The sequence below is a fragment of the Haliotis rubra genome, unplaced genomic scaffold (assembly GCF_003918875.1).
Source record: "Haliotis rubra isolate DU_JTF1 unplaced genomic scaffold, ASM391887v1 Scf195, whole genome shotgun sequence".
NCBI classification, from domain to species: Eukaryota; Metazoa; Mollusca; class Gastropoda; order Lepetellida; family Haliotidae; genus Haliotis; species Haliotis rubra.
The window spans coordinates 1,081-130,181 of NW_025765947.1; the positions used below are offsets into that span (position 1 = coordinate 1,081).

At 40.5% G+C, this 129,101-nt stretch overlaps 4 protein-coding genes and 2 long non-coding RNA genes across 6 annotated transcripts; 2 read left to right on the plus strand and 4 right to left on the minus strand.

The window, feature by feature from the left end:
• Window positions 1–4,783: 4,783 nt before the first annotated feature.
• On the minus strand, window positions 4,784–30,799 carry LOC124274831. Its single transcript, XM_046710197.1, has 7 exons — window positions 30,502–30,799; window positions 28,077–28,403; window positions 22,440–22,514; window positions 17,108–17,140; window positions 10,946–16,826; window positions 9,198–9,328; window positions 4,784–6,354 (listed from the first exon to the last, which is right to left on the minus strand). The coding sequence occupies exons 2-7, from the start codon at window positions 28,366–28,368 to the stop codon at window positions 4,784–4,786; spliced, it is 7,983 nt and encodes a 2,660-aa protein (XP_046566153.1). The 5' UTR covers window positions 28,369–28,403; window positions 30,502–30,799.
• Window positions 30,800–35,728: 4,929 nt separating this feature from the next.
• On the minus strand, window positions 35,729–38,686 carry LOC124274833. The gene is made up of 3 exons (XR_006898052.1): window positions 38,059–38,686; window positions 37,648–37,650; window positions 35,729–35,740 (listed from the first exon to the last, which is right to left on the minus strand). It is a non-coding gene; the product is annotated as an uncharacterized LOC124274833 (long non-coding RNA).
• Window positions 38,687–44,156: 5,470 nt separating this feature from the next.
• Window positions 44,157–77,045, minus strand: LOC124274867 (serine/threonine-protein phosphatase 6 regulatory ankyrin repeat subunit A-like). The gene is made up of 7 exons (XM_046710239.1): window positions 76,915–77,045; window positions 72,439–72,663; window positions 53,597–53,668; window positions 51,620–51,652; window positions 48,323–50,758; window positions 44,888–46,387; window positions 44,157–44,833 (listed from the first exon to the last, which is right to left on the minus strand). Exons 2-7 carry the CDS (start codon window positions 72,626–72,628, stop codon window positions 44,157–44,159), a joined length of 4,908 nt encoding a protein of 1,635 aa, XP_046566195.1. The 5' UTR covers window positions 72,629–72,663; window positions 76,915–77,045.
• LOC124274834 lies at window positions 54,530–54,851 on the plus strand. Its single transcript, XR_006898053.1, has 2 exons — window positions 54,530–54,571; window positions 54,726–54,851. It is a non-coding gene; the product is annotated as an uncharacterized LOC124274834 (long non-coding RNA).
• A 10,272-nt stretch (window positions 77,046–87,317) lies between the features above and the next one.
• LOC124274868 (coiled-coil domain-containing protein 174-like) lies at window positions 87,318–109,500 on the minus strand. The gene is given in 12 exon segments (XM_046710240.1): window positions 87,318–88,358; window positions 88,360–88,511; window positions 88,963–89,133; window positions 90,576–90,702; window positions 101,635–101,834; window positions 103,534–103,547; window positions 103,849–103,947; window positions 104,810–104,981; window positions 106,595–106,656; window positions 107,605–107,708; window positions 108,359–108,457; window positions 109,339–109,500. Coding segments are annotated over 12 exon segments (2,205 nt in total). The 5' UTR covers window positions 109,378–109,500; the 3' UTR covers window positions 87,318–87,392.
• Window positions 109,501–109,706: 206 nt separating this feature from the next.
• On the plus strand, window positions 109,707–122,608 carry LOC124274835 (transcription initiation factor TFIID subunit 12-like). The gene is made up of 7 exons (XM_046710198.1): window positions 109,707–109,757; window positions 111,360–111,551; window positions 113,631–113,723; window positions 117,063–117,302; window positions 119,163–119,277; window positions 120,621–120,709; window positions 122,174–122,608. The coding sequence occupies exons 2-7, from the start codon at window positions 111,405–111,407 to the stop codon at window positions 122,210–122,212; spliced, it is 723 nt and encodes a 240-aa protein (XP_046566154.1). The 5' UTR covers window positions 109,707–109,757; window positions 111,360–111,404; the 3' UTR covers window positions 122,213–122,608.
• Window positions 122,609–129,101: the final 6,493 nt, after the last annotated feature.

The following is a 129,101-nucleotide window of genomic DNA, read 5'->3' on the forward strand; positions in this document are numbered from 1 at the left end:
GCTCAACACATTCCATACACTGCTTCCTTGCTGCACAGTGGAGAGGTGTTTCACCTTTCTTGTTCTTGATTTTCACATCAGCCTCCTTGTCTAGCAGTGCTTGTATCACATCATGAGAGTGGGGTTCATTTGACAAGAAACTGCAATGTAAACCTGATATCACCATCACTATTCTGGGCATTTACATCTTACAATGGAAGCAATAGTTTAACACATTCCATACACTGCTTCCTTGCTGCACGGTGGAGAAGTGTTTCACCTTTCTTGTTCTTGATTTTCACATCAGCCTCCTTGTCTAGCAGTGCTTGTATCACATCATGAGAGTGGGGTTCATTTGACAAGAAACTGCAATGTAAAGCTGTATCACCATCACTATTCAGGGCATTTACATCTGACAATGGGAACAACAGTTTAACACACTCCATACACTGGTTTCATTGCTGCCGCGTGGAGAAGTGTTTGACCTTTCTTGTTCTTGATTTTCACATCAGCCTCCTTGTCTAACAGTGCTTTTATCATTTCATGAGTGGTTTTCATTTGACAAGAAACTGCAATGTAAGCTGTATCACCAGCAGCTATCCTGGGCATTTTACATCTGACAATGGGGCAAAAGCTCTACACCTCCAGACATTGGTTCAATGCTGCACAGTGGAGAGTGTTTCACCTTTCTTGTTTCTGATTCCTGCATCAGCTCCCTTCTCCAGCAGTGCTTTGTATCACTTCATGAGAGTGGGGATCATATGACAACAAAAAGCAATGTAAGCTGCATCACCATCACTATTCAAGGGCATTTACATCTGACAATGGAAGCAATAGCTCAACACACTCTATACACTGGTTCAATGCTGCACAGTGGAGAAGTGTTTCACCTTTCTTGTTCTTGATATTCACATCAGCCTCCATGTCTAGCGGTGCTTGTATCACATCATGAGAGTGGTTTCATTTGACAACAAACTGCAATGTAAGGCTGTATCACCATCACTATTCAGGGCATTTACATCTGACAATGGAAGCAATAGCTCAACACACCCTATACACTGGTTCAATGCTGCACAGTGGAGAAATGTTTCACCTTTCTTATTCTTGATTTTTCATCAGCATCCTTGTCTAGCAGTGCTTGTATCATTTCATGAGAGTGGTTTTCATTTGACAAAAACTGCAATGTAAAACATGTATCACCATAGCTATCCTGGCAATTTACATCTGACAATGGGAGCAACAGTTCAACACATTCCATACACTGCTTCCTTGCTGCACAGTGAGAGAAGTGTTTCACCTTTCTTGTTCTTGATTTTCACATCAGCCTCCTTGTTCTAGCAGTGCTTGTATCACATCATGAGAGTGGGGTTCATTTGACAAGAAACTGCAAATGTAAACCTGTATCACCATCACTATTCAGGGCATTTACATCTGACAATGGAAGCAATAGCTTAACACACTCCATACACTGGTTCCATCCTGCACGGTGGAGAAGTGTTTCATCTTTCTTGTTCTTGATTTTCACATCAGCCTCCTTGTCTAGCAGTGCTTGTATCACTTCATGAGAGTGGTTTTCATTTGACAACAAACTGCAATGTAAAGCTGTATCACCATCACTATTCAGGGCATTTACATCTGACAATGGAAGCAATAGCTCAACACACTCCACACACTGGTACGATGCTGCACAGTGGAGAAGTGTTTCACCTTTCTTATTCTTGATTTTCACATCAGCCTCCTTGTCTAGCAGTGCTTGTATCATTTCATGAGAGTGGTTTTCATTTGACAAGAAACTGCAATGTAAAGCTGTATCACCATAGCTATCCTGGGCATTTACATCTGACAATGGGAGCAACAGTTCAACACAATCCATACACTGCTTCCTTGATGCACGGTGGAGAAGTGTTTCACCTTTCTTGTTCTTGATTTTCACATCAGCATCCTTGTCTAGCAGTGCTTGTATCACATCATGAGAGTGGGGTTCATTTGACAACAAACTGCAATGTAAAGCTGTATCACCATCACTATCCTGGGCATTTACATCTGACAATGGGAGCAACAGTTTAACACACTCTATACACTGGTTCATTGCTGCACAGTGGAGAAGTGTTTGACATTTCTTGTTTTTGATTTTCACATCAGCCTCCTTGTCTAACATGGCGTTTCATTATCATTTCATGAGAGTGGTTTTCATTTGATAAAGAAACTGCAATGTAAAGCTGTATCACCATCACTATTCAGGGCATTTACATCTGACAATGGAAGCAATAGCTCAACACACTCCATACACTGGATCAATGCTGCACAGTGGAGAAGTGTTTCACCTTTCTTGTTCTTGATTTTCACATCAGCCTCCTTGTCTAGCAGTGCTTGTATCATTTCATGAGAGTGGTTTTCATTTGACAAGAAACTGCAATGTAAAGCTGTATCACCATAGCTATCCTGGGCATTTACATCTGACAATGGGAGCAACAGTTTAACACACTCTATACACTGGTTCATTGCTGCACAGTGGAGAAGTGCTTGACATTTCTTGTTTTTGATTTTCACATCAGCCTCCTTGTCTAACAGCGCTCGTATCATTTCATGAGAGTGGTTTTCATTTGACAAGAAACTGCAATGTAAAGCTGTATCACCATCACTATTCAGGGCATTTACATCTGACAATGGAAGCAATAGCTCAACACACTCCATACACTGGATCAATGCTGCACAGTGGAGAAGTGTTTCACCTTTCTTGTTCTTGATTTTCACATCAGCCTCCTTGTCTAGCAGTGCTTGTATCATTTCATGAGAGTGGTTTCATTTGACAAAAACTGCAATGTAAAGCTGTATCACCATAGCTATCGGGCATTTACATCTGACAATGGAGCAAAGCTCTACACACTCCAGACATTAAGTTGTGCTGCACAGTGGAGAAGTGTTTCACCCTTCTTGTTCTTGATATTCACATCAGCCTCCTTGTCTAGCAGTGCTTGTATCACTTCATGATAGTGGTTTTCATTTGACAACAAACTGCAATGTAAGGCTGTATCACCATCACTATTCAGGGCATTTACATCTGACAATGGAAGCAATAACTCAACACACTCTATACACTGGTTCAATGCTGCACAGTGGAGAAATGTTTCACCTTTCTTATTCTTGATTTTCACATCAGCATCCTTGTCTAGCAGTGCTTGTATCATTTCATGAGAGTGGTTTTCATTTGACAAAAAACTGCAATGTAAAGCTGTATCACCATAGCTATCCTGTCCATTTACATCTGACAATGGAAGCAATAGCTCAACACATTCCATACACTGCTTCCTTGCTGCACAGTGGAGAAGTGTTTCACCTTTCTTGTTCTTGATTTTCACATCAGCCTCCTCCTTGTCTAAGCAGTGCTTGTATCACATCATGAGAGTGGGGTTCATTTGACAAGAAACTGCAATGTAAAGCTGTATCACCATCACTATTCTGGGCATTTACATCTGACAATGGAAGCAATAGCTTAACACATTCCATACACTGCTTCCTTGCTGCACGGTGGGAGAAGTGTTTCACCTTTCTTGTTCTTGATTTTCACATCAGCCTCCTTGTCTAGCAGTGCTTGTATCACATCATGAGAGTGGGGTTCATTTGACAAGAAACTGCAATGTAAACCTGTATCACCATCACTATTCAGGGCATTTACATCTGACAATGGGAACAACAGTTTAACACACTCTATACACTGGTTCATTGCTGCACGGTGGAGAAGTGTTTGACCTTTCTTGTTCTTGATTTTCACATCAGCCTCCTTGTCTAACAGTGCTTTTATCATTTCATGAGAGTGGTTTTCATTTGACAAGAAACTGCAATGTAAAGCTGTATCACCATAGCTATCCCGGGCATTTACATCTGACAATGGGAGCAAAAGCTCTACACACTCCAGACATTGGTTCAATGCTGCACAGTGGAGAAGTGTTTCACCTTTCTTGTTTCTGATTCCTGCATCAGCTCCCTTCTCCAGCAGTGCTTGTATCACTTCATGAGAGTGGGGATCATATGACAACAAAAAGCAATGTAAAGCTGTATCACCATCACTATTCAGGGCATTTACATCTGACAATGGAAGCAATAGCTCAACACACTCTATACACTGGTTCAATGCTGCACAGTGGAGAAGTGTTTCACCTTTCTTGTTCTTGATATTCATCAGCCTCCATGTCTAGCAGTGCTTGTATCACATCATGAGAGTGGTTTTCATTTGACAACAAACTGCAATGTAAGGCTGTATCACCATCACTATTCAGGGCATTTACATCTGACAATGGAAGCAATAGCTCAACACACCCTATACACTGGTTCAATGCTGCACAGTGGAGAAATGTTTCACCTTTCTTATTCTTGATTTTCACATCAGCATCCTTGTCTAGCAGTGCTTGTATCATTTCATGAGAGTGGTTTTCATTTGACAAAAAACTGCAATGTAAAGCTGTATCACCATAGCTATCCTGGCAATTTACATCTGACAATGGGAGCAACAGTTCAACACATTCCAGACATTGGTCCAATGCTGCACAGTGGAGAAGTGTTTCACCTTTCTTGTTCTTGATATTCACATCAGCCTCCTTGTCTAGCAGTGCTTGTATCACTTCATGATAGTGGTTTTCATTTGACAACAAACTGCAATGTAAGGCTGTATCACCATCACTATTCAGGGCATTTACATCTGACAATGGAAGCAATAGCTCAACACACTCCATACACTGGATCAATGCTGCACAGTGGAGAAGTGTTTCACCTTTCTTGTTCTTGATTTTCACATCAGCCTCCTTGTCTAGCAGTGCGTATCATTTTCATGAGAGTGGTTTTCATTTGACAAAAAACTGCAATGTAAAGCTGTATCACCATAGCTATCCCGGGCATTTACATCTGACAATGGGAGCAAAAGCTCTACACACTCCAGACATTGGTCCAATGCTGCACAGTGGAGAAGTGTTTCACCTTTCTTGTTCTTGATATTCACATCAGCCTCCTTGTCTAGCAGTGCTTGTATCACTTCATGATAGTGGTTTTCATTTGACAACAAACTGCAATGTAAGGCTGTATCACCATCACTATTCAGGGCATTTACATCTGACAATGGAAGCAATAACTCAACACACTCTATACACTGGTTCAATGCTGCACAGTGGAGAAATGTTTCACCTTTCTTATTCTTGATTTTCACATCAGCATCCTTGTCTAGCAGTGCTTGTATCATTTCATGAGAGTGGTTTTCATTTGACAAAAAACTGCAATGTAAAGCTGTATCACCATAGCTATCCTGTCCATTTACATCTGACAATGGAAGCAATAGCTCAACACATTCCATACACTGCTTCCTTGCTGCACAGTGGAGAAGTGTTTCACCTTTCTTGTTCTTGATTTTCACATCAGCCTCCTTGTCTAGCAGTGCTTGTATCACATCATGAGAGTGGGGTTCATTTGACAAGAAACTGCAATGTAAAGCTGTATCACCATCACTATTCTGGGCATTTACATCTGACAATGGAAGCAATAGCTTAACACATTCCATACACTGCTTCCTTGCTGCACGGTGGAGAAGTGTTTCACCTTTCTTGTTCTTGATTTTCACATCAGCCTCCTTGTCTAGCAGTGCTTGTATCACATCATGAGAGTGGGGTTCATTTGACAAGAAACTGCAATGTAAACCTGTATCACCATCACTATTCAGGGCATTTACATCTGACAATGGGAACAACAGTTTAACACACTCTATACACTGGTTCATTGCTGCACGGTGGAGAAGTGTTTGACCTTTCTTGTTCTTGATTTTCACATCAGCCTCCTTGTCTAACAGTGCTTTTATCATTTCATGAGAGTGGTTTTCATTTGACAAGAAACTGCAATGTAAAGCTGTATCACCATAGCTATCCCGGGCATTTACATCTGACAATGGGAGCAAAAGCTCTACACACTCCAGACATTGGTTCAATGCTGCACAGTGGAGAAGTGTTTCACCTTTCTTGTTTCTGATTCCTGCATCAGCTCCCTTCTCCAGCAGTGCTTGTATCACTTCATGAGAGTGGGGATCATATGACAACAAAAAGCAATGTAAAGCTGTATCACCATCACTATTCAGGGCATTTACATCTGACAATGGAAGCAATAGCTCAACACACTCTATACACTGGTTCAATGCTGCACAGTGGAGAAGTGTTTCACCTTTCTTGTTCTTGATATTCACATCAGCCTCCATGTCTAGCAGTGCTTGTATCACATCATGAGAGTGGTTTTCATTTGACAACAAACTGCAATGTAAGGCTGTATCACCATCACTATTCAGGGCATTTACATCTGACAATGGAAGCAATAGCTCAACACACCCTATACACTGGTTCAATGCTGCACAGTGGAGAAATGTTTCACCTTTCTTATTCTTGATTTTCACATCAGCATCCTTGTCTAGCAGTGCTTGTATCATTTCATGAGAGTGGTTTTCATTTGACAAAAAACTGCAATGTAAAGCTGTATCACCATAGCTATCCTGGCAATTTACATCTGACAATGGGAGCAACAGTTCAACACATTCCATACACTGCTTCCTTGCTGCACAGTGGAGAAGTGTTTCACCTTTCTTGTTCTTGATTTTCACATCAGCCTCCTTGTCTAGCAGTGCTTGTATCACATCATGAGAGTGGGGTTCATTTGACAAGAAACTGCAATGTAAACCTGTATCACCATCACTATTCAGGGCATTTACATCTGACAATGGAAGCAATAGCTTAACACACTCCATACACTGGTTCCATCCTGCACGGTGGAGAAGTGTTTCATCTTTCTTGTTCTTGATTTTCACATCAGCCTCCTTGTCTAGCAGTGCTTGTATCACTTCATGAGAGTGGTTTTCATTTGACAACAAACTGCAATGTAAAGCTGTATCACCATCACTATTCAGGGCATTTACATCTGACAATGGAAGCAATAGCTCAACACACTCCACACACTGGTTCGATGCTGCACGGTGGAGAAGTGTTTCACCTTTCTTATTCTTGATTTTCACATCAGCCTCCTTGTCTAGCAGTGCTTGTATCATTTCATGAGAGTGGTTTCATTTGACAAGAAACTGCAATGTAAAGCTGTATCACCATAGCTATCCTGGGCATTTACATCTGACAATGGGAGCAACAGTTCAACACAATCCATACACTGCTTTCCTTGATGCACGGTGGAGAAGTGTTTCACCTTTCTTGTTCTTGATTTTCACATCAGCATCCTTGTCTAGCAGTGCTTGTATCACATCATGAGAGTGGGGTTCATTTGACAACAAACTGCAATGTAAAGCTGTATCACCATCACTATTCAGGGCATTTACATCTGACAATGGAAGCAATAGCTCAACACACTCCATACACTGGATCAATGCTGCACAGTGGAGAAGTGTTTCACCTTTCTTGTTCTTGATTTTCACATCAGCCTCCTTGTCTAGCAGTGCTTGTATCATTTCATGAGAGTGGTTTTCATTTGACAAGAAACTGCAATGTAAAGCTGTATCACCATAGCTATCCTGGGCATTTACATCTGACAATGGGAGCAACAGTTTAACACACTCTATACACTGGTTCATTTGCTGCACAGTGGAGAAGTGTTTGACATTTCTTGTTTTGATTTTCACATCAGCCTCCTTGTCTAACAGCAGTGCTCAGTATCATTTCATGAGAGTGGTTTTCATTTGACAAGAAACTGCAATGTAAAGCTGTATCACCATCACTATTCAGGGCATTTACATCTGACAATGGAAGCAATAGCTCAACACACTCCATACACTGGATCAATGCTGCACAGTGGAGAAGTGTTTCACCTTTCTTGTTCTTGATTTTCACATCAGCCTCCTTGTCTAGCAGTGCTTGTATCATTTCATGAGAGTGGTTTTCATTTGACAAAAAACTGCAATGTAAAGCTGTATCACCATAGCTATCCCGGGCATTTACATCTGACAATGGGAGCAAAAGCTCTACACACTCCAGACATTGGTTCAATGCTGCACAGTGGAGAAGTGTTTCACCTTTCTTGTTCTTGATATTCACATCAGCCTCCTTGTCTAGCAGTGCTTGTATCACTTCATGATAGTGGTTTTCATTTGACAACAAACTGCAATGTAAGGCTGTATCACCATCACTATTCAGGGCATTTACATCTGACAATGGAAGCAATAACTCAACACACTCTATACACTGGTTCAATGCTGCACAGTGGAGAAATGTTTCACCTTTCTTATTCTTGATTTTCACATCAGCATCCTTGTCTAGCAGTGCTTGTATCATTTCATGAGAGTGGTTTTCATTTGACAAAAAACTGCAATGTAAAGCTGTATCACCATAGCTATCCTGTCCATTTACATCTGACAATGGAAGCAATAGCTCAACACATTCCATACACTGCTTCCTTTGCTGCACAGTGGAGAAGTGTTTCACCTTTCTTGTTCTTGATTTTCACATCAGCCTCCTTGTCTAGCAGTGCTTGTATCACATCATGAGAGTGGGGTTCATTTGACAAGAAACTGCAATGTAAACCTGTATCACCATCACTATTCTGGGCATTTACATCTGACAATGGAAGCAATAGCTTAACACATTCCATACACTGCTTCCTTGCTGCACGGTGGAGAAGTGTTTCACCTTTCTTGTTCTTGATTTTCACATCAGCCTCCTTGTCTAGCAGTGCTTGTATCACATCATGAGAGTGGGGTTCATTTGACAAGAAACTGCAATGTAAACCTGTATCACCATCACTATTCAGGGCATTTACATCTGACAATGGGAACAACAGTTTAACACACTCTATACACTGGTTCATTGCTGCACGGTGGAGAAGTGTTTGACCTTTCTTGTTCTTGATTTTCACATCAGCCTCCTTGTCTAACAGTGCTTTTATCATTTCATGAGAGTGGTTTTCATTTGACAAGAAACTGCAATGTAAAGCTGTATCACCATAGCTATCCCGGGCATTTACATCTGACAATGGGAGCAAAAGCTCTACACACTCCAGACATTGGTTCAATGCTGCACAGTGGAGAAGTGTTTCACCTTTCTTGTTTCACTGATTCACCATCAGCTCCCTTCTCCAGCAGTGCTTGTATCACTTCATGAGAGTGGGGATCATATGACAACAAAAAGCAATGTAAAGCTGTATCACCATCACTATTCAGGGCATTTACATCTGACAATGGAAGCAATAGCTCAACACACTCTCTATACACTGGTTCAATGCTGCACAGTGGAGAAGTGTTTCACCTTTCTTGTTCTTGATATTCACATCAGCCTCCATGTCTAGCAGTGCTTGTATCACATCATGAGAGTGGTTTTCATTTGACAACAAACTGCAATGTAAGGCTGTATCACCATCACTATTCAGGGCATTTACATCTGACAATGGAAGCAATAGCTCAACACACTCTATACACTGGTTCAATGCTGCACAGTGGAGAAGTGTTTCACCTTTCTTATTCTTGATTTTCACATCAGCATCCTTGTCTAGCAGTGCTTGTATCATTTCATGAGAGTGGTTTCATTTGACAAAACTGCAATGTAAAGCTGTATCACCATAGCTATCCTGGCAATTTTACATCTGACAATGGGAGCAACAGTTCAACACATTCCATACACTGCTTCCTTGCTGCACAGTGGAGAAGTGTTTCACCTTTCTTGTTCTTGATTTTCACATCAGCCTCCTTGTCTAGCAGTGCTTGTATCACATCATGAGAGTGGGGTTCATTTGACAAGAAACTGCAATGTAAACCTGTATCACCATCACTATTCAGGGCATTTACATCTGACAATGGAAGCAATAGCTAACACACTCCATACACTGGTTCCATGCTGCACGGTGGAGAAGTGTTTCACCTTTCTTGTTCTTGATTTTCACATCAGCCTCCTTGTCTAGCAGTGCTTGTATCATTTCATGAGAGTGGTTTTCATTTGACAAGAAACTGCAATGTAAAGCTGTATCACCATAGCTATCCTGGGCATTTACATCTGACAAATGGAAGCAAACAAAGCTCCACACCTCATACACTGGTTCAATGCTGCACAGTGGAGAAGTGTTTCACCTTTCTTGTTCTTGATTTTCACATCAGCCTCCTTGTCTAGCAGTGCTTGTATCACTTCATGAGAGTGGGGATCATATGACAACAAACTGCAATGTAAAGCTGTATCACCATCACTATTCAGGGCATTTACATCTGACATTGGAAGCAATAGCTCAACACACTCCATACACTGGTTCAATGCTGCACAGTGGAGAAGTGTTTCACCTTTCTTGTTCTTGATTTTCACATCAGCCTCCTTGTCTAGCAGTGCTTGTATCATTTCATGAGAGTGGTTTTCATTTGACAACAAACTGCAATGTAAAGCTGTATCACCATCACTATCCAGGGCATTTACATCTGACAATGGAAGCAATAGCTCAACACATTCCATACACTGGTTCAATGCTGCACAGTGGAGAAGTGTTTCACCTTTCTTGTTCTTGATTTTCACATCAGTCTCCTTGTCTAGCAGTGCTTGTATCATTTCATGAGAGTGGGTTTCATTTGACAAGAAACTGCAATGTAAAGCTGTATCACCATAGCTATCCCGGGCATTTACATCTGACAATGGAAGCAATAGCTCAACACACTCCATACACTGGTACGATGCTGCACAGTGGAGAAGTGTTTCACCATTCTTGTTCTTGAGTTTCACATCAGCCGCCTTATCTACCAATGCTTGTATTACTTTATGAGAGTGGGGTTCATTTGACAAGAAACTGCAATGTAAAGCTGTATCACCATCACTATTCAGGGCATTTACATCTGATAATGGAAGTAATAGCTTAACACACTCCATACACTGGTTAAAGGCTGCAGAGTGGAGAGGTGTTTCGCCTTTCTTGTTCTTGATTTTCACATCAGCCTCCTTGTCTAGCAGTGCTTGTATCACTTCATGAGAGTGGTTTTCATTTGACAACAAACTGGAAATGTAAAGCTGTATCACCATAGCTATCCTGGCCATTTACATCTGACAATGGAAGCAATAGCTTAACACACTCCAAACACTGGTTCAATGCTGCACGGTGGAGAAGTGTTTCACCTCTCTTGTCCTTGATTTTCACATCAGCCTCCTTGTCTAGCAGTGCTTGCATCACATCATGAGAGTGGGGTTCATATGATAAGAAACTGCAATGTAAAGCTGTATCACCATCACTATTCAGGGCATTTACATCTGACAATGGAAGCAATAGCTTAACACACTTCATACACTGGTTCCTTGCTGCACAGTGGAGAGCCGTTTCACCTTTCTTGTTCTTGATTTTCACATCAGCCTCCTTGTCTAGCAGTGCTTGTATCACATGAGAGTGGGGTTCATATGACAAGAAACTGTAATGTAAAGCTGTATCACCATCACTATTCAGGGCATTTACATCTGACAATGGAAGCAATAGCTTAACACACTCCATACACTCGTTCAATGCTGCACAGTGGAGAAGTGTTTCACCTTTCTTGTTCTTGATTTTCACATCAGCCTCCTTGTCTAGCAGTGCTTGTATCACTTCATGAGAGTGGGGATCAAATGACAAAAAACTGCAATGTAAAGCTGTATCACCATCACTATTCAGGGCATTTACATCTGACAATGGAAGCAATAGCTTAACACACTCCATACACTGGTACGATGCTGCAAGGTGGAGAAGTGTTTCACCTTTCTTGTTCTTGATTTTCACATCAGCCGCCTTATCTACCAGTGCTTGTATCACTTTATGAGAGTGGGGTTCATTTGACAGGAAACTGCAATGTAAAGCTGTATCACCATCATTATTCAGGGCATTTACATCTGACAATGGAAGTAATAGCTTAACACACTTCATACACTGGTTCAATGCTGCACGGTGGAGAGGTGTTTCACCTTTCTTGTTCTTGATTTTCACATCAGCCTCCTTGTCTAGCAGTGCTTGTATCACTTTATGAAAGTGGGGTCTGCATAACCAGGAACTGCAATGTAAAGCTGTATCACCATCACTATTCAGGGCATTTACATCTGACAATGGAAGTAATAGCTTAACACACTTCATACACTGCTTCCTTGCTGCACAGTGGAGAAGTGTTTCACCTTTCTTGTTCTTGATTTTCACATCAGCCTCCTTGTCTAGCAGTGCTTGTATAACTTCATGAGAGTGTTTTTTATTTGACAACAAACTGCAATGTAAAGCTGTACCACCATCACTATTCAGGGCATTTACATCTGACAATGGAAGCAATAGCTCAACACATTCCATACACTGCTTCCTTGCTGCACAGTGGAGAAGTGTTTGACCTTTCTTGTTCTTGATTTTCACATCAGCCTCCTTGTCTAGCAGTGCTTGTATCACTTCATGAGAGTGGGGTTCATTTGACAAGAAACTGCAATGTAAAGCTGTATCACCATCACTATTCAGGGCATTTACATCTGACAATGGAAGCAATAGCTCAACACACTCTATACACTGGTTGAATGCTGCACAGTGGAGAGATGTTTCACCTTCCTTATTCTTGATTTTCACATCAGCCTCCTTGTCTAGCAGTGCTTGTATCATTTCATGAGAGTGGTTTTCATTTGACAAGAAACTGCAATGTAAAGCTGTATCACCATCACTATCCTGGGCATTTACATCTGACAATGGGAGCAATAGCTCAACACACTCCATACACTGGTTCAATGCTGCACGGTGGAGAGGTGTTTCACCTTTCTTGTTCTTGATTTTCACATCAGCCTCCTTGTCTAGCAGTGCTTGTATAATTTTATGAAAGTGGGGTGTGCATGACCAGGAACTGCAATGTAAGGCTGTATCACCATCACTATCCTGGGCATTTACATCTGACAATGGAAGCAACAGCTTAACACACTCCATACACTGCTTCCTTGCTGCACAGTGGAGAGGTGTCTCATCGTCCTTGTTCAGGATTCCTACATCAGCCCCCTTCTCCAACAGTGCTTGTATCACATCATGAGAGTGGGATACATTTGACTGGAGCCTTAAGAGTAAAGCTGTTCTACCATCACCACCCTGGGTATTTACATTTGACAATGGCAGCAACAGCTCAACACACTCCATACATTGGTTCTGTGCTGCACAGTGAAGAGGTGTTTCACCTTTCTTGTTTTTGATTCCTGCATCAGCTCCCTTCTCCAGCAGTGCTTGTATCACATCATGAGAGTGGGATACATTTGACTGGAGACTTAAGAGTAAAGCTGTTCTACCATCACCAACCTGGGTATTTACATTTGACAATGGCAGCAACAGCTCAACACACTCCATACATTGGTTCTGTGCTGCACAGTGAAGAGGTGTTTCACCTTTCTTGTTTTTGATTCCTGCATCAGCTCCCTTCTCCAGCAGTGCTTGTATCACTTCATGAGAGTGAGGTTTATAAGACAAGACACTGCAATGCAAAGCTGTAGTACCATAGCTATCCTTGGCATTTACATCTGACACTGGGAGCAACAGCTCAACACATTCCAGACACTGGTTCAATGCTGCACAGTGGAGAAGTGTTTCACCTTTCTTGTTTCTGATTCCTGCATCAGCTCCCTTCTCCAGCAGTGCTTGTATCACATCATGAGAGTGGGATACATTTGACTGGAAACTTAAGAGTAAAGCTGTTCTACCATCACCACCCTGGGTATTTACATCTGACAATGGCAGCAACAGCTCAACACACTCCATACATTGGTTCTGTGCTGCACAGTGAAGAGGTGTTTCACCTTTCTTGTTTTTGATTCCTGCATCAGCTCCCTTCTCCAGCAGTGCTTGTATCACTTCATGAGAGTGAGGTTTATAAGACAAGACACTGCAATGCAAAGCTGTAGTACCATAGCTATCCTTGGCATTTACATCTGACACTGGGAGCAACAGCTCAACACATTCCAGACACTGGTTCAATGCTGCACAGTGGAGAAGTGTTTCACCTTTCTTGTTTCTGATTCCTGCATCAGCTCCCTTCTCCAGCAGTGCTTGTATCACATCATGAGAGTGGGATACATTTGACTGGAGACTTAAGAGTAAAGCTGTTCTACCATCACCACCCTGGATATTTACATCTGACAATGGCAGCAACAGCTCAACACACTCCATACATTGGTTCTGTGCTGCACAGTGAAGAGGTGTTTCACCTTTCTTGTTTTTGATTCCTGCATCAGCTCCCTTCTCCAGCAGTGCTTGTATCACATCATGAGAGTGGGATACATTTGACTGGAGACTTAAGAGTAAAGCTGTTCTACCATCACCAACCTGGGTATTTACATTTGACAATGGCAGCAACAGCTCAACACACTCCATACATTGGTTCTGTGCTGCACAGTGAAGAGGTGTATAACCTTTCTTGTTTTTGATTCCTGCATCAGCTCCCTTCCCCAGCAGTGCTTGTATCACTCCGTGAGAGTGGGGTTCATGTGACCAGGAACTGCAATGTAAGGCTGTATCACCATAGCTATCCCTGGCATTTACATCTGACAATGGGAGCAACAGCTCAACACATTCCATACACTGGTTCAATGCTGCACAGTGGAGAGGTGTTTTTCTCTCCTGGTTCTTGATTCCTGCATCAGCTCCCTTTTCCAAAAGTGTTTGTATTACTTTGTGACAGTAGTCCTTGTCAGTCATCACACAGCGATGTGAAGCTGTATTACCATAATACATGTCTACTGGAACACATTCCTTTGAAACATAAAACAGAGGAGACTGTTTACTGACATCAAGGATATTAGTATCAGCTTGAGCCTCTACCAACATTTTCACACAATCAGAATCTAAGAGTTGTGCAGCATAATGGAGCGCTGTGCACTTCATGTAATCGGTCAAGTTGACAAAGTCTTCATCATGATCAGATGAATTCTTATTGAGCAACAGCTTCAGCTTTTCCTTCTGGTCAACACAAGATTTCAATGCATAATGAAATGGAGTCGACCCTTCTGTGTCCACTGATAACTCTGACCCATGTTTCAGCAGTAAGTCAACACCATCAGCACCACCATACATACAAGCCAAATGTAATTGTGTCCGACCAAATTCATCAGTCACATTTATATCATCACGTGATCTGAGCAACAGTTTCCTTAACACAGATGGGTCTTTGTGACTAGATGCAAGACTTATCTTTCTGGAATCCAATTTTCCACCACCTTCTTCAAGAAGTGTCATCACCTCAAGTATTTCATGTCCAGCATTTGTAGTCAATTGTGGTATGTCCTTGTGGCAATTGCCATTGATTTTAAGCAACAATTCTAAGCAATGGCTGTAAAACTGGTCATGGTTTCCACTTAGAGCAGTGAGTTTTTGAATTAAAACCCTGATCACTGTCTTATTGCAGGAAATAACTGCAATACTTAAGAGCAGTTTCAGATTGGTTTCATTGTCTTCTATCTGACTAATGATAGTTGATGAGGTATTTGTATCTAGTTGTGGCCAGTTACAAAGTGAGATAAAACACAACATGTTTGGTTTAGCTCCACTTGAAAGAAGGGCTGTTGCTAAGTCTTTTTCACAAGTAAACAAAGCACAAAGCAAGGCTTCATTTAAAACAGGATGAACGTCCTCTGAATCATATCTACAAAGTAACTGAATGATACGTGAAGCAAACTCCTTCATGTGATTCATGATAACATAGGAGAGAAACAAATTATATTCAAGAATGTTGACAGTTCGTGGCAAACCTAGTTTTCCACTAAGAGGTAAAGCAATATCTTTGACAACTTTCCCTCCATTGTGCCTGCACAGTTGGTATATGTCATCAGTTTTCCATTCATGAAAGATCACACGTAAAAACTCTGTGTCTTGTAAAGCTGGGTGAGACAGCACAACGTATCGAGTGTTCTCATGTGACAGATATTCCCTCAGTTTATCAGCCAAAATTGGATAATCTTCTTCATCTAGAAAAACAACATTACGTTGCTTGCATCTTTCCAGTTTCTGTTTATTGATTCGAATAAATTCTAGCAGCATGACTGGTGTGCTCATTTTTATTCCTAAATCAGGACTATCTTCACACACGGCTACAAACAAGACATCATATATTGACCTGTGTGAGAACAGGAAACATCTGGAAGCTTCTAAAAGATATATCCCACAGACGGATTTTGCCACATGTTTTATGCCACCCTTGGAAAGACCATCTTTCTTCAGAATACAAAAGGGCAATATGGTTTTAAACTGCCTTTCAAATTTGTCTTCATGCTCTGCTGACATGAGCTCTTTCATGGAAAGTCGTCCTTCATTCATGAAAACCAACAGCAACACAAAATACACTTCAGGTTGCGTCTTCTTAACACACTCAATCAAATCTTTTATAAATTCAAAAGGTTTCTTGAAAAATTCAACTCCTTTCAATCTTGCATCCTTATTTGCTGCAAAGAATGTACAGCATTGTGGGAATCCCAAAGTAGTGTCCATATTGGCAATTTCTTTCATGTCTTCCTTCCTTACATATTTTCCACACAACTTCTCAAGGAACTTTAATTTTTCTGACTCTTGGAGACGGTACTTTCCTTCATCAAGAATGATCTCTTTTGCCTTATTTATTATTTCATATCCAAATATTTCTGGTTCTCCTTGAGAAATGATTTCTGGACGTGAAGTCATCACTAACCAAATCTGTCCAGACTCCACAAGAGGCCACACTAGATCAAACTTTTGCCTCCACTCATCAAGGCTTGACTGGATCAAATTTGTTCGCCCAAAAATGTCATCAACCATTACAACATACTTTTGTTGCCGCACGCCTTCAGATGTCTGAATGCAGCCCATATCTGTGTATGTTGAAACATGTCTTGTGGGATGTTTTGATTTGATCTTCAGCTCAGTTTCAGCTCAAGGAACAAATTAATGTTAGTCCAGGTAATTGTCATATCAATTATAATTCTTGTAATCTTTCTAGATTGCTAGATATCAAATATATATATACTGTATATACACGGTTTTATCAACACGTTTTGAACAAGAGAAAGCAAGTTATATGACTTGTCAATATTTTTAGAGTATATACACCATGGTATTAAAATCACATCTCTTACTAAACCAGATCTCTGTTATATATTTAGGAATCAGATCCATCAACAATAATATATAATAGACAGATTAAAGCACTTACTGATTAAATGTTGAAGAAGTGAACATTCGGCTGCTGAAAAGCAAATTTTATTTATTATTTTGTTGTTTAATATTTAGTACAACCAGAAATTATTGCGAATTTATGTTTGTAATTTTTTTAAAAACATTTCATGCCTCTGAATGCTTTGAACGATGTTTTGGGTCGTTGTCCTGCTGGAAAATCCAAAACTTTCCATAGAACACATGAGCAGATGGAAGTAAATGTCCTTCGAGAATATCTGTGTACCGCTCACTGTTCATATTCCCTTCAAATACACAGAGGGGCGTTGCCCCTAACACAGATATGCCAACCCACACGTTAAATTTCGGACTGTACTTTGGGCGCTGATACAAAGGTCTATCAGTTTGTTTGGTCCAGAATTTCAGTGTATTAGGAAACAGCCACACAGAACTTTCATCTGAGAAAATCACATTGTCCCAGTTAACATTTCTATGCTGTAAGCACCAGTTCAACCTTCACTCCTTTTGTTCAGGTTTCATGATTGGTGTTTGAATTCCTCGACTTTTCTGCCAACCCATTGCATGCAGCTCAGTTCTATGGTCTCCTTACAGACAGCCACAGTTCCTCTTTCAATTATATCCAGCCTTAAATTTTCTAAACTCCTTCGTTTGTTTTTAGAAACAAGAAAACCAACCGCCTCCTGTCACCGACAGTCAATTTTCTGGGCCTACCTGCGCCTCCCTGGTGCTCAATGCCATATCCATTTGCAATATTTTTCAAAACACGATAAACAGTGGACAAAGGGATGCCTGTTCTACTTGAAATCACTTTAGCTGATCTGATGTCCTTGTTATAATACTCTAAAATCAACTTCCTCTTCTCTAAATCATCCATACTGAGGATCACTGAAAATGTCGTCTGCTAGCAAGTAAACAAAGGGGGATAACTCTTCACAAACTAATGAAAAAGGATTAACGGAGTTGTCTCCGTTGAATGAAACCAAGCAATTGATAGCTGGTCAAGGTTGTTTATACCAGAAATCCAATTAAACATATTCCTAAAATTCTCAATAATTTCTGGTCATACTATATATAGTACAAGAGTCATCAGAAGATGACATATCCCCCCGGCCCCCACATCTTTGAAAGAACAAATCATCTGACAGTTACTTAAAGTCCAGCTTGATTTTACACTAAGTGCGAATCGTTTCCATGGAAATGATGAAAAACATAAATGACAAAAATCTGCAAATAGCAAAAGGCACCACTTCAAGATCTGCCTCACATACCTGCCAAGTTTTACTGAAAGATATTAAGAAGTTTTTGAAACGAAACCCACCCCTCCCTTTTGAGACTAAGTCTAAATCGTTTCCATGGAAATCTAGAAAAATGTAAAAGACAAAAATCTGTAAATAGCAAAAGGAACCACTTTGGGATCTGCCTCAGATATCTGCCAAGTTTTGCTGAAAGATATTAAGAAGCTTTTGAGTTGTGCTCACGAAGCCCATCCCTCCCTTTTGAGACTAAGTCCAAAACGTTTCCATGGAAACCAAGAAAATAATAAATCACAAAAGTCTGTAAATAGCAAAAGGCACCACTTTGGGTACTGTTTGATATATCTACAAAGTTTTGTAGAAAAACATTGAACATTTTTTGAGTTACGCTCCAGAAACGAAACCTACCCCTCCCTTTTGAGACTAAGTCCAAATCGTTTCCATGGAAACCGGGAAAAATAAAAATGACAAAATCTGCAAATAGCAAAAGGCACCACTTAAGGTTCTGTTTGATATATCTACCAAGTTTTGTTGAATAATATTGAACGGTTCTTGAGTTATGCTCCGGAAACGAAGCCCACCCCTCCCTTTTGAGACTAAGTCCGAATCGTTTCCATGAAAACCGAGCAAATAATAATCACAAAAGTCTGCAAATACCAAAAGGCACCACTGTGGGATCTGCCTCACATATCTGCCAAGTTTTGCTGAAAGATATTAAGAAGTTTTTGAGTTGTGCTCCGGAAACGAAGCCCACCCCTCCCTTTTGGGACTTAGTTTGATTTGTTTCCATGGAAACCGGGAAAAATAAAAATGCCAAAAATCTGCAAATAGCAAAAGGCACCACTTAAGGTTCTGTTTGATATATCTACCATGCTTTGTTGAAAAATATCGAACGGTCTTTGAGTTATGCTCTGGAAACAAAATGATTACGAACGGACGGACGGACGGACGAGGCGACGACTATATCCCACCACATTACATGCCGGTGGGATAAAAAGGAACTGGATACCAGAGAAATTGTGAACTAAGCACTGTCTATGACTAGTTCTTTGATAAGCTTTTCTTTCTCAACTATGATTAGAAACAAATGGAGATACATGTACAAGCTCTTTGGCTCACCAAAATTACGGCAGCCGTGTTGAAAGTTAAACAAGAAGACACAGTCATCAATATCCCCCGCAATGCATAATACTCTTCATGATTATGTCTACGAGTTATGATTATGTCAAATATTTAGGTGTGTATATAGAAAAGTGGAAGGAGAGTATTGAAATGATTTTTAAGTTCTGCTCCAGAAAATAGCACTATCACCAATTTCAGTCTATGTCAAACTTGTTGCCATGGAAATGCCAAAAATATTTTATTCAGAATTCCAAAACAACCAAAAGGAACCAGTACACCACCAGATCTATCTATGTGCCAAGTTTGGTGAAGAAATAGTGAACGGTTTTAGAGTTCAGCTCCGGAAAAGAGCACTACCGCCAATTTCAGGCTAAGTCAAACTTGTTGCCATGGAAACGCCAAAAATATTTTATTCACAATTCCAAAACTACCAAAAGGCACCAGTACACCACCAGATCTATCTATGTGTCAAGTTTGGTGAAGAAATAGTGAACGGTTTTAGAGTTCTGCTCCGGAAAAGAGCACTATCACCAATTTCAGGCTAAGTCGAACTTGTTGCCATGAAATGCCAAAAATATTTTATTCAGAATTCCAAAACTACCAAAAGGCACCAGTACACCACCAGATCTATCTATGTGCCAAGTTTGGTGAAGAAACAGTGAACGGTTTTAGAGTTCTGCTCCGGAAAAGTGCACTACCACCAATTTCTGTTTTAGTCAAACTTGTTGCCATGGAAACGCCAAAAATATTTTATTCAGAATTCCAAAACAACCAAAAAGAACCAGTACACCACCAGACCAAACTATGTGTCAAGTTTGGTGAAGAAATAGTGAACGGTTTTAGAGTTCAGCTCCGGAAAAGTGCACTACCACCAATTTCAGGCTGAGTCAAACTTGTTGCCATCGAAACGCCAAAAATATTTTATTCAGAATTACAAAACTACCAAAAGGCACCAGTACACCACCAGACCAATCTATGTGCCAAGTTTGGTGAAGAAATAGTGAACGGTTTTAGAGTTCAGCTCTGCAAAAGAGCACTACCACCAATTTCAGGCTAAGTCAAACTTGTTGCCATGGAAACGCCAAAAATGTTTTATTCAGAATTCCAAAACTACCAAAAGGCACCAGTACACCACCAGATCTATCTATTGGTCCAAGTTTGGTGAAGAAATAGTGAACGGTTTTAGAGTTCAGCTCCAGAAAAGTGTACTACCACCAATTTCAGGCTAAGTCAAAATTTGTTGCCATGGAAACGCCAAAAATATTTTATTCACAATTCCAAAACTACCAAAAGGCACCAGTACACCACCAGATCTATCTATGTGCCAAGTTTGGTGAAGAAATAGTGAATGGTTTTAGAGTTCTGCTCCGGAAAAGAGCACTACCAACAATTTCATTCTAAGTCGAACTTGTTGCCATGGAAATGCCAAAAATGTTTTATTCACAATTCCAAAACTACCAAAAGGCACCAGTACTCCACCAGATCTATATATGTGCCAAGTTTGGTGAAGAAATAGTGAACGGTTTTAGAGTTCAGCTCCGGAAAAGACAAATGTGCACGGAAGGATGGACGGACGGACAAACAGACGGACAAAACGCGTTGCGAGGGAAAACAAGAATTCAGGGATCCAAAATTATTATTGCAGGGATCCAAGCAGTAATTGTATATGTTACTCTTCTTAAAATACCACAGCTAAAAATAGTGTATGAAATAAGCCTAAAATTCAGCCAGACATCATGGCTTGTAACTTCAAAATGTTACCAGCCCAAAATGGATTTAACCAGACCAAATAAGGTGAATTTACACAGATGTCTGGAACTTCTAAAAAATTTCACCAGACCATCGGGCTGGCTAGCTGTAAATTTCGACCGTCCCTCAGAAATCTAAACCGTCTTGGGCGGTCGGACGGGCCTTATTTCATACACTGCTAAAAATCATCAATACAAAGTTTCAGATCATAAATCAAAATATGTTTTTAAAAACCAATGCATAACATGTTATACCACATACTACACATTTCAATTTCATAATTACACATGCAAAAGTGCCTGAGTAAATGCCCCAAAAATGTGAATATGACAGCCATGTTTTAAATCAATTTCACTAGCCTCTCAGTGCCAACTCAAGTGTTGAGTAGGTCCATTATTATGGTTCACATAAAAGCAACCTTTCATCTGACCAATCAGGGCGATGCTTAACAAAGTGACATTGAGAATCTGTTCCTGCAACCTTGAACAGTTTTCTACATGGTATGCTGAATGACAGCTACAGACTGTATAACTGCTTCTGTCAGAATAGGGGCGGTGGGGTAGCCTAGTGGTTAAAGTATTCGCTCGACACGCCGGGTACAATCTGTGAAGCCCATTTCTGGTGTCCCTGCCTTTTATTGCTGGAATATTGCTAAAAGTGGCATAAAAACCCACTCACTCACTCACTCTCAGGGTAATAATCTCTTGCTTCAGTCAGAAAAATATTTGAAACTTTCAACAGTCCAAGGGAAGTACTGCCATAAAGTCTCGATAGACATTCCAGAATTTTCTTTAGTTCTGCTTTCAAAATTTTGAAACAAAATATTTCATCAAACATTTTGAAAGGTAGTCTTGAATGAAAGTTTGAAACTTGCTGTAAGGCTTGAGAAAGCTGCATTCCCAATGACTAATGTCAACTTCTTGTCAGGTATTTCACTGGTAGTTCAAAGTTCAAGAAAGGTCATTCTGACATGACCTTAAAGTTCACATCCTCAAACATACGTGTTGTAGCAGTTAAGACAAAGATTTAATTTTAATGAGCTTGGTTCAAAGTCGTATTGAAGTACAGACACCATAGCTGGTTTCATTTGTGGTTTCAGTTCCAAAGAGCTTGTAGTTTCAGAAGAGTTACCTGTTTCAAGGTACAAGACAAAATGAGCAATCATTGTACTTTAAACAATAAATCATAGTTTCATCAAATGTGACCTTCTAAAAAAAACCCATTTACCTGCATTATTCACAGTCATCACAGCTGCCACATTACTTCCGATGGCCGTTCCACCAGTCATACCAGTCTGAAAGTCTGAAACACATCAACATAATTCATTAATATTAACATAATAAACATGTTTATTTCAGTGTAAAATACTGCAACAGTGATGACATCATCATAATCAGGTTTTGATCCAAACTGGAATGAAATGCCCATGCTAAGGAAAACAAGTTATATATTATGAATATTAATTGCTAACATTATTTCAGGGTTCTAAATAATATTTTCACATATTGTGTACTTACTCGGGCTGGCTAAATGGCTACAAGGATTGACAATCAGAAAATATTCAAAGAAAAAACTCATTAACAATGATGTATCTGCATGAAAATTGTGTCATTGATAACCTTGATAATATCTTATATGCACTATTGTCATGAAATAGAGACTTAATACACACGATACACAATGGTACGTCTTTATTCGTGAGCCGCTTCTAAACTGTGTCTATACTACTGTGTCTATACTACTTTTGTTAGAAATCCATGCACAAATGTGTCACCACTTACTATTGACATGAAATATATTGATACCTTTCCATCATTTTTGCTCAAAGTTATTCTCTGGTATTATCAAAAACTAATAAATGTATAGTTTATGATTATCTACATCTTAGATCTATATTAATATCCCACCTTATTATTTGCTAACAGGTTATCAGTCTCACTGACAGTGACACTGAAGTGCAGCAAGAGGGATTATCAGCTGAGTTACAAAAACAAACATCGATCAAAGGATTAACCGATAACACACTGATTGATTAATTGCTTTTATCTTGCACAGTGGATTTGTCAAAAGGTAAATGTTTATGTATGTACTATGTAGATTTACTAATCTATACTGAATACACCCTGTCGCAAAGTGCCTGTGTAAAAACAATGTCCTCCCTTCAGAGAATTAATTGCCAATACATTGATTGATTGCTCATTTTGGCTGACTAAATTACTTTGTTAAAGAATGGCGGACATCATGCAATTAGTTGACAGATGTGCTGTCTTGGGTGACCAATCAGACTCTACACAAATGTGAAAAACCTGAAATGATATATCACTTTTTCGCATATTAGACTGTTAAAAGACACATGACATAGAGCAGGATTCTTTGTCAGCTGAAAGTGAATGGCATGTCGTTCCTTTGTGTGGATATTGATGGATACATTCCTCGAAAAAGGTAGGATAGCCTGATATTGGTGCTGTAACTTTAGTCTGTTTTAATTTTAATATTTGCAATTTTTTTTATTCATTGGTTGTAGCATTATACAGAATCATTTTTTTTGCCGTGAAGTGTAATGAGACAGACAACATAGCGTGTGTGTGAAATAATACATAATCTACGTGAGCAATCTATAAAATGTCTAGATATTACAGTCATGTTATAAATTCACAATAAGTATAAGCAGATCGTGTGCATTTTATTAGGTTTCAAAATGCATACAAATATGATGATAAACTAATGAGGATTATCAGACAAAACATAAAGACGTACATTGACTCCGTTATTTTTCAGTCCTAACAATTTGGCAGACGGTTAAACTTCAAAATGTTTTCATTTGTTATCAAATTAATGAAGATGGAAATATTATCGAGTAAAAATGATTTCCTCTTTGTTAATCAATCTATACTTATACTATCAATTGTGCATGCGGGTAGCGCAGCAGAGGTCACGAACCAGTCAAGAATTATGGGATATCATCCGGGTACTCACGGGGAAAAACAATAATAAAAACAACAACCAGTCCACGGAAATCCCTTGGGATAATAAAGAAAATATCTTAAGCAAGTCTAGGTTTCCTCATGGTCAGAATTTCCCATCTCACATGGGCTCCTTTTCAATTTAAATGAGTTTATTTGTTAATACATGTATCAAAATTATATATACTGGACAAAAATAGTTAGGGATATATGTAAATTTGGAAATTATGAATAATGATCTGTTTATTCATTGACTTACGACCGCCTCCGTGGTGTAGTGGTTAGAGCGTCCGCCCGGAGAGCGGAAGGTCGCGGGTTCGATCCCCGACCGCGTCATACCAAAATACGTTAAAATATGGTCCTTGTTGGTCCCTGCCTGGCGCTCGGCATTAATGGGTACAACAAGGACTGGTCGGCTCGGAGTCAGTATAATGTGTCTGAGTGGGGTATTCATGCTTCACTGCGGCATGGTATCTCAGTGGGCTAGCACTATAAAACCAGCTTAAGTCAGGGCTAGTACAAGCAGCCGCACATACACATACACACGCATGCACGTCGTCATATGAGCGAAATATTCTCAAGCACGACGTTAAACCTAATTTCACCTCACCTCACCTCATTGACTTACTGATAAAATATCAATCATAAAAATACCAATCTCCCTAACTTATTTTGTCCAGTATTCATTCAGAGATTAAGCATTAGGGCTTCACATATTGTACCCATGTGGGAAATTGAACCCAGGCATTTGGCAAAGTGAGTGGAGGCTTTAACCACTAGGCTACCCCACCGCCCCCAGAAAAGATTGACCTGTAGTGTAACTGTGATGAAATACTGGTTTGGAAGACTCTGGGTAGTACTGACTGAGTTTGGTTTTACGCCGCTTTTAGCAATATTCCAGCAACATCACGGCGGGGGACACCAGAAATGGGCTTCACACATTGTGCCCATGTGGGAATTCGAACCCGGGTCTTTGGCGTGACGAGCCAATGCTTTCACCATTAGGCTACCCCACCGCCCCCCTCTGGGTAGTAAGTCAGGGACACACGGTCTTGTTTTACTGTTGTATGTTCTTCAATTTTCCATGTGTACTTGTGTATGCATTAAATTCAAAGCTAACTGGGTAGTGGTAGTTTTTTGTGCCCATTTTAAACAAATATTCAGCTTAACTGTGACGTTGTTCTTCAGATGGAGTTTGTTGTAGGTGATTTTAATTAACATGTTTAAGATGTGGCTACATGATTTTCAAAGAAATGTCCCTTTAAAAACAGCTTAAATGCTGTTTTTCAGTTTCAAGATAATATAAACATATTTACTGTTTTCAAAAACATACTTAATTTTTTGTATCAAAAGAGTTTAATCATGCTGTTGGGTAAATGTCTGTGATCATTTCACTATTCTCACAGGACAATGCTCTGCAAATGTTTGTTAACTGTAAAAATTTGAAATTGCAATTAAAAATATCTGAATTCAAGTTATTACAATCATGGCAATGTGTGGATTTTTGCAGGTTGACTTGTATTTCACATGCAGTTGAATAAATAAGATTGCAAAAGACTTTGATAAAAATGAGTTATGATATTATCAAATTAGAATTGAATAACTTTCAATTCAAGAAGAAGGGGACTTTTGAAAGTTCAGAAAGTTGGGCCAAAACCATACAAATTTTACTGATTATTTTTAACAGGTACTTGGGTCATTAGAAAGCCATGGATCAACAATCTCCATGGGTAAAAATACTTGATTACTGCAACTCCCTCTATTACAACATTCCTCAACAGCTCCTTTCACAACTCCAACGGATTCAGAATTCAGCCGCCCGTGTTGTTGCCCGTGCACCACGCTACCAAACTGTGACACCTATCTGTAAACATGATTTAGTTCCGAGTAGTAAATGTTCCGGTTCGGAATAAATGCCGTGAAATTGAGAATGGATGACACGAATAAAAATTCCGCACATACGGCAAATATTCCATCGAACAGGAACAAATACCGTAGGCCTAACCTATATTCCAGTCATTATTGAATGCAAAATGGACTCATCCAACTTGTCAACATCCGGGATGTCTACTAACTTCAACTCGGTTACATGTTGACTGTAACCTGGCTACTGACTGACTGTAACTTGGTTACATGTTGACTGTAACCTGGCTACTGACTGTAACTTGGCTACATGTCGACTGTAACCTGGCTACTGACTGTAACTTGGTTACATGTCGACTGTAACCTGGCTACTGACTAACTGTAGCTTGGTTACATGTTGACTGTAACCTGGCTACTGACTAACTGTAGCTTGGTTACATGTTCACTGTAATCAGGCTACAGACTAACTGTAACTTGGTTACATGCTGACTGTAACCTGGCTACTGACTAACTGTAGCTTGGTTACATGTTCACTGTAATCTGGCTACAGACTAACTGTAACTTGGTTACATGTTCACTGTAACCTGGCTACTGACTGTAACTTGGTTACATGTCGACTGTAACCTGGCTACTAACTGTAACTTGGTAACATGTCGACTGTAACCTGGCTACTGACTGTAACTTGGTTACATGTCGACTGTAACCTGGCTACTGACTGTTACTTTGTTACATGTCGACTGTAACCTGGCTACTGACTGTAACTTGGTTACATGTCGACTGTAACCTGGCTACTGACTAACTGTAACTAGGTTACATGTTGACTGTTATCTGGCTACTGACTAACTGTAACTAGGTTACATGTTCACTAACCTGGCTACTGACTGACTGTAACTTGGTTACATAGTGACTGTAACCTGGCTACCGACTAACTGTAACTTGGTTACATGTTGACTGTAATCTGGCTACTGACTGACTGTTAATTGTTACATGTTGACTGTAATCTGGCTACTGACTGACTGTTAATTGGTTACATGTTGACTGTAATCTGGCTACTGACTGACTGTTAATTGGTTACATGTTGACTGTAACCTGGCTACTGACTAACTTGGTAACATGTTGACTGTAACCTGGCTACTGACTGACTGTAACTTGGTTACATGTTGACTGTAACCTGGCTACTGACTGTAACCTGATTAATGAAGGTAACTTGGTTACATAATAACTGAACTCTTTTTAACACAAGATTCATTTAGAATCATCAGTTCGCATTCTGGGGAATCTACAATGTATTTTCATTAAAAAAATTAAGTAACTTTCACACATGATAATTGCTTCTTGATAGCCACATGATTTGTTCCATATGGAACAAATACCGTAGGAAAATCTTTTTTTCCTTTCCGTTCCCCCCACGCCCCAATTTTTAAGACCACCCCAACAAACAAAACCCTCTTTTAGACACTTTATGATGTGTGTGGAAGTTCCTCTTTACCCGGAATAAATTCTGTGTGTGCGGAACGAAATAATTGTTCCGCATGCACTATTACAGGAACAAATGTTGGAATGAAAAGTTCCACCGGAACTTTTACTATGGGGGAACCAAATCTTTTTTACAAACTCCAAACTCTTCACTGGCTTCCCGTATCAAGCAGAATTCAATACAAACTTCTTCTTCTTACACACAGCTGCATCTATGAAAACATGTTTTCTCAATATCTTAAAAGCCTCATTCATCTCCATGTTCCAAGCCGAATGCTCCGATCGTCAAACTCCCTACTGCTTACACAGCCTCACGTCAAAACAGCCATGGGATCAAGAGCGTTCTCTGCTGCAGCCCCCTATCTCTGGAACATTCTACCACTCACCCTAAAAGAAATAGAATCTGCTGATGCTTTCAAAACTGCCCTCAAAACTCATCTGTTCAAACTCTCTTTTCCATAGACATTGTCTACAATCTTTTCTCTTCATAGCGCCATTGAGCAATATCTTTTGGAAATAGGCGCTCTATAAATCAATTATTATTATTATTAAAAATACTTACAGTTAGTGGGAGCAGATGCGTTAGACTGGCTAGATCCATGTGGTGCTGGCGCTGATGACGATACACATTCTGTGATGTTACCAAACTTTGCCCTTTTCCGTGCTGTAACCATGGTAACATCACATGGATCATCAGCCTTCTGTGTCCGATCCGTCATGTCAGTGACATCACCTGAGTCAAGGGAATCAAGAGCTGTCCTCTTGCGATCCATCATGTCTGTGACATCCCCAAGTTTGGCCTTTTTCCTTACTGTGTCATCACATGGATCATCAGCCTTGCGTTTTCGATCCATCTTGTTTCAGTTTTCAAGTCAATAAAACGTTAACCCTTAAACAAAACACAACAGATGTAGTTTTTCTTTTGCCATGCATGTAAGATTAAATATATAATAAATACTGACTGCTCACATATAATGATTTTATTCACAATTAATTAAATTCTGGTTGCAGAACCAGATATTTGGTAAATGTATTTATTCACTGATTGAAACTACTTTCGTTAAGGAAAGAACTTCAAAGTTGGTTAGTAGATGAAGGTAAGTAATACTTTGAAAATGACATAAACTTCCCTTTGATAATCAACAATACGTCTCAATAATCATTTCAGATACAAAACAATTCATTGTCATTTCAACCACTGATCTTGATATAGTCCAGCATATAACTAGACGACTTTGCACAATACCAAGGTGTGCTCGACAACTCTATGTAGGCCTTGGCTGGAATACGAGTTTATTCATATGAACTAATCTTGATAGTGTCTGTGGTTTCGACGAAGTAACAGTTAATCCATGCTATAACAAGTCAAGACCTTGCTTTGACCAGATCAACAAACTTATCTTAGAAGTAGAATATCAAATTTTCCTGAGCTAACTTGGTTTATGATATAAAGAGGTGATGGGGGCCTGTCTTCCAACGCGGTGCTATTTCACATTTTGTTTTGCAGAGTTACATCCCTTGGGCACAATAGAAACCTATGATTGTGGGTTGAAATCCTGGTTCACACAGAATATTGTCAGCACCACATTTGTGATCGTAGGGTTTCACCAAAGTGATAGATGTAGGAATCATTTCATACTTTCTTCGTACATTCAACTAAAAAACCATCAGGAACACTGTTCAAAGAGGCCTTAAACCCAACTCCCTCACTCACTCATATATCACAACAAAGGCCACCTGTGACATGTTCAAGTGTCTTAAAAAATATCAAAAGAAATTCAAATTATACGTGGAGGTTATCATTAAGGTAATTATCTACAGGATAACATGAACGTCAATGAACTTCATCTCTAACTTCAGAAAATACATATGTTTTGGTGCAAGGGGTAAGAGGACCTCGTGATATTTTGGAGCTCCATATAAGTGTGAAACTCCACCTTTTCACATCCCTACCAATAATACAATTACTATGATGCACAGTTTACTTGATAGTGCAAATGTAAGACCCCACTTTATCTGAACTGTTTTGAGTCTGAAAGTGAGTTTAGTTTTATGCTGCTTTTAGCAATATTACAGTAATATCATAGCAGGGGCCACCAGAAATGGGCCTCACACATTGTACCGATGTCGACATTCAAACTCAGGTCTTTGGCGTGCTATAACCACTAGGCTACCCCTCCACCCTTGAACTGGTTTGAAAAGTTTATAAATATTTCATTTCAGCACATTTGGAAGAAATACATTTCTAGGATATTATATAGATCTTAATTTGATCAAGCAGTTCTTTTACCTTTGAATATGACATTTGATGATATTTTGTGATTTTCAACATCACTTTTGATTCCTATCTTGGATTTGAAACCACAAGCTCAGGGTGAGACACCAAACCACCAGTGCATAACATCGGGCAATTTGGTGCCTGAAGTGGAGAGAGGATTCAGTGGGATTCAAACCCAGAATTACTAGACACTGTCAATTTATACTTTACAAAGAAAGTGCAATCCCAAACTACCCTTAACATTTGACATCTTTCTAAAAGGCATGAAGTACCGTCTTCATGGCTCTTGGCTATAGTATAAATTACCTGAAACAAGTTTATGCAGATGTATTTGAGAAAACGTCAAGTCATTAATTAAGAAACATGCAAAAGACAAATATAATAGTATATAGGTATACACTACCCCAAATGTCTTTATTGACTTTTTAAACTTCCGCGTTTAGTTATGGAGTGGGGCTTCTATTTTGTTTATCATATTGCTAACCTAAACCTTGATATATCTTCCTTTTTCTTTTGAAATCATAGGTAGCCTTCTGTTGATTTGTATCTGAGAATGTATGGATATTTTAATTAGTTAAAACCATCAGCGTTCTCGTGTATACTCTGTATGTATAGTTGATACATGAAAGCGAAACCACAATCAACATTTCATTTTCGAATGGAATTATTTGAACAATCAATAAATAAACATGTTTCTACGGCAATATACCTGATAAACGAGTTTGTCACTGACAATGAGAGGCCACTGTTTTTGACCAGGGAGTCTGTACAAGAATCTGTACAAGACTCCTGATTCTTCTTCTTCTCTGGGTGCCTGAGAAAGGGAAATCCCCTTTTCTCCGTCAATACTCGCTCTGTTACGTGAAGGGGCGATGCATTCGTGACCAACTCGTGTTATTCCGGGACAAGTCTTCTTGGGGGTTACGGAAAGAGGCGAGTTGTGACGAATGAGGGCGATGTTCTCCGAGGGCCGCATTGAAAACGTACCTACTCGACTCTTTCCGTGACCTTCAAGCCATCCGGCTTGCCGGAATGACACGAGTCGTTCCGAATGACTGAAAACGAACCCCAAGTTCCGCTGATAGGCGTTTCGGTGTTGGCTTCCATGTAGCCCGTATGGCACGCCGTTTTCACATTTATCAAGAAAATACTGGCATCGTAAATCATTGTATTGATATCTAGAATGGAAATAGATACATCTTGAACTGAACTGAGGATATTTTGAATTGAAATGAACATATCTTGAAATGTTGAGTTGAGTTATTCCAGCCATATAGTGACGAGATCAAGTGTGAATTAATAACATTGTTATAGCACCAAATTCGAACGCATGCAGTTCGTTATTCACATTACATACCTACAATTTATGATAAAGGTCAACCTCCCTCAGGTAGTTAACAATGAGATGCCCGCTCACGCGGGAAAACAGATCTTTCATATTTGCCGCATCATAGTGTGAATCCCTTGCAGTCGAAAAGGTCGGCACAGTCAAGCAGAATATGCTTGATCGTGAACACTTCACCACATGAAACACACATGGGAGGTCCATCCCCATCAGTTTTAAGCAGATAGTCAGGAGTAAAGCGATTGTGGCCAATACGACATCGACATGGTCGTAAAATTACCTCATCTCGTCTTGACTGACATCCCAAGTAGGTTGTAGAGTATCCCTGGTATAACCAATTGTTGGCTTCAATTCATGAAGTTTATTTCTTCCTACTTGGGTGTCCCAACTTCTTTGCATAAGGTCCCGAGTATAACTTTTGATAGTTGGTTTGAAATCACTGTACGGGATTAGCAGTGGAGATAGGGCTTGTCAAGAGCTGCTTTAGCTGCAGCATCTGTTTTTGTGTTACCTGCTATGCCGACGTGACCCGGCAACCAGCAGAGGACGATGTCAGTAGAGGAAACTGTAGGTTATGGTGACAACAATACAAGTTACCTCCCAATTTCAATGGAAAACGATGAAGCATGAGCGAGTGTAAAATGGAGTGAGGTACTTGAATGTGCAGTGGACCGAAGAAGACTCCCTAAAGATGTGGTAACAAAGGGTACAAAGGAAGGTATTGAATTGAGCGGAGTGAATGAGATGACACAGGTGTTCGTCGTCTGCTAGCGGTTCGCCCGTCTGCAACGGGTTGGATGTGAATAAGAAAAAGATTCGTCTGCTTTAGGACAGTCGTCTGCTGGTTTTTTGTAGAGGTAATTGTACGCAACGCTAATCAGCGGTTTACACATTGTTCTATACATGTCTGACCAATGCTACAACGTGATATACGTTGGATAATGTAGGGAAAATGTACGTCTAGCTGTATCAAATTCATCCTGTACGGTGTACAAGTTGTGCACCATGAAAGTTAGACAAGCTGTTTGGAAAGAGATAGAATAAATAGATAGGACATGTAGAGGCAAGGAACGTATTTCATGTTTAGGATCTTCATCCTTAATCTCAGAGATAACATATTTTATCATGGACATTTTAAACGCGAGGAACATGTTTCATTGGAAATATATGCTGAAGCAGGTTTATTCATAGCTAATGTGTAGCAGATAGACTAAGCCACCGGCCATAACAATGTCAACATACCGGCCTAACAATGTCAACATACCGACCTCGCCTACCGGTGAAGCTTCCCATTCATACATTGTGTGATCAGTGTACCGTATTTAGGTTAGGTTAGGGAAGATGTGTTGTACATTATTATTTTTAAAGGGAGTTATTTCAAAGAGGTCATGGGTATTCCCCTCATTAAACCTCTCTGTTGTTGTTGTTGTTGTTGTTGTGTGTGTGTGTGTGTGTGTGTGTGTGTGTGTGTGCGTGCGTGCGTGCGTGTGTGTGTGTGTGTGTGTGTGTGTGTGATTTTTAAATGTAATCGGTATATTTAATACATTTGAATGAAATTGCGGTCATGTACGAACGAATGTATGTGCGTGTAGATTTTATGCATATATCTGAACATGAATGTATGGCACCTTTCAATAGATCCATTACGGTTCTAACCACGGCATGAAACATTACTATGAGTGTGGCTAGGAGTTCGTATTTATCAACACATCGTAAGTAATAGAATTCTGATGAATGAACTCGCCCGCACACATGTCTAGGTCAACATAACTCTGGGTATTTTCAGACCATCCAACTGTAAACAGTTACACATTGATAACAGGAGGGTGTCGCGTTTGTGTGGAATGCACTCATCCTTGTAAAGGTAAATCCATGTAAAAATACGCGTTTAAACTCACAATTTAAATGATGGCATTACTTTTTAGATGTATTGGTATGGATGTGAGGTTCGTAGATCTGTGAAGTGTGTATCGATGTCTGTCTAGGGACTACACATATATTATCATCGAGGTATATAAGGATTATATTCTAAGTATGCAAAACAAAAAAAACCCGACAAAACAAGCAAATTCATTCATATCATTTATTGATTCAAGTTAATCGGTTCGATACAAAGCTGTGATATACGAATGGGCAATAGGATTCACTCTGGAACATTAAAGTCAACAGTTCAGTCACTCTAGACACAGGCTGCTGCTTCAAGGCGCGATTGTTTAAACGGCAAGTCCATGTTTTGAAACACATTTCGCACTGTTGAATATTCAGTTCACCTTTCCTATGCTGTTTTAAGGTTGAATGGTTATCTATAGTCTATGTTTTATCCACTGCCTTTAACGATGTCCGTCCAGGAGGTCCCAGTTTCACAACTCCTCTCACGTAGAGGAAAATTCGGCGTTTCTCATCGTTCAAGCGCCTCAGTGTATGAGGTGTTTTCAAAATATGAATCAAACTAGACGTGCGGCGTTGACTCATAGGGAGGGTTGAAAACACAATTGTATTCTGGATTGGACTCATTTGAACGTAATTTAGTAACATACTGCAGTGGAAGTTTAATGCGGCGTTGTTCAAGGGACGGTTCGTTTGCCTCCGCATATAGACTGTCTACCGGAGAGGTCCTAAAGGCTCACAGGTACAGCCTCGTGTCTTGGTGGTGGATAGAATCTAATTTTTATAAATTGCTTTTGCAGGCTCCACCATAAACAATGGGGCCGTAATCTAGTTTAGAGCGAACCAAAGATCTGTACAAGTGAAGGACGGTAGTCTGATCCCCTCCCCACTATGTATATGAAACGGCTTTTAATCCAGAGCCTTCAAGCACTTTGTTTTCAAATACTTTATGTGTGGTAAGAATGTCAAGTGACGGTCGAATATGAGTCCCAGGAATTTGGCCTCTTCTACTACCTTGATGGGAGTACCATCTAAAGATAGGTCTGGATCCTTGTGTGGTTTGTATTTACGACAAAAGTGAATACAATTTGTTTTAGACTTTGAAAACTTAATGTCATTTTCATTGGCCCACTTTGGATTTTGTTAAGGCAGAGATGGCTTTCTATTGCGTGCATGTTCATACCACGACATGAAACATTGAAATCATCCATGAAAAGGGACCGATCAACACAACTGTTCAAAACGTTAGTGAGGCTGTTAATTTTGATGGTAAACAGGGTGACAGCTAGAATGCTGCCTTGAGGGAAGCCCTGATCTTGGTGGAAATAATCAGACAATGTGGAATCTACCCGTACTTGAAATTGTCTGTGTCCTAAAAACTGAGATATGAACTGAGGTAATCTACCCCTCAATTCAAATTCATGTAAATATTTTAAGATACCATGTTTCCACGTTGTATCATATGCTTTTTCTAAGTCGAAAAAGATAGATACAGTATGTTGTTTGACAATGTTTGTTGACAACAGATATTTTTATAAATGATTCCAGACGTACCAAATAGTCAATGGTACTTCGGTTCTTTCAGAAACCACATTTGATCACTAAGGAGGTTATTGGTCTCCAAGTAACAGATTAATCGATTGTTGACCATGCGCTCCATGGTTTTACAAACGCAGCTAGTTAGTGATATAGGACGGTAGTTTGAGGGATCGGTATGATCCCGGCCAGGCTTTGCTACAGGGTTGATAATGGCCTTGTGTCACGAAGGAGGAAAGTTTTCGGTTGTCCAAATATCATCCAATATATTGAGTAGTGTTTCCAAACTTGAACCAGGGAGGTGTTTCAGAAGCTGATAATGAATATCATCAGCTCCTGCCACAGTGTCGTGAGCCTGCCCCGGGGCAGAACGTAATTCATGGAGGGAAAAAGTTTTATTGTAATCCTCTCTATTATTACAGTTAAAATTGACTGATTTCTTTTCTTGTTCGGTTTGGTATTTCTGGAACTGGGGGTTATAATTAGACGAGGAGGAGTGGTTTGCCAAAGTTTCACCAAGAAGTTTGTTTGCAATTGCAAATTTATTTGTTAAAAGAGAAACACCATCATGAGATGACGGACACCAGATTTTGATCCTTTGCCCTTAATCTTTTGAATCATGTTCCACACCTTGGAAATGAGTGTGCGGGAGTTGATTTTGGACACATATTTCCTCAAAGACCGGCGTTCAGTTTGTTTAAAGGTACGTCTTGCCCTGGCATTTGTCATTTTAACTGCATTCAGGTTATATGCAGTAGAATGTTGTCGGAAGTATTTTTCCGCCTTCTTCCTATTTTTTCTAGCTTGTTTACAGTTTGTATCAAACCATTGTTTGCCTATGTGCGGGTTTGCAGAGGACTTAGGAATGGATTTGTCTCCAATGACATTTAGGAAGTCTGAAAATAGTTCCATGGGATCAGGAACATTCCTGAAGTTGTGACGTCATAACTCAGTTATGACGTCATAGTGACGACGTCATAGTCCTAACTGCCAGCTCACCTGATGAAGGGACCTGGAATGGTCTCGAAACGTCGTGAGAGAAATTAAAAAGAAGTTTAATCCATAAAAATATCTTGGACTTCTAAATGCCACTGAAAGACATTCCTGAACTTGTCCGGTATAAGTTTTTTCAGAGCAGAGAGTTTGGAATAATGGCCAATTGGCCTTAGTAAAATTCCACCTTGTTGAAGGTGGTTCATCCGCGGGATTGATAGGAGTAAGAATAGTTGGGAAGTGGTCACTTCGTGGAACGACCATTCAAACTCGTTTAAGAGATTAGAATCCGTAAGTGATAGATCAAGTGCAGAGTATGTTCCAGTGGCAGGATGGAGGTAAGTGTTTGATCCATCGTTGAAGATGCACTGATAATTGTTGGAGAGAAAATCTTCAAGGACCTTTCCCTTGTTGTTTATATCGGTACTCCCCCATTGGGGGTTGTAGCCGTTCAAGTCGCCCATGATTATGCAGGGTTTCGGGAGTTGATCATACAAGTTCTGAAGATCTGAAAGGCGGATAGTTGAGGAAGATGGAAGATAGAGTAAACAGAGTGCAAATCCAATGTTCAAAGTCATGCGGACAGCAACAGATTGTAGGTTAATTGGTGTTAAGTGGAACAGGGCTATGGAGGATGCCTTGTCTCACCAGGATAGCAGTGCCTCCTGTAGCTTTAACACCGGGATGTGCAATTCTGCAATTCCATTGAATCATGTTTTGTGGATTCACGGTGCTTCCACTGGTGACATGTCACGTGAACGCGAGGAAGCATTTGAAGTACTCCTATTGGTGCCAGGTGGAGATGGAGTGACCTCCATATCCAGAGGACTAAAGGAGTTATGGACATCGACGGGGATCTCTGAACGAGAGGTGGCCTTTGGTTTTGGCAGTTTGGCAGTTGCTCAGCTGCACAAGCTGCTTTAGTCTCTGTATTTTGGAGGTTTCTTTTCGCAGTTTCCGTTTCTGGCTTTGGCATTGGTTCTGGTGTTTGTGATACAGAAGTTTTGACGTTTGGTTTGTCAGATGAAGGGATTGAGACAGGTTGAGAAGATTTGACCCATGTAAGATCGGTTTGACATGAGATAGTTGCAGTTGTGGTAGAAGGACGAGAGACGGCAGAAGAGTAAGGGATATATGTGTGTGAATAGAATGAGTGAGTTTAGTTTTACACTGCACTCAGCAATATTCCAGCTATATGGTGACGGTCTGTAAATAATCGAGTCTGGACCAGACAATCCAGTGATCAACAGCATGAACATCTATCTGCGCAACTGGGATACAATGACATATGTCAACCATGTCAGCTAGTCTGATAACCCGATCCTTTTAGTCGCCTCTTACGACAAACTTGGGGGACAAGACCAATTCTAACCGGCATCATTTCAGTATGGTTTACTACAGGAACAAATCTGATAGGTGTTGCTAATATTGATCTTATATAACAGGTCAAATAAATTGGAGAGTGTGCTTCACTCATTAGTTGAACATTATTGCTAATTAGGATTGTATCCAAGAAGCCATTTTCCTGCATATCACTAATTTTCTTGATAAACATCCGGAAAAAAATACAATTCAGATTGGTGAAATAGATACTGCATTAATTCAGTAACAATTGGAAGGCATGAATGGGGAAGACGATGCAGGTAGACTTGCAGTGTTGCATCCTTTGATCATGCCATAAACCCATGATTGTGGGTTTGAATCCCGGTTCATCCTGATCATGCTGATGGGATTATCGGGGCCATACTTGTGCATCACCTTGGGCTTTCTTCACATTTTAAGGAAACATGCTACAGTTGCATCAAACCAAACTCATTCCTTATTAATTATTTGAACAACTTCCGTTGTGCTTTCTTCACAACGCGTTTAGCTATATTCCAACAATATCATTGGTGACATCAGAAATGAGCTTCACACATTGTACCCGTGTGGGGAATCGAACCCAGGTCTACGGTGCGACCAGCAAAACACTTGCCTACCCCACCGCCTCTGACATTCTTTGAGGCAGATCCAGTCAGTTGTCACCAAAGGATCAACACCTTTCTCTGTATCACGTCAGAACATTCCGAGCAGAAATAATGTAATGGGCATTACTGACTGCTTGATACATAACAGTTTAACATCTGAGACCACCAGATGAAACTAAATTGCAAACATGTAATGTGCATTTCCTATTATCTCGTGTAACAGAAATATCCAGTGATGAGTGAATGAGTCTGGTTTTAAGCCGCAGTTGGTAAAGTTCCAGCAATATCATGGTGGGGACACCAGAAATAGGCTTCACACGTTGTGCCCATGTGGTGAATCGAACCTGGGTTTTCGGCATGTCGAGTGAACGCTTTAACCACTAGGCTAATGACAGGTAACATTTTTTAGAAATGCTAAGTTTATAGAGTACTCTAGATAGACCCTGAATGTTCACTTGCCCTTTACAATACAACATAACTTATGATGTTGAATGACGTTCTGTGGCTTCTGGTGTAATTGTTTTGTTGAATTGTTCACAGGTAGCTGCACAGTTAGGTGGGAGAACAAGATGATGTACTGCATCGTCAGCGTCTTCGGCCTGGCCATCTGAACAAACAACATCGCCGACTTGTACAGATACATGCATCTTACATCATTCATTCACAGCTTGTGATACACCTTTACTTTATTTATGTGGACTGTTTGATTGTAATTTTTGTGGAGTTACCATTGTCCCATTTTCTGACTGGAATAACTCTAGATGAGTTAGCATTTGGTGTAGATCTTAGTCCCAGAATATTGGACAATGGAACATCGCATTACTTATGTCATTAAAGACAGTGTTTTATATGTTATAGCTTACTGACTTAGCCTCTGCTTCTGTTTGTATAACTCTGTAGCTACGTGACTTCTATGCTTGGACATTAGGAGATTGGTGAATTGCGTTGCCAAATTTATGTATAAAATGTGGTTATTTGGGGTTTTAACTGTAGGATTCATAATTGTTAAGTAAGAACACTTCCTCTGTTTAGTTCTTTCACTTTTTCTGCAACTTTAATGTGATCATTGAAAAAGAAAATAAATCATCATATTCAGTTTTGGTGGTGTTTTGTCTGAGAAGGTTTGGGTGGGTCAGTGGTCAAAGTTACCACTTAAGCTCCACAGAGTTGTGTCCCTTACATGTCAACAGGGATTTAGTTTGAATCCCAAAGATATTTTCCCAAGGAGGTTAGTAAGACAGCACCATCCCTATAACCTGGGTTATGGTAAACTCCTGAGATATGTCTTAGAGGCATAAAGGGAAAGCATGTTAGTCTGAACAGCACCTTTCCAGTGAAATCCTCTGGATTAACACTCGTGTGGTTCCTTTGGTTATATAGAAGCTATGTTCCAGGTAGGTTTTCCATAAGAGATTTCTCTGGACATATGACCCAATCAATACATTTTTGACAGCTTTCAAGCCTTGAATAGGATTAAAAACATATTTTGTACTTACAGTTAAGATACAGTGTGTGACAGCTGAATATATTGCTACATACAAAAGCAAAAGTGAGTGAGTATGGTTTTACTTTACTTTTAGAAATATTACAGCAACATCACTGCCGGGGACACAACAAATGGGCTTCACACATTGTACCTATATGGGGATCGAATCCGGGTCTTTGGGATGATGAGCGAACGCATTAACCTCTAGGCTACACCGACGTCCCCATACAAAAGCACTTTCGCCTGCCAGTTTAAAGGATCAGTTCTGATCAAATCTCTGAAACTGTTCAATGTCTTTCCAAGGTTCACATTTTGGACTTTGTCATGGCCAAATACATATGGTAAGAATGTTTAACATGAGAACAAAGTGTCAAATTTTAAACTTCAGGAGAGAACATGCTTGTGTTGTTTTCATCTACATGAAAGAAAATCAGCTGGAGTCAAATATTTGCTGGTGTTTATTCATCGAAAATGACTTCCTAAGAACCTCTAAATAAACCTCTGACCGATTATATACAATGTAATTACGTAATTGCAAGGGCGGTAACTTGTATTACCTAAAAAACAAAGCTGCCAGTTATAACTGATATGAAGACATCCTTTCCATCAAATACGTTTCTGTCAGTTATTCAGCATTGAGTGAGTTTAGATTTACACCGTATTCAGCAATATTCCAGATATATGGTGGCAGTCTGTAAATAATCGAGTCTGGGACCAGACAATCCAGTGATCAACAGCATGATCATCAATCTGCGCAATTGGGAACCGATGACATGTGTCAACCAAGTCAGCAAGCCTGACCATCCGATCCCGTTAGTCACCTCTTACGACAAGCATGGATTACTGAAGACCAATTCTAACCCGGACCTTCAAGGGTGTATTCAGCACTGACTGTTTGTGCCATGTTATCATTTTGGCTGGTAAGTCGCAGCCAATCAAATGAGCAAATGGTAATCAAGGGCAGCTAATCTGAGACTACAAGAACGGGAGTAGGTTTACAGATGGGCAAGCCCTGTTCACATAGAGAATGAAATAATTTGGACGAACATTTACACCAAACATACTCATATAATGTACAGTATGATGAGAAAAAAAATTAGAAATAAAATAATGTAAGATTGAAAGCCTGAATAGAATGTTGTCAGTCTCAAAATATTGAAAAGGGACAGATTTTGTACATTACAAAACGTTTTATGGTTCATGGTACAATGACATACATGGATTTGAAGATTGGTCAAAAGTACTCCAGCTCGACTCCAAATAGCATCCCAAACATATTTGTGACTGCCTTGTGCTATGCTTAAAAAACAAACCAACTGGCAGAGAGATATTTTATTCAAATCATACACAGTTAAATGGTGACATACAACACATACAAAGTAACAAATACCATTTGTAACATTTAAAAATACTCAACAAATACAAAATAACCTCTGAGCTACTCATCTCATCTGTATCTCATAATGACATTTTGTGACTTTTTTTTTTTTAATTTCCAAACAGATCTTGGCCCTAGGTCATAGGTTTTGGTTTGTATTACAAAGGGGTATGCGCATTAAATGAAACACCGAAAACATGTAAGGTTGTTCTAAGTTAACACATCACGTACATCACATGCATTTGTTTCACTGTTCTAATAACTGAGCTTACCCCCTTGTAATATATAGAGGAAGTCCTGAGGTACATAATGAAATCCTGAGACTAGAATTACAAAGACTTAACTGGGTGAAAAAGCATGGAATTCTCTCATATTATTCAAAGATGCACACAAAAAATAAAGCCGTTTAAACTGATGCAGGGCTCACGAGAATCAAGCTGATGAAAGTTCTGTCTGGCTTTTTCCGAACTGTTTAAAAATTTGGACAAAAGATACCATAAAACCTATCTACCAACGCCCAAAACATTGCCCGAAATTTCACATGTGGGGTGGGATATCATCACGTGCAGTGATGCCGGTGTGTGTTTTCACTGGAAATTTGACAAAGGAACGATATGTTGACATCTTAAATGATCAGGCTAAAACCTAACGAGGGACACATAAAACCCTGTATACCCCGAATGATAATGCTACAATGAATTTATCTTACCTAATGTTTAAATCTCACATCATGTAAATATAACATTAAAACAAAGTAAAATTCAATCATATATTGAACTAACATGGCTCTGACTAGTCAAACCGAACCACTGGTTCACGGTTCACTGACTGTTGTGGATGCAACCTTTTTCCATGGGGTGGGGTATAAATGATTCTCCCTTGCAAAGATTCATACTCCATTTGGGCAGTGTACATTGTACAGTGGTAATTTGTTCAAGGTCACGTGAATCAATCAGAGATGGACATTCTTACACGAGGTAGGATATTTGGATATTTCAGTATAACGACCCACAGCACACTGCAGGCTACACACTACACAACACAGTGGTTGTTGGATTAAAATGTTCAGCTCTTTAACTGGCCCAGCTACAGCCCAGATCTTAACCCTACTGAGAACGAGTGGGGATTAACGAAGGAGAGAATAAACCACAAAGGACTTAGAAATATTGAGGATATGAAGAAAGAAGTGATCAAATATTGGGATACGCTGTCACACAATTTCCTACAAACTTTGATCGGTAGTTTACCTAGGCGTACTCAGTCTTGTATTGCAGGGCAAGGAGGTCTCACAAAGTACTGAAAAGACACTTAGACTGGAAGAGAATCATATCTCAACATGTTCATTTAAGTAAAACTTCTATAGTTTATATACATGTATTAGTTATTTGCCAAAACAACGTTCTCAACAGTGCCAGGCAGGGTTACCATAAAGTAAGCTTTTAATTATTGTTCACTGTGACATGTCGAACATTCCACTCGTCAGTCAGTTCATAACACCACATAGGCAGCCACACTGTCAATGGAATCATCAAAACATACTACACAAAATCAGACATGTTTAACCAGCCATCAATGTAGGTTTTGTAAAAGCATGAAATCCCTAACATCCTCATTAACAGCTTCATGTTTGTCCACACAAGGGTTATGGGTAGTATAAGGTGGGGTTATGGTGATGCAGACAGGGTATATGGGTGGTCAACGCAAGGGACACAGGTGGTTCAGACAGGCATATTTGGTTTGGACAGGGGGTATGGTGGTTCAGACAAGGATATGGCACTTAAGATAGGGGATATGGTTGTTCACATGGGGTAAACGCTTCGGACAAGGGATATGATAGTTCATGCAAGGAATATGGTGGTTCAGACAGGAGATATGGTGGGTTACATGGGATATGATGATTTGGACAAGGAATATGATGGTTTATGCAGGAATATGGTGGGTTACAGACATGGGACATGATGATTCGGACAAGGAATATGATGGTTTATGCAGCGAATATGGTGGTTCAGACTGGGTATATGGTGGGTTACATGGCATATAATGGTCAAACCAGAGAATTTGGTGGTCAAAACCGAGTATATGTTGATACAGGAATGGGAAAAATGTAGCTCATAGCAAAGGTCCTCATAGCAAAGCAGCAGCTCTACATACTTCTGGTTCTTGATTATTACACAACTCCCATCTCAAGTTTAGTTGCAACAGTTTTACTTCATGACTTGATTAGTCATCATCAGATGAGAAACTTAAGTGTCACTATCACTATCCTGGGCATTTGCACCTTTCATGTTCTTGAATCAGGTCCCTTCTCCAGCAGTGCTAGTATAACTCCATGACAGCAGCCATCACCAGACAAGGTAGTTCAGTCTAAAGCTGTATTACCATCACTTAACATCCGACACTAGAACACTGGTTCCATGCAACATGCTGGAGAGGTATTTCAGCTTTCTTATCCTTAAATCTCACATCAGCTCCCTTCTCCAGCAGTGCTAGAATAACTCCATGACAGCAGTCATCACCAGACAAGGTAGTTCAGTCAAAACAGGGATTTACCTTGAGTCCTACATTTGAGGGTCCATGGGACTCATACTCCTAATTTTCAAGGGTGCTGGACTACAAAATGGGGGTCCCAGACACTTGAATATTATTATTAATTCTATGTTGTAGTATTGTTGTAATTTAGTTACTGTATTGTATTGTGTATCATGATCATCACATTGTTACAGCAATTAAATTGCAAATGATACCCGGCTAGTAGCAGACTCAGTGATAACTTATTGTTACTTGATCGAAATGTTTACAAAAAGTATTAGGACTTTTTCTAAGTCCTTGTGGACAGGCTAATAATATTGTTGCATCCATTGTTAATTTTTATGCCAATAGGACGTAGGAATTCGGGTGCTGTAAATCCCTGGTCTAAGCTGTACCACCATCACCCTACATTCGACATGCAGCATGCTGAAGGAGTATTTGAGCTTTCTTATTCTCGAATCTCACATCAGATCAGTTCTTCAACAGTGCTTGTATTACATCCTGAGAGTGGGGTTAATCAGACGGCAAACTACGGTGTTAAGCTGTTCTACCATTACTATCCTAAGCATTTATCAGCTCCGTTATTACTCAGCGGCAGCTGATAGAAGAAGTAGATCTGACAAAAACACTGCTGTGTCAAGATTTTCTACACTGTCGTCTACATGTACATTGGAGAGGTGTTTGACCTTTTCCGTTCAAGATTGTTAAATTAACCTCCTTTACAAGCAGTGCTTGTATAACTCTGTGACAGTGGGGTCTATATAACAAGGAACTACAGTGTAAAGCTGTATCACCATCATTATCCTGGGCATTTACATCTGACACCAGGAACAAAAGTTCAACTCACTCCATACACTGGTTCCATGCTGCACAGTGGAGAGGTGTTTGGCCTTTCCTGTTCTTGATTCCTGCATCAACCGCCTTCTCCAGCAGTGCTTGTATTACATCAGGAGATTTGGGTCCATTTGAAAAGAATCTGCATCACCATCGCTATCCTTGGTATTTACACTGACAGCACCATTTTTTACACTAAGTGAAAAGCTGTATTAACATTACCATCCTGGACATTTAAGCTGCCATTGAGATTGACAATTTAACACACTCAATACACTGGTTTGTTGCTGCACACTGGAGAGCACACTTGATACATACATCGGCTCTCTTCTCCAGCAGTGCTTGTATCACTTCATGAGTGTGGGGTTTCTTTGACAAGAAACTGTAATGTAAAGCTGTATTACCAATACTATCCTGGGCATTTACATCTGACTTGGAGCAACAACTCAACACACTCAATACACTTCTTCCGTGCTGCACAGTGGAGAGGTGTTTCACCTATCTTGTTCTTGATTTTGAAATCAGCTCCATTCTCCAGCAGTGCTTGTAGCACTTTATGAGAGTGGCATTCATCAAAACAGCCAAACTCACTGCTGAATGGATCATGGAAAACACAATGTAAAGGTGTATTACCATCGCCATCCTGGACATTTACACTCAACAATGGAACCAACAGCTTAACACCCTCAATACACTTCTCCCGTGCTGCACAGTGGAGAGGTGTTTCACCTTTCTTGTTCTTGATTTTGAGCTCCCTTCTCCAGCAGTGCTTGTAGCACTTCATGACAGTTGGGTTCATTAGACAAGAAACAGTAGTGTAAAGGTGTATCACCATCACTATCTGGGCATTTACATCTGATAATGGAACCAACAGCTCAACACATTCCATATATCCGGCCCGTGCTGCATAGTGGAGAGGTGTTTCACCTTTCTTGTTTTTTATTCCTGGAGCATCTACGTTCTTCAGCAGTGCTTGTAGCACTTCATGAAAGAGGCATTCATCAAAACAGTCAAACTCACTGTTGAATGGATCATGGAAAACACAATGAAAAGGTGTATTACCATCAACATCCTGGGCATTTACATCTGACAATGGAAGCAACAGCTTAACACACTCCATACACTTCTTCCGTGCTGCACAGTGGAGAGGTGTTTGGCCTTTCCTGTTTTGCATTTGTACATCAGCTCCCTCCTTCAGCAGTGCTTGTAGCACTTCATGAAAGAGGCATTCATCAAAACAGTCAAACTCACTGCTGAATGGATCATGGAAAACACAAAGTAAAGGTGTATTACCATCGCCATCCTGGACATTTACACTCAACAATGGAACCAACAGCTTAACACCCTCAATACACTTCTCCCGTGCTGCACAGTGGAGAGGCGTTTCATCTTTCTTGTTCTTGATTCCTGCATCAGCACCATTCTCCAGCAGTGCTTGTAGCACTTTATGAGAGTGGGGTTTAGCAGACAAGAAATTGCAAAGTAAAGGTGTATCACCATCACTATCCTGGGCATTTACATCTGACAATCGAACCAACAACTCAACACACTCCATACACTTGTTCCGTGCTGCACAGTGGAGAGGTGTTTGACCTTTCTTGTTCTTGATTCTGACATCAGCTCCCTTCTCCAGCAGTGCTTGTAGCACTTTATGAGAGTGGGGTTTAGCAGACAAGAAATTGCAAAGTAAAGGTGTATCACCATCACTATCCTGGGCATTTACATCTGACAATGGAACCAACAACTCAACACACTCCATACACTTGTTCCGTGCTGCACAGTGGAGAGGTGTTTGACCTTTCTTGTTCTTGATTCTGACATCAGCTCCCTTCTCCAGCAGTGCTTGTAGCACTTTATGAGAGTGGGGTTTAGCAGACAAGAAATTGCAAAGTAAAGGTGTATCACCATCACTATCCTGGGCATTTACATCTGACAATCGAACCAACAACTCAACACACTCCATACACTTGTTCCGTGCTGCACAGTGGAGAGGTGTTTGACCTTTCTTGTTCTTGATTCTGACATCAGCTCCCTTCTCCAGCAGTGCTTGTAGCACTTTATAAGAGTGGGGTTTAGCAGACAAGAAATTGCAAAGTAAAGGTGTATCACCATCACTATCCTGGGCATTTACATCTGACAATCGAACCAACAACTCAACACACTCCATACACTTCTTCCGTGCTACACAGTGTAGAGGTGTTTCACCTTTCTTGCTCTTGATTCTGACATCAGCTCCCTTCTTCAGCAGTGCTTGTATCACTTTATGAGAGTGGCGTTTAGCAGACAAGAAATTGCAAAGTAAAGGTGTATTTCCATCAACATCCTGGGCATTTACATCTGAGTCTGGAAGCAATGACTCAACACATTCCATACACTTCTCCCGTGCTGCACAGTGGAGAGGTGTTTCACCTTTCTTGTTCTTGATTCCTGCATCAGCTCCATTCTTCAGCAGTGCTTGTAGCACTTTATGAGAGTGGGGTTTAGCAGACAAGAAATTGCAAAGTAAAGGTGTATTACCATCGCCATCCTGGGCATTTACACTTAACAATGGAAGCAACAACTCAACACACTCCATACACTTCTTCCGTGCTGCACAGTGTAGAGGTGTTTCACCTTTCTTGTTCTTGATTCTGACATCAGCTCACTTCTTCAGCAGTGCTTGTAGCACTTTATGAGAGTGGCGTTTAGCAGACAAGAAATTGCAAAGTAAAGGTGTATTACCATCAACATCCTGGGCATTTACATCTGAGTCTGGAAGCAATTACTTAACACACTTCATACACTTGTTCCGTGCTGCATAGTGGAGAGGTGTTTCACCTTTCTTGTTTTTTATTCCTGCATCAGCTCCATTCTCCAGCAGTGCTTGTAGCACTTCATGAAAGAGGTATTCATCAAAACAGTCAAACTCACTGCTGAATGGATCATGGAAAACACAATGTAAAGGTGTATTACCATCAACATCCTGGGCATTTACATCTGACAATGGAAGCAACAGCTTAACACACTCCATACACTTCTTCCGTGCTTCACAGTGGAAAGGTGTTTGGCCTTTCCTGTTTTGCATTTGTACATTAGCTCACTCCTTCAGCAGTGCTTGTATCACTTCATGACTGTGGGGTTCATCAGAAAAGGAACTGAAGTGTAAAGCTGTATTACCATCAACATCCTGGGCATTTACATCTGAGTCTGGAAGCAATGACTCAACACACTCCATACACTTGTTCCGTGCTGCACGTTGGAGAGGTGTTTCACCTTTCTTGTTCTTGATTCCTGCATCAGCTCCATTCTCCAGCAGTGCTTGTAGCGCTTTATGAGATTGAAAACAGCGAAACTCACTGCTGAATGCATAATGGCAAACACAATGTAAAGGTGTATTACCATCAACATCCTGGGCATTTACATCTGACAATGGAAGCAACAGCTTAACACCCTCAATACACTTCTCCCATGCTGCACAGTGGAGAGGTGTTTCATCTTTCTTGTTCTTGATTCCTGCATCAGCTCCATTCTCCAGCAGTGCTTGTAGCACTTTATGAGAGTGGCATTCATCAAAACAGCCAAACTCACAGATGAATGCATCATGGAAAACACAATGTAAAGGTGTATTACCATCGCCATCCTGGACATTTACATTCAACAATGGAACCAACAGCTTAACACCCTCAATACACTTCTTCCATGCTGCATAGTGGAGAGGTGTTTCATCTTTCTTGTTCTTGATTTTGAAATCAGCTCCCTTCTCAAGCAGTGCTTGTAGCACTTCATGACAGTTGGGTTCATTAAACGAGAAACAGTAGTGTAAAGGTGTATCACCATCACTATCCTGGGCATTTACATCTGACAATGGAACCAACAGGTCAACACATTCCATAGATCCGGCCCATGCTGCATAGTGGAGAGGTGTTTCACCTTTCTTGTTCTTGATTTTGAAATCAGCTCCATTCTCCAGCAGTGCTTGTAGCATTTCATGAAAGAGGCATTCATCAAAACAGTCAAACTCACTGCTGAATACATCATGGAAAACACAATGTAAAGGTGTATTACCATCAACATCCTGGGCATTTACATCTGACAATGGAAGCAACAGCTTAACACACTCCATACACTTCTTCCGTGCTGCACAGTGGAAAGGTGTTTGGCCTTTCCTGTTTTGCATTTGTACATTAGCTCCCTCCTTCAGCAGTGCTTGTAGCACTTCATGACTGTGGGGTTCATCAGAAAAGGAACTGAAGTGTAAAGCTGTATTACCATCGCTATCCTGGGCATTTACATCTGACAATGGAAGCAACAGCTTAACACACTCCATACACTTCTTCCATGCTGCACAGTGGAGAGGCGTTTTACCTTTCTTGTTCTTGATTTTTACAGCACCTCCCTTCTCAAGCAGTGCTTGTAGCACTTCATGACTGTGGGGTTCATCAGAAAAGGAACTGAAGTGTAAAGCTGTATTACCATCACCATCCTGGGCATTTACATCTGACAATGGAAGCAACAGCTTAACACACTCCATACACTTCTTCCATGCTGCACAGTGGAGAGGCGTTTTACCTTTCTTGTTCTTGATTTTTACAGCACCTCCCTTCTCAAGCAGTGCTTGTATTACTTCATGAGAGTGGGGTTCATCAGACAAGGAACTGAAGTGTAAAGCTGTATTACCATCGCTATCCTGGGCATTTACATTTGACTCTGGGAGCAAGAGCTTAACACACTCCATACACTCATTCTTCGCTGCACAGCAGAGACGTATTTGAACATGCCATTTTTGTTGATGAACAAAAAACATATCGAAAGGACCTGGAATATCAGCTTGAGCCTCTGCACCTGCAGCATAATGGAGCGCTCTGCGCTTCACGTGATCTGTCAAGTTGACAAAGTCTTCATCATTAGTTGAATTCTTTTTGAGCAATAGCTTCAGCTTTTTCTTCTGGTCAACACAAGATTTCAATGCAAAATGAAATGGAGTCGACCCTCGTTTGTCCACTGATAACTCTGCTCCATGTTCCAGTAGTAATTCAACACCATCAGCACCACCATACATACAAGCCAAATGTAATGGTGTCCGACCAAATTCATCAGTCACATGTATATCATCACATGATCTGAGCAACAGTTTCCTTAACACAGATGGGTCTTTGTGGCTAGATGCAAGACTTATCTTTCTGGAATCCAATTGTCCACCACCTTCTTCAAGAAGTGTCATCACCTCAAGTATATCATGTCCAGCATTTGTGGTCATTTGTGTAATCCCCCTGTGGCCATTGCCATTGATTTTAAGCAACAATTCTAAGCAATGGCTGTAAAACTGGTCATGGTCTCCACTTAGAGCAGTGAGTTTTGGACTTAAAACCCTGATCACTGTCTTATTGCAGGAAATAACTGCAATACTTAAGAGAAGTTTCAGATTTGTTTCATTGTCTTCTATCTGACTAATGATAGTTGATGAGGTATTTGCATCTAGTTGTGGCCAGTTACAAAGTGAGATAAAACACAACATGTTTGGTTTAGCTCCACTTGAAAGAAGGGCTGTTGCTAAGTCTTTATCACAAGTAAACAAAGCACAAAGCAAGGCTTCATTTAAAACGGGATGAATGTCCTCCGAATTACAACTACGAAGTAACTGAATCTTACGTGAAGCAAACTCCTTCATGTGATTCATGATAACATAGGAGAGAAACAAATTATATTCAAGAATGTTGACAGTTTGTGGCAAACCTAGTTTTCCACTAAGAGGTAAAGCAAAAAGTTTGACAACTTTCTCTCCGTTGTGCCTGCACAGTTGGTATATGTCATCAGTTTTCCATTCACGAAAGATCACACGTAAAAACTCTGTGTCTTGTAAAGCTGGGTGAGACAGCACAACGTATCGAGTTTTCTCATTTGACAGATATTCCCTCAGTTTATCAGCCAAAATTGGATAATCTTCTTCATCTAGAAAAACAACATTACGTTGCTTGCATCTTTCCAGTTTCTGTTTATTGATTCGAATAAATTCTAGCAGCATGACTGGTGTGCTCATTCTGATTCCTAAAGCAAGACTATCTTCACACAGGGCTACAAACAAGACATCATGTATTGACCTGTGTGAGAATAGGAAACATCTGGAAGCTTCTGAAAGATATATCCCACAGACTGATTTTGCTACATCCCTTATGTCAGCCTTGGACAGACATGTTTTCTTCAGCCTACAATGGGATGAAATGGTTTTAAACTGCCTTTCAAATTTGTCCTCATGCTCTATTGACATGAGCTCTTTCATGGAAAGTCGTCCTTCATTCATGAAAACCAACAGCAACACAAAATAAACTTCAGGTTGCGCCTTCTTAACACACTCAAACAAATCTTTTATAAATTCAAAAGGTTTCTTGAAAAATTCAACTCCTTTCAATCTTGCATCCTTATTTGCTGCAAAGAATGTACAGCATTGTGGGAATCCCAAAGTAGTGTCCATATTGGCAATTTCTTTCATGTCTTCCTTCCTTACATCTTTTCCACACAAGATCTCAAGGAATTGTAATTTTTCTGACTCTCGGAGACGGTACTTTCCTTCATCAAGAACGATCTGTTTTGCCTTATTTATTACTTCATATCTAAATATTTCTGGTTCTCCTTGAGAAATGATCTCTGGACGTGAAGTCATCACTAACCAAATCTGTCCAGACTCCACAAGAGGCCACACTAGGTCAAACTTTTGCCTCCACTCATCAAGGCTTGACTGGATCAAATTTGTTCGCCCAAAAATGTCATCAACCATTACAACATACTTTTTAGCATCAGACGTCCTTGATTTGTGTATGTAATTCCACTCTTTTGGTGATGACACCTTCACCGGTATCCTTGAACATGATTTTGCAACCCTTTCCAACAAAGTATACCCGAGATGTGACTTCCCGGACCCTGATCTTCCCTTGATGATGATACTGCCGCACGTCTTCAGATGTCGGAATGCAGCCCTCTCTGTGTATGTTGAAACATTTGTGGGATCTCTTGATCTGATCTTCATCTCAGTTTCAGCTGAAGTAAGAAATTCATTTTAGTCCCGGTAATTGTGATATGAGTTATAATTCTTGTAATGTTTCTAGATTTTTAGATATCAAACAAATACAGTCGAGCACCGTTGTGTCGAACTCTGATAACTCGATATCTCGGTTGTCTCGATATAACATCTCTGTCCCGGCAAAATCCTTCATAATTTATCATTATTCAAGCTCTTTTAACTCGATACAGACGTCTCAATATGTCGTATATCTCGACATAATTTGATGGTCCCAACAAGCAAAATTACCCTTTTAATTCGATATTTGCACAGAAACTTGATATTCACCTACCTATCATGGGCAAGTATCCCTCTGAACTGAGGTTGTTTCCACACGTCTACACAAGGTGCAGCATGAATCAAAGGGATGCAGTTGTCTAAACTAATTAGGGCTAATTGAGTTGAAGGTGTCACTTGTTTGTTGTTTAATTAGGATTACTTAAGAAGGAAGTACTCACTGTTACGAATAAACACTACTGATAACAAATTATATTTTCGAATCCAAACATACTGAGAAGAATTTTGTTTTCTTTCACAGTGATATGTGATGACATGCTCTGGTCGGATGTCTCGATGTTCGGATAACTCGAAATTTTTTCTTAGTCCCATAAATATTGAGACAACGGTGCTCGACTGTATATACTGATACCGAACAAGTCCTGGTATGACAATTTTATCAGAATGAGAGAATTCAAAACTTATTGAACAAGCAAACACAAAAGTTTATGGTATAAAGACACAATCTTCTTAAAATCACATCTCTTACTACACCAGATCTCTGTTATATATTTAGGAATATACACAAACAATATTATAATAGATACATATAAAGCACTTACTGATCAAATGTTGAAGAAGTGAACATTCGGCTGCTGAAATGCAAAATTTATTTATTATTTTGTTTTGTTAAAATTTAGGATTGCAAAATGAATAGATGTGTGCTACAATCAATAAATATATAGTAATAGGTATTGGGTACCGGAGATTTTGTGAACTAATCACTGGCAGTGACTAGTTCGTTGATAAGCTTTTCCTTCTCAATCATGATTAGAAACAAAATTGGAGATACAAGGCTCTTTGGCTCACCAAACTTATGGCAGCCATGTTGAAAGTTGGACAAGAATTCTGTATGTAATTTCTGGAGACAGCACTAGAGGGATCCAAACATGGCATTAATTGTATATGTTAGTGTTACTCTTCTGAAAATACACCACAGCTAAAAATCATCAATACAAAGTTTCAGATCATAAATCAAAATATGTTTTAAAAAACAAGGCATTGGTGCAAGGTGCTAACTCAAGTGCTGAGTAGGTCCATTATCATGGTTCACATAAAAACAACCTTTCATCTGACCAATCAGGGCGATGCTTAACAAAGTGACATTCAGAATCTGTTCCTGCAACCTTGAAAAGTTTTCTACATGGTATGCTGAATGACAGCTACAGACTGTATAACTGCTTCTGTCAGAATAGGGGCGGTGGGGTAGCCTAGTGGTAAAAGCGTTCATTAGCTGAAAGCCCAGGTTCAATCCCCCACATCGGTACAATGTGTGAAGCCCATTTCTGGTGCCCCTGCTGTGATATTGCTGGAATATTGCTAAAAGCAGCATAAAACCACTCACTCACTCACTCACTCACTGTCAAGACAATGATCTCTTGCTTCAGTTGGATAAACAGTTGAAACTTTCCACAGTCCAGGGGAAGTACTGCTATACAGCCTCGATAGACATTCAAGAATTTTCTTTTGTTCTGTTTTCAAATTTTGAATCAACAAATTTCATCAAGAAATTTTGAAAGATAACATAATTGAATGGAAGTTTGAAACTTGGTACCTGTTCCAAATCATCAATGCAATGTTTCAGCTAATAAATAAAAAAATGTTAAAAAATGTATCATACCACACACTTTTTCCATATACATTTTTGTAAATACACATGCAGACAAAGTCTGCAGTCTAGACTACCAGTTATCCAACTTTCATTCCGTGGAAGTCGAGGTGGCTGAGCGGGTTAGGCGGCTGACTTTGTGTGCATTTGATTAGGTGCCTGACTCTGAGGGTGTGGGTTCGAATCTCAAGTGGGACTCAACTCAAAAAGTACTAGAATTTGTACGTTACTAAGAAAGTGTAATCCCAAATATAACATGTACATTTGACCACTTTCTAAATGGCATTGTGTAATCACATGCAGAAGTCCCTCACTAAATGCCAACAATGGAATTTTCAAAATCATGAATATGAGCCATGTTGAAAGTCAGTCTCATTAAAATCCCAGTCTCATTCTGTTATGGTTCACATCACAATGACCTTCCATCAAACCAATCAGAGCAATTCTTAACAAAGTGAAAGAAGAAACCTTCCACAGTCCACTGCCATACACTTTCAGCCATTAGATAGACATTCCAGAATTTTCTATTGTTCTGTTTTCAAATTTTGAATCAAGAATTTCATCAAAGCATTCTGATGACCAATGTTACCTTGTTTGGTATTTCACTGGTAGTTCAAAGTTCATACAAGGTCATTCTGACATGACCTTAAATGGGATTTCCTCAGGCATGTTTCTGCAGCAGTGAAGACTAAGATTTAGTTTTAACGAGATCGGTTCAAAAAAGCTGCATTGGAATTCTGTTAGCAGTATGTAGAGCAACTACCGCTGGTATCATTCATATTGTCAGTTTTCAGTTCCACGGAGCTTGTAGTTTCATAAGAGGTACCTGTTTTAAAGTACCTTTGAAGTCAAGACGACAAATCACTGTACTTTAAACCTTCAAATATAACGTCATCAAGTGTGATCTTCTTGAATTTAAAAAAACATTTACCTGGATAATTCACAATCACACCTGCCACATTACTATTGGAGACCGTTCCACCACTCACACCAGTCACAGAGTCTGAAACACATCAACATAATTCATATTAAGCAAGTTTATTTTAGTGTTGATTGCTGGATCGATGAGGACATCATCATAATCAGGTTTTCATACAAACTAGAAAGGAAGGAAAACAAGTTATATATTATGAATATGAATTGTTGAATATTATTTCTGGGTTTAAAATAATATTTTGAGCCATTGTGTTCTTACTAGGGCTGGCTAAAGGGCGTAAAGGACTGATCATCAGAAAATATTTAAAGGAAAAAATAAATTATGAACAATTATGTATCTATATGAAAATTGTGACACTGATAAGCTGACAATAACATACATACACTATTGTCATGAAATGAAGACTTAATTTACACACACAATACACAAAGTTAAGTCTTTATGGGTGAGACGCTTCTAAATTGTGTCTAAACTACTGTTTTTTGTTAGAAATCCATGCACAAATGTGTCACCACTTACTAGTCACATGAAATATATTTGTTACTAACAGGTTATCAGTCACATTGGTGTCCTCCCAATTGTGAGAACTCCCAGTTGTGAGACACATTAATTAGTGGTTCAGTGCACATAGGTGGTGTTTCCACATCCCTACAATGAAAGTGGGATCAGCCCAGTTGTTGAAGAGTACCCACAGGAGGCATAGTTCATTGATGAGTTGATTAATGAAATAGATTATCAAAGATTATATTTACACAGAAGAAATAGTTCATTGAATATTTTATTTATTCAGAAGAATGTGTAATTATGATAACACATTTTTATTGACTATTATGAAGTTTGAAAGTCATTTTGGTTTAAACATGTTTTATTATTTATGAAAATGAATTGGGATTCATGAACAAGCATTACTGCTTGTGTTAACACTGCTCCCATGCAACATAAAATACAAAATGAAATGGAGGATGTGACGTCATCAATATTGACTATTGCATAAATATATTTTTAAGTACATATAAATATATGCAGATTACATCAAATACAACTATCCTCTAAGTAGTCATAATTAGAGAGTTACAGTTTGTGTGTTTAACAAGCTATTGTAGGAATATAAATCAATCATGAGAAGGTTGTTGAGTTAATTTAAGTATTTTCCTGAGAAAATTTGAAGCGTTGTGTCCTGATGATGTAATCGTGGATGGATTCAACTATTTTCTGCTTTACACAAAGTGTAAATTCTTTGTTTCTGTTCGAAATGGTATCCAGGTGATAACGGGTAGTGTAAAATACATATTAATTCTTATCAAGTGAGAAAATAGTGTAGGGCGTTTTCACTGATTTCGACAAGAGCAACATGAGTAGTAGACAGGATGACAGTCCTGGATCAAGGTAGCTAAAGCTTTATTACATAGATAAAGCTTTAGTCGGATACCTTATTTTTACTGTCATTACCTGTACAGAAAGCCTTATTTCCTAAATAATGCTTTAGTTGGATCAAGCTATGAAAATGTTTATTTGATCAAATATCCTCTATGTCGTGTCGACGGGAGGTAACACTGTGTCATACGGTACGATCAACAATTCTTCTCTCACAAACCCCCTCCCTGGCCCATCCCTCAAGTAGTACAAGTTAGGCTCGTCTGCTTTGATGTCAACTTTATCTATGACACTATGTCATGTTTACCTCGACGAAACAGTTTAATGTAAATCGTCTGTTATATTTTTGGTGTTCGTTATAAAGGCTTGCCGGGCTTTTTCCACCCCTTGTTCTATGTACTTTTTTTTCTCGTCCTCACTTATAGCAGACTTACGAGACTTGGATCGAATATCTTGTTTCATTTTATCATATTTTGTGAGTTCAGAGAGGATTGACCGAAACTCCTCCTCCGAGATCTTACTGTCAGTGAGTGCCATGGAAATACGCTCACTCACCGTGTTTAACTTCGCTTCGGCCAGAACCCTGATCTCGTCATGCTTCAATGCCTTACGATGCAGTCTGCGAGATACAAATTTAAATACCAATCCAGCCAACCCTGACACCCCAGCCGTTATTTCGAGTCCCAACACTATGGGTGCAGCCACGATGGTTGTCAACAACCCAACACCTACTGCTCCTAGTCCCATGCTGGTTGCCATAAGGGTAGTATCAGTCCCATCCACGATGTTGAAAGCTCTATGGTATTTTTTATATAGAGATTTCCGCGTGTCACGGTCTTGTTCTAGTTGACGTTTTACATCACATAACTGTCTCAAGCGAAACCCGTCTACGGTTTCCAGGGTCTTCGCTACTTCATCTATGCCTGGGTATAGCCCCATTCTGTGTGTCTATAATATATCTGATAAAATATTTTTAATTGGGGATCAGTTAATACCGATCAACGCATGCTTGAAGTTTATAAGGCCTACGTTCTCGGTATCTCAATAGAGGAAAGGTCAATAGGTAAAATTGGGAACTTCTAAATATACAGGAGCTGAAAAAGGGGCAGCAACCCTCACCATCCTGTCGTGATAACGAGACTACAATAGCTGCCTTTAGTGGCCTGAATAGATGGTCTTATTAGCACCCCAGATAAAAGGTTCCATGAGGACCCACGGGTATTTTTTAAAAAGAGTGTTACGATTAATGTGGAGTCTGGAGGCATAAGCTTAGGCAATGGTGGTAGGTTAGAGTATATATTAAATGATAACCGTGCATTCCCCCCGGTTGCATCTAACATGTAAACCAGGTGATCTGGGATTTGGGAAATTCTAATTTTTTCAGGGCCGCTGGATCTAAACCCCCCAAGCAAGATACCGCTGTTCTTAATTTCATCGATCTCCCTAGATCCATGATTACTAAAAGAAACGTAAGGTGTGGTGAGGGTTATATCGAGCAACCATTTGGGTCCTCTAAAGTGTTTGTGCAGGAGCCAATGGTCTATTTTCTTCCGCTTATACACGTTGTCTATCAAGCGTAGGACGTACGAGGTGTCATTCTCGCCAGGTTGATCGAATCCCTCTACACCCCCTAGATCCCCGAGAGTGATTTTGGGCAGATGATCAACCATTGCCGCCCGCCTATACACGTTGTCTTTCAAGTGTAGGACGTATGAGCCACCTTCCTCACCAGGCTGATCGAATCCCTCCGTGTCCCCTAGATCGTTAAGTGTAGTGTTGGGACGAAGCCAAGACATTGCTATAATACTATTACGATATAATTTCCAACTGTTTTTCTGATAATAGTTCAGGAGTGAAGTACAACCCCATAAAATGTATATTGTCGGGTAGGAATATCTTGGTTAGTGATATCACGTCTTCCACGATCACGTTGACTCCCTGCAGACTGGTTTTGGAGTCGACACCAACCCGCACGTAAACATTACAAACGTGATACTGTTGTTGTTTCCCCACCGAGTTTTACCCCTTCACGCATCTCTACATCATTCGCCGATGGTTCTCCTAGGTATACTTGAATGACCAGTGTTGAGTTCGGCCGGTATACTCTCCAGGATCTTGATCACGCTTCAATTCAGACACCAACTGCAATACAACGCTTTTGCATGCTCGGTTTACTCGATAGCATGTGGGATGGTGTACTGGCGACTGGACTGATGATTACGCTTCGCCTCTGAGCCGGAATGTAAGCCACTAGCAGGGTTCCGTTGTTAACGACTTTGTTTAGGTAGTTGTCTTTATTATCCGTGAACACGTAGGGGGAGCCGAGCTTAATATTGAGAATCCAGTCGGCTTTATCGGGTAATAACACCCACTTGTCATCGTCGGTGAAGACTAGCGTATAAGGCTTGTTTCGGGCGACGGTAGTTCTCTCAACATCGTCTAAATCGAACAGTTTACCTCCGAACGATGGGTATATTATCCAGTCATCACCGGTGTTGACAAGGGTGTACTTAGTGTTGACGACCGCTCTTGTGGTATCTACAATATCGCTTAGGTTGCTAGTACCACCGGAGGGAACTTCAACGCGTTTGTAAATGCTGTTTTTTAGTTGCAAAGCATACAATTTACCATCTACTCCGGGTCGTCGAATCGCTGTGTGTCCTCGTAGGTCGGAGATCCCCACATTGATGCATTTTTAACTTCATTCCGGGGCCTTGTGCTGGTCATTTTATGTGCAGTGTTACGCTGAGGTATCCTATATTCACGAGATTATGATTTATATCTAACAACCGATATTATCAATTCAGGGATATTACCTTGGGTTAACCTCTTATATTGCCACGTTGAAAATCCATTCGGTTCTGCCGTCGTTGTATTTTCGCTTTTAACCGGCACTGCTCTAAGTATAGTGGAAGGGTGGCCTCCTTGAATATTGTCCGTTGTGCTAACCTGGTTGAGATGAATGCACAGCTCTCGGTACGGTACTAAGTCGGGTAACTTCGCGCCTGTGACTGTAGTCGTTGGTTTTACCTCGTCAGGCGGCATACCGAGTGTTCTCGCCAATGGTCGGCCGAGCTTCAAGGAGTTTCTTCCATTGTTGATTAACACCACTGTGCCGTTTGAGTCGTTCATCTTGAGTTCGGCTCCCAGTGGTTTGAATACCTCATCGCTTAGAGAGCACACGCTGTAGTAACCGTCAATTATCTTGTGACTAACGCTAAGACAGTGCACGCTTGGTTGAACAACCCTATGCAGTTCTGGCAGAATCAACTCAACTTCGCAGTGTGGTGCGCTACAACGGGGTGTGGTGTGACATTGACCGACACTCGGCGTGGACCGCTGAGTCAGTCTGTGTTCACGTTTCACGTGTACTACCAGGTCAGGCATATCCTCAAAGAGATCAGCGCTTCGCTCTCACAGGAAAAAGCGTGGAATGCAGTAAACAACCAGTACGATAGACGGGCCTACGAACGTATTTGCAACGAATTCGAATCGACACTAAAACGGATTGGCGTTTTGCCTGGACCGAACCACGGATTGGGTATTCCTATCGTTCACAACATGCCTCGCGGGAAGCCAGCGAGAAGTTGCAAGATTGGGGATACAAGTCGTATCATCATATCACAACCAACGAAAGTGGGATGACCGTTACATGGCATTCGACGACAGCAAGGATTACCGAGTCTGGAGGTTCGAGCAGGGGTGATTGGAAAAATTCATGTTGGAATCGAAAGGGTATACTCGTCGTGCGGCACCTAACGCTTGAATGACTCCATTCAACGCATCGCATTATGGGCACTGTTGATGCGCAGACGCTAAAAAGCGCTCAAATATCCTAGGCAAAGGGACTGCTTACGACGCACAGAAACAATTCGTTGTCAACGTAGAGGATGCTATCAATGCTCCAGTTGATCTACCGAAGTGCTATCAAACGCTACCAAGAGGCGTGTTGGAGTATGCCAGGTCGAAAAGTCGACTCACGCGTGTTCGACGTGGGACTGTACATGGCTCCGGCGATATGCAACTGAGAATAAAGAAAGTGGTGGGCTACAACAACGAAATAATTGTAGCCACGGGCGACCAAAAGTTGGCGTCAACCTCGATGTCAACGTCCCCCACGTCCCACCACCCCCGACCGGTGAAACGGGTATAGTGGCATCACCACCGGAGCCTAGGGTTCAACCAACACACCCAGTGGGGTCACCCCCACACGTTCTGGAGCAGCACATCGATAATAAAACAGCAATGGTGGTTGGTGGGGTGGCTTTGGGTATTATTTGGTTAAAAATTTCTTAGCCGCTACGTACACCAAACCAGCTACGGCGACGATAGCTGCCCACAAGTTTTGACTGAGCCACGTAGCAGTTTTAGCTAAAGCACTCAGCAACCACGAGACTATGCTACCCAGGATGCCAGGCAGTGCTTCGGCGGCCTTACCAGCCAGTTTAGCTAGAGTTTCCCCTAGTTTTTTAATCCAGTTACCACCTGTTGGAGTGCCACTACCACCGCCGCCACTTGGGGGTGTGGGGGTACCCCCACTCAGTGACACCACCAGGGTAGATATGATGAAGCCCAATGCAGTCAAAATGCTGGCGATGGTGATACCTTGCTCCCGGAACAGGATCCGAATCCTGTCAGCTAGCGTGGTGTCTTGGTGGAGGACTCGATCAACGGTTTCCCGCACACGACTGACCTGGGATCGAAGCTGTTCTCGGAAGGAGGAGGCCGTTTTTAGCCGGGTCTTCTTTTCCTCTTCCAAATTACGATTCGTTCCTCAATGGTGGCTTTCAGAGCTTCGTCCTCCGCTTCACCGAAGTTTGGCTTTTTCATGGGCGATGTGGTCGCCTATTGGCGTCCAGTTTGGCCGTGTTGTTTACGAGATGTCCGCTGAATGGTTTGCATGGCCATGTCCAGCCCCGTAGTTCCCGAGAGGTAAATTCGAACCGGGCAAGGGTTTGTCGTGGTAGGTGGCCAATAGCTTTTCAATGTTATCAGACATATCTTGATCCGATGTGGCTCGGATGTCTTGCAGATCTTGAATGGGGATCTTAGGTCGTATGGCGCCACCGTAATCTACTTAATCCTAGTTCATCGCGGATCAAGTCACCACCATGGCGGCTGCCGAAAGTGTTGATAAAGCAAGCGGTTCTCTCGTGCGCTTATTCATAAGATCGATCTCCGGTAAGCTCTTAATCGCAAGCGTGCCATTCTTATCGACAAAAACTTGGTATAGTCTCGTCCCCAACGGCTCTCACGTAATTTCTGTCATCTTTTAAACTATCGTAAAACCCGTTGACGGCCTGCTTCACGAAGTTCGTTACCTTTGGCGAGGATGAAACATCATCCCGAATGCCTGGGCACTATCATCCCACATATCCTCCATAGGGATATACTTTCGGCCATTATTTAGTATTAAAACTTATATATTTCATTTATATAACAATGTACGGTAGAAAACTAGATCCTTTCAGGAGATCGAGAGAGCCCCTAGGCGTCAAAGCCGCGCGTCAGTCTGTGACCATCACCAACAATCCCAGCAAGATAGACCAGAATCAAACGCTGCTGGTTAGATTTCCAAACCTTAAGCGAATGACCTCATTGTACCAGGCACTGTTCGACTGGCGTTCAACATCACGTTGACCTCCAACAACGACAAACGCGAAGCTAGTGCGGAACGTAGGTCGATCCATTATCAAGAAAAGCGACCATCAAGATCACGGTAACCAGGTGCTGAGCATCGACGACAGCGGCGCCTTTCACTGCTACAAGGACCTCTGGAAAAGCGAGGAGAACGCTGGCCAATGACGTGTACCAAGGTATCAGTAAATCGACCAGATCGGCGATTGGGTATGGCTTCACGCATAAAGATCAGCTAGACAAGCTATCGGACGGTGAAAAGGCCATCGCTCAGCGCTGCGACGAAACAGGTTCTGCGTGCGGCTTCGACTTCGAAGTTGCTCACGGAACACGCCACCGTTTACCAAGCCGCTGGGTGATGAGGCTTGAATACGAGCTCACGCTTAATCGACTACAGCAAAGTAGTGCGTGCCGGGCGAGAACGGCGATGAGGCCAGTTATACCATAGACAACATCTCTCTGGAGTTCGACATGGTCACTAGTCCGAGCTGGCAAGGCAGGTTCGAAGCCAGTACTCGGGTAATGTAGCCATCCTGTATGATCGCATGGCGTACTAAGACATAGATCTATCGTCGCGGGATAAGAGCAACACTGTGTGGAATATCAACCTGAACGTGCGGGCGATCGATGAAAGGCATCCTGGTAGTCCCTGTTGAGGATTACGAACCGTTCGGAGGGATAGCGAAGTTTTTAACCCGAGATCGAAAAGGTGGAAGTGACTATAGAGGGCGTACCCAACCAGTTGTTTAGTCATGGTATGCGTCGCGTACCAACAGTGGGATGAGATAAAAAGATGCCGAGCAAACATCCATATATAGTCAAAGACCTGGACCTATCCTCCGCGGCAAATCGGGCGTAATACTTAACTAACAAGTACGCTGTGGTTGGACATGCGATCCACGGATGACGATAAACTACACGGTAGCGGCCGTAGAATAGACAATGGTAGCGAAGGAATTACTATCCAGATTACCAAGAAGTCTCAACCCGCTGGCAAGTTGAAATTATATCTATGCGTTATTATGGATGCGCAACTTAATATAGACAATGGGAGATTCGTGCAAGCCATTTATTGATTTGCCCGCGACCCACATTGCGCCATAGTGTCTTGGGCAGACTGGTTGTGGTAAGACCGTTTTCGTGTTGGATATGTTGGAGGGTACTACAGGGATGTGTTCGATCACATCGCTATCATGTGCCCTACTCTAAGCATGAATAAAACGCATTAACGGAAAGACCTTGGGTGATGGCCGGACCCTGGCGTCCACAGAGTCGATCCGGGGCCACGCCTACAGGACTGGTTGAAAGCTTACCATATGAAATTTAAAGGGAGTCGGCGTTGTTCATACTGGACGACTGCAGCTTAATCGCGAGATAACAAAAAGAGAGATATGCTATCGTACCTGGCATTTTCAGGCCGACACGCAAAGCACAGCGTCTGGGTGCTAACGCAGAAGTTCAACTCGGTGTTGAAAGACCTCCGAGAGCAGACGCGATGGGTTGCCTTATTTCATTGCAAGGACAGGGATTCGTTCGAAGAGTGTTTGAGAGAGAACGATGTGATGAGCAAATTAGAACGGGAACGGGTGAAGAAACAGCTAGCTGAAACTAAACACGCTAAGCTCGTGCTTAAGACAGACCAACCAGTAGCCTATAGTGTGTTTTAGCTTAGCAATGCTTAGCAATGCTTAGTAAATTCTTAACAATGCTAAGTAAAAGCTTAGCAATGCTTAGTATAGCTATGGTATTTGAAGTGCTCGTCGTGTGCAACTTAACCTTTATTTCTCTGTGTTTCGCTTATATCGTATATTATATAGTTAAAACTAAAACTTACTTGTTACATTATAAGATGGAGTGTGAGGAATTGTTAGAGCAACTGTTGGTACCCCAATCACCACAGGTGGATGATGATAAGCGAGAGAAACTGGTGGCGTTGGCTGTTGGTGGCAAAGCCAAACATTACTTTGGGGAGTACACTCCCGATAAAATTCACAAAATGTCAGCCTAAGAAATCGATAAACTGTGCGCTAGATAATGAGGCTAGACTAGGTGCAGAGATGACAAAGACAATAGGATCGGCTATGACCCAGATATACACTGGTATTGCGTCATACTTCCTTCCCATCCCCCCGGAGCGCCGACTTTACCTGTGGGAAGACCTCGAGAAAGACCCTTTTATCGAACACGCCTTGAGCTCTATTAGCTGCGAGCTGTACCACAAATACGGTATGTTGTTAGCCCCGGTGACGGCAGCGATTATCACGGCAAAGCATTGTCAATTTGAGAGGAAAAATAATAATAATAGTATAGATGGATGCTGCACAGGAGACCCCACAACTGGCGGAAACCCCCACGTTGGGGAAACCCCAACTGGAGGAGGCGCCTTCAGAGGAGACCCCACCCCAACTGGAGGTGACCCCTTCACAGGTGACTGTGGAGGTTCCTACAGTAACCAGGCAGAAGAATCCTAAGAGAGTAGCTGCCGGTAAAAAACGGTGGTGTAACCAACATCAAATTATCATGGTGACCCACCCGTCTCGACTATTGTTGGCTGTATGCGCAACTGCTGCCGTGGCTATCTCATGGTTATATACACGACCAAGGGAGAAACCCACACAATTAGAGGTCAACCCACATATCATGCAATAAAATATATATTTTTATATCATATACATAATGTCTGAGGGGAAAACGTTCGTCAACGACGCATACCACGCCACAGTGGTCGCCAGTCTAGCCGTAGGATACGCTCGGTTGACCAAAATGGTGCTTAAACAACCAACTATCAAGCTAGATTTCAACCTGCAGGATATGGGTATGCTAATAATGAACCTTGGTATGGCGATGGCCACAAAAAGACATCCTAGTAAAACAAGGAATAATACCTGAAGATATTATGAAATAAATATAAGGATGGCTACGATTGCTATGATGGTCGGTGAGTGCGTTAGTGAATGCCCTGGCATTTTCGGAGTAATTTCCTCTTCTCTAAACCACGAGAGTCTGCGGCTGAAATACAGGCGGAGAGGAAGCGACACGATCTCGCTATTGAGAATTTACAGGGCGCTGGACCGAAAGCACGCTAAACAACGCCTCCAGCCGGATCGATTACATTAACGAACAACTCAGGCGTGAAAACCATGCCGTTCAAACATTCCACGATGTCGAAGCGACCTTGGCGAGACAATACTATTTATTAACTGGTAAGCGATTGGAGCCACTACAGAAGCCAACACTTTCGCTCAGTACTACACACCATCCAAGGGACAAATGGACCATGAACTGACCTTCATAGCTGGGTATAGCGTGCGACTGCTTTGGTTGTGAAGCAATTAGACTAATACACATATAAGTATGCTAAACATGTATCGATGCGAATACATACTTATGGGGAAGACCGAGACATGTGGTAGGAATGCGGTACTCATGGGTACTGTTGTTTCCACATGGGAAGTCCCAACTACTCGTGTTCTGTGTGTGGTATAGGGTCAAAGGTCACTACTGTCTATGTAAAGCTCCGCAGGCTAACGTAGTCAGACATCACCTCATCTGAGAATAAAAGGCCTACATAAAAGAAGCGTAGGGCGATTTCTCAAGATAGCAGTGTGAACTATGCCCCAATTAGAGATTATTATTACACACTACGATATAGATATGTTTGTGGAACTTGATCCCAGTGAAGACATCGAATCTCGGGTAAAAACATACTCAAAGATAAACTAAACTTACGGAGACGCTTCAGATTTCAGGTAATATTGAAAGTAGTATGGATTAAAGAGGGTGTTAAGTATACTCGTTCCTTCGTGTATGTGGGAGGGCCATCGCGACTCAACACCAGATAGATTGTTTTACAAGTATATCGAATACATGATCAATTTCAAGGAACACTTTATCCAACAATGTGAGTACTGGATCGAAACAACAGCCCATCTAAAAATAGTTGATTGGGGCTGACGGAGAGGGATATATAGACGCTTTATCATTTTTTCGGTGACCCAATTAGACATTAGTTATTATGTGTGTACACAATGACTACTATACAATTAAATGACGCACTGGCGTGCTGTAGGTAAGTATTTAAGAGGCTGGCGCATGCATGTTAATAGGAACATAGATGTCGCGTCGAGATATTAAGCCCTGATAGATGATAAAATAAAACAGGAACTAGCCAGTCTGGGAAGTATTAAATTTCAAATCACAATTAAAATGACACTTTCGAAAAGAGCGTAGGGGATGTTACCGAGTCACGTTCAGCCTTACTTCGAGGTATACAAGAGGTCGTGGACCCAGATAGAGACTATAAACACATCGATCGATACTAGTTTTCAGCAGATACAGGAACACCTAGAACGCTACACACACTTGGGATCCAGGTGGGCTGTAGATAAAATCGATATTGTCTATCTAGACATAGCTAACTACGATGCCGTTCAGAGGCGGGTCATACCTAGACTTGCCTCCATACTATAAGAAAAACATGCCATAGTAAGCGTTAAGAATAGAGGAAGCGATTGCTTGAGATTAGCTATCAGATCAGCCTTGTTTCCAGCTGGCACTAATTCGAACAGGCCTTCTAGTTATCCCCAAGGCGATGGACTCAACTGGGATGGTATAGATGAACCAACCACCATATCTCAGATCACTAAAAAGTAGAAAAACAGAATAATCTAGCTATAAATGTCTTTGGACACGAGAGGCGACACAACAATAATACACAGGCTCAGCTCGTTGGTGGGGAAGCGTGTTATCAATATATTTATGATCCAACGAGGTGAAAAGTATCACTACACGTGGATAAAACATTTCAGTCGGTTGTTGCACGATCAGTCGAAAACACGATGGGAAAAACACTTTTGTATCTGCGATGTCTGCGGTTTCAGCCGAGCTGATTTATTAGAATCCCACCAGGAGTATTGTCAAGGTGTGGGACAGGCGGCTATCGCATCGACATGCCGAGGAAGGTGACAATATCCTAAAAATTCTACAACCACAAGCACCAAATGTCCGTGCCTTATATTATATACAACGACTTTGAAGCATTGGTCAAACCTATTAAGGTTGTTGGGGATACCCCAACCACACTCAAAACACAAGAGCATGAAGCATGTGGATTTGGATACATAAGTAGATCCGTTGTAGACGGTGAAAGCGAAATCTCCGTGGTATACAGAGGTCCTGGCGCAGCGGTTGAAAGGTTTCTAAAGTGTTTGAAGGAGGAAGAAGAAATTATTAGGGAAAAGTTGCATAGAATCGCTCCCATGCGTATGTCCGAGCGACAGGTTAGCTCACTCCCGTAGCATTAACTGTCGCGTTAGTGACTCACCCATACTTGGTGATTTCGGTGAGAGATCACTGTCACATAACCGGTAAGTATAGAGGCTTGCGGCTCATAGCGAGTGTAACCTCAAGCTTAGAATCAACCCTAAAACAATAAACATTCCGTTGTCTTTCACAACGAGGAGAAGTGCGACTCTCACTTAATCATGCAGGCCATCGAAAATCGATGGTAATATAGCGTGCATCCCCAACAACATGGAGAAATATCTCTTTCAGCTTAGGACGGACTTAGGTTCATTGACTCGCGTGTCAATTTCTATTATCGTCACTAGCCAACTTGATTAAAAGCCAACGATACCTTCCTATTACCAATCGATACACAGGCGCCCGAGACTAGATCTCTGCTTATGAGGAAAGGTGTGTATCCTTATGAGTACATGGATAGTTGGACTAAGTTCAGCGAGACCAGACTACCCCCATCAGAGAATTTTACAGCAATCTGACCGACTTCGAAATATCCGAAGCGATTACTAAATGCGCTATTAGCGTATGGAATAAACTTGGTTGTAAAACCTGGGTGACTATCCACGATCTGTACTTGAAGATGGATGTACTACTATTAGCCCGGCGATATTTGAGACATTTAGGCGGACATGTATCAAGCAGTATAAACTAAGATCCGGCATGGTATTACACCAGCCCAGGTCTGTCGTGGGATGCCTTGCTTAAAAGACCCGGAGTTAAGTTGGAATTGCTTACTGATTATGACATGCACCTGTTCATTGAGAAAGGTTTGCGAGGTGGGATCTCCATGGTAACCAAGCGATACGCTAAAGCAAATAATCAATACGTGAATGGCTACGACCCTAGCAAGCCAACCAATCACATTCTCTACCTCGGCCTAAAATAACCTGTAATACGGATGGGCTATGAGTCAGTATCTACCCACAGGGGATTGAATGGGTATCATCCGATTTCGATATTATGAGCATCGCGTGATTTGAACAAAGGTTATATCCTCGAAGTAGACTTGGAGTATCCCAAAGCATTACACGAATCACACAACAGCTATCCGCTAGCCCCGAGCATTATGAGGGTTAACCGAGACTGGATGTCTGAATACCAACATAACTTGTTAGATAGGCGGTGCGGGTGTTGAAAAACTTCGTGCCTAACTTGATGAATAAGACCAAATACATAGTTCACTATCGCAACCTGCAGCTGTACCTGTCGTTGGGTATGAAACTGACCAAAATACACAGGGTACTCGTGTTCAACCAGAGCCCCTGGATGGAGCCCTACATCAGAATGAACACAGACCTCCGAAAGCTTGCCGCCAGTGACTTTGAGAAAAATCTCTATAAGCTCATGAATAACTCGGTGTTTGGTAAGACGATGGAGAACCTGCGAAAACGGGTGGATGTAAAGCTGGTTCGGTCGAATGAGGAGGACAAACTCAGGAAGCTGATAGCCAGTCCGGCATTCAACCGTAGTAAGCTATTTGATAACGACCTGGCGGCGCTGCACATGAACAAAAGTCATATAAAATTAAACCGACCCGTCTACGTGGGGATGAGTATTCTCGACCTGTCCAAACACCTGATGTACGACTTTTACTACAACGAGCTCAAGAAGCAATACGGTGATCGATGTGAGTTGCTGTACACGGACACAGATTCCTTGTTGCTAGATATACGTACTGAGGACGTGTACGATGACATGAAAAAACACCTCGATTTATATGACACCAGTGACTACCCCAAGGATCATACCATACACAGCACGGTAAATAAAAAAGTCCTCGGTAAGATGAAAGACGAATGCGCTGGCACACCCATCGACGAATACGTTGGCTTGAGGCCTAAGATGTACTCTGTCTTGAAAGCTGATAATAGTGAGATCCGGAAGGCTAAGGGTGTTAAGAAGTACGTTGTTAAACAACACATCAAACACACCAGATTCAAGGAAGCCCTGTTCAAAACCCGTACCTTTAGACATAAAATGAACACACTTAGAAGTGATGGGCATAAGATATACGGACTTACTATAAATAAGACGTCTCTGTCGCCTATGGATACCAAACGTTGGATAGCTATTGATGGGATAAACACGTACGCGTATGGACATGAGAAAATTGAACCAAGAACATAGATATAAATAAATGGTGACATGTCACGGAACCAGAAAAAATTTGAGGCTATTTACTATAGTCCGTGGGTATTGGAAAGGAGCTAGCGCTGTAAATAAGCTAGCTAAAATAACTTTCAGTATCCCGGAGGAGGTCAAAACATGGCTTGAAAAACAAGCACTTTGGCAGATATATTTACCACCACCACGCTATGTGTGCCTAGAAGGAAGTTTGGTATTAATATACCTAATAGCGTTCACCAAAGCAGACCTGCTGTTCCTACCTCACGACAGGGTGAGGCGTAAAACCTACAAGTATGCCCTGACTATCGTGGATGTAGCCAGCCCGGTATAAGGAAGCTGAACCATTGACCACGAAAGATTCTGCCCAGGTAGCCAGAGGATTGAGCATATACAAAGCGCATGATCCGTTGACATGGCCAACAGAGCTCCAAGTTGACCCCGGACGTGAGTTTATGGGTACCGTGTCACAACTGCTAGCTAAACCGCGATACAAAGGTCCAGCGTGAATGCGGCTGGAGCCCATCGCCAGTCAAGCCATAGTTGAGAGATTCAATAGGACTTTGGCTGAGCGTTTATTCGGTATCAGTATGCGAGAGAAATGACCAACCGAGGAAAAGCGATCGACTGAATGGGTTGAGCGGCTCCCTAAGGTGGTGTCTGCCATAAACCATGAAATCCTGCGACTCACTGGTAAGAGAAGCGGCAGAGCGCTATCAAATTAAAATCAATAATATCAGAGTCGACGCTCCATTGCGTGGGAAGGAGAAACAGATACCAGACAGGGTCCTAGTGAGGTATCTATACCAACCTGGGGAACACGAGGGTGGTAGTCGTAAGCGATCCACCGATCCGATATGGTCGATCAAAACTTACAACATAGATAAAGTTGACATCAAAGCAGACGAGCCTAACTTGTACTACTTGAGGGATGGGCCAGGGAGGGGGTTTGTGAGAGAAGAATTGTTGATCGTACCGTATGACACAGTGTTACCTCCCGTCGACACGACATAGAGGATATTTGATCAAATAAACATTTTCATAGCTTGATCCAACTAAAGCATTATTTAGGAAATAAGGCTTTCTGTACAGGTAATGACAGTAAAAATAAGGTATCCGACTAAAGCTTTATCTATGTAAGAAAGCTTTAGCTACCTTGATCCAGGACTGTCATCCTGTCTACTACTACATGGACTGTCTATTAAATGTCTGTTATACTTACAGGCGTTTAGGTCGCTAGATCCGAGCCTGAGGCGGCAGTGAATGATTTGACAAAAACAAGAGCCATAATTAAGGTCAATATAAATCTTGTTTTCGGTTTTTGTAATTAGGTTTTTAAATTCTGTGAGACTACATGACTCTTTTGAATTTGGCAGGGCATTCCATAAATTCATTGTGTCAGGTAAAAAGGATTTGGCATAAGAGGCAGTTCGACTGTAAATTCCTTGTATTTCAGAGTTTCAGAGTGTATTTCTTAAGCTGTAGCTTGTAGTTTCTGAGACGGAGTAAATCTGAGTATGTAAATTAATTTCTCTTTCAAATGATCACGAAGTTACCTACACAGAGTCTTTAATTTTTAAAGACATTTACCTGAGTATGTTAATCAATTTATCTTATAAAGTTTCATTAAGTTACCCCCACAAGATTCAGTTACATAACAAATCAGTAATTAGCTAGAGTGAATCCATTCTATCAGACAGGGGAGTATGGCATGTTTTCTTTGTTAATTACCTACTCCACTGTCTCATAACTGGGAGTCTCACAATTGGGAGTTCTCACAAATGGGAGTAGACTGTCACATTAGGTGTTTGTTTTAATAGTATTCTTAAGATACTAGTATACAATATCAAGGATAATTGTACTTCTGTAACCTATTATTCCAAACCACTTGACCAGAAAAATTATGATGTTCAAAGTTGGGATTTTTATTTATTTAAATATGGAGGTATTTTTACCTCATTCAGTGTGACAGTGTAAATCTGAGCACAATTGCCTGTTCCACTTCTTTCGCCCTGTTGTCAGTGACATAAAATTTAATATAAGTATATAATTTACATTTAGCTGCCATCTCCCTGTGAGCAGGTATAGATAAATCCCTAAATATATTTTTATACACTTGGATCCAGTCTCAGGGGTACTTTTACCAAAATGAGTACACATATTTTTCAAATAATCCTGCTCAAAAGATGGTTTTAGGAAACTTACGTTTTGTAACTGTTCGCATGATGACCCCAGCATATAACAAGTCTCACAAAACCACAACAGAGATATACATGTCCAATAAACAATAAACAAGAGGTAGGCCTCCTAATGCCATTATACTTTCCAGAACAGTCCCTGTATTGGTCTGTCTCACTGCAGTGTATGAAATAAGGCCTGTCCGAACGCCCGAGGACAGGCTAGATTTCTGATGGATGGTCTAAATGTACAGATGGTCTGGTAAACAGTTTAGAGGTTCCATATATCTGAGTAAATTCACCATGTCTGGTCTGGTTAAATCCTATTTGAAGTTACCAGCCCTGATGTCTGGCTGGGTTTTTGGCTTATTTCATACACTACTCACAGTCGCTTAACTACATTATTTTCCCTACAGCCTAGCCCTCCCTGCAATGTTAAAGCCCTAAATGAAGCAAGTCTACATTTCCCCAGGTTCAGAATTTTCCATCTCACAGGTGCTCCTTTTCAGTTTAAACGGGTTTATTTGTTACTATAATTATATACATTCATAGACTAAGCATTAGTCTATCCTTGTACATGTGATGCCTGTATTTGATCAGTAAATACTGCCTGTAACTGTGAAGTAATGCTGGTTTACATGTTCAAAAGGACACTCTAGGTAATGACATACAGCCTTGTTTGACTATTGTGTGTTCTTTGATTCTACATGAGTACTTGTATGCAAGAAACTCATAACTAACTGAGTTATGGAGATTTTTTTGTGCACACTTTACACAAATATGGATCTCATTTGTGGCTTAGATGTGGCTATTTATACATGTTAATTAGATGGAGTTGTCAAGATGTTACAAATTTGTTTTAGGTATTTTTACTTAACATGCTTAATACGTGTCTACATGATTCTTTAAGAAATGTCCCTTCAAAATCAGCTTAAATGTTGTTGTTTTTTTCAGTTTCAAGTTTCAAAAACATAAAATAATTTTCTCAGAAGACAATGTTCTACCTTATTCTACTGCAAATGTTTGTCAACTGTAAACATTTGAAATTGCGGTTATAAATATCTGAATTCAAGTTATCATAATCATGACAGTGTGTGGGGTTTGTCCAGGTTGTCTTGTATTTCACTTATAGGTGAATGAATAAAATTACAAAGGATTTTATAACAATGAGTTATAATATTATTAAATTGGAATAACTTTGAATTAAAGAAGAAGGGGACTTTTGAAAATTGGGCAAATAATATTTCAATTTTACTAATTATTTGCCACAGGTACCTGGATTATTAGGTAGCCATGGATCAACAATCTGCATGGGTAATGTTACCTGAGGGTGTCAGGGTGTTATACCCTTATTCCCTAGGCAATCTGTCTAGCCACTCTGGTTCAGGGGATTATGTAGCTAAGATGGATAGTCAAAGATAAGTCCGGTATGGTGTTCAAGTCCTGTTTATTTTAGCATGAATTCTTTCACAAAGGTCCTCAGATATTTCCTAGCTTTCCTGGTTTACATGCAACACAGATTCACAAATCTCCTGGAAGAACTTGTTGGTTTCTTGTACAACTCCTAAAGTTACAATTTCCTCTGAGCCATTCTCTTAATATACAGACAGAACCTCTCAAGTCAACAGTGGGGCCCAAAGTCACCTTGGTTCCCCCCGGAAAGTGGGAAAACTCTTCTTTGACAATTTTAGGCTCCTCCCCCCGAAATAATGTCCTACCTCATACAAAAATGACTCATATCCAATCTTGATAATTAGTTACTTTCATTAGTCCCTTTCGGAGACTTTTTTTGGTACCATCAATTTCTTCCAGTGATAAAATGACTTTGCTAGTTATCCTTAAGCCATCCATCACCCAAACGTTGACATATCTAACTAATATCTAATAGACTGGTAGGCGCCAGAAGATACTTAATCAAATCATTTCAGTTCCTATGCATGCCCCTTTATTGACAAACTGACCAAACTAACCATCTGTATCCCAAATGTCCATCCACCCAATTGTAGGAACACCAGTTTGAACGTTTCACCCTCATTTATGTCAGTTCAGAGAAATTGTTATTCCCCAAGAAAAGTGAATCAATAAGAGTTCAGTTAGCTTGGTCAATGCACTTTCCCAGTACATTCACCCTTCTTAACTTGACTTCAAATTTTCCTTAAATATTTATAAAATGTATATAATGTTTTCAACTCTAAATATCCTGGTTATACAAAGAATACTTACAGCTAGTGGGAGCAGATGAGGTAGACGGGCCAGATCCACCTTCTGTGATGTCACATGGTGTTGCCAATGTCCGCAATGTGGCAGCACAGGAATCAAGAACCTTCTTTGCACAATCCATTGTGTCACCCGAGGTTGCCTTTTTCTGCACTGTGACATCACTTGGATCATCGGCCTTCCGTTTTCGATCCATCTTGTTTCAGTTTTCAAGTCAATAAAAGGTTGACCCTAAAACAAAACACAACAGATGTAGTTTTCTTTTACAATGCATGTAAGATTAAATATGTAATAAATACTGACTGCTCAAATTGTAATTTTTAATATTTGGTAAATATATTTATTCACTGATTGAAACTAGTTTCACTAATTAAAGTACTTGGAAGTTAGTTAGTAGCTGAAGGTAAGTAACACTTTGAAAATGACATTAACCTTCATTTCATAGTCAACAACACTCCTCAATAATCATTTCAAAAACAAAACAATTTATTTTTATTTCAACCACTGACCTTGACAAACATTGGCTTATAACGAGTCAAGACTTTTCTTGAGCAAACTTGTTAAAGATGATATCTTGTTAAATGATATCTTGAGGCAAAGGGGGTACTGTCTTCCAAGGATCTGCAATTTGCTTTGCAGAGTTACATCCCTTTGGCACACCAGAAACCTATGACAGTTTTGTGGGTTGAAATCCTGGTTCACACAGAACATTGTCAGCGCCACATTTGTGATCGTATGGTTTCACCAAAGTGGTAGATGTAGGAATCACTTCATACTTTCTTCCTACATTTAGCAACCACATCCTCGTATAACTGGAACACTGTTCAAAGAGGACTTAAACCCAACTCCCTCACTCACTCATATATCACAGTAATGGCTACCTGTGACCTGTTCAAGTGTCCTAAAAATATCAAACCAAATTCAAATTATATGTGAAGGTTATCATCAAGGCAATTAACTACAGGATAACATGAACATCAGTGTCACATTTCCATTGATCTTCACCTCAAACTTCAGGAAATAGTGAATTCATACATTTTAGTACAAGGGGTATGAGGATCTTGTTATATTTTGGCGCTTGATATAAACAGTGTAAAACTCCAGCTTTTCACATCCCTACCAATAATACACCCATGAAGGTATGGGTTGGAATTGATCTTCAGTAACCCATGCTTCTCGTAAAAGGCAAGTAACGGGATCGGATGGTCAGGCTTGCTGGCTTGGTTGACACATGTCATCGATTCCCAATTGCGCACATTGATTCTCATGCTGTTGATCACTGGATTGTCTGGTCCAGACTCCATTATTTACAGACCGCTGCCATATAGCAATATTGCTGAGTGTGGTGTAAAATAAACTGACTCACATCCCTACCTATAGATGTGCCTAATGCATTATTAATTATTGCTATATGAATGCCTTATGGCCTCCCAAATTCTCTCTCACTTATGCATATATCCACAGTAATGGCTACCAGGAATCACGACATGGCTCAAGTGTCCTAAAAAATCATCAAAACAAGTTCAAATTAAAAATATGTGAAGGTTGTTATTAAGGCAATAATCTACAGGATAACATGAACATCAGTGATCTTTATCTCTAACTTCAGAAAATACTGAATTCAGGTGAGTAAGAGGATCTCATTATATTTTGCACATAAGTGTGAAACTTCACATTCCTATCAATAATACAATTACTTGAGTTCACTTGAGAGCACAAATGTAAGACAAAGCTTTCTGGACCTGCTTTACCTGAACTGTTTTGAATAAGTGAGTTTTGTTTATTCCACTTTTAGCAATATTTCAGCAATATGACAGCAAAGGACACACCTGATTTGGGGCTTCACACACACTGTACCCATATCGACAATCAAACCGAATTATTCTGCGCACGGCGAATAACACATTAACCACTAGGCTATCCCTCTACCCTTGAACTGTTTCAAACAATTTATAAACATTTCATTTCAGCACATTTGGAAGAAATGAATTTCTAGGATATTCTATAAGTCTGAATTTGATCAACCAGTTCTTTTACCTTTGAATGTTACATTTGATTCAAATTTTGTGACTTTCAACATCACTTTTGATGTATTTGTTAAAATGAGACATTTCTCATATGATTACCGAATGTAACCTGTTCTCATTAGCAATGATTAGTCTGTATTCTTTCCAGATCTTTACTGACAGAATCTGGCCATGGCATTTACATGTACCTCCTCTTGCTTAGTCTAACAATAACACAGATATGTATATATATGCCGTTGTGAGCCTATGACACACACTTGGGGCAGCACATGGTCAGATGCAAGTTTGAAGTAAGTCAAGAGCTGTGATGGGGTTTAACATTGTTGTATCTTGATTACTGGACCCTTTCACTGCACTTAGCAAAGTAACATGTGTTATATTTGGAATTACGCTTTCTTAGAAAGTACAAATTCTACTACTTTTCAGTTTCAGTCCCATTCGGGATTTGAATCCACAAGCTCAGAATAAGGCACCAAATCACTAGTGTGAGTCAGTGCGTGAGTGACTTTAGTATTGTGACACTTTTAGCAATATTTCAGCAGTATCACTGCAGGGGACACGAAAAATGGGCTTCACACACTGTACCCATGTGGGAATCAAACCCAGGCCTTCGACATGATGAGCGAACACTTTAACCTCTAGGCTACCCCACTGCCACCCAAATCACTAGTACATAAAATGCTAGTACATGTAATTTGGTGCCTAATGTGGGGGGAGAATTCCAATCCTCAGTGAAATTTAACCCCAAAAGTACTAGAAATTATGTATTTATAGTTTACAAAGAAAGTGCAGACACAAATACAACACTTTACATTTGACAGCTTTCTAAAACCCATTGTGTATTCATGGTACTTGGCCACAGGCGATCGATGCATGGGATACGCCCCTTATACTACTATAGTTCCTATAGTAGTATAAGGGGCGTATCCCATTGATCGATCGCCTGTGCACTTGGCTACAGTTAGAAATCACCTGGACAAGTTTACGCAGATGTATTTCGGGAAAAAAGTCAACTCATTAATTAAGTAATATGCCAAATTCCTACAAATATAATATCCTATAGTTATACATTACCCAAATGGGAGATCTCAATTCACCGCCATTAAAGGTCACATGCAACGTAAAACACAACTTTGCAGATTCTGATACCTTTCGGTATGGACTTACCGAAACAAAGCGTCAAAAATGCAAATTCAAGTTATAAAGTTGAAAAATAACGCGATGAAAAAAAAGGGCGAAATCGGAGTTCAAACGTTTCACTAATTTTCCCCAGACTTTTCTGGGAATACGGAGTTTCAACAGCTGGCTGTGCTCATAGCACGTCTTGCGAAAGTGAAATAGGTTACAGTAACTTGGAGGCGGGCTGTCTGGTGAATACTCTGTGAAGGCTTTGCGTGAGCTGGTTTCCTAATGTTTGTTGATATCTCACGAAGCGGCGTTTTGTATGTTATGACAGTAAATAAACTGTTTATATCATTTCATTTGTCTATTTCACCACCACACGTTCTTCTTACAGAGTCACTTTTTCAGTTCGATACTTAAAAGCATTATTTAGAGTTGACACAATTTCTAACTGTGATATAGATATGTCGTTGTCACAGACAAAACTCAATGTCTTGTTTTATTGACACCAGTGTGTCTCTGCCTGCCTGTCTGCTAATGACAATATTCAATACACAACTCGCGATCACTGACCACATGCAATTTGAACTTAACACCAATCAGGCTATACACCATAAACAAAGCGCGATTGATTTATGGCCCGAGTTAGGTCTCTGTCACATTATGTAATTACACAGACAGGCAGGTGTGATACTTGAACACATGACATGTTATGATGTCTGTTGATTGCAAAATGTTATACACAAAAATGAGCATGTATTTACAAAACCCAACTTTCTATATATACACACACAATGACCGTGAAGGCGGCATCTGCTAATGAACCAGCCGTTACACTTGAGTGCACACCCACCCGCTCTGACTGGGTTCGGTATCCCGGCTGCTTCGTTTCCAGGGAGGTAAACCCAAGTACAAAATATTGCACTTTTGATTTGCGATTATACGCTTATAAATTTGTTTATTTGTTTTTTTCATAATCAGCAATGCATATTATATGTCATGAAGAAGTGATAATTGTGTTTTAATTATGTTTGATTTTTTGGTTGCATGTGACCTTTAAACTTCCGTGTTTAGAACTTTCTGGGGTGGGGTTTCTATATTTCTATCATATTGCTAACTCACACCAAGTTGTTTGATATATCTAAAATCTTAGCCTTCTCTTGATTTGTATCGAAAATGTATCCATGGAAATTTTTTATTAGCTAAAACCATCAGAGTTCAACGTATATATACGTATGCTTAGCATATGAAAGCGAAACCACAATCAACTTTTCATTTTAAAATGGAATGATTTGAGCAAACAATAAATAAACATGTTTCTACGACAATATACCTGAGAACCGAGTTTGTCACTTTCAATATGAGGCCACAGTATTTGTCCAAGGAGTCTATATAAGACATTTATACAGATTCCCTGATTCAGCCAAATCTGTCTGTGGTCCGCCTGTCAAAGGGAAATCCCCTTTTCTCCGTCAATACTCGCACTGTTACGTGAAGGGGCGAAGTTCGCCGAGGGCCGCACTGAAAACGCATTCGTAACTACTCGCCTATTTCCGTGACCTTACAAGCCCATTCGTAACTACTCGCCTCTTTCGAGTCATTCCGGCAAGCCGGATGGCGTCTCGTACCCCTCTCGTGGCCATGTTTTCGACTGGGCCCTATCCTGGGCTATCTAAGCGCAAACGGGCATGTAGATGAAAATAGTCTATAGTACTGTACTACTGTCGGTAATAGAAAAAAACTGTTTTTCGGCTCTTACTCTATATCCCCTAAAATTTACACAACTGCAAATATCATATGTCGAAATAACCCACTTCGGCCTAACTTGGCATTCACTGATTCAGTGGGATGCGTAATAGCAGGGATACTCTACAACATAATAGAATCTCCCTGGTAATAGGATATCCAGAAAAGCATTTTTACTCGTAAAATCGGACAAAACTTTGAAAAAACACGAAAAGCTGCTGATAACAATAGATCAGACTATAGATCGCAATTAGGTCGCTCAGCCAGGTGTGACGACGGACCGTCGACTCACCTGGCATGAAATGCATGTGCTGCCTACAGGCGCCCAAGGGGTCATCTCAAAGATATTTGGTGCTTTTTCATGTGTGTTGACTATGCCTCTTCTATTGATTAACAGCTTAAGTGTCTTTCTTTCATAAAGTTTATGTTGAGATATGTAAAAGAGTATGATACCTGATAACCATAGAAACGCATCGTATTAAATGTCTCAAAATACATACGTGGCATGACCACCCGATCGCGAAGATCGACAGGGCTGGATATTATTTGTAAATTGTTATGACATGCCGTGAACTTCCCAAGTATAACTGCCCTATCGTATCTTAGATGATATCTCTATCCCCAAGCCCGACCCCAACCATCGTATGCGACACCCGACCAGGTTTTGCTTTTGAGATGAACCCACCTATCTGTTTCTTTTTTTAGTGACATTGAGACTCCATGGTAGCTACATCCTTAATAGTTTCAGCATGAAAGTTATTATTTTTTTACGCCAGCTATCGCGTCTATAATGAAGCTACGTCTAATTTCAAATTCGTCACTTAAAAAGTGTCCTTTATAATACAATATCGTCGCACACTAATTTGCATACAGCCATGGTCTGTTCCAAATAATTCGTTTTGGACTTAGAAAAAAATCGCATTGCTCATTTCTGCAGTAATCTCTCCCCAGTTAAGTCCTTTTCTACGTTTCTTGTGTCCCTATCATTAAGACTGTAGTTAGGCTGAACTTAGTTTAAGAGATATTTCACACTTGCACATATCAACTCCATAAATTGTAGAGATAAATGAGAAAATATACAGTTTTTTTCTATTTCCGACAGTACTATAGTACTATTACAAAGGAAAGATAACTCTGAATTTCCAAACATGGCTCACAGAATATCCCACATTCCGTGGGCAAAACAGCAGGAGTCATTCGGACTCATTCCCTTTGTAAATATGTTTCACTAAAATTCAGTGTTTAAAGTTTCTGATCCTTTAGCTCAAAGTTTAAGTTTAAATTATGCTTTGCATAGTTTAGCGAAGTTTCAAAGTTCAACGGTGCCGCCATTTGCATGCTTCAAATGTGTTTTACTACGCGTGATTTGATTGGTTTGCCACGATTCTTGGCAATTATGGCGTACGATAGGGGTACGAGTCTTCTTGTAGGTCACGGAAAGAGGCGAGTAGTTACGAATGCTTACAAGCCATACGGCTTGCCGAAATGACACAAGTTATGATAACAATAATAATTCATTTATATAGCGCCTAGTATCCATCTGACTACTTACTCCCTGGAAGCTGTAATCAGAATCTGATTATTATTATCCCGGATAACCAAAGCTGCCTGTGAGGCGCTATAAGGTTAATAGTCACATGACTTATCTTACCGGGTACCCATTTTGTGCTGGGTGAACAGAGGCAGTCTTGAACCAACTCATTTGCCTGAGGTGAGACCACGTGTATCACGTGTGCTTTGCTGTGGGGCCGGACTGAAGTCCTAGAAACTCTCAGAAGCTGCTAAACATCCAATAGTTACGAATGACTGAAACGATCGCCCAGTTCCGCTGAAAGATGTTTCGCAAGTTGGTGTTGCCTTCCATGTGGCCCGTATAGCAAGCCGTTTTCACATTTATTAAGAAAATACTGACATCTTGAAATATTGTCAAGATATCTTGAATGAAAACAGATACATCTTGAATTGAATTGAGAACATTTTGAAGTGAATTAAAGATATCTTGAATGAATTGGCTCATATATAGAATAGATAGTTGAGTTGAGTTGGGCTTTACGTCACATCGGCATTATTCCAGCCATATAGTGACGAGAACAAGTCTGCATTAATATACATTGTAAGTAGGGGTGTCGCGATACGCGAATGTATCGATGCATCGATACATTTTTACTGACGATACGATACGCGATACATGCTTACGTGTATCGATTCCTATTTTAAAACTTTATCGATTTAAATTTTAATGCTATATCCATCTCCTTCAAAGTCTTGGTAGTAAATTTATACGAGACGGCTCCGATAAATAGATGTAGCTAGCTTTTTACTTAAAAAAATAGGTTGGAAACTAACAGCTTTTGTGATTGGCTAAACTATTTTGATGGACCAATCAGCGAGCGCCTACGTTGCCGGTAAGGTAATGCTATGAAAATGCGCGAAAATTATGTATCGCGATACGTATCGTATCGTGACCTTAAAATCGTGATACGTATCGTATCGTGAGATTGGTGTATCGTGACACCCCTAATTGTAAGTACAAAGTGGTTTCGTTTCAAAGACACACATTCATTACATTGTCATTTTGGAAAAGCAGGTAAATTCGTTAGTGACATTACACAGTTACAATTTATGATATAGATCACCTTCCCTCAGGTAGTATCAGATGAGCGCTCACGCTGGAGAACAGATCTTTCAGATTGGTTGCGTGATAATGCGAGTCCCTTGCAGATGTAAACTCCACACAGTCAAGCAGAATATGCTTGACGGTGAAAGCCTCATCGCAGGAGAGACATATGGGGGGTCCACCCCCATCCGTTTTTAGCAGATAGTCATGTGTAAATCGACTGTGGCCAATACGAAATACGACATCGTCGTAAAATTACTTCATCACGTCTTGACTGGCAACCGATTGTTGGCTTCAATTCATGGAGTTTGTTTCTTCCTACTTGAGTGTCCCACCTTTTTTGCATCAGGTCCCAAGTATAGCTTCTGATAGTGGGTTTGAAATCACTGTACGGGATTAGCAGTGGAGATAGGGGCTTTTCAAGAGCTGCTTTTGCTGCAGCATCGGCCTTAGTGTTACCTGCTATGCCGACGTGACCCGGCAACCAGCAAAGGACGATGTCATATTGGCCAGTAGAAAGGTCGTTGTACAGTTCTAATATGTCCTGGATGATTGGGTGACTTGAAGTCACGTTTAGAAGTGCTTGAAGGCAGGATAATGAATCTGTAAAAACGATGAAGTTTTTGGAATGATTTTGCTGTTGAATGTAGGTCAAAGTTATAGATATCTGCGGTAAAATTAATTATATCCCGAAATGAATTAAGGATATGATGAAACATATCAATTATATCTTGAAAAGACTGACTGACTGACTGAGTTAGCAATTTAGCAATATTCCAGCAACATCACGGCGGGGAACACCAGAAATGGGCTTCACACATTGACCCATGTTGGGATTCGAACCAGGGTCTTCGGCGTGACGAGCCAACGCTTTAAGCACGAGGCTACCCCACCGCCCCATCTTGAAAAGAATTGCTGATAGCATAAACTGGATTAATGATATCAGAATAAAGATATACACAAATTCAAGTTTTTAATGATATCCGTAATTCAGTTCCCGATATCCTGCAATTAAATACAGATATTTTTAATTAATAACTGATAGCTTGAATTGTTGCTTTTATTAAAGAATTTTGATTAATAAAAAGATATCTTCCAATGCGTCCGTCTTTAAGTACTGTGGGTAATGTTTCTAATCAGAGCGGTATGCCAGACGGTGTGTGCGTGTGTCTCTCTTCTTTTAAGTTTTCTTTCAGTTAAACAAGAGGCACCTATTGATCATCACCCCGTGTAGATCCAATATGGCCGGAAGAGACAACCAACTTGAACTCCATTGGGTCAGACTCGCTCAGTTGTTAATCTACTACCGTCTTATAGCTGCGTTACTGTAGCATTATATAACAAAGACACGAGTGAGTACAGTTGGTATATAGTCCAGGGTAGAGGCCACCAAACCTTGATCATAATGACAAGCCATCACCATGCATTTGGTGTAGTCCAGCGTAGAGACCACTTAATGTTGATCACAGTTATAAGTCATCACCATGCATTTGGTCTAGTCCAGCGTAGAGACCACTTAATGTTGATCACAGTTATAAGTCATCACCATGCTTTTGATATAGTCCAGCGTAGAGGCCACTTAATGTTGATCACAGCTATAAGTCATCACCATGCTTTTGGTATAGTCCAGCGTAGAGGCCACTTAATGTTGATCACAGCTATAAATCATCACCATGCTTTTGGTATAGTCCAGCGTAGAGGCCACTTAATGTTGATCACAGCTATAAGTCATCACCATGCTTTTGATATAGTCCGGCGTAGAGGCCACTTAATGTTGATCACAGCTATAAGTCATCACCATGCTTTTGGTATAGTCCAGCGTAGAGACCACCACATGGCCTGTACCTGTTATGCTGGTAACACCACCTATATATATGTGTGTGTGAAAAGAAAACAATAAGCATAACAATATTCCAGCAATATCACGGCAGGGACACCAGAAATGGGCGATACACATTGTACCCATGTGGGTAGTCAAACCAGGGTCTTCGGTGTGACGAGCGAACGCATTAACCACTAGGCTACCCACAATCCCTTATCAATAAGGTATACACAAAGAAGCAAACATGACTATATCATACAAACAACCAGTTTACCCTTTGACGTTGTCCTCTGTGCCGAATGTTTACTTCATTACACACACGTATGAAAGGTTTCGTAGATGACACTGAACTGAAATGAACGTGATTCAATATACATCCAGGCTCTGACGGTGGTTGACAGTTAGGGTACAAACATATCTACATTTTAAAGATGGAATGGTTAATCCTATATTAGTTTTGAAGATTTTGAAGTATTTGACATATAAACCTTTTGAATATTTTACAGAATTATTTCAATGTCAGTTTGTATTACGAAATGTCCGGAGTCAGATTTTCCGTTTTCTGTATTGATAACATCCTTGATATCTCCAGGGTGTACGTTACGATAACTCTGCACGATACCCTGGATGCATCTACGTAGAGTGATCGTAACGTATACCCTGGAGATATCGAGGATGTATTGATCAGTGAAGTTGTTAATTCATGTGATATGGTTCGTTGTTTAACGACGCACTCAGAAATGTCCCAGCTATTATGGCGGCGGTCTGTAAATTATATGGACCAGGCAATCCAGTGATCAACATCATGAACATCGATCTACGCAATTGGGATACGGTGACATGTGTCACGATCCCGTTAGTCGCCTTCTATGACAAGCATGGGTTGCTGAAGACCAATTCTAACCTGGATCTTCACGGGTACATAAGAGCTCTGGGAGATCTGTAATCGCCAGATATATTTGAGTCATTTCTATAACTTTGGTGCCGGTTCTTACTTCAGATAATGTCGTAGATTAAGGAAACTGTGCCACGTATAGACTACTGCAACGGACTGTTGATCGGCCTCAGCAAACACAATATCTCCAGACTACAGAAAGTACAGAATACAGCTGCAAGAATTATTTCTCTGAAGACTAAATCTGATCACATCTCTCCTGTTCTCAAATCCTTACATTGGCTGCCTATTCAACAGAGAATCAACTTCAAACTTCACTGCATCACTTTCAGCTGTCTCCACAATCAAGCTCCAGAATATCTCACTGAACTCATCACAGAATACATTTCATCAAGATCACTTCGGTCCCAGAATCAGTACCTACTACAAGTTCCCAAATTCCACCTAGTTTCGAATGGGAAAGGGGCTTTCTCCTATGTTGCACCAACTCTTTGGAACTCTTTACCTTTAGAAATCAAATTCTGTGAATCTCTCTCAACCTTCAAGTCAGAAGTTGAAACACACCTGTTTCAAAGTGCCTATGACCGAATCTTTTACTCAATTCTTTTCAGCGCATTGAGCATTCATAAGGGTGTGGACATTTGCGCTTTATAAGTGACATTGTGTTTACAGATTAAAGATTGTATGCAGCAGAGAGGGTTCGGGTGATCCTGGCACAGTCAGGCTGGTAAGGCTCATCATCAACCCAGGGCCCTTGCCCCCTCTACACGCAGCCCAGACAGCAATGGGACTTCTCCCAGGAAACACTACCTAGTCGAACCCACCAAGAACTTTCCGGAGAATATGAAGGCTCCCAAACACTGCAGCCTTCTGCATTACCCAGAGTGTCAGAAGGGCTGTGCTCCCGGTGGAGAACCCGGGCACTCTCCTGATCTGCGCCAAGAGATCAGGAGGTACCAAACCAAGGGCACCGAGAACAATGGGAAGCCTGGCGACAGTGTACTTGGGATGCAAGCGAGACATTTCAAAGGCGAGGTCCACATATTTATCATGCTTTTCCTGAATCTTGCCAATCACATTGGTGTCAAAAGGGACAGAAAATTATTATGTTTTACAGATTAAAGATAATATGCAGCAGAGAGGGTTCGGGTGATCCTGGCACAGTCAGGCTGGTTAGGCTCATCATCAGCTCAGGGCCCTTGCCCCCTCTACACGCAGCCCAGACAGCGAATGGGACTTCTCCCAGGAAACACTGCCCAGTCGAACCCACAGTTACTGCATGGCTGAGCCATTGTTGGTTAAAAATGAGTGTTTGCACTTAAGATAGATGGGTGTTTAAAACTGACTGATGGTCACTGTAATGTCCAAGTTGTAAAACTGACTGATGGTCACTGTAATGTCCAAGTTGTCAAACTGACTGATGGTCACTGTAATGTCCAAGTTGTCAAACTGACTGATGGTCACTGTAATGTCCAAGTTGTAAAACTGACTGATGGTCACTGTAATGTCCAAGTTGTCAAACTGACTGATGGTCACTGTAATGTCCAAGTTGTAAAACCGACTGATGGTCACTGTAATGTCCAAGTTGTAAAACCGACTGATGGTCACTGTAATGTCCAAGTTGTAAAACCGACTGATGGTCACTGTAATGTCCAAGTTGTAAAACCGACTGATGGTCACTGTAATGTCCAAGTTGTAAAACCGACTGATGGTCACTGTAATGTCCAAGTTGTCAAACTGACTGATGGTCACTGTAATGTCCAAGTTGTAAAACCGACTGATGGTCACTGTAATGTCCAAGTTGTCAAACTGACTGATGGTCACTGTAATGTCCAAGTTGTCAAACTGACTGATGGTCACTGTAATGTCCAAGTTGTCAAACTGACTGATGGTCACTGTAATGTCCAAGTTGTCAAACTGACTGATGGTCACTGTAATGTCCAAGTTGTCAAAACTGACTGATGGTCACTGTAATGTCCAAGTTGTCAAACTGACTGATGGTCACTGTAATGTCCAAGTTGTCAAACTGACTGATGGTCACTGTAATGTCCAAGTTGTAAAACCGACTGATGGTCACTGTAATGTCCAAGTTGTCAAACTGACTGATGGTTACTGTAATGTCCAAGTTGTCAAACTGACTGATGGTCACTGTAATGTCCAAGTTGTAAAACTGACTGATGGTCACTGTAATGTCCAAGTTGTCAAACTGACTGATGGTCACTGTAATGTCCAAGTTGTAAAACTGACTGATGGTCACTGTAATGTCCAAGTTGTAAAACTGACTGATGGTCACTGTAATGTCCAAGTTGTAAAACTGACTGATGGTCACTGTAATGTCCAAGTTGTAAAACTGACTAATGGTCACTGTAATGTCCAAGTTGTCAAACTGACTGATGGTCACTGTAATGTCCAAGTTGTAAAACTGACTGATGGTCACTGTAATGTCCAAGTTGTAAAACTGACTGATGGTCACTGTAATGTCCAAGTTGTAAAACTGACTGATGGTCACTGTAATGTCCAAGTTGTAAAACTGACTGATGGTCACTGTAATGTCCAAGTTGTAAAACCGACTGATGGTCACTGTAATGTCCAAGCTGTAAAACTGACTGATGGTCACTGTAATGTCCAAGTTGTAAAACGGAACATGACAAAAAAATTCTCAAAGTTATAGACATGTCACAAAAAGGCCAAGAAGACTTATGTCGAAGCACAAGACTTATTACCATTGGTCACCCTACTGTATACTTAAACCAGTTTCTTTCTATAACGAAATGTTCTTTCTGTACAAGGAATAAATATGGGGAATGTTGTAACCTTAATAGAAAAACCACTAAGCAAGATTCTTATGACGCCCTTGGAAATCATGGTAAAGTGAGTGAGTGAGTTTGCCGCACTCAGCAATATTCCAGCTATATGGCGGGGGTCTGTAAATAATCGAATCTGGGTCTGACAATCCAGTTATCAACACCAAGAGCATCGATCTACGCAACTGGGATACGATGAAATGTGCCAACCAAGTCAGCGAGCCTGACCATCCGATCCCATTGGTCGCCTCTTACGACTAGCATGGGTTACTGAAGATCAATTCAAACCCGGATTTTCAAGGGCCAGATAATGTAAAGTGTTAACATGATTTGATAGCGATTTGATAATTGTGAGGAATGTTGTAACCTTGATAGAAAAATAACACACGAGCAAGAACCGTTTTGAGCTCTTTGAAATCATGGTAAAGAGAGCATTCACGATTGTACCTCAACAGTTGTTAAATGTAAACACCAAAACCTGGCGCGGTCGGAAAATTGCCGACGAGTTTGCATTGTGATGACATTATGTTATACTGGTAAAGTTATTTCTACAAGAACTGTAAAAATTCCATACCGGCCATGCCATGTTCCTCTTTGGTCAAACAGTATTTTCAACCCCATTCTTTTGGAGTATTTTCAACCCCATTCTTTTGGAGACCGACCCAAACACAGACATTCTTTACAAGAAAAAGACATACAAAATGAAATTTCTTTTCATCTTTTTAAAATAATTCTGAAAATATTCATTTTTATGCAAAACAGGTGACGTGTTGTCCGATTAAGATAATCAGTAAAACAATCTAACTGATTATCTATTCAAGACATCATTGACATAGTAAAAAAACCATTTTATAACCTTGCGAGAATCATCAATTTTTTTTGTACAAATCAATATATTTTTATACCTTGATCCCAAATTAGGTGAGGTGTATGTAAATCAACTTATCAGTGGCGTCTTTCTCAAACGACGTCAAATAATGGTGTCAGTTTATAAGAGTATTCATTTGAGGAGTATTCGTTAATAATGGCGCAACGTTAGTCAAAATATACTTACAGTCTGGTGAATGTGGAAATCAGTGGACAAGTATACCTGTTAAATAGGAATCTCTATTTCGATGTTACTTTGTTTTTATGTAGTAGTGAGTGAGTTTAGTTTTACGCCACTTTTAGCAATATCCCAGCAATATCACCAGACACCAGAAATGGGCGTCACACATTGTACCCATGTGGGAAGTCGAACTCAGGCAATCCGTGTGATTTTATGTAGTACTGTTTCATAATTTCTAATGATTTGTGATAATAACTGTTAAACAGTTTTGGGGTGGATCTTTGAGTTGAATGAATTGGTGTCTCATGAACCAAATAGTATGAAAACACATTTTAGCAATGTTCCAGCAGTATTACAGCCGGGAATCACAAGACTAGGGCTTCACACACTGAAGCCACGTGTTGGGAGTGAACCCGTCTCATGACATTCCAAAGCTTTAACCCAACCAACCTAAGTCTGACATAAACCACAAGCCACGGTGATGAAGCTCATGATCCTTGGTTTTCAAACCATCAGTTTCAAATGATTCACCATCTTATAATCACTGATGTTAAGATGTGCTCCAACAAGGGATTAAATCAGGGGCTCAGTCTCTGAGCCTCGCCTGACTGTGTGTCGTGTAGCCTGGATGTGTAGACAGACAGATCACACAGTTCACCACTGGGTTGCTTTGGTCTGGTTTGATTATTATAAGTCAGTGTGGTAACTTGGGACATTGCTGGACTGTGATATTCTAGCCAACCGTCTAGATAATCAGTCAAGAGTGACAAAAAAACAACCAGCCCTTCATTTGGCAAACACATGTTCATGTAGATGATACTTTATTATTATTATTATTATTATAAATACTTTTTATATGTAATAGTTTCATTTTCACATTCACACACTGTCTTTAATCTGTTTCAAGAAGGTTGCAACTACATCTTCTGTTGACGGTCCACAAGCCACGGGCTCAGACTCAACAACAGCCTTCTCAGCAACCGTCACGACTGGTTCATGTTTATAAATGACTGGTCCACCACGGAAGTGAGCCTTATCCCGTGATGCTGTGGCTAAATCCTCGGTGGCCTGATGCTGGGCTTGTAGGGCAGCCGTGAAACTGCCAGGCTGGTAGGGCTGAGCCAGGACATCGGGAACACCACCACACACAGCCGGGGTCTCACTGTCCTCGTTCTGGACAAGACGAGTGTCCAGAACTGATGTCCGTGGGACGAAAATAGGCTTTTCCTGCACATCTGTTCCAAAAGTTCCTGAACTGTATGTGTGTGGTGTTGGATAGGAAGATGGAGTTGAAGCGTCGTCTGCTCCCATCTCTGTCCCATAAGATGACCGTGGAGGTCCCAATGCGACACCAGGCGGTGGGGGAGGGAGTGAGGTGTTCTGTGGATGGATTGAGGTGGCTGGAGGTGGGACATAGTTGTTAGGGGGTGGGACATAGGTGTCGGGTGGATGGCCAAAGGTATTTGGGGGGGGAACTGAGATGTTCGGGAACTGAAGACCGACATGTGCCGTGGCTGACTCAGGAGGACAGACATCATGACTGGGATACAAGGATGAGCTTGGGGGAACCGGAGGCTGGATGCCCCACTGGGGAGGTGGCTGGAACCCAGGGGGAGGAACAGAGAAGTCTGGGGGTAAGACAAAGCCAGGTGGTGCCCCTGGAGGTTTATGAATCATGCTATTCTTCAAAATTTCTCCATCCTTTTTGTTGTCTTCCTGTGTACAGTCTGTTTTCCTGATGTTAGTTGGTAGAGGTATTTCACTCACATCAACGATACCTGGTTGACGTTTAGTTTCTATACTTTCTCTGGTCAGTATGACAGTTTTTGGTTTAAAGTCTGCATCAGAAATATTGTAGTGTTTGCTGATGGTAGATTTTTTTCTTTGGTGGTTGTCTATCTTGAGGGGAGTCAAAGTATGCAGATGGTGGCGCGAACTCATCCAGCCGTTCATCCCGGCGCTGCGAGAAATATCTCTCTTCCTTGAAGGCGAGGGTTTCTGACAGGAAAGAATAATGTTGATTATCAAATTTCAAGACACAATCACCACAGAATATGTATAAGTCTGGAAGCTACTTGCAGTCCTCACACAAAAATTACAATCAGCACAGTACTTCCAATGTGTCTACAGTCAATACAGAACTGGCTAAAATGATTTGACAATTGGAAATATTGTCAATAGGACAATAGTTTTGTCTGTCTGTCTGTGTCTGTCTGTCCATCTGTGAGTGTGTCTGTCTGTGTGTCTGTGAGTGCATGCATGCATGTCTGTGAGTGCATGCTTGTGTGCTTGCGTGTGTGTCTGTGAGTGCATGCGTGTGCTTGCGTGTGTATCTGTGAGTGTGTCTGTGTGTGTGTCTGTGACTGTCTGTGTGTGTGTCTGTGACTGTGTCAGTCTGTCCATCTGTGAGTGCATGCGTGCGTGCATGCAATCAATATACAACACTCACTCTCTTTGCCCTTGTCCCACTCCCTCTCGGGCGCCTCCTTCTTCCAGCTGTCATCCCGTTTAAGAGGCTCAATCTCAGCGTTATCCTGTTTCACCTCCTTCCTCTCTGGTACCCGTCTCTGTCCAGATAGCATCTCCTCCAACCTGGGTCCAATCTCTTCCTCCTCTGAGGCTTCAATAAGAACGTTTCAGATGTGGATTACAAGCAAATTTGATAGGTATCAGAATGGGATAGACATTGATGTTATTAAACAGGTAGAATGGATTGGACAGCATGCTGCAGTCTCATCATCTAGTAAAATAGGATTGTATCCAAAAAGCCTTCTCTTTGTATATCAATATTTTTCTTGATGAACATCTTATGTGGAAATTCAGCCTGGTGAAACAGACACTGCATTAACTATATCTTAGTTTCATAAGGGGGGCAGACACTGCATTAACTATATCTTAGTTTCATTAGTGGGGCAGACACTGCATTAACTATATCTTAGTTTCATTAGTGGGGCAGACACTGCATCAACTATATTTTAGTTTCATAAGGGGGGCAGACACTGCATTAACTATATCTCAGTTTCATTAGTGGGGCAGACACTGCATTAACTATATCTCAGTTTCATTAGTGGGGCAGACACTGCATTAACTATATCTTAGTTTCATTAGTGGGGCAGACACTGCATTAACTATATTTTAGTTTCATAAGGGGGACAGACACTGCATTAACTATATCTTAGTTTCATTAGTGGGGCAGACACTGCATTAACTATATTTTAGTTTCATAAGGGGGGCAGACACTGCATTAACTATATCTTAGTTTCATTAGTGGGGCAGACACTGCATTAACTATATTTTAGTTTCATAAGGGGGGCAGACACTGCATTAACTATATCTTAGTTTCATTAGTGGGGCAGACACTGCATTAACTATATTTTAGTTTCATAAGGGGGGCAGACACTGCATTAACTATATCTCAGTTTCATTAGTGGGGCAGACACTGCATTAACTATATCTCAGTTTTATTAGTGGGGCAGACACTGCATTAACTATATCTTAGTTTCATTAGCGGGGCAGACACTGCAGTTAGACATGCACTGACACAATCGGAGTATTGTTAATTAAACCCAACTCACTCACTCACTCACTGGCATCAAACCCAACTCACTCACTCACTGGCATCAAACCCAACTCACTCACTCTTCAATAATTATTAGAACTTCTGTGTACTTTCTTCACGTTCTTTGAACCAGATCTAATCAGTTGTCAGTAAAGAATCTACACTGATCTGTCTCATGTCAGAGCATTCAGAATAGAAATTTGGTCGTCCTTACTGACAAAGTCGTTCACGTAAAACAGTACGATATTGTTTTCTATCCACTAGAATAAAAGTTTGAAGAAAGTGTAACCTGTAGATAAGCCGACCCCCTTCTACAGACTGCAACTTTTGGGGCCTCAAAATTTGGATTATACAGGGTAATATATGGTAGATTAAACCATAGGAGCAAACACACATACTATTGACCATTATGCTCAAACAGTTATACCTTCTCATAAAAACAGGTAGAGTCATCTGTAAACTAAGAAAACAAATTAGTTTGGTCAGTAAATCATAAATGTCACCTGGCTCTTCAGCTAGTGGCACCCCCTCCTTCAGTCTTCGTCTCTGTTTGACCTTGGCCAGTCGAGCATCCAACATGGCCTTTCTCTTCTCTTTGAGCCTCTCTCGTCGACCTCGCTCATCTTTCGTCTATAACACATAAGTAGCCAGTCTATGACAGTATCAAACACAACAACATCAGTAGTTTCAACTTACCCAAAGTGTTACAACTTCTCAATACTTGCATATAAGTATTCATAAAGCTGATTGGATTGTTAAAGCAATAAGAAGCCATACAGTTGAATTACTAAAATTGGGAAAGTCGTGCGTCAATGTGACAATTCATTCACATTTTTATAAAGTGGCACATAATAAACACATGTTCTCAATAAGACATTCAACAACATTACTCAACTTCTCGCCAATCTTTTACCAGAAATCACTCCTGTACATTGTATGTCAACTGTCTATATATTGATTGGTGGGGCCAAGCTAACCCAGTGATTAGTGTTTCAGTCATATCATAATCAACCGTCACAACCTCGTTCTCCACAAGGGGCGGTGGGGTAGCTTAGTGGTTAAAAGTGTTGGCTTGTCATACCGAAGACCTGGGTTCGATTCCCCACATGGGTACAGTGTGTGAAGCCCATTTCTGGTGTCCCCCCGTGATATTGCTGGAATATTGCTAAAAGCAGTGTAAAACTAAACTCAGTCAGTCAGTCGTTCTCCACAAGGGGCAGTGGGGTAGCTTAGTGGTTAAAAGTGTTGGCTTGTCATACCGAAGACCTGGGTTCGATTCCCCACATGGGTACAGTGTGTAAAGCCCATTTCTGGTGTCCCCCGTGATATTGCTGGAATATTGCTAAAAGCAGTATAAAACTAAACTCAGTCAGTCAGTCGTTCTCCACAAGGGGCGGTGGGTTAGCTTAGTGGTTAAAAGTGTTGGCTTGTCATACCGAAGACCTGGGTTGATTCCCCACATGGGTACAGTGTGTGAAGCCCATTTCTGGTGTCCCCCGTGATATTGCTGGAATATTGCTAAAAGCAGTATAAAACTAAACTCAGTCAGTCAGTCGTTCTCCACAAGGGGCGGTGGGTTAGCTTAGTGGTTAAAAGTGTTGGCTTGTCATACCGAAGACCTGGGTTCGATTCCCCACATGGGTACAGTGTGTGAAGCCCATTTCTGGTGTCCCCATTGATATTGCTGGAATATTGCTAAAAGCAGTGTAAAACTAAACTCAGTCAGTCAGTCTTTCTCCATGTAACGGTCGACGGGGTGGCTGGAGAGGTATTTACTACGACAATGTGGGTATGTGGATCACTCTCTTCCAGCCACGGCAACACAACAGTTTTAACTAGTAAATGATTTCACAAGTCATAAAAGTTACCAACAGCAAATTTATTATAAACAATAGCAAACTTCTAACAGTAAAGACAATATGCAATCACGCCGCCCAAAGCGTTACTCTACAAGTTATAAGGTACAGTACAATTATATATAGTTACAACAGTAGAAAGATTTTACATGCTTCTGCGGTATAGTGCCTCCGGCAAGCGGTGTAAACTTACATGTTATTCAGGGTTTTCTTCCCTACGATCGAGATGCAACCATCCAACTCTCAGTGATTCGTCTGTCTCTCTCAACCGTTAATCGGAGAATCTCTCATCCCCGTTATTTCTATTGTGACGTAAAATCCTAGATCTGAAACCTTCTAAAACACCAGCTATGGCGTCACAACATGGCGGCCCATGCCGAGCGTAGCTTACCTGAGGCAGCACAAGTCAACACCAAAGTGGCTACATACATGCAGCCACATCAGGTAGACTGATGGAGCGAGGTTAAGAGATGGCTTGGATCTGTTTTACATACTAATTCCAGCGGTATGAGCTCTCGTAATCTAAAGATCACGGTAAACTATATGTTGCAGTGCACTGTACGGAACAACACTACATGGACAGTGTAACTGATACAGCTGGGAATTAGTATACCCAAAATCGTCATAAGTAGTAAAGATATCTATATAGGGTAATTATTATCGATTACCCTGTGCATTTACAATATCCCTCTTTTATTCTTAAATCGTCTCGATTTACTGACATAAGAGGATATACATATATACAGCGGTATGGTAATTATGATATATATACAGTACATTCATACAGATAATAATACTGGCATAATGTGGAATTCATATAGCATACAATCAATAAAACTTACCTACTTACCATTCCCAAGAATTGTTCTCAATCATCACAAATATACATATATCTTCCACAGTTCCAGAATAAATACAGTTCAAAACAGTAAGGTCCACACAGTTCAGCAGATCCACAGATAGTTCCAGAGATCAGGAGATAGTTCCAGAGATATCCAGAGATAGTTCCAGAGATATCCAGAGATAGTTCCAGAGTTGCTAAGTATAACGGCAGCTTACTTGGTCATTATTCGGATGTAGGCATCAGCTTGTCTGCGCAAAAGTTAACTGCTCGTTGAACCGTCTATCCTCTGCCTCGTGAAGGACAGCCATAGCTTCTCTGCCAGACCCGGATGAAATCATCCAGTGTCGGTCTGGTCAGAGAATGTCGAAGGTGGTAGGCCAGCTCGGAACTGACCTGGCTATCTGTCTCTCCAACTGGGAAACCTGACATTTCAGCCTGTATCTCAAGCTGGGCCCGATCATAGGCCAGTTCCCACTGGTTCGGAAATAACCTCACCAGCGGAAACTGGTCTACTCACTTTCTCAGTCGGCTCAGGGCGGACTGGACATCTACTAGTTCTGCTGGTAACTCCTTCTGTGTTGATTGGGAAGGTGCCGGTGTAACTTTGGCTGCCTTCTTTGACTTCGAGCGGGAAGGTCCATTTCCCTGGGTCCATGAACCCCTTGTTAGCGTTTGCCACAGTTGTCCTAGCCTTCCTGCAAGCCTGTATCATGTTCTTTGGGTTGGCCAGCTTGCTGGTGTGATGCCTCATATAGTGCGGGTCAAGTCCGGGAACATATGGTAGGTCGCTCGGCAATCCAGGACAGGACAATGGAAGATGGTCAACTGGGGCCTATGTCTCATTGTCCAGTGGCTGAAATGCGGAAAAGTGTGTGAATATGCTTCTCTCCGGACATGCGGGCAATCCATTCCAGACTGGAAATGTATATCCTGCTCTGCTTCTGCGGAAGGTCCATGTTTGTGTCGATGGTTGTGTTCTCATCCAGGATGAGCACCTCCTCCTGGGGAGGGTGAGGTGACAGATTTTTAGGTCCTGAAGATTAGAATTTACATATTACATAGTAGGTAGGATGATATAATATAAAAATGTTTGTTATGAGCGGGCAACAAGAGAGAGAGATCCATTCCCAATGTTATTCCAACAACAACATGTCTTTTTAGGCTTTAGGGTACTATTGGTTGATCCATCATCTACAATTTAGTCTAAGCTATTAAGCCTATGAACCAGTCATTCTATTTCCTCAATCAACTAATTTCTATCAGACAGCGTCCAACACGCCTAAATTTTAAATCTTGATAGATATCTAGATAACTGAATATACAGAATTCATAAGTGGCGTCAGCAATTCATATCTTCTCTTAAGTTTACACCCCACTATTATCAAATGGGTATAATGTTTTTATCTCAGTGTTTCAGGACAATGGACCATAGAGGCAGTGAACTCAAGCATTCTGCTTGGGAATGGAACCAGTTTGGTGGTTCCTTCCTAGGTATGGCAGTAGAAGCGGTCTACATGAACCACCGGGGAGGATTGTTGATGTCGTTTTGAATGGCGCGGTAGGTGATGTCATCAATCACCTTGGTGACAACCCAACCTTTCGACCATTTTGGAGTCAGTTTATAACTTAACTTGGTACTTCTGTGGGGGTTATACAACCACACAGGTTGACCAACTTTAAGTCGTGACTCTCTCTTGTTCCAACATCATAGCGCTTCTTTCGCACCTCTGAAGGCTTAAGTGCTTTCGTGCCGATTCGAAAAGCTTTTTCCAACTGCTGCTTGACCTCCTCTACATACTCATCCCTGGTGAGCTGCTGGTCATTAGGATCACCAGTAACCAGGTGGAAGGGCATGCGCTTGCTTTACCTAACATGAGTTTGTTTGGGGTTTGGCCAGTTGACTCATGCTTTGAGCTTCTGTATGCCACCATCACAAAGGGAAGATGTTTGTCCCAATATCATGGTTTTCGTCTGTATATATGCTCAACATGGCAGCTAGGGTACGATTGAAGCATTTCGACCTGGCCATTTGCCTGAGGTCGGAGAGAAGTGGTTCTTGTTTTCACCACTCTAACAATTTGCATAGTTCCTGGAACAAATTGGCTTCATACTGCCTACCCTGATCACTATGTATGAATTTAGGGGTACCATAACGACACACCCACTCCTCAACAATTTTGCTTGGCCACTGTCTTTGCCTCAATATTTGGGATGGCAAAGGCTTCTGTCCACTTAGTGAGCGAGTCAGTAACAACAAGTATATACTTGTTGCCAGCTGATGTGCGGTCCATTGGACCCATGATGTCAGTGGTTAGTCTCTCCATTGGGGAGCGGTGGTATACTCCTTCATAGGAGCTTTTTGTTTCCTTGGACTCTTCCTGGCGACACACTTGTCACACTGAAGGCAGTGATCTCGGACAGCCATCTTCATCCCTACCCAGTAGTAGGACTGCTCAGCTTTGGTGAATGTCTTCAGGGACGCCAAGATGCCCTCCTAAAGGTGAGTTATGACAAGCTTCAAGGACTGCTCTCGTCTGATGGATGGTATAACTATTTGCCATCGCCACTCCTTTCCATCGTTGCTCTCCCATCTCCTATGCAACACACCTTGCCTAACTGACAAACGGTGGAACTGACCCCATAGGGCTTTGCATGCTTCAGACAGTGCAGAAACTGCCTCCCACTCGGGGGCTTTGTTTTGTTGTCTAGCTTTCAAAATTGGGCTGATATCTGGGTCTTGAGCTGCAACTCTCTCATCTCTTCACAACTGAAACCCATATCCTTTTGTTTTGCAGATTGGGATCTGGTGATAGCAGAACAGAAAGCCTTGATGTCAGGAACCTCTACACTGCATGGTCCGTCCACTCTCCTGCATTGTGGGCATTGCTCACAGGGACGACGGCTCAAGGCATCAGCATTCCAATGTTTCCTGCCAGGTCGGTGAACCTCGGTCAAATCATAATTACCAAGTTCTTGAAGCCAACGAGCCATTTGGTTCACTGGTCGCTTTATTCGCTTGGCCCAGACTACCGCTCAGAGTTGTCTGTTCTCACAGTCACTGGCCTGCCAAAGACATAGGGATGCCAGTACCGACATGCTGTAACCACAGCTAGGAGCACCCGTGTAACACAGTAGTTTTTCTCTGCCGGGGTGAGACACTTGCTGTAATAACCTAAAACCACTTCCCTGCCATTCTGATCTTGGGACAGGACTGCTCCAATTCCCTCACCGAGGCATCTGTGTCCAAGGTCATGGCACCTTCCTGGGCAGGAAAACCAAGTATGGGTGCTGAGGTGAGAGCCTCTTTCAGATTCATGAATGCTCGGTCAGTACACTCAGTCCACTCAAAAACAACTGAGGGACTGGTAAGCAAGGTAAGGGTCTTGCAATTCTAGAGAAGTCTTTGATAAATCTCCGATAATAGTTTGCAAGCCCCAGGAATCGTAAAATCTCTTTATGAGATCTAGGAGTAGGCCACAATCTAACAGAGTTTATTTTCTCTGGCTGGGTGTGAACCCGTCAGCCAGCGAAATTACATGGCCGAAAGTTGACTTTCTCTCTGAAGAGATGACACTTTTAGGCTTTAACTTTTAAACCTGCTACAGTCAGCCTGTCCCAAACAGATTTTAGTCGTAAAAGTGCCTCATCAAAGGAATTTGCAAAGACAATTATATCGTCAAGAAAACAGAGACATTCACTCCACTGTAAGCCTCTCAGGACTGTTTCCATTAGTCTCTCAAAAACACTCGGAGCATTACAAAGTCCGAATGGGAGGACATTCCACTCGTAGAGTCCTGAACAGTGACAAAAGCTGTTTTCTCTCGATCTCGAGGGTCCATCTCCACTTGCCAGTAGCCTGCTTGAAGGTCCATCGTGCAGAACATGGTTGCCCTCCTAGACAGTCAATACAATCGCCTATTCGAGGAAGGGGATAGCTGTCCTAACGAGAAACACCATTGAGCATCCTAAAATCACAGCAATATCTCCAACGACCATCAGCTGCACTAATACCGTTGGGGAAGACCAAGGACTATTCGATTGGCGAATAACGCCTTGCTCTAACATTCGGGCAACCTCTTTCTCCTCCGGCTTCTTGCTTAGCAAGAGTTTGGCGGCGATGGAGCTTGCTTGATGGGTTTAGCATCCCCAGTATCGATACAGTGTTTCACCAGACCTGTACGACCTAGGTCATCATCGTTCTTAGCAAAAATATCTCTGTAAGTATACAGGAGATCTCTGAGTTTTTCCTGTTGTTCCAGGGTAAGATTATCTTGGCTTCTCTCGAACAAATCTACTAAGTGTTCGGGAACCTCGGGATTTGCAACCCTAACCTTAGAAACTCTCTTTGGGATTATGGTAGGTTCTATGACTTTAGTCCCATAACATTGACCTATAATTCTCCCCTTAGTTAAAGTGTATTAAGCTGTCTAAAACATTAATGACTTTAACTGTGGCTGCTTTAGTTTCATTATGAACTATGGAGTTACTCATCATTAAACCTTATTGTAAAAGTATGTCTTTACAGGGTTCAACAAGGACTGAGGATGGTTTTGATTAACTCCGGCAAGGAAACTTGGACGTAGGAAGCGGAGTGAGGTGGTAGGTGAGCGTCATCAGCAATGCTGACAGTGGTTTCTGATCCAACCATTGGCAACCAACTGCCAAGCAACCGGAGTTCGACCCAGCGGCGTCAATCAGACCCTCAAGTCTCTCCAACACATCTACTCCAAGAATACCATCACATTCATGGGAATTATCCACCTCTGCAATCAGGAATTCCTCCACAGTGGGGTAAATATCATCACTCACATGAACAGGTGCTTGAAAAGACCATGGGCTTTAAACAGACTTCCATTTACAGCTTCAAGCATGAAGTCCACGGAACTGACAGCTACAGATGAAGACAATCGTTTACTCGTGACAGGGGACACTAGAGATACCTGGCTACCGGTATCCACTAGCAGGGTGAAGTAAGCCTTTCCAATCTTAAGACTGACAAGTTGGCCTTTATCGCCAATATTGAAACAGGCTCGGAAATTGGCCTTGACAGGAATCGGGTCAGATGGAGTGAGTGTTGAAGGAGTTGTCCCCTTGATCAGAAACCAAACAAATCTCTCCCTCGATATGACCTCTTGTTTTGTTATTTTAGGATTTGCGGCTCCATTTTTATCAGACTCCACCAAATCCGACCTAAACCCGGAAGGTGGGTGATCGGTTTCCCGATTGCTCGGTAATGTGGCATTTACTTGGACATTCGGATGCCCAGTGTCCAGTCCCACTGCATTTATAACAGGTACTGGAGTGTCTGCCTGTACTCGGTGAACCAGAGAGGAGTGCCTGTTCCCCTGATCTTTTTTTCTCTCGGGAAAAAGATTGATGATACTCTGAACCATTGACATGTTTATTCTTATCTCCAGATCTTTGGTGACCTGGGCTGCCTCTAGACTGATACTGGTGGCGTCTTGAATACGACTGCTGCTGCTGTACAGAGGCCAATCGTTCAACTGTCTTCTGAAGCTCCGACAATTGATCAGTCAACATCTTAAAAACGCTGGTCCTCTGAATCCTCCTCCGCTTGAAGTGAACTCTTCTCCCAGAAGAAGGATGAGGACTGAGAGCTCTCACCGGTTTGTTCTGACGGGCTTCCCTACGATGGACTCGTACATCTCAGCAACATCAACTGCCTCTTGAAGTGTACTGACCCCACGGTCCATGAATCGAAGTCGTAATTCCTTCCCTACAGCTCTCTTGAGCAGCATCAAAAGCAAATCTTTCTTGTAGTTCATCACGACAAATCGGGTAAGCACCTTGAGCAAGACACCAGATTTCATCACGCCATAAATCAGCAATTCGTTCTCCTGGCTGGCGAACACGGGTGAGCAATTCTTCTTGCCTCACATCCCGGAAGAGCTAGCTATATATCTTCTTCTCAAACATTGAGAGAGCCACAAAAAATCACATCTTTGTCTCTCAGGTAAGCCAGAATAGAATTTCTGAGCTACACCCTCCAAAGCGCAACCCATCATCTGGGCGGCTTGAGCATTACTCCAGTCGGACTGGGCTGCAAGGTTTGAGAACTGTGACTCAAACACACGGTAATCACCGGTACCATTAAATTTTGGCAGCTGAAGCGAAATTCTTCCCACAGAATTATTCTTAGCAGAAGCGATCTAGAGAATCAATTCTCTGTGATAGACTTATCATGCAGCTTGACAGCTGTGACACAAGACCCAATAAGTTTGAATCTGAGCTCACCATGGCAGGTGGTGTGTTTGGTGGTGGTACAGGTTCAACAAAAGATTGTCTATGAACAGGAGAATTGTTCATGTAACCTGGGGAGAATGTTCCCGAATTTAACTCAGAGTTTAACTCTGGATTGATTTGCATCCGGCGAGAGCGTAAGTTTCCAGCAGGACCATCAAAGGATCAGCACTACTCAAAGGACTTGCCATGACTAATATATTCAGTACTATACAAATGATTTAATAAAACTACAAATTACTCACTATATTACTTGACATTTATAATAAATTAATTTACTAGTCACAATTTACTAGGTGATCCAAAATGGATCCCACCGCTGCCACCATAAAACTGTAGCGGATTCGACGGGTGGCTGGAGAGGTATTTACTACGACAATGTGGGTATGTGGATCACTCTCTTCCAGCCACGGCAACACAACAGTTTTAACTAGTAAATGATTTCACAAGTCATAAAAGTTACCAACAGCAAATTTATTATAAACAATAGCAAACTTCTAACAGTAAAGACAATATGCAATCACGCCGCCCAAAGCGTTACTCTACAAGTTATAAGGTACAGTACAATTATATATAGTTACAACAGTAGAAAGATTTTACATGCGGCTTCTGCGATAGTATAGTGCCTCCGGCAAGCAGGGTGTAAACTTACATGTTATTCAGGGTTTTCTTCCCTCACGATCGAGATGCAACCATCCAACTCTCAGTGATTCGTCTGTCTCTCAACCGTTAATCGAGAATCTCTCATCCCGTTATTTCTATTGTGACGTAAAATCCTAGATACGAAACCTTCTAAAACACACCTCGCTATGGCGTCACAACATGGCGGCCCATGCCGAGGCGTAGCTTACCTGAGGCAGCACAAGTCAACACCAAAGTAAGCTACATACATTACATACATCAGGTAGACTGATGGAGCGAGGTTAAGAGATGGCTTGGATCTGTTTTACATACTAATTCCAACGGTATGAGCTCTCGTAATCTAAAGATCACGGTAAACTATATGTTGCAGTGCACTGGCACGGAACAACACTACATGGACAGTGTAACTGATACCGCGGGAATTAGTATACCCAAAATACGTCATAAGTAGTAAAGATATCTATATAGGGTAATTATTATCGATTACCCTGTACATTACACTCCACAAGGGGCGGTGGGGTAGCTTAGTGGTTAAAAGTGTTGGCTTGTCATACCGAAGACCTGGGTTCGATTCCCCACATGGGTACAGTGTGTGAAGCCCATTTCTGGTGTCCCCCCCATGATATTGCTGGAATATTGCTAAAAGCGGTGTAAAACTAAACTCAGTCAGTCAGTCGTTCTCCACAAGGGGCGGTGGGGTAGCTTAGTGGTTAAAAGTGTTGGCTTGTCAAACCGAAGACCCGGGTTCGATTCCCCACATGGGTACAGTGTGTGAAGCCCATTTCTGGTGTCCCCCCCGTGATATTGCTGGAATATTGCTAAAAGCGGCGTAAAGCCCAATTCACTCACTCATCTTCCACAAAAGCCACACTACTAGTACTGTTGAAGTACTAGCAAAATTCCCACATCAGCAACACTGCTCTAGGATTTCTAGGAAACATGTCTCCAAAATGAAAAGCAGCACAGGCCCTCAGGCTTGTAAGAGGTCTTAAGGTTAGTAGCACAGGGGCTGCCCGAAACCAGGCAGTCGGAGCTCAAAAGGAAGCAGGATCCAGGGCCACCGGACCCAGTGGAAGGAACAGATGTCGCAAACCACAACTGGTATATCTGATACTGAATTAATGTATTAATTTGTCTCCCTACATGAGTGCAATGCTTAAGGTCATTTCTGACAGCAAGTGCATTTAATCACCTCTTGCAACAAGCATAGGTTGCTGGGGTACTGTCGGTTCTGATCCCCACAGCTGTGATGACAAACTGTAGAGCTTAGAGTCAAGGAAAAATTATCTCCACTTTGGGCAGCATTTTTATTTTCTGTGTTTCTCATCGTCCGGCCAACCTGTCTAATTTTTATAAAGTTTGTCCTTTTTTTCCCCTTGACCCATGTTCAGAACTTGGTGGCTATGTTACAGACATGAAACAAAAATGATGCCCTTTCTAAGTATACATCATCATGACATTTGACTGTTTTGAGTCAGGTCCCAGTACAGCAATGGTTAATAGCATGAACATCAATCTTCAACAACACAGGCAGCAATCTCTGTTGGTATGACCAGCCGGTAGACGGAGCCAATGACCTTTCACTTTCTGGGCAGAACCTACAAACCTATGGAGATGTCTGGAGTTCGAAGTATCACCACAGACCCTGACAGATCCCAATCCCCATGAACATCTCGGTTAGAATTGGTTTTCAGTCACGCTTGTCATAAGAGGCGACTAACAGGATCAAGTGGTCAGACTCACTGACTTGGTTGACACATGTCATCATATCCCTATATCCCATCGTACATTGATGCTCATGCTGTTGATCACTGGTTTGTATGGTCCAGACTCGATTATTTACGGACATACGTCGTATAGGTGGAACACTGCTGAGTGCAGTGTTAACCAACCAACCAACCAATCATACAGAAAGATGGGCTATAACAGGCATCTTCACAGTTAAGGCATTTCATCTACCTGATCCCTCAGCTCGTTCAATGCATCCATCTGTTCCTGACGTTTCTCTGTGTCCTTGTCAAACTGGTAGAATCCAACTCCATGGGTTCGGATCTCTACAACAAGCAAATAAACCTCAATAACAAATCCACAAACCATGACCGGATGGAACATTATGAACTCAACCCTGACAGCAGTACTTAGCAATGTTAATAAAGTGACTTAAGCTCCAACAGTATCTAGTTCAGCATGTCAGCTTAATGTGGAAATTAAACAACAATAGATGCCTAACGTCATGCAGGTCATAGATGTCTGCCACCCACAAGTAATGATGCAACACCATCCTGGTAAACGTATGGCAAATGAACATGGGTGGGAGCCCACAAACCAAGAATCAAATCATAGGGCTTCAACGAGTCCATTTTTCTTGGACTCGAGTACTCGAGGGGTGAGACTCGACTCGGACCCGAGTACTCGAAATTCATACCTTTCAAGCAAACAATAGCGTAACTTGCATGACATGTGTTCCGATCACACAAGTGAACACTTACTTCATTCCGACTTTATATCGTTATGTGACTAACATTTCCCATTGGTCAGAATCAGTATTTGGATGTTTACTTGACAAATGTTTTTTTCATCGTACTTCTTGTACTGCCTGCAAAACGCAGTGATATACCGCACAGGCGGCATTTGGTTATTTTTCTCTTTTCTCTATCCAGATCAAGATACGCCCATACATTTGATTTTTTATCTTTCTCCATGTCTATCAATTGTCAAGATAGTTACCTTATCATTTTAAGAAGTGAAATTTCAAACGATGTATAATATTTACTCTCATCTGCAGACTTGTAACAACTAATACCATACAGCCACACCGTGTGAGGAGTAAACTATTTAATCTAGGTGTTAATAAAAACATTATCAGATGGGTTAAAGAATTCAGGGTACATAGAACTCAGTATGTCAGTGTCAATGGCTATCAATCTTCTTTTCTCTCAACCTCTACTGCAGAACCAAATGGCTGTGTTCCTTCATCCGTACTCTTCGTTTTGTATACCAATGACTGTTACTTGTCAATATATGACGTGTTTACTGTGAAATTCGCAGATGACGCCACTGTTACTGGCCTAATTTCTGATTCTGAACATTATTATCGTCAAGGCATTGACAAAACCGTAATGACAGTTTTTTATCAAACCTTTATTCAAAGTGTGTTGACCTACAATTTTCTATGTTGGTATGGGGGTCTGTCTCATTGCAACAAAAACAAGCTTTTCAAAATTGTTAATACTGCTTGCAAAATTTCTGGGGTGTCTTTCAAGTATATTCCCTTTATCTATGAGCGCCAGATTGTCACAAAGGCAACTAAAATTAGATTTGATAGTTGACATATTTGATCTCACCATTTTGAACTACTTCCTTCTGGACGCTGCTGTCGATTACCTTCCCTCAAAACAGAGTTCGACAGTCTTTCATACCATCAAGTATTCGTGAATGCAACAAATATTTTGAATCACCATCACGTGATTACAACTAGAATTATTCAGCCTCTTTACCTATGTGGTTAATTGAATTATATCATGTCAGTTTTATTGTGTAAATAGCATTCGTTTTGAGCATGTAATTATTGTGTATATTTTTGTGAACTGTGTATATATTCATATTGAGACAGTTGGATGTATAAGAATTTCCTCCGGGATAATAAAGTTATATCTTATCTTAATATTAGACGTTAACGGCCGCTCATGCTTAGCACATGGCAGACAGTCTGTCAACGTCAATAATTCGAGTTATCTCCCCTTTTCGAGTCCTCGAGTCCTTGAAAATGGACTCGAGTCCAGCTAAACCCGACTCGTCCTCGAGTACTCGAGTACCCGTGGAAGCCCCACTGGATATGATGTTTATTCCATCACCTACCCTCTGACTTCAGCCTTGGATATGATGTTTATTCCATCACCTACCCTCTGACCTCTGACTTCAGCCTTGGATATGATGTTTATTCCATCACCTACCCTCTGACTTCAGCCCTCGATATGATGTTTATTCCATCACCTACCCTCTGACTTCAGCCCTGGATATGATGTTTATTCCATCACCTACCCTCTGACTTCAGCCCTGGATATGATGTTTATTCCATCACCTACCCTCTGACTTCAGCCCTGGATATGATGTTTATGCCATCACCTACCCTCTGACTTCAGCCCTGGATATGATGTTTATTCCATCACCTACCCTCTGACTTCAGCCATGTCCTTGTCCTGTTGGATCAACTGTGGCAAGTCTTTCTTCATACAGCGCCGAGATCTGCCAAGGGAGTCCGTGTAGTCCACCCTAGTGAAGACATTTCATCATATGTTCATGTATGTTACACAATCCTACAATAAAGTGTATCATAAATCTCTCTGTCATATTTGTTTGTCAGAGATCTGCCAAGGGAGTGTGTGTAGTCCACCTTAGTGAAGAGATTTCATCATATTTTCATGTTTGCTACACAATCCAATGATAAAGTCTATCACAAATCTCTCTGTCATATTTGTTGGTCTGTTTGTTGTCTAATGCCCCATTCTGCAATATTCCAGCTATATGGCAGCAATGGAATCTGGAGCACAGAATCCAGTGATCATGAAAGACATCAGACATTCCATTTCTTTTATTACCAACACAGCAGAAAATATTCTTGAAAGTTCAAGACCAAATAAAAATTTTAGATCTGGAGTGCTTAAACTCCTTCTTTTTATGTATTTACTGAAAAAATTAAGATGGAGTTGTCTTTTCATATTTCTTTTAAACTTTGGCATGTTTTGGGCATCATGTGTGAACATGTGGAGGCCATGAACTAAAAATATCAAAACTGTTTACTCCTTCAATTCATAGATGCTTCAGGGGACTGGGAATTTCTGAAAAATATTATTTGTTCTTGAAGATACTTGAAACGTTGGTCCTTCTCCAAATTTCATTAAAATTATGCATTCCCCTAAAGGTTTGAAAGATAGAATCTGTCCTCAGACAGAAAATTGTATGTATACTAGCCATGTTGGCAGTTCTACAAAGGAAATGCAGGTCCTTAAAATATTGTTTGGCTCTTATTTCAAAAACAAAATATGTTTTGAAGAGCTGACTGAAATTTATTGGTCTCCCTAAAAATTCAAGACCTTGACATAAATATTGAATGGACGGTCCCTAAACTCCTCACCACTCCTCCTGGGGGTCTGATGGTGGAGGAACAGGTTCAGACAGCATCTCTTCATCCTGTTTGTCTGATGGGAGTTGTCTCCCCTTGCTATTCTCTCTGTCTCTCGTCTCCACGATATTGTCGATAACCTTCTTCTGGAAATCAACAAGGAACACTCCACTGCCATCTTCCTCTGAAATACATAAAAGCAATGTTGAACTACTTGACGTTCACAACACTTGTTGATGGGTTGGTTACTTGATGAACAAGACAGTATTTGGGTCACAATGTTTATTGCATACTGGGCTGATCGTTACAACTCAAGGGAGATTACTCCACCATTGGCATTTACCAAGGGTATTATGTGATAGGCTCACTGCCTTTAAACAAATGTTAAGCACAACAACAGGTTGAATGTAAGCCTCATGCATCAAAATACACTACTGGAAGAAGTTAAATAACTCCAGTTTCTTTCATTTGACTGAAAAATTTACCCATATGTCTTTACGAGTATTATTTGATTGCCAGTTCAACTTCTTTTGCAAACCGAGGACTTCTTTTTGAGGAGTGTATTTGCAAACCGATATACACATATCTTACAGAATAAAACAGATAACTTCTTTTGAGGAGTGTATTTGCAAACCGATATACACATATCTTACAGAATAAAACAGATAACTTCTTTTGAGGAGTGTATTTGCAAACCGATATACACATATCTTACAGAATAAAACAGATAACTTCTTTTGAGGAGTGTATTTGCAAACCGATATACACATATCTTAAAGAATAAAATAGATATCTTCTTTTGAGGAGTGTATTTGCAAACCCGATATACACATATGTTACAGAATAAAACAGATAACTTCTTTTGAGGAGTGTATTTGCAAACCGATATACACATATCTTAAAGAATAAAACAGATAACTTCTTTTGAGGAGTGTATTTGCAAACCGATATACACATATCTTACAGAATAAAACAGATAACTTCTTTTGAGGAGTGTATTTGCAAACCGATATACACATATCTTACAGAATAAAACAGATAACTTCTTTTGAGGAGTGTATTTGCAAAACCGATATACACATATGTTAAAGAATAAAATAGATATCTTCTTTTTGAGGAGTGTATTTGCATACCGATATACACATATCTTACAGAATAAAACAGATAACTTCTTTTTTGAGGAGTGTATTTGCAAACCGATATACACATATCTTACAGAATAAAACAGATAACTTCTTTTGAGGAGTGTATTTGCAAACCGATATACACATATCTTACAGAATAAAACAGATAACTTCTTTTGAGTAGTACATGTATATTTGAATACTGATATATTTATTCTGTTTTGGTTTCTCTCACATGAAAATTATCTGAAAAAATGAAAAGGATATTTCGCTTTGCCAAAAGACATGGGTGGATGAACAGTTTTGTTTCTGCTAGAACAACATTTGGTCTGGTTTCACAGTGCCACTCATTAAAATATTAACACTGGAAAGTCAAATACATAATAACACTGTTCTATTTGACAAGGAAAGTCAAATACATAATTACATGATTTAAACATGATGTGCTGGGTTAAAATAATGCTTAGGGACGGTGGGGTAGCCTAATGGTTAAAGCGTTGGCTCGTCACGCCGAAGACCCGGGTTCGAATCCCCACATGGGCACAATGTGTGAAGCCCATTTCTGGTGTCCCCCGCCGTGATGTTGTTGAAATATTGCTAAAAGCGGCCTAAAACCAAACTCAGTCAGTCAGTCAGTCAGTCAGTCAGTCAGTCAGTAAAATAAAATACTTACCTGGAATTTCCGAACTGGAAGAGATCTTGTCATACAACTTGGCTTTGGCTTCTAAAGCTTTTCTGTTGAAGGACACAAGACAGATGAATCTAACACATTTCCTAACTCATCAAAGGTAGAAGGTGTGAATGGAAACACCTGGGGCCTACACAAAACAACAAAGTCAACACAACAAGTGCTTGTTTGTTTGTTGTTTAATGCCGCACTCAGCAATATTCCAGCTATATCGACTGTAAATAATCAAGTCTGGACCACACAATTCAGTGATCAACAGCATGAGCATCTATGTACGCTGTTGGGATACGATGACATGTGTCAACTAAATCAGTGAACCTGACCACCCGATCCCATTAGTCGCCCCTAACGACAAGCATGGGTTACTGAAGATCAATTCTAACCCGGATCTTCACGGGTCATGAATTTCAGACACTGTATCTAGTATCATGAGTATTGCATTAAAACAATGAATACAAATAAGTAAAATAAACTGTAACAGATGGATGAGGTGAAGTCACACTGACACTAAGCAGTATCAATCTATGAATTACCTGTCATCACAAGACAACAACAGAGAGGAAGTTTACAGAGCCGTTGACTTAAGAGAATTTATGAGCATGCTCAAAACACAAAGGTAAAAATACAATAAAATATATTTGTGTTGAATCATAATAAAACCTAAAGGAACTTTCTGTAAAGCTTTTCCATTAAGAATATGACACATCTTCTATCACAAATATGACTCATCTCATGTTTTCTTCTTTTTCTTATGCTACACGTGAAACCTCCATCAAAACCCCTGTGTGTGATGTCAGAGTGAGTGAGTTTAGTTTTATACCGCTTTTAGCAATATTCCAGCAATATCCCGGCGGGGGACACCAGAAATGGGCTTCACACATTTTGCCCATGTAGGGAATCGAACCCGGGTCTTCGGCATGACGAGCGAACGCTTTAACCACTAGGCTACCCCAACGCCCCGTGTGATGTCAGAGGTAGTAAGTATATGACCTCACCTTGACCTGACAAGTACATCTTCTTCCTCCACCTTCTCCGCCAGGTCCCGCTGTGCTCGTTCCAACACACCCTTATTCTTCTGACTGAACAGGTCAGGCTTAGTCTTGGGACAAGTAAATCAATCATGTCATACTCAAGTTGCCCACACCTAAGTTAAATTGAGTATTTGCAAATTTTTAAAGTACTATTTAATATTTTCTTTTTATTTGTGATGATTAAAACCATACCATACCATACCTCATAAACTATACTTATGTGAAATACATGGTGAATATGAATCATCGGTTCTGTTTAACTGTATATGTAAAGGATCAAAACCAAGGAGGAGATTTTGATCCTATAAGACCGACAACATGTACAATTTACATTTAAGCATTTTGTTGACAACAAAACAAGGCTTCAGTTGTTTATACTGTTGAAATCAACTGAGATGCGACTGGTAGCCAATACCTTGCCTCTGCACGCACTACCCATCTTGTTCAGAACACATGGTTTAAGCTGTAAGAGATGAACCCAACTGAACAACAGAGTGACGTCACTAGAGATTTATAAATTCTTATGAATGTCTAATAATTTTCATACCAAAATGTTAACTTTCCAGGTACTGGTATTGTAATGACTTTCATTGTGGTCGAACAGCACTCTTATGTAACTCTTTGTAACTGTATACTCCTGTGAATAGCACACTTCCTTCTCTCAAGTAAAGTTTGTCATTTACAGGATTCAGCTGTACTGACATAAGTTTCAGGTTACCTTTTCCTGAGTTCTTCCTTTGATCAGTGTTCCGGTTGTGTTCTTCAGCTGCTTGAACTCTTCATGCTTCCGATACAGCTCAGCTTTCAAATCTATCAGCTGTCAAATATAATACTACCAGTATAAATACTCCAATGGCAAAGTGAGTGAGTGAGTTCAGTTTCATGCCCTTTTTTACTTTTAGCAATATTCCAGCACTATCACAGCGGGGGACACCAGAAATGGTCTTCACACATTGTATCCAACATGCAATGAAAACAAGAAAGATTACGTGTATACCTCTCAAGTATAATTTATATTAATTTTTTATTCACTATTTATTTTTATGTAAACTCTAAGCACATTAGTGGTTTTATCACTAATGACAACATCAATTTCTTGTGACTGTGATATAATATTTTGCGTTTGTAACATGGTATCGAGTATTTAAAAAGATGAAAATGAAAGTCACACATGGCTTTATTCTTGAAAAACATGAGTTAACTTGTAAAGCTCCTAAAAAATACATGAAAAGGGACCCAATCCTGGATATTTCACACCCAAATTAAAAGTAGACTTATACCCCAATGCATAACATCAAGCACAACAAACATGCTTCACATATCTTAACATTTAAAGATGTTTTTCACTTTAAAATAAATCGACTAATACTCCTACATGTACTGACCACTTAGTATTTACAAGTATGACTGGCATCGTCTAGACCTTTTAATTTCATGGTTCACATATTCTTTTGTGAAAAACCCTTTTCCTAAGACAGTGAAATAATCGGAAACTGACACCCAATGCTTTGTGCTTCGGTCAGAAGGGTGTACCTATCGCATGCGGGATCTGTAAAACAACGGCAGATACTATAAGATACATTTTATTGGACAGATACAATTGTTTCTATCAGCTGCGATTGGTAAACAACAGTTGCAGACGATGACATTTGTAAGGTGCGCGAAAACTGGAGGTCTAGGGAAATGGGGAAAACTTACAGAGGAAGCATTCATGTTTGGCTTGGACGATTTTTCCATTTTGTCTAATGTGAGAAGTTACTCAGCACGCGTCATCTATACCACTGTCAAATAGGTAACACACACAGATGACACATAACTGTCATACGTCCAACGTCACTGAAAACCACAACAAGAAACGGAAGTTACGAATACATTTACGATATTTATCATTGTCGTACAATAACATTTGTTTTCATTTATTGTATTACTTCACCACAATTTCCAATGCAAGGGCGTCAATTGTCTTTTTAATGCGAGCAATATATATGTTAGTAATCATTATTTCAATACCGAAGATATTTTAAGAAAATGAGATGTCGTATATCTCTATCATCGACGGCAGAGACTCGTTAAGATGGCGGCTGGTCGGTAGCTGTGCTGAGAGCGGTTGTACAAATGTACTGATTATTTCATATTTAATTTGGTCGCCTGCATTTTCTGTCATGTCTTATGTATCATGCATGTGCTTATGATACTTATGTCGATTATATAGTATTTATTTGAATGTATGTTTGTTCATATTTAAACCTGTACAGCTTGACCTAGCCTTGATCATTTTCAATAGTGCACTATTCTGAACATGCTTCTATTAACAGTAAACTAGAGAAACTACTGTCGGCACTACTGTCTTTCTCTTTATCTCCTAATATCTGTAAGGCCATTTTAATGAAAAAGAAGCAGTGGGTTAGCCAAGTGGTTAACAGGTTAACACGGTTAAAGCGTTTGCTGGTTATGCTGAAAACACCAGTAGACAAGTAGAGTGCCAGTTCGATTCCCAACATGGGTACATTTTGTGAAGCCTATTTCTAGTGCTCCCCTGCTGAAATATTGCTACATGTGGCATAAAACCTGACTCACTTTTAATGAACATTGTTCACCAATTTCATACGGTTCCAGATTATCTTTTGAGCCATTGATCATGCTGTGTTTTCATAACAAGATTTTAATTTTATTGAGGCCACTTGGTTCCAGTCTGTTGGATATTTTTAAACCAATGATTAAACAATTTTCAAATACACGGCATGACATTCTACTTCAGTTAACATTTAATTATCTTCTCTATATCCTTAGACAATTTTAATGTACAAGATATCCCATGAGCTCTTAAGAGTATTGCCTGAGTGATCTAAACATGACCAATTTAGAACTAAATTACTGCTTGTGCATTGACTATGTTGACCTGCTTGTTCTTTGTGTATAAAACGAACTTGGTTGTAATTCACTACCATCACTGCCATAGAAAACACAATTACAGTGTTTATGTTTAGCTTCATTTAACATTTAATTGGTCTTCTAAAATTTTCATACACACACATGCAAAGAAAACTATGTCACATATTCATAAGTCACTTTCTTAAAACCACTAGCTTTTTGTTTTCAGCTTTTTTGTATTATTCCAATGTTTTGACTTTTAGCCCTATAACACATAGAATAAATGGATTTTGTCTTTTGCTTGTTGTGAAAGATGAAGCAAAGGGGAATCACACGGAACTGTGTACCATAGATCAGTTTTAAAACTGACAGTTTCCCAGGACTACAAGATAATATGGATGCAGTATCCCTGACTGATGAAAGCACAAGACAACATCCTCTCTGTTGTTGCTGTTTTTTGTGGTGGCACACTGGTCTAAAGAACCCCTCATTTTCCTCTGCAGAGTTGTGTCCCTTAGCAGTCTCAGCACACAATAACATTGTGTTCAAGTCCCAGATTTGTCAGATTGTGAACCATGGTTTTACAGCACTATGTCATTGCTCTTGGGTGGTATATGTCAGTGACCCATCTTAGACTAAGCTGACATGCTGTCATTTGACTGAAATACTGTTGGTGTTAAATCCAAGTCAGTTACTGATTAGCTGCTGATATTGCTGAAGTTTAGAGTTAACACCCTTCTGTAATTCTCTTCACCTATGAAACACTAACCTACAATGTCTATGCTAAAAAGCTTATGTATGAAGTACTAACCCTGATTCTCATAGTAACAATGAACAATCCTTTCCAGTTGTAGACGAAGCATGCTATCAGATATGGAAGGTGTTTGAAATGTATGACAATGAGTGATGCATCCAGCATGAATTGCCAACCTAGTGGAAGTAGTGGTATGGTCAGTACCACAGTGGCGCCCCCTACGTCAGGCGCGCTACCTAAACCAAGCATTGCAGACACCATTAGACAAGTGGAAGGTCAGATAGCGGTATGTGGTGACGGGTGGCACTGGTTTCAAACAAACTGTTTTGTTCATTCGTCATCATCATCGTTGTCATTGAATCCAGATCATGAATATTCATGAGTTGGAAGACATGAAGGAAATCATATCATGGTCATGGTGTACGTTTTTCAGCTCTGTTTTACTGAGTAGAAAATAGAGGGACATTGTCGTATAGCAGTGTTGATGTCTCTTTGTGTGTATTTTGTTTTGTTCATGTTTGATCATTTTTGAATTTTGGTGTGCGTCTGTGATGTGCTGTCATGGTTATGATTATGTGTGAAAGGGGGACTAAGCTCTAGGGCTGCAACAAATACACTATGTGGTGAATATGATATGTATCACGAATATTGGGTAATGGATACGAATAATTTTTCACGAATACAATATTGCTGTTAAGTGATTGAGGCACAATATGGAATGCCCATGTTGACAGTGTCAATTTGTCACAGTAATAACCAGTGATCTCATGACACTCAAATTTGGTATGTAATAGTTAGAGTTGACAGTACCGTGCGCGCGGCCTTGGCAAACAAACATGACTGCATATGCTAGTACATATTCCATTCTTGCATCTCAGTTGCATGTCTTACTTTGAAAAAGGATGTAAGAATTCAAGTAAAACATGCTCCCTTAATCGCAAATAATTGTTAATATTCGCTTCTGGTGGCCACGAATAACGAATCGAATTCATGAAGGGCTACGGTTCAATTCACCGAATATGCGAGTGAATCATAACAGCCTTACTAGGCTTAAGGACATTTACAGTTCTAGCAAGTTCTGTCCACTGCATTTGTATGCTAACAAGGCTAACGCTTATTTAATATGTGTATCACTCTAACAATCCATTATAGCGGTTATTACACAGACCTTGTCTCAGTTTGACTCTCTTATGCTGTCAATATACCCTGTAGACACTCACTGTGTACCTTTATAAATGATGCTTGACAATATTGAGCATAGTCCCCCTTTTCAAAAGATGCATCCTTGTGTTCGTGAAAATTAGGCCTAGTTACCATGGTGATATGATGGTTAAATAGCAACAATGGCTGAGACTAATTACCAGTCCTTATTTATCTTCTTATAGATTATTATAACATTGCTTCACATACATCATCATCATGTTTATCATGTGTCATGTTTTATTTGAAAAGTTACCATATATTTAAGTGAAAATCAGTGTAACCATAGTAACCACATACTGGATCAACTGATTTAGCAATAAGAACTAGCGAAAAACATATTTGGAAAGTTGTAACAATGATAACAGTATTTGCCATAATAAGCTGAATAAATAAATTTGACAAGAGGGAATGCTTTTTAAGATCATAAACAAGTTGTTGGGGTTGTTTTCAGAAATCAATCATTCTAATATGAGTTGCCATGCACTTTTAGAACTGTTATTTTCAGTCAAAAACATCTATAGTGTACACACGTAAATGTGAACTGTCATCTGAATTTTCAGTCTTGTAACATTTTGGTCGAGATGTTGTAATATGGCAACAATAAGGCGATTCATTTCACAACATTATGAGTGGATTCATTTTTCACCTGGGATTTAGAACATATGGATCTGATTACCACGCCAACCAAAACACTACTCTATACAGGGGTGGAAATAACCCATTGCCCGACGCCCGAGTATAGTGTTTTTTTCTGACGGGCAAGCAAATTTGTATATCACACTGTACCGGTGTCCAGTTGATATTCCAATGTTAATTATGTTGTTTATTTAAAAAATCAACAAGAAAACGGCCGGTATAGTGGAAAAATTATCAGGGCAAGTGATTTTACAGGTGCCACTGTACCGGAATACACGAGCAATTTTAAAGTTATTTCCACCCCTGCTATGCTATAGTAAATCCTGATGAATGGAAAATTGTTGCTATACTTATGTAATGTATATGAGTATTCAAGTATCATGGATGAAGATGTATTTCCAAATAAGTGTGTTAAATAAGGATTGATAAGAGTCTTGTATGGACACTAGGTTCATGTTACTATCGCCATGACTGGTGAGTGTCCTTGAACTCCTTGTTGACCTTCACTCTCCTTCATGTCTTACAGTCCTATGGTCCTGGTCCTCACACTCCGCAACAGAAGGAAGAGTTGTCCAAACTCACATCGTATTTCCACAGGGCTAAGCTGGAGCAACAAAAGGTATTGGTTTTTGTCATCGCGTGACATGTGTAGCGGCAGGGACATGGAACCACAGACAAATGACGGAAAACCATGGAAGTTTGAAAATATACTCCCCATCAAAAGTTTAGACTCACTAGTGTAAATGTAGCCACTTACTTCAGGCAACTGTTCTAGGGTACTGTTTACACATGAACTGATGTATTGTAAAACAAATTCGTAACGTTGAAAATATTATTGTCATGAGTTCAATAAATAATGAAACTGAAAATTGGCAAATTCTTAACAAAACTTTACACCAAAACGCAGCTGTTCACATGCATGATATTTGCACATGCTTTTCAGCAATTTGATGCATGATCCTCATGCAATTCATCTGCATAAGGTTTGCAGTTGGTTCCCCCAAATTTGAGAAGGAATTCATCTTCGATGTAACCACATACATATACATAACATATAGTGAATGCTTTAAGTGAGTCTAAACTTTTGATGGGGAGTATATGTACGAGGATAAATAACAGGATCAGCAGTTTCTGGTTTATCATGTGGAAAGAGTGGCATGAGTTGTACATGATGTATTAATGACAGTATTTTAGGGGTTTTAAAATGGGTTTAAACTTTTCCTTGGCAGTTACTTACAGTTCTGAGGCTAATGCAAGAAGTTGAAGTCCTCATATGAGCTCAAGATGAGGAACTTATTTAGATCTGTTTTCATGATCTGAACAAGCTAACACATGCAGGACTGTCTAACTTTGTGTAGGTTGCTATCTTGAAAGTACTTGTGTGCTGTGTGTGAAGCCCATTCTGGTGTCCTCTGCTGTGATAATAGTGGAATATTGCTAAAATGGCGTAAAACAAGACTCATTCGCTCACTGATATATTTCAGTCTCCTTGTATGATGGGCATACAATTCTCAACATCAGTTCCACACACAGTATAGTGAAAAGCACCCAGGATATGTTGATGTTGGTAAATTTGGAACCACTGTACCAGAATAACAGGGTTCCACTATAGCTCATGATGTAGACCCATAAGGAACATGGCAACACAAGAGTATGTTTATGTAACAGGTATTGATCCAGTATGTTTGTGTAACATTTACTTATGCAAATGTTCATGTTATGGCGGTGTCGTCTCAGGACACCGACATTTCGATTTTCCACTTGTCTCAGGACGCCGACCTGCGGTTTCCTTTGAAGGTTAGGTTCTGATTAGGCTTAATTAGTGTTGTGGATAATCTACTCTAGATGTTTTGATAAGGTGAACTCGTCGCATATGTCACTTCCAATTGATTGAAAAGTTTACAATAACACTTAGCAGAGTGCCAATATTGAACACTGTTCATATCTTTGGTATAAATGTCTATGGAATGGCCACTGGATTCACATTCCATTTAGAAATGGCAAATGCACAGCTAGATCAGAGATTCATCCCTACAGCTTGCGGCAGTCGTTACTTGGTTGTTGGCGGGTTCATGTACAGAGTCAGCAAGAGAAAACAAGACTGGATATCTTGGATATGTACTGCAAAAGACTGCAAATCCACTGCGTCAACAACGAATGACATCGTCACCATGGTGAAAGATGAACACAATCATCAAACTGGGCCAAGAAGCGTCCGTCCAAGAAGAGGAAACATGGGGATTTGGAGCGACGACTGGATAACATCCGTCACCAGCTTGAACAAGGAACACTGTCCATGAGGCAGTTTGCTGATTCAGCATCCCACCTATTGAATTTGGGTTAAAATCTCTGCGAAAAAATGTGTGCTATATGAATTTACGATGTATTTATTAAAAATAGCATGTATTTGCTTATGTGAATCATTGTAAATAATGTTAAAATCTGTCAACTGAGTTTGTTGATGAGTGTTTCAAGTATGGAAATAAACTGATATAAACTGTTTTTATCTTCTCATTAGGTGCGCTCTCATCCGCATAATCCGGATTATCCTCCTCTAAAAACTCGTTGATCCTTCATTGTCCTCGTAATCCATTATTAATTGGCAAAATGAAACTAGTCTCAGGACGTCGACCTTTATATTTCACTCAACCGTAAAGTTTGGTCGAAAGGTCAGCGTTATGAGCCTGAACCGTTATGGTTATAGATAAAAATATGCTTATTGAACATGTATTGGAATCAAAGTGTTTTGTAACTGGAATGATTACCAGAATGTCAGTTTTACATGATATGAATAGTGATAAATATACCATTATGTCTGTGTAACATAATGGTAATAATTACCATTGTGTCTACATAACATTATAATGGTAAAAATTACCAATATGTCTTTGGCCCCATGAAGATCCGGGTTAGAATTGATCTTCAGCAACCCATGCTTGTCATAAGAGGCAACTAACAGGATCAGGTGGTCAGGCTTGCAGACTTGGTTGACACGTCATTGTATCCCAATTACATAGATCAATGCTCATGCCGTTGATCACTAGATTGTCTGGTCCAGACTCGATTACTTACAGACCAGTGCCATATATATAGCTGGCATATTGCTGAGTGTGGTGTAAAAGTTAACTCACTCACTCACTCTTTATCTCTTTATAACATTATTATAGTGATTAATACCATTATGTCTGTGTGACATAATGGCAACAATTTACCATTGTGTCAGTGTAACATGATGGTAATAATTACCATTGTGTGTGTGTCAGTGTAACATAATGGTAATAATTACCATTGTGTCTGTCAGTGTAACATGATGGTAATAATTACCGTTGTGTCTGTGTCAGTGTAACATAATGGTAGTAAATACCATTGTGTCTGTGTCAGTGTAACATGATGGTAATAATTACCATTGTGTCAGTGTAACATAATGGTAGTAATTACCATTGTGTCTGTGTCACTGTAACATAATGGTAATAATTACCATTGTGTCTATGTAACATTATAATGGTAAAACTTACCATTATGCCTTTGTAACATTATAATAGTAATAAATACCATTGTGTCAATGTAACATAATGGTAATAATTCCCATTGTGTCTGTAACATTTATAATGGTAAAAATTACCCCTATGTCTATGTAACATATTGATAATATTTACCATTATGCCTATGTAACATTGTAGTGATAAATACCCTTGTATTGTCTTTGTAGCATTATGATGGTAATAATTATCATTATGTCTTTGTAACATTATAATGGTAATACTGACCATTATGTTGATGTAATATTGTAATGGTAAAAATGACCAGAATGTCTATGTAGCATTGTAATGTTAATGTATACCAGTATGTCTGCCTAACTTTGTAATGGTATAATTACTGATATGTCTATGTAACAGTATTGTTATAAATATCAGTATGTCTTTGTAACATAATGGTAATACCAATATGTGTACACAAGTTATTGCAGATGATGAGTAGCAACAAGTTGCCTGACAACTCCCTGGGCCCTGCAACAATCTCCCCAATGTTGGCAATCCCCCAATCTGCCCAGAACTTGAGCCCAGCCCCTATGCCAGCCCAGGCAACGACTTCTAACGGAGCATCAGGGGGTGAAGGTCGTGTGCTGGACAAGCGCCGCCTACAGGAGCTTGTGAAGGAGGTCGACCCTCTAGAACAGCTGGATGATGATGTTGAAGATGTGAGTCTTGGTTTAATGATGATCATACCTGAACATGCTTAGGCAGTATATATATATAGACTCTAGCATGATTGGTTAATTTAAGTCAATCAGAGTGTGTTATTACATTATACAGTTCTGTGATTTTCCACTAAGCAATTATACATATTTGTTCAGTATATACTGTTAAAGATTGAGTTCATATGTGAAAACAATTCAAGTTTCCTACAAGACATGGTAAGGAGATAACTAGTAGACATGGTAAGGAGATAACTAGTGGACATGGTAAGGAGATAACTAGTGGACATGGTAAGGAGATAACTAGTGGACATGGTAAGGAGATAACTAGTGGACATGGTAAGGAGATAACTAGTGGACATGGTAAGGAGATAACCAGTGGACATGGTAAAGGAGATAACTAGTGGACATGGTAAGGAGATAACTAGTGGACATGGTAAGGAGATAACTAGTGGACATGGTAAGGAGATAACTAGTGGACATGGTAAGGAGATAACTAGTGGACATGGTAAGGAGATAACTAGTGGACATGGTAAGGAGATAACTAGTGGACATGGTAAGGAGATAACTAGTGGACATGGTAAGGAGATAACTAGTGGACATGGTAAGGAGATAACTAGTGGACATGGTAAGGGGATAACTAGTAGACATGGAAAGGAGATAACTAGTGGACATGGAGATAACTAGTGGCATGGAGATAACTAGTGGACATGGTAAGGAGATAACTAGTAGACATGGTAAGGAGATAACTAGTGGACATGGTAAGGAGATAACTAGTGGACATGGTAAGGAGATAACTAGTGGACATGGTAAGGAGATAACTAGTGGACATGGTAAGGAGATAACTAGTGGACATGGTAAGGAGATAACTAGTGGACATGGTAAGGAGATAACTAGTGGACATGGTAAGGAGATAACTAGTGGACTAGTGGACATGGTAAGGAGATAACTAGTGGACATGGTAGTAAGGAGATAACTAGTGGACATGGTAAGGAGATAACTAGTGGACATGGTAAGGAGATAACTAGTGGACATGGTAAGGAGATAACTAGTGGACATGGTAAGGAGATAACTAGTGGACATGGTAAGGAGATAAGTGGGTAGGGGGAACTAGTAGACATGGTAAGGAGATAACTAGTGGACATGGTAAGGAGATAACTAGTGGACATGGTAAGGAGATAACTAGTGGACATGGTAAGGAGATAACTAGTGGACATGGTAAGGAGATAACTAGTGGACATGGTAAGGAGATAACTAGTGGACATGGTAAGGAGATAACTAGTGGACATGGTAAGGAGATAACTAGTGGACATGGTAGTAAGGAGATAACTAGTGGACATGGTAAGGAGATAACTAGTGGACATGGTAAGGAGATAACCAGTGGACATGGTAAGGAGATAACTAGTGGACATGGTAAGGAGATAACTAGTGGACATGGTAAGGAGATAACTAGTGGACATGGTAAGGAGGTAACTAGTGGACATGGTAAGGAGATACCTATGAATGATTAGATGGTTTAACAAGTAGAACGCGTTAAGGTCCGGGTTAGAATATTGATCTTCAGTAACCCATGATTGTCGTAAGAGGCGACTAATGGGATCGGGTGGTCAGACTCGGTGACTTGGTTGACACATGTCATCATATCCCAATTGCGCTGATCGATGCTCATGCTGTTGATCACTGGATTGTCTGGTCCAGACTCGATTATTAACAGACCGCCGCCATATAGCTGGAATATTGCTGAGTGCGGCATAAAACTAAACTCACTAACAAGTACAGACATGTTTCTTCTTCAGGGAGTCTTTGTGGCTTTGAGTTTCAACAGTAACCATGGTAACCGGGATAACTCATACCTTGTTGCAGGTTCTTCTTCAGATAGCTGATGACTTCATTGAGAATGTGGTCAGTGCTTCATGCCAGATTGCCAAACACCGCAAGTCAAACACACTAGAAGTAAAGGATGTCCAGCTCTATCTAGGTCTGTTGACACAGTTTGTCATAATGGTTGTCACAGAATGTCAACATTGGTGTTGCAGTATGTCAACATTGATGTCACAGTATATTATCATAGATGTAACAGCAGGCTTATATCATCAGTATTTCCACACACATATCCCTGTAGCTGTGTGGTATGGCTGGTGTAGATGTGTGGTGTAGTTGTGTGAAAAAACCCAGATGTAATCATGGTAATTGTGTACTGTAGCTGATGCAGGTGTATGATAAAACTGATGTAACTGTGCGATAAAACAAACGTGGTTGTGTGATAAAACTGAAGTAGCTTACTGATGTAGTTGTGTGATAAAACTGAAACTGATGAAGCTGTGTGATAAAACTGATGTAACTGTGTGATAAAACAGATGTGGCTGTGTGATAAAACAGATGTGGTTGTGTGATAAAACTGATGTAGCTATGTGATAAAACTGATGTCGCTGTGTGATAAAACCAGTGTAGTGTGTGATAAAACTGATGGTGCTGTGATAAAACTGATGTTGCTGTGTGATAAAACCGATGTAGCTGTGTGATAAAACTGATGTAGCTGTGTGATAAAATGGATGTAGCTGTGTGATAAAACTGATTTAGCTGTGTGATAAAATGGATGTAGCTGTGTGATAAAACTGAAACTGATGTAGCTGTTATAAAACTAATGTAGTTGTGTTATGAAATGGATGTAGTGTATGATAAAATGGATGTAGCTGTCTGATAAAATTGAAACTGATATAGCTGTGTGATAAAAATGATGTAGTATGTGATAAAACTGATGTAGCTGTGTGATGAAACCCGATGGTGCTGTGTGATAAAACTGATGGAGCTGTGTGATAAAACCGATGTAGTGTGTGATAAAACCGATGGAGCTGTGATAAAATGGATGTAGCTGTGTGATAAAACTGATTCAGCTGTGATAAAATGGATGTAGCTGTGTGATAAAACTGAAACTGATGTAGCTGTTATAAAACTAATGTAGCTGTGTTATGAAATGGATGTAGTGTATGATAAAATGGATGTAGCTGTCTGATAAAATTGAAACTGATATAGCTGTGTGATAAAAATGATGTAGTATGTGATAAAACGGATGTAGCTGTGTGATGAAACTAATGTTGATATGTCTGTATGATACAGCTAATGTAGTTAATACATATGTATAATACACTATGATATCGTTAATATAGCTGTATGATACAGCTGATATGGCTAACATAGCAGCGTGATACAGCTGATATGGCTAACATAGCAGCGTAATACAATTGAATTATTGGTGACTGCCACATTAAGCAATATTCACTCAGTAATCCATTAATCACTGTTTGCGCCTATTGTCCACAGAGAGAAGTTGGAACATGTGGGTGCCTGGATTTGGCTCAGAGGAGATCCGCCCTTTCAAGAAGGCAGCTGTAACAGAGGCTCATAAACAGGTGAGGAATCTAAGGAACCAGATTGATCACCAGCTTGACAAAACTTGGATTGCTAGAGTGGCATGGCAGAGTTGTGTCCCTTTTCCATATTTCTCAATGGAAATGGGTGGGTGAGTGAGTGTGTTTTGTTTAGTTTTACACCTCACTCAGCTATATACGGCGGTCTGTAAATAATCGAGTCTGGACCAGACAACCCAGTGATCAACAGCATGAGCATCGATCTACGTCATTGGAATACGATGACATGTGTCAACCAAGTCAGCGAGCCTGACCACCCAATCCCGTTAGGCACCTCGTCATGGGTCCTATGGAAATGGAGGGTCAGGGTGTGTGGATAAAGCTAAAAATACACAAAAATATTATCTCACTTAAATCTCAACAACAAATAACCATAAGCATTCATCAAAATCACCAGTCAGACATCAACATTCAAAATGCACTTCTAGTGTCTCCCGACGTGATATTGCTGGAATATTGCTAAAAGGGGTGTAAAACCCTACCCACTCACTCAGTCAACATGCACTTCCCAAGCTTAGTGATATTGCTGACGCTGTATATTACAAACAGCTTCATGTGACTGGAGGTGCATGTGGCATGGTTATAGTGCTGGTTATTGCTCACAATATGCAGACTGATAACGGGGGCTCAGTAGTCGATCAGTAATTGTAAACCCCACCACTGAACATATGAGCAACAACAGGACACAATTATAACATTGTGGAAATGTACCAGGCATTGAATAGACCGCCTCCGTGGTGTAGTGGTTAGAGCGTCTGCCCGGATAGCGGAAGGTCGCGGGTTCGATCCCCGACTGCGTCATACCAAAAGACATTAAAATATGGTACTTGTTGGTCCCAGCATGGCGCTTGGCATTAATGGGTACACCAAGGACTGGTCGGCTCGGAGTCAGTATAATGTGTCTGAGTGGGGTATTCATGCTTCACTGCTGCATGGTATCTCAGTGGGCTAGCACTATAAAACCAGCTTCAGTCTGGGCTAGTACAAGCAGCCTCACATACACATACACACACGCATGCACGTCGTCATATGAGCGAAATATTCTCAAGCACGACGTTAAACCCAATTTCACCTCACCTCACCAGGCATTGAATAGTACCGTGATCAAGACGATCGAGGATACATCCTGTTGAGACATTCACACCAGTATGTTGTTTACATTGCAGTTTTACGAGTCAGGAAACTGCATCAGTTTTGTTTTGATTTAACAAACATAATAAGAAACATACTTTCTAAAGTTTAATTTGATGTTTCACTTTTTATACACATTAATTAGTCTCAGAAGCTCATCGGTAATTGCTGACAAGCGAGATCAAACGATTGACTGATCATTCTATCAATCTATCCAGTACAACATGGCAAACCCACTCTGTCTTTTGACTGATGTTAAACCTTTGATATTTTGTTCTCAACATGTCTGTTTCTAACCTCCATTTTGTGTTTCAGAGGATGGCATTGATCCGCAAGACATTGAAGAAGTACTGATCATCTTCATCTTCACCTTCATGCCAACCACTGTTGTGTCACCTGTCATCATGTCCGTGTGACAATATCGGGGTCCACCACGCTGTCTCCTCCACTGGCTGCTTGTAGAGACTCGGCCATGTTGCACAAACCAATCTTAGCGCTACGACTATCATCATAAGCCTCTGTTGAGTATGGGAGTTACTATCAACTTATCGCTAAGATCGCTTTCTTGTTTTATGGACCTCTACCACAGTGAACACTGCCCGAGACTTGCTTCAAGGGAATACAGTACAGTGGCCCATTCCACAAAGCGATCGTAGCGATATGACTGTCGTAAGCAGGGGTGGAAATAACCCATTGCCCGACGTCCGAGTCCAGTGTATTTTTCTGTCGGGCAAGCAAATTTGTATATCACGCTGTACCGGTGTCCAGTTGACTTTCCAATGTTAATAATGTTATTTATTTAAAAAATCAACAAGAAAACGGCGGTATAGTGGACAAATTATTAGGGCAAGTGATTTTACATATGCCTCTGTACCGGAGTACACTAGCAATTTTAAAGTTATTTCCACCCCTGGTAAGTCTATGTTAAAGTATGGGAGTGATGATCATCATGCGCTACGATCGCTTTGTGGAGCAGTACCCAGATCTGATTCTAAGAACCTAGGAATACATTCAGGTCCCCATTGCGCAAGTGATATTAGCAGTACAACTAACGTAAGACCGAGTTAATCACTCTCCTACCCAAAGTTCCAAGCAGCCAGCATCATACCTATAGCATAGGCCAGCACCAAATTAGCAATCGTCACATCTCCTCACAGTCCATCAAAGATATTGCATGTTGATCATCAGTTTCATTTCATACAAGTCTGTATGTCTAGAATCATATCTGACAGAATGCTTAACCTTGAGAAAACATCCTAAAAAAAATCTTTCCCTTTGTGTATTTATCCTTTGCTTACAATGGTTATATGGCTCCAGGTGCTGTCATCAAAGCACTTCAGAGAGCTGTCCATACAGTCACTTGTAGACATACATGTATTGTCATGCACACATCACTGTCGCAGTTGTAGTAGCATATCAATATCGCTATGCAAAAACAAGGAATGTGTTAGGAATGCATTAGGCTTGTTTGGTCTCATTTCGGAATTGGTATATTTCTTTACAATCAAGAGAAGGTCTGGTCTCGTGATATGGTAATTAACCCACGGCAATGGTGTTAACACTACGTCATCTCGGGATTGTGTCTTTAAAAGTATGGAAGTTCCTGTCAACTTAACCCTAACATTGCTTTGTTGGTGCTGTGGGGTCCAGATCATATGTTTAACTAATTCATTTCTTGTTTTATGGACAAACTTGCCCAATGTTTTACTAGACAAAATAAATAACACAATGTGCTGTCTTGGTTGACAATATCCTTACTTTAACTCCAGATATTTTTGTAAATTTGCTTAGATATTTAAAAAACAAACGTTTTGATGGAACAAAAGCATATTTAACATAATTGTCAGATTAGATTGATAGCAAGTCTATAGTAACTTGTGTCCGACATTTTAAACTGGGAATAATTTTTCTTATGGTCACAAACTTGTGGTAACACTACACAATTGTAGACTTTATATGATGTAAATACCATGAAAGATTTTTCAGGGATATCTCATCAAGCTATTTGTCTGTCACAGGAATCCAGAACTATGTTTCGGGCTAATCGGAGAGTTGTATTCTGGACGTGCGCTCCTCATAGTTATCAGTTACTGTTGGACTCTATCACGACTAAACTTAAACCTATGTCAACATTACCAATTCATTAACATTAACCTTCGGGTATTTAGAAAATACTACCGTAATCTTAATTCTAGGTATTATAAGTTTACCTTATTTTCATTCAGCCAAGAAAGCTTGTAAAATAACAAATAATATTGGTCAGACATTAATTTATTTATTGGTACCACATATTGCAAAGATTGAGCTGTAAGAAAGAGTTTTGTCCTTACTTGCTTCATACTATAAGGAATCATTGTGACCATTCATCCAATGTCTTGTACAGACTCATGTATTTCGAAACCAAGTTCTCAAGAATGCAATGCAAAATGTAGGAATACTCTGGAATAATGCTGTAGGTAGGGGTGAAACAACACAGAAAGATCACAGGGCGTACCATTTTTCAATACACATGCAGGACAAATTGTGTGGAAACTACTTGACTTATAATATTTCAGAGTGGGCTCTAAATGTGAAGGGCGGTGGGGTAGCCTAGGAGTTAAAGCATTTGATAGTCACACCGATGGACTGGGTTCGATTCCCCACATGGCCACAATGTGTGAAGCCTATTTCTGGTGTCTCCCACTGTGATGTTGCTTGAATATTGCTACAAGCGGCATAAAACCAAACTCACTCACTCACCCACTAAAGGTGAAGCCAACAAGCAGATTTTTTAGTAGTTAAAGTGAAATGCTAATTACAGTTCATTTTGCAACATTTAAGTGGCAAAAATGCCAGACGGTAGGGGTGTCATTAAATGAGTAGCATGTTGTATATTGTATCGATACAGAAAAAAATGTATCATGTATCATATCATCACATGAAAACTGGTTTGAAGTTCATGGTACACTGTTGTATAGTTTCACCCCTAACTGAAAGTATGACAGCAGCAGCAGAAATATGCACTAGTCCATTTCCTTGCAAAAGTAATTCGAGGCAACCTGAGGACTATCGGTAGTTGAAATTTGTCATTTTAATGGTTTTGCTGTATGTTACAGTTACAGGACTAGTGGGCTATAATGTTAGTTTCTATTGTGGTATGATGGAGTCGAGATGGTTCCACTCTTTTCATCTGTACAGAAGACTGTGACATAAGGGACCGTTAACCATTGGGGTGTGTGGGGGGGTGATGATGATATTTATGGAGAAGCATGTACAATGTGAATGACCCTCCCTAAAATTTATGTTCTAAATAAGTGACCACCCCACTAGTACATGTGTACAAAATTTATGACCCTCCCCCAACCTCCCCAGAACAAACATCTGCAACACACACACACACACACACACACACACACACACCCCTCCCTATTAGCCATAAGTTATACTATTCACACTTTGCTAAGGATCAGATCGTTGATTCAACAGAAAACTATGATGTGGGGTCTAAATTGGTTGCAATATCTAAGCTTATTGTAAGCATGGATCCTAGGTTTCAGTATGTCACTGCATCTTGTGGATCCCATACCTGCTATTGACAGGTGTTGTGTACTTGTCAATGAATCATTCCATGATTTGCAAAATGGTTAATTGGTGCCATGACAACCATTTTTATGGTTACTCATGTATCATTGATACATGATTGGTTAGATTGAAGTGGCTGTTTGCCTAAAGAAGGGTTACCATATTATTATTTATCCAGTTTTAAATGGATACAATTTCAAATTATGAATCTATGTTTAAGTAAAGAATTTCTGTGATCCTTAGCAAAGTGTGAGTAGTATATGAATGGTCCCTAAGTGCTGCGACCTAACAGGAGGGCCACATGAACTCACATGTGAACAACCTGGAACTAGCCAAATATTATCTCAGAGTCAAGGAGAGAAGTGGTTGTTATTTCTCTGTGCTAGTCAGTGAGGAGAGCTGCACATGACCAAGTTATCTTCAGATCTTGATGGTAAATGTTGATATAGTGGTCATGGGAGGTGTGAGTTTCACTAAGGACAACTAAATAGTCATGTGAATATATAGAAAGACTCACAATATCTGTAAATAATGTTCACTGTTTGTAGAGCTGAGTAGATTATTCTTAAATAATATTTTGTTTTCACAGTCATTAGAATATTTTGCATTAGCAGAATTTGAGCATGGTGATGCATGTTGTGAAAAAAAGGCTGCAAGTATAATATCTTCATGCAATGAGCCCAGATTTGGTCATACCCCTTATTTCTTACTTTAGTTGATAAGTGTACTTAATGTGAAGAAAATGTATTGGGGGTGGAAGGTGGGGTTGTTTGGTTTCCAATATGTATAAATTATAGTTTGTTATGTGACAGCGTACAGGCACAAGATACTAGTACACATCATCAGGTTCATGGACTGATGATGGAGGCAGTGGGGTAGCCAAGTGGTTAAAGCGTTCGCTCTTCATGCGAAGACCCGGGTTCGATTCCCCACATGGGTACAGTGTGTGAAGCCCATTTCGGTAAGACTACAGAATACCGGATACCTTCTGCCATCTTTGAAAGCACGCGAGTTTACTTAGGGTTAGGCTAAGGTTTAGGGTTAGGGTCAGGGTAAGGTTTAGGGTTAAGCGTTTGGGTTCGGGTGACGTGACACTAAACAATATGGCTGGTAGGTATCCGGTATTCTGTAGGTGTACCCCCATTTCTTGTGTCCCCCGCCATGATATTGCTGGAATATTGCTACAAGTGGTGTAAGACTATAATCACTCACTTATGGACTGATGACAGTGTCACTGTACCCATGAAAAATTTCAAGCTGTGACATCTTTTGAATGATGTTCACAATCGTCATGAGACTCAAATGCCTGTGTACCATCAGTGTGTGGATCATGTTGATGCATGTCATGTAATAGGGAAGGGCTGTTTCAGCCCCATGGGGTCTTGAGGCACATGTCATCATGTCAACAGTGTGTGGATCATGTTGATGTACCTGATGCATGTCATGTAATAGGGAAGGGCTGTTTCAGCCCCATGGGGTCTTGAGGCACATGTCGTCATGTCAACAGTGTGTGGATCATGTTGATGCATGTCATGTAATAGGGAAGGGCTGTTTCAGCCCCATGGGGTCTTGAGGCACATGTCGTCATGTCAGCAGTGTGTGGATCATGTCAATGTACCGGATGCATGTCATGTAGTAAAATAGGGTTGTTTCAGCCCCATGACAAGGTGTAGCGAGTTTAGAAATCAAGCTCTCAGATCCAGTGACGGAATATTTAGTATGATGTAGCAGGGATCCTTGTAACCCTTATAGTTAAAATAATAATAAACGGGTTCAGTTGATTGACATGTTACAGCAGCACAAAAAAACACAGGATCCTCTTTCGTTTGTAGCAGTAGATTGCCTTGTGTTTTCTGGGGGAAGCTACTATGTGTTACAAACAATACAACAACAATAAAGTCTTTGATTATGATCACGGAAACTACGTATTGTTAGCTAATGTTTACTTTCCAATGTCAAGATGTCAATTACTTCGTGAACAACGAGGAGAATTCTTTGGATATACAACTTCTGTAATATTAATATGAGCGATGTTTCGGTGAAGCTACTAACATCGTTATCAAGTAAGTGGTGTTAGTAGCTACACCGAATCGTCGCTCATATTAATATTAAAGAAGTTGTATATCCATAGAATTCTCCTCGTTCATCACACCAACTTCTAAATGCCACTCAAAGAATTATTTACTCAGTGTCAGGCCTCACTCACATGCTGGAAACACTGAGGAATGTTAGTTTGCTTTTGTCTGCCCGTGGATTAAGATTGTGTATTGCCGCGAAACACGCTGTACATATTTATTTGCTTTGTTAGCCCTTTCTCTTTTGTATTGTTGATCATATATTTCATGTTAGTGCTTTGTGGGGTTTGAAATGTCAGAAGGAAGTAGGTCATAATTTCAAACCAATAACTTTAGATTTTATTTTGAATATTTTGTATAATTTGAAATTTCAATTCTACTAATCAGTTAATGTTAGCATGGTTTTAAAAAATGTAACAAACGGTCAGTTTGGTAAAGAATTTCAATTACCCTTCAGCGTTGATATTATTATAGATGATATCCTGTTGTCAGCTCAAAAACGGTCTCGGTGTGAATGCTGAAAGTGTGATTGTGAACTACATCATCTAACATAATTCAGTATTTATATTTTTGTAGTCTCTTCAAACCCATTAGTGGAGATGACTTGCTAGGTAGTGTAAAGATCTGAAAATATCTATTCTGCCGGACCAAATAATGTTGAAAGCATTTAAGTTTAACGTCCACCATGAAGCCTGTGTAGGATTGATTTCACTGCTTACAGCATGTTTGATCATGTGGTGTTAGAATGTCTATGTAAATAGTAGGGTATGGTGTCTGTGTGAACTCATTACTGTCCACTTTGCCTTAAGTTGAAATGAGAATGTTGGACATGGTGGTTGATTGTAAGATTTACTCTGCAGCATGTGATATGTGACCGAAACACCTGAATGAATTTGTAAATAATGACACATGCGATCATGGTATAAATCTACATTTGTACATGTAATATTGTTTTGTTATGTTTGTGTCACTTTGACAAATAACGACTCAAGTGCTTGAGGATATGTTGTACAAAGCAATCTTTGTGCTTCGATTATTGTAAGTTTTCAAGTGTGAGTGCATCATCCCAGCACTAGATGGCTTTGTAGAACAGCACCCTGTCTCAAATGCAGCAATTCACTGTGGAGATCTGTGATTGTGGGTTCAAATCCCAGATTCGCACGGTTTTAGGTTCTTGGTCTGTCGTGCATAAACCCTACCCAAGTCATCAGTGACCTTGACCCATGCATACAAATTACCTAAGCCATCAATGATCATGATTTGACCTTGACCCATACATACACCTGTCCAAAGCCATCAATTATAATGTGACCTTGACCAATGCATTCACATCACCTGAGCCATCAGTGCATTCGTCACCACTTGCCCCTTTCCGTAACCTCCAAGAAGACTCGTCCCCTACTCGATACTTGTTATGTGCGAAAATATGACAAACCAATCAGAATGTGCGTAATGGATGCAGTGCTTTGATAAAAATAATCCCGACTACTTAAATCGATTATGGCATTATGTTATTGTTTAAAAAAATCATGAAAAATATATATCGCCTTATTGAAAGTACTAAGAACGTAGCTAACAGAATTGTGCTGTGTAATGTGAAGTTTTTG

Coding starts and splice junctions, on each gene's coding strand:
- LOC124274831 (XM_046710197.1), bottom strand. CDS start 28,368: ATGGATCGAAAACGCAAGGCTGATGATCCATGTGATGACACAGTAAGG. Junction 17,141..22,439: donor GATGACTGTGAATAATGCAG/GTAAATGGGTTT, acceptor TTTGCTTTTCAG/CAGCCGAATGTTCACTTCTT. Junction 9,329..10,945: donor TTCCAGTTTGTTGTCAAATG/AAAACCACTCTC, acceptor CTTACATTGCAG/TTTGTTGTCAAATGAAAACC.
- LOC124274867 (XM_046710239.1), bottom strand. CDS start 72,628: ATGGATCGAAAACGGAAGGCCGATGATCCAAGTGATGTCACAGTGCAG. Junction 46,388..48,322: donor AGCACTGCTTGAGAAGGGAG/GTGCTGTAAAAA, acceptor TGAAGAAGTGAG/CTGATGTCAGAATCAAGAAC. Junction 44,834..44,887: donor AGGCCAAACACCTCTCCACT/GTGCAGCACGGA, acceptor TTCCATTGTCAG/ATGTAAATGCCCAGGATGTT.
- LOC124274835 (XM_046710198.1), top strand. CDS start 111,405: ATGACAATGAGTGATGCATCCAGCATGAATTGCCAACCTAGTGGAAGT. Junction 117,303..119,162: donor TGGATGATGATGTTGAAGAT/GTGAGTCTTGGT, acceptor ACCTTGTTGCAG/GTTCTTCTTCAGATAGCTGA. Junction 120,710..122,173: donor TAACAGAGGCTCATAAACAG/GTGAGGAATCTA, acceptor TTTGTGTTTCAG/AGGATGGCATTGATCCGCAA.